This window comes from Tinamus guttatus, unplaced genomic scaffold, assembly GCF_059628265.1.
Source record: "Tinamus guttatus ecotype Peru unplaced genomic scaffold, ASM5962826v1 Tinamus_guttatus_pri_ptg000423l, whole genome shotgun sequence".
In the NCBI taxonomy this organism is placed as follows: domain Eukaryota; kingdom Metazoa; phylum Chordata; class Aves; order Tinamiformes; family Tinamidae; genus Tinamus; species Tinamus guttatus.
This window is the reverse complement of record NW_028288957.1, coordinates 3,585,221-3,719,286: the sequence shown is the minus strand read 5'-3', so window position 1 is coordinate 3,719,286 and position 134,066 is coordinate 3,585,221. Positions and strand designations below refer to the sequence as shown.

Sequence of the window (134,066 nt, the reverse complement as noted above, 5' to 3'; positions counted from 1 at the left end):
GGAGAGGACATAATGTAGCAGTGCAAGCACCACTTCGATCCTCTCCTTTTCACCTTCTTTCACCTTGCACACCAGAAATATTGCTAGGGGTGGGATAATGGCTTATATATATTAAGGCTCAGCCTAGTGGGGGTCGTAAATTGACAGTAAACTGGAGATGCTGACGAGGCTGAGCTCCTGCTTGGCTGGCATGGCATGGATTTGCTGGCCCGGCATCGTTCCGAGGACTGCTCATTGGAGCACGGAGAGCTCCCTTGGGCTCTACGAGCTTTAGTGGCCACCTTAAAGATTCACCCAGTGCCCGCTCAGGTGATTTAGCTGTGACATTATATACGATGCATGGGCCTCTGAGTGCCATTTAACCATCGCCCTTGCTGGCCAATTAATTAGTAGGCCCAGACCAATGGGTCTGGGAGCCCACAGTGTCCATCGTGCCCCATGGCTGACGCGGAGACGATACTGCACTGAAGGTGAAGGTTAAACTGGTTATGGCATGTGAGGGATACATTGGAATCTGCAGGCAAAACCGGTTTGTTTTACCAGATTAGGAAGCACCTAGAGCCAGAACAGGGCATGAGGTAAGCCAGGAAGCTTTCCATCCCCAGGGCTTTTTGGAGAGAGGTTCAAAATAGCTAACGCACATGGAGGTGTCCTCGATGCTGCACAGGGCACAGCCAAGGGCCTTGGGTCTGGGGGCAACCAACTCGACTGGTGGTGCAACCCAGCACCTAGTGAAGGAGGACAGACATATGGGTGCCTATGGATCAAGGAGGACCACGGGGGACAGTGACTTCTGCCTTCAGCCTAGGTTTTGCTCCTGGGTTCCCCTTGGCCTTGGCTCTCCGAAGGTGCCTCAGGCTCACTGCAGTCAAGGACAGGCTAAACCAAAGGTCTTGGCCCCAGCTACCCACGGGCAAAGCGGAGGCACCCTGGCGACTTGCTTGACTTGCAGTGGAGGTGTCTGCTCCTCACAGGAGGTGGGGGAAAAGCCAAATAAACAACTGCCGATTGCCCAAGAGGGCAGAGGGAGCAGCTGCCGCGCTGCCCGCCGCCCTGGCGCCCGCAACCGGCAGACCCGTGAGTGCCAAATATTGAAGGCATCTGTGGAGGAGTGAAGCGACGGCGGCAGGAGCCACCTCCTCGGGCAGGAGCCCGTGCCGGGCCTGGCGCAAGGCCGAGCACACAGGCAGCCTCATTAGGGCCATGTGCGCCCAGGACACAAACAGGTTGTTCCGTCGCCGTGCTCAGGAACCGCCTGGTCCGTCCCAGGTGCTGTGACCGTATTTGGGGACGAGGGACCCCGCCGGCGGCGTGCACACGGGGACCTCTCACAGCCGCGGTGGTGTCTGAGGGCTAACCCTGCTCAGGGCACCAGTGGAGACACAGAATTGGGCATGAGATTTTGGCTGAGGACCAAGGGAAAACCCCGTTTTTGCCTGGCAGCAAAAGGGACGTGGAAATGTGGGACAACCGGGTGTCAAGTCAGATCTCCCATAGCATCCTTGGAGACCTGGGAAGCAGGACGCCTCGGATGTGGGAAATGTGCTAGGGAAGGACATTTGTCCCTTGGGAACTTCCCTCAGGTGGTGGGAAAAAAAAGGCAAAAAAACCCCAAACAAGCAAACAACAACAACAACCTCAGATCATGACACCACCATGCACGAACCCTGTGCAGGCTACTCATCCTGCTGCCCATGGCTGTTCCTGCGCCCGTGCTGCAGGACCTCGAGGATCATCCTATGCTGACACCTCTGCCGAGGGTCACCATTTTGGGACTTTTCCAGGAATAAAAGCTCCTCTTGCTCCCTGGCTGTTTCCCACAGGAGCAGCCCCACGTGCCGCTTCGCGCTGTCGCTTTGCATCGCCACTTCTGCGCGTCTCTGCAGCCCAGACACAAAAGCGCTGCAGTGTCAGCCCCGGCAAGGCAAAAGTGGGTCAGGGAGAAACGCAGCAGAGCAGTGACTCATCCTGTGGTTCACTGGGCAATTCGTGGGGTGGGGGGGAAAAGGGGAAGGAAAAGCCGCAGTCCCTTGGAAGAGGAGGGTGTTTCTGAGCCTTTCCTTCCTCTGCCCCCTGCTCCTACCATCTCTTGCATCAACAGAACGCTGGATGCTCAGTCCTTAACACCAAGGAGTCCTGGTCCTCGGCGGGGAGCATCTCTGGGCCCAGTGTCCCATCAAGACTGAGCGTCCTTGTTGGGAGCGTGGGGTTGGAGCGCACCCTGCGCTGCTGGGGGCGTGGAGCAGGGCCGCCCACCGCGGTACCGGCATCGCTGTCCCCGCGACGCCCAGGGCGGCCCTGTGCAGAGAGGGACGTGGCCGGCGCCACCCGCGGCTTCCTCTGCTCGGAAGCAGCCTGGCTGTGGGGCGGATTTCTCCTGCGCCGCCGCGGAGGAAACGGGCTGGCTCCAAGCCCGCGGGCGCAGCAGCGCTCGCTGCATGCCCTGGCTGCCTTCTCCTGGCGCAGGGTGAAGAGGATGCTCCGCTGCCACGGTTTGGCATTGCTGGATCCCTCCCCAGGGCTTCTGCACGGGAAGCATTTTCTTTCCAGCAAAACAAAAGCAACAACAAAAGAAAGAGTAGCATAAGCAATAGGAATGGCCCATTCCCGATGGAGGGTACGGGATTGGATGGGACCTCCTCGCTGGAGACACTTGATAGCGAGGGGAGGGCAGGCAGGTCTGCCCGTCTGCCAGTCCAGCCTGCAGGAGCAAGGCCACCGCGAGGGCCTCGAGATGATCCTGCAAAGCAGCAGCGGTGGCCACAGGCGCAGGAACTTTCCCTGGAGATGCAGGAACATTTTACAGATAGTGCCGAAAAAAACTGTTGTAGCAAATTTCCCTGTGCTCTTCTCTCTGACACCCCACACTCACCCCCTGCAGGGGCTTTGGGTGGAACTGAAACTGGCTTGCGCTGAAGGTCCCGGGGGCTGATGCCCATCAACAAGGCCCCCTGACACTGGGGGGTGGCACGGGGGAAATGGTCTCCGAGTTTCCCTTCTCCGAGTGAAGCCTCCTGGTGGCATCATTATCGCCAGCAAACGGGGCTGTTTGGGCAGGTTTCTCCAAGGAGCCCCCAGGTGGGAAATACCAGCAAACACTGAGATCTCCCTTGGGAGATCCAAAGATCTCCCTTGCATGGAGGTCGGGGCTGGATAACACCGGTGACATGGGCTGGAGACCCCCCCTTTCCCCTCCCGCCACCCAAGGGCTGGTGGTTCCGCTTTTCCTTTCTCACTTCCCCTTCCCTGCCCTCTGCCAGCGCCGCTTTGCCCTTTGGGGAGCCCGTGGGGCCTCCCCGTCCTCCTGCCCTCCACGTTCCCGTCTCTCGGCAAGGGAGAAAAGGACCCAAATGTTTATAATAATATTAATAATAGTACTAATGTGTTGCTGGACAGCCTGGGGATAGGTACCTGGTGCAAATCTGTTTGGGGGAGAGTCTTACTTTCTGCGATCTCTGCCGAAGGCAGCAGGATCAGGCCCTTCCTGCGTCAGGTCCCTTTTTTGCAAGACGTCAGCTTGGCTCAAACCACGCAGCAACGTGATGCTGATCAGGACTGATGTCAGGGAGGGACGGAGGGAAACGGGCCAGGCTCATGCCATGTGGTGCCCAAGTGCTGACCCGGCTCCTGACCATTCTTTTCTGCTCTAAAGCGCGGATTTTTCTGCTTTGAAGCGCAGATAGGGACCACTGCTATTCTCATAGAAATCAGTGGGAGATTTGTCATTCATAGTCTGATCGCATGAGTCTAACGCGATGTATAAATAGGTTGTAGTCACACTTACATAACGCTGTCTCATTTATGATCTTAAGCCTAAGGGAGAGACGTCTCTGCCCCAGCCTTTTCTTCCTGGCAGAAAACATCTCTCAAAGCCCATCCTGTCTCGGGGGCCGGGTGATTAGCTCAACGCCAGGAATTATTGCTAAATTCAGGATTAAGGGTCTCTGGGCTTCTCCTAGCCCAGTGTGCAGTGCCGGGTGGTATCTGCATGGTCTTGGCGCCCCGTTGTCTCCAGGAGGGAAAGCCGTGGGGCTCTGGGAGAAGATATGGGAGCAGCAGGCGCCGGGTGAGGGAGGCCAGCAGGGTCTGAGAGTCAGGAGAGCTTGATGGCGGCATCGGAAAACAGCACGGGGAGCCCGTGCTGCTTCCCGTGTTGGGACGTTGCGTTTGCTGGTGACCCCGCAGCAAGGCGTCCCTCAGAGCCAAGCACTCGGGCCCAAGCACCGGCACCAGGCGGGGAAGGGCTCAGCCCCAGCCACACGAGTCTGCACGGGCTCAAAGCAGCCCCAGGGCAGCGCTGGAGAAGGGCTCCGGCCGCATCCCGGTGTCCCCGGGATGCCCCTGGATCACAGGTGCCGGCCTGGGGCTTTTGCAGCTGCCGAGGAGGAGAAATGCACATTACCCCCTTCCTCCTCCTCCAACCTTGCTTGATTTCTCCCCGTAGCCTCCCCAGGCAGGTTCCTCACGATTCCCCTCCATCCATACACAAACGTGCCCTAAAGCCAGAAGGGAGTGTCAATGTGTTAGCACAACCCCCTGAGCCCTCCCAGTGCGGCGCTGCCAAGGGCAGGATGCTCCCATTCTGGAGCAGGATGCAGCTCCCTGCATTGCCCATTCCCACATTCCGGAGCGGCCAGGAGAAAGGAGGCTCCAAGCAGGGATTGCACCAGTCACCCGGTGCTGCGGTTCGTGTTGCAGCGCTTCTCTGGGCAGGAAGAGCGTTTGGATAGTCGAACAAATGGGTATCTATCAGATGGCAAATTTACAGCCTGGCTCTAATTTGGTTTTCGCTGCCACGGCAAGAGGAGGTGTAAATCCCTTTTCCTTAATCCAGGGTACATATCGGCATTTAATCATCTGAACATGCAGCTCCTTTGACAAGTCATTTCCCTCCAGCCTCCTTCCACAAGTGCCTCTCCTGGCTGGTCCCTGTAAAAGATGATGCTTGGAATCAGTAGTGAAGGAAATGAATATCCCGTGCGCTCGCTCTCTCTGTCTTTTACCTATCTATTTTCCAGGGAAAGGGCATGGAACAGCAGGGGAGAGGAGTGCTCACACACATGGAGCACCCTCGTGCGCCTGAGATCACGATGCCCCCCACCGATGCCCACGGAAACGTGTGGGGACAGCGGACACAAACCTACCCCTGCCTGGGCTCCATCCTCTGCGCCTCAGAGCAGCCCAGCAGAGCCGGGCACTGGCCGAACCGGGCCAATTCACCGCAAACTGGGGGTGAATTGGGGCAACAGGCTCTGCCCGTGCTGGCAGGTGCTCTGGGTCACGCAGCTTTAGTCCAAAGCTTGGGCTCATCAGTGCAAAAGGCACTGGTGATAGCAGGCGAGCTCATCTTGGTGCCGAGAAAAGCTTCCACGACATTTTCCCTGGCACAACTCAAGTTCAAGCTCTGCAAAAGTAATTTAGAATTGGTTTGAAATCTGCCCCTCTGGGCTTTTTTTTTTTTTTTTCTTTCTGTTCTCTTTGAGAGCGCAAACTTGGGAATCTTGAGGCGAATAAAACATGTCCTTATTGAGGCAGGCGTTTCTGCTGGTCACAGTCTGTTTCAGTGCAACAGAAATAGGTTTTGTCTTTGCTAGTCCACGATGCAGGTGGAGACTGGAGCCTAAGAAAGAGCAGGATACGCTGGAGGCGCCAACCCCTTCCCAGGTGCTGCCCTCTGTGGAAAGCAGCGGCTGAGGCCGATGTGCTGGGACAAAAACCGGGTGCTTACCCTGACCCACAGCCCCTATGTGCAGAGCTGGGAGCCCCGCAGGGCTCCGGCAGGCTCAGCTGGGCTGGGCAGTGCTCGCGCTCCCCGTGCGCCCCGGCTGCTGTTACGGGCATGGGGCTTGGCGGCACCTTTCGGGTTTGCAGGCGTCCCCAGAGGGCGGCTTTCAGATTCCTGATGAAATGACCGTTTCCGAGCAGATGGCGCTTGTGGGGAGACCCTCCGGGGGCGGCCCTCCAGGCCTGGGAACTCGCGCCTTTGCCTTTTGTTGCATAAAATAGCACCTTTCTGCAGGAGGAACAAAATCCGGGGCGCTTCTGGGGGCAGCAGGCAGCTGCTTGGTGGGGGGGAGGTTCAGGGCTCTTTTCGGGGCTTGCTGGGGGTGGGGAAGAGGTGGGGGGACGCACAAAAACGGGGTGTTTTTGGCAGATCCTGGTGCTTGCCGTGGAAGGGAGCTGAGGGGCAAGGTGGGGGGAGAGGAGTGCATGTGTGTGTGTGTGTGTGTGTGCACTCCTGTCTGTGTGCCTGCACACAGATGCATACGGGGACACACGCCTCGCTGCATGCGCACGCCCAGAGCTCTCTATGTGTGTGGAAATTGTGGGGGGGATGTGGGACCCCCCCCAAGCGGCGCGCCCTGGGGCTGACCCCCCCGGCGCCGCGTGCGCGGCGCTCACAAAGGCGCCGCTTCTCCCCCATTCACAAAAACGGCGGCGGCGGCGGAAGCGCGCGCGGGGCGGGGGGGGGAGTAGGTAAACATGGCGCGGCGGGCGCGCGCGCGGGGCGAGCGCTTTTGTGAATGGAGGCGGTGACGTCGGCGCCCCATTCACGCGGGCGCTCATGAATGGGCGGCGCGGGGCGGCGGCGCGCGCGCGCGCGCGGGTAGTAAAGGCAGCGCCGCCGCCGCCGCCGGCCGCGCCATGGTGGCCGCCGAGGGGCTGCGCGACATGGAGGGCAGCGCCCTGCGGCGCCTCGTGGGCCGCGACGACGGCAGCGGGGCCGGTTCGGCCGGCGGCGCCGGGCGCTGCCTGCTGCTGGACTGCCGGCCCTTCCTGGCGCACAGTGCCGGGCACATCCGCGGCGCGCTCAACGTGCGCTGCAACACGATCGTGCGGCGCCGCGCCAAGGGCGCCGTGAGCCTGGAGCAGATCCTGCCGGCCGAGGGCGAGGTGCGCGCGCGGCTCCGCGCCGGCCTCTACGCCGCCGTGGTGGTGTACGACGAGCGCAGCCCGCGCGCCGAGGCGCTGCGCGACGACAGCACCGTGGCGCTCGTGGTGCGCGCGCTGCGCCGCGACACGGCGCGCGCCGACATCCGCCTGCTCGCAGGTACCCGCGGGGCGCGGGGGCAGCCCCGTGGACGCGGGGATGGGAGGGGAGGAAGCAGGGGGGGGGCGTGGGTGGGGGGCAGCCCCATGGAGGTGGCAGTGGGAGGCTATAGAGGGGGGCAGCCCCAGGGTGCAGCTGGGGGCAACCTCGTGGCCATGTGGTTGGGGGTAGAGATGGGGAGGCCCCATGGCTATGGAGAGAGGGTGCAGCCCCGCGCATGTGGCAGAGGGCAGCTGTATAGAGGGACAGCCTCGTGGCTGTGTGCATGGGGATGGGTCATCCCCATGGCTGTGGAGATGGGGGACAGCCCTACAGATGTGACCCTGGGAGGCTGAGGAGGGCAGCAGCCTTAGGAGCAGGGCTGGGGGGCAGCCCCATGGCTGTGTAGTTGAGGGAGTAGAAAGGATGTGACCCTATGGCTGTGGAGACAGGGGGCAGCCCCACAGATGTGACATGGGGAGGCTGTGGAGGGGAGTGGTGCTGTGGGCCCATCTGTGGGGCTGGGGGACAACCCATGGACGTGGTGGTGGTGGTTCAGGGTATAGAGGGCATGAGCCCATGGGTATGGAGATGGGGCAGCCCCATGGGCGCCACTGAAGAGGAGGTGGGTCCCCTGGGTGCAGCTGTGAGCATGTGGGGCAGCCCCATGGCTGGGGGGCAGCCCAGGGCTTTGGCCCTATGCTGAGGCGCACCCCAGGAATGGCGCTAAAGGTGGTGCTGGGAATGAGGGGACAGAGCCAACCCGGGGGCCTGGGCTGGGTGGGAGCGGGGAGCTTTCCCTGCCCCGTCGGCATTAACCTGGGTGCCGAGAGGTTGTTTCGGGGAGGGGGCTGCCTGGCTGGGCTGCTGGAGGAGCCGCGCGATGCTTCCTGCTACGTTCTGGTTTGCTTAGGGCAGGGCGTGCGCAGCAGCAAACGCGTTAGCGGGGGCACAAGAGGGGGAGTGGCCGTTGTCCCTTTTTTTTTTTTTTTATGGATGTTTTGGGGTGCTGGGCGCTGCCGGAGGGAGCTTTTGGGCGCTTACTGTGTGCGCTGCCCAAATGAGTCGCCCCCCTGCGATGTCAGGCAAGCCTGGGCTCTGCACAGAGCCTTGTGTCACTCCGCTCGGGCCGTGCCAAAGGCCCAGGCCTGTCTGACGCACGCATAGGCTCTGCCTTTGGGACCGGCTCTCCTGTGGAGGCGGGAGAAAGCCCGGGAGGGCTGCGGAGGTGCTGGGGTCCCTCTGGAGCCTCGGGGTTCCTGGGCTGCTCTGCTGCCCACGCTCGAGCCTGGCTGGGAGCTGGGACTGGTGCTTTGAGCCTCCAGCCTTGCTGAGGGCCGGTCCGGGGCTCCGGCCACCTAAGGAAGCAGCACGGAAAGCCCAAAGCTGCAGCCTCCGATAACCGTGCCGGGAGGCTCCGTGCAGCGTAGTGAAAATGCCCCATTTCTCTGGCTTTGAGGCTTGACGCTGCAGGGAGGTGTCAGGATGGCTGGTTTGGTAGAGAGACCTCCCCAGGGGAGGTTACTTGCAGGTCCCCCGTGCTGAGGAGCCCGTGGGCAGCCGCTCTGGATCTGCCGCCTGGACTGGTAGAGCCGAGGGGGCCTCTGCTCCGTGTGGGGTCCTCAACTCGTGCCCCCATCCTGGGGAGACCGTGGAGGTTTCTTGGAGCAGTGCGTCGCTTGGCGGTGGGGCCGGCAGCAGCTTCACCCCTTGGCGATGCTGGCAGCGAAGCCATCCTCCCAGGGGCTCCATTCCCACCTCGGCCTCGGTCTGAGGGATTGGCTTGGAGTGGCCAAACGCTAGAGCCGAATGGGGGCAACCAGGAGCCCTGCAGAGCTGTGGTCCTTGGGGATGGTTGCCCAGGCCTGGGGTCCTCCGTGCATCCCACGGAGCCGGGTTGGAGGCCGCTGTCCATCCCTGTAGCATCCTCTAGTGGCGACGCGGGAGCCGAGCCCTGTCCTGGGCTCATGCTCGGGTCTCTCTCCTCGCAGGGGGCTATGAGCGGTTCTCCTCCGAGTACCCCGAGTTCTGCTCCAAAACCAAGTCGCTGAGCAGCGGCCCCCCGTCCGGCGCCGAGGGCCTGGATCCAGGCTGCAGCTCCTGCGGGACCCCCCTGCATGACCAGGTAGGTCCTGCAGCGCTGGGTGCAGCAGCTCGACCCTCTCCGCGGCCGCCCTCTCCCGTGCGGGCGCCTCTGCATCCCGATGGGATGAGGGCCCCAAGCCGCTTCTCTCTGGCTGGGGCACATGGCGGTGCCCTCGCCAGGGAGCGATGAGCCCGAGCCCCGCTCATCGGGGCCAGCACGGGCCCAGATTGGGCTCCAAGTGCTGCCCGGTGGGTGCTGCTGCCTCCTTGCCCGTGGGGTCCCCATGAGGAGGCATCTGGAAGGGCTTTGGCCACCTGGAGAAGGGGCCTGGGCTCGCCCGTAGCGATGGGGCCTCTCTGAGGAGGCTGCACGGGGCCTCCCGCCAGGCCGGCGCTGTCCTCACGCTGCTTCTTCTCCCGCCAGGGCGGCCCGGTGGAAATCCTGCCCTTCCTCTACCTCGGCAGCGCCCACCACGCGGCGCGGCGGGACACGCTGGACGCGCTGGGCATCACGGCGCTGCTCAACGTCTCCCCGGACTGCCCCAACCACTTCGAGGGCCACTACCAGTACAAGAGCATCCCCGTGGAGGACAACCACAAGGCCGACATCAGCTCCTGGTTCATGGAGGCCATCGAGTACATCGGTGAGTGGCCGTTCTGCCCTGTCGGCTCGTGGCGCGTGTGGGCAGCGCGTCGGTTCAGGCGCCGCTCTTATTCCGCCGCGTTTCCCCTGTTGCAGACGCGGTGCAGGAGCGTCGCGGCCGCGTCCTCGTGCACTGCCAGGCCGGCATCTCCCGCTCGGCCACCATCTGCCTGGCCTACCTGATGATGAAGAAGCGCGTGCGGCTGGAGGAGGCCTTCGAGTTCGTGAAGCAGCGGCGCAGCGTCATCTCGCCCAACTTCAGCTTCATGGGGCAGCTGCTGCAGTTCGAGGCGCAGGTGCTGGCCTCGTCGTGCGCCGCCGAGGCCGCCAGCCCGCCGGGCGCCGCGGCCGCCCCCGCCTCGCCCTTCGTCTTCAGCTTCCCGGTGCCCGTGGGGGCGCCGGGCAGCCTGCCCTACCTGCACAGCCCCATCACCACGTCGCCCAGCTGCTAGCGCGCCGGGCCCACGGACGCTGCCGCCGGGGCGGCGGGCGAGAAGGGGGGTGTCTTCTGGTTTCGGTAGAGAAGTTTCTTACCTCATCTCCTTGGGTTTCGTTTTTAACCTCACGGAAGAGCCGTGCAGGGAAGCGGGGGGGACCCAGGCCCTGCCGGGCTCCGGGTGTGCGAGGCAGGCGCCGAGGGGGCCCCGGGCCTTCCCCGAGCGCCTGGCCCCATCTGTCCATCCCTCCCTGCCCTGGCTTAAAGAGGGGGAAAAGCCCCCCACAAGAACCCCCATCGCACCCTACCCTGGCCCTCGTGGCCCCGCTGCTGCCCCCGTTGGGTGTCAAGAGGGGCCGAGTTGAGCAAGGAGCAGGTTGAGGGGTCGAGTGAAGAGTGTCCCCCCTTGCTGCATGAGAGAGGCCCGAGGCTGCAGCGCGGGGACGGGGGCCCCCAGGGCCGGAGTCCCCGTCAGGGCCCCCTCGGGGCTGCTCCTGCCCCGCTGCGGGGCTGCCCCGGCGCCTCCCTATCCCGCTGTACATACGAGCGCTTTTATTTTATTGCCGTTTCTGTTTCGTTTTTCTAGAGGTCAACTTTTTATTTATTGCCGGGGGAGGGTGGGGGAAGGAGAGGACACAAAGTGTTTGGAGAAAATAAAAATAAAGGAGTTTTCAGCAGCTGTGGCTGGAGCCGCTTTGTGCGAGGGGCGGAGGGAGGCCCGGGGCAGGGGGGGTGGCTCAAACATTCGGCTTCTCACGGGGACAGCTGTTAAAAATGTATTTATTGGACTTTAAACTATTACAAGGGTTGCAGATCAGACACGTAGCCAAGCACACGGAGAGACCAAGCCCGGGTGTTACAGAACTGCTGCCCAAAGCCCCTGGTGCCGAAGGCCCTGCCATCATCATGATCATGATCATCGTCATCATCATCTTCCAGACAGGGAGGGAATAAATAAATGACACCCCAGGTATGGGGTAACCAAGAGAGGAAGCAGGGCTGGTTATGAAGGAGAGTTACACCAAAAACCAGGAGAAAAAGGGTACAAGGGGCGCTCCGCTGTCCCTGGGAGCTCTGGGCTGCAGGGGAGCAGCAGCGCGGCCAGAACCGCCTCATCGGGCACCGGGGGCTGCGCCCAGGAGGGAGGGCAGGAAGCCCCCCAAACCAGCGCCCCCGGCACGCCGCAGGCTCCGGCCTCACCAGGACGGGCAGCGACTCCAGCGCGCCTCTGCTCGGGCTAGGAGCCCTTTTTTCCCCACCTTCTTGGGAGCTCAATCTGCTTCAGGGTGGTGCTGTGGGCAGGTCCCGCTCCGCTGCCTCCACCTGGGCACTTTTTGAGGCCGTTTGCCCCTTTTTCAGGACCGTTTGCCACAGGTGCCGATCCGCAGCGCGCAGCGGCTCGACGTGCCAGCGTCCCTCGGCGTCGCCGTCCCTGGGACACTGGGCACGCTCCGCCTATGGCTGCCCCCGGAGTGGGGCTGCTGGGTTTCCAGAGCCAAGGGTCCCTCTCCGGCCTCACGCACCTCTTGCGCCTCCGCTGCTGGACGCTTTGGGGACCTTCTTCTGGCTGCTCCTGGGGACGTCGGGGCAGCAGCGCCGGTCAGTTGGAGGTGCTGGAGAGGCTGCGGAGTCTCCATCCTCGGGGAGTGGGGGTCTGAAACACGGTCCTGCCTGAGCAAGGAGGCTGCATGAGAGCATCTCCAGAGGCCCCTTCCCACCTGCATCCCGGCAGGAATCTGTGCGGATCCGTGGCCGCTCCAGGTTTGCTCGTGGCTCTTGAAGGTCGTGACGCTGCTCAGGGGATCCGCATCCCAGCGGCTCCCACGTCCAAGGGGGCCGGGCCCCTTCCCCCACACAACCACATGCTCCGGCATGAACTAAGCCAAGAATCAACCCCACGCTTGCAGAAGAGCAACACACACACGTTTCTGAGCCTAGCGGGGATCCTCGCAACCCCAACACTACCAAACAAGTAGCCAAAACACAAGCAGCCACGTGTTATCCGGGGAATCCGCTCATGAGGCCGACGCACCTCGCGCTTCGGAGCGCCGCGTTCGAGCGGGTCACAAAGCGAAGCGGGAGCCTCGTGTCCAGCGCCAGCTCATGGCACACGGAGCCCGGGACTCGGGACGTGCGGAACACTGCTGGTTCCTGGGGTTTCCTTCGGGAGCGCCGCGTAGGGAGGCCCTGGGCCCGAGGGCTGCCGCCAGCCCCCTCCCGGATGGAACTCGTGCCGTGCTGCTCACGGCCGCGGTCGGCTCGGCTTTGTGCAAAATGTCTTCAGGAATCTTCTGGCTCAACTTGGGAGTACAAAAGGAGAATAAATAGGCGAGTCGGCTCCCTCGAGAACTTAAAAGCAATGATGCATGCGGAGAGGAAACCCATGAGCGTAATGCGAGTTATCTGCAAATGACGTAACGGGGCAGCAGGGTCTGAAATCCTCGCGTGCGCTGGCGCCGCGGCAGAGCGGTGCCCGCAGAGCGCCCAGGGCTCCATCCGAGCAGCGCCTTCCCTCGGGAGGAGCAGGAGCCGTCGAGGTTGCAGGGTCACTCGTTCAGTATTCACCAAGGGAGCAATGCTTTATAAAGGACATACAGCTTATTTTCCGGGATTTTAGGGAATTTATAGGATACCGATACTCCGAAACACGCGTCCATCCAGTCCAAGGTTGAAGTCACATCCCTCTGTGCTGCCCCGCAGTCACTAGGTCTTTTGCTCTGCTGCTGTCGCTGTCTGTGAGGGAGCCTCTGGTTTCACAATCTGGTACGTAATGAGATATTCTGGGTATGCCTGAAAGCGAGCCAAGGAAACAAAAAAACACAACAAAACAATGTTGTTGCACTTGGTGTTCACAGCTAGCAAACAGCAACGAGCGCCCAAAGGTACCCAAGTGAACAGAGCTCTGACATGGCCCGCAGTGCTGAACACTTGCCCCGTTGCCAGGGGACCTGCAAGTGCCTTCACCGGGCACGTTCCTACTGGGGGGAAGCTGTATTTTTTGCTCTGGGGATAAATAAGCAAAAAGCTCCTTAGGCAACTGCCAGGAGAAGCTCCATGCTCAGAGGTCTTCAAGACCTGCCTGGTCAAAGCACCCAGCAGCCTAGCCCGAATCCAGTGGGGACAAGAGGTTGCCCTAGGCGAGCCCCCAGGGCTGCTCTGAAACCCAGTTGATGCCCTTGAAGGTTTTTCCCAACCACAACGATACCATGATTCTATTCCAAGTTCATCTGACGATCCTGACCCCGCCAGACTACGGGGCAAACCACTTTTCTGGAGCGAGGGGCTTGGCCGAGTCCTTCGGGCTACGAAGGGGCTCCTGGCGACAGCCGTGCGGCTTCAGGGGACAGCTGAGGGCTGCCCCGGCGCGTGCCCTGGCGCCCGCTTACCTGCTCTCCGCGGTAGATGACGTACTCGGCGTACGCGAGCCCGTTGACGCTCGGCCTCCCGATGACGGAGTGGTGCCCCGGCGGGGCGTGCGCCATCTTCATGGTGCTGAACTGCAGGAAGGACTTGCCGAGGGTCACTCTGCAGAAGAGCATTTGCCTGCAAGGAAAGCGCCGCGCTGAAACGCCTCGCCGGGAGCCGCAGGCTGCCAGCACCCCTGCGCCCCGCGGCGAGGACGAGGAGGAGGAGGAGGAGGGTCGGGCTGTGCAGAGCGCATCGGCTGCTCCAGCGCAAACCACACCTGGGATGGAGGGCTGCTCCGCAGGGACACACCGCCCTGACCCACAGCCCTGCTGGCCCCACCGCGCGCCGCGGCTTTGCGCCGGGACAGCCCCGACTTTAACAGCCATTTTCCTCAGCCTTGGCTTCCAGACATGCTGCTTCAGCCCCTGCCGAGCACCGGTTCACACTCATGGTGTCTATTAGTGCCCAGCTGCAGCTCTGGACCTTCCCATGGCACTTGCTGCTTCTGTGCCCCTTTTGCCCAGCCTGGACCCAGGGCGGACCCTGCCGTTTCGCTGTCCCGCGCCAGGAGCACCCGCGGCCCAGGGGCAGCTCCCCGGGCACCCACCTGTGGCAGATGTAGCAGGAGCGGTCCTTGTGCGTGGGGCAGCCCGTGCCGCCGCCGATGCCGTACACGTACTGGTTGCTCTTGGAGGAGTTCTCCGCAAAGTAGATGCCCGCTCCGAACATGCCCCCGATGTAGGCGTGCCTCTCGTCGAAGCCCTTGTGGATGATGGCGTTGATGAAGGGAGAGCCTGCGAGGGGACGGGGCAAAAGGGTCACGCGAGCCCGCGGCGAGGGCAGCGCCGGCCACGCCAATCCCGCTCCGCCGGCCACATCCTGGCGGGATCCCGCCGGGCGCGGGAGCCATGCTGGTTTCACAGCAAGGTCCCACGTGTGACTCTCATCCCTCGCTCCTTTCCCAGAGCGCATCAAATGCCTTCCCCCCGCTCACGCTTCCAGGCAATGACCGGCCTTGCACACCTCCTCCAGCGGTGAGGGCTGCTGAAGATGGAAGCAGGACGGACACCCCCAAGCCCAATTCCTACAAGGACCTGGGCCAGCAGGGCATGTCTGAGCACAGGGAACACTGATCCGTGAGCTGCTGCCTTCCCCCAGCCCTGCAGCATCTCCCCAGGGCTACTGGCAGCGCCACTAGAGCGGGCCTGGCAGCTCGAGCACCTGCGGAGCAGCAGTTGGTATCGGAGCAGCGCTCCGGATCCTCACCATGGAAGAGCATGCGCTCGTTGTGGTGGTTGTGGTTCTCCTCCGACACCTCCTTCTGGCGGTGGCAGAACCTCTCCCGCAGCTTCTTGTTCACAACCTTCTGAATCTGCAGGGGAAGCACAGGGCTGAGCAGGCGCTTTAGTGGAAAGGGTACGGAGCCTCGCGGAGCTGGCAGTAAGACGTGCAAATGGCTTAATAATAATAATAATCATAATAAACAAATCAGGGCAGTCCTGCATCTAAGGCTGAGCCTCACAACCGCCAGCTCCAGACATCAGAGACGTTCAAACTAGTGGAATTTACAGCTTGCTTTAGAGTTTCCCCTCTGCGGGCTAGCCTGGGCTTTCTCCAGTTTGCTGTCTGACATCTATGCTGAATTGTAAAGAAATGGAACAATTTTGGGGGAGAGAAATTAAGAGATGGAAGCTTTGATACGTACCCTGATGACATTGTACCTGTTGAAGATGCCGCCAGCGTTCCCCCCATCCCGGTGCTCCCGGATCGTACTTTGCATCTAGGTGAAGGAACAGAAGCAGAAAGCACAGAGCTCACTAGCCAGGCCAAGCACCCACTCAAGAGCTCCGTGTTTCACTGGCAGCAACAGGCATTTTGTGCCAAAAATGAACTAAAAGGTGTCAGAAAAAGAGATTTCAGTTGTAAGATTGATTTCCTTGGGCACCAATGCACTATGCTGCTCCACAGCATTGGAGGAGAGGGAGGTCGAAGCAATCCTGCCCTTAAATGGTCCAGTCTTTCACTAAAAACCTACATGGGAGGGAGCAGAATATTGAAACTTGCTACCAAAATCACACAGGAAAAAAAAACTGCTTTAAATTGGAAAATAAAAACATCTATCCGTACGAAGTTATGAGTATACACAAAGATCATTTCAAAGTGACAACTAAGGGGTTTCTAATGAGCACAAGGTCTGCATTTATGAGGAACAGGAAGATGCTTGCACTAAAAGAAAAAATCCTACGTCATTAGCAGGTCCCCAGGGTTTCAACAGCTTCGCTGGGTCCTTTCAAGGCATATTTAGAGCTGCAGCAACATTGTTTAGTAGCAGTGCCAATAAACATCCCAATTGCCTTGGGCAGAAAGGTGACCCTCTCTGTCAGGTAAGCTTAAAGGAAAATTCTGTGCAAACCCTGTGATTTACAGACTTCTCTAATTAAAAAAAAAAAAAAAAAGATTCTCGATAGCTTTGCATACATCCAGGCAGCAGCTGTGAGTATCTAGGCTTTAAAACCCCTGTTGCACCACAGTGGAGGAACAGCAACACGCAGAGACAGGGAATGCACAGGAAGGCAGAGCTTCTTCCAGCCACAACTCTTCCGAAAGCCTCATGTTTTTGTTGTTTGGATTTTTTTCCCCGCTCAAAATTATCTCTGCCTGCAATTCAGGCAAATAAAAGAGCGTGTGTGCGTGGGAGGCAAAATTACAGCCAACTCTCAATTATCCACGAGCTGTTTATCTGGGTTAGAGAGGAGCGCCTGGAGATGCTGTGCGCGGGCCGGCGCCAGCCCGCTCCCCTCCCGCGGGCTCCTGCCTTTGGTCCGCTCCGAAACCCGAGGTAGGAGACAGACCTTTACAAAAGGGGCAGGAGACAGCACAAGGGCTTTCCATCACGGCGGTATATTCCAAAAAAAAGGCCTAAAAACCCATTACAAGGTCTAACTTCCACGCCAGAGCTGCACAATGTGCAGAGTAAAATGCATTTTATCGCTTCTGAGGGATGCCACGGGCTCTCGCTCTGCAGAGTTAGTGAACAATCCCGTTATCTTTAGGTTCAGCTCCAAAAAAAGGAGAGAAAAAGCCCCTTTTTTTGTTTGCTCGTAACCTGGTGACACTTCCGATACGTGAAAAACGGCCCGTGACAAAAGGCAGTCGGGTTCCAGTATTTAAAAACGTATTTAAAAGGTATTTATAAAAGCAGTGCCCCGGGAGTGCTGGCAGGAGGGTATTTGCAATACCTCTTCCTCGACGGACTGGTACTCCTTGTCATCAGGAGCCAGGTCCAGGAGAATGGTGCCCTGGCTCACGCAGTGGAACGTCAGATACGGATTGGTGCCTGCAGGGAGGAGCAATCAGAGGAGTAACAAGCAGAAAATAAACAACAGGAGAAAACAGCACCAGCCCTATTTTTATCCAGCATCACCGTTTTTCTTCCGAAATTAGCCCAGTGCAGCACGAAATGCAAAACAGACAGAGTGCAGGAACACAATCTCAGGCAGGCAGGGTGATTTTGTTAGCAGCAGGGGCCTTAGGGGTCAGCGGGCCAAGGAAGCCCCAGGGCTGGGCCCATTTGAGGCTCTCTCAAGCCCCGGGCTAAAGCCAGCACTTGCAGGAGGCAACTGGAGGCTGCACTTGAGATTCAATGGCCAAAGGGTCGTATTTACCTTGCTGTCCTCCTAGGAGTCTCTCCACGCCTTTTATTAGCTTGTGACGGTGCCCGTAAGCGTTAATCCCAATTTCTTTAAGCTCCTCGTGCCCCATGTCCGCCAGCACATCCAGGGTTATCTGGAGAGGTGAAGACACCACAAAAATGCCTTATTCCCGAGGCTGAACACCGATCCTTCTGGAAAATGGGAAGAAATGCATCTGTGCTGCAACCACATTCACGTAACTCCGGCTTCACGGCGCTCCTACCTGCTGCCACCTCCTGGCAAGGCTCTCCTTATCCCTCCCTGTTCCTCGTGTGGAAGCAGGATGCCAAGAAAATTGCGCCAAGGCGACTCCTGGGAACAGTTTTGAGCCATTCCAGGTTTTACAGCGCTGTGTATTTGGGAAGTTTCAGCGCACTAGCAGAAACGGACGTGCATCCTCCTGCAGGCAAACCCTGCACGTGCTTCACACGGGCATCCCCCCGGCGTGTGCCCTACTGTGTGCATCCACCCACGTGTCTGCACGCGAGCGACAAGCCAGCTTTGCTCAGCCCCTCTATTATTGCTGCAAATAATCCCCACCGGGAGCACAGACACTTGCAGTCCTTGGCTTTTACGCACTGAGATTTCTACCAACGCCCGCCCTAAATTCCAAGGTTGTGGAGATCACTGGTGAAAGGAGGGAGGCAACGAAATGTACTTTCAAATGAACTTTTAAGAGCAGGATATAAAGGCTAGGCAAAATGCACATTTTTATTATCGTACAGGAATTGTGTGCCAAGATGATATTTTTCAGAGTGCAAGAAACAGACTCCACCTGAAGTCAAACCTACTTCTGTGTATGTATCTCTGTAGTGACCTGCAATTGGAAGCTCAGCAAGCAGCAAGAAACGGTACAACTTGACTCAGAAGACTTTTGCTGGACTGTTAGGACAGTGGAGATGAGCTTATTCCCACCAGGACAAACGTGCAACAAGAGCTTAGAAAGTTTCAAAATGGAAGGTTAGCAAAGCCGATTTCCTTCCTTAAATCTTATTAGCAAAGGCAGATTTTAAAAACAGGTTAGGGGTTAAGGAAGAAAAGGTGGAGTGAAAACAGCATTGCCAAGGGAAGTGCTGAAATAAGGGAACGGGAATGTGAGCAGAACATAGGTTGATTTGGAATTAAAAGAAGCAATTCCAAATTAAAGAAAAAAGCCTCCACTTTGTATATAAGAAGGGGAAAAGGACTTCTCAGCGTGCTACCCTGAGGCCACACCTCTGCCACGTTAGCCTTTAGCATAGCTGGAATAGCTTTTTCTGTATCACAACACCTTTAAAGCATTTGTTTCCTGACCTCTTGTAAGAGATTAGGAGCGGAGGCCAGGGAACGTATTTAAAATGTCTCAGCTCTGCAAATCCAGTTAATGCTATAGCCTTACCTCGACCTGGAACTCTGCTTCTGCCTTCCCCACTGTGGCTATATCCTGGCAAACTACATTTTTTATTCAGCTTATGGGTGAGTGTCTTCCAGATCTAAGTGTCACGGGCAGCACTACGACGGGCAAAAAGCTTGTTGCGATTTGGCAACTGAGGCTCAAGATTTACAAGGTCCAGCGTAACTCTGAGATTATGAGTCAAGTGATCCCTAGCAGCATTGGCAGGCACTGTTTTTTTTTTTTAAGAAAGTGAAAAACACTGAACATCTGAATCAAACACCCATAGAGTCTTCCATGGGTTTCTTTGAGAATACCTCACTGTAAGGGCTCTGGGGATTCATTTGAAGCTTCTCTGGTTATATTTGTCTCTCCGTAGATATTTTTTTCTCTCCTCATCTTGTTTAAATGAGGGAATTAAAACATCGCCCCGATTTGCTGGCTGAGCCTACCTTGGAAACACACAGCCAGGCAACGAGTGCAGCAGGGCACCTACCTGCTCCGTTTCAAAGATGTCCCGGAGGTGTTCAAGACCAAGGCTCTTCAGGAACTGGCTAATGTTCATGTCCAGGCCAGCAACTGCAACAAGAGGAACAGGTCATTACATCCCACACAGAGGTGTTTCCACTCAAATAAAATCAAGCAGCACCACCCACTCCCTCCAAACTCCAGACCCCGATTCCTCGCCCCATCGGTCCACCCAGGTGTACATTAAGCCGCCCCGCTGCGTGAAGGCCCCAGGCAAAACCCAGCCACCGGCGAGGGGCGAACGCACCTTCCGCCTCCTTCCTGTCGGTGCCGGCGGCGCCGTCGCCGGCGTTGGAGGCTCCCGCGGCGGCCAGCTCGGCCAGCGGCCCCGCCAGGTTGTCGATGCTGCTGGCGGCGGACAGGCAGGAGGGCGTCGCGGCGGGCGACATGAGCGCGGCGCTCACCACGGTGGCCTGCGGCTTGAAGCAGGAGGGCAGCGCCTCGGGGGGCATCGCGTCCACCAGCAGGGCACGGATGTCGTCGGCCTGCGGGGCAGGGGCAGCGAAAACGTCAGGGGCAGCTTGCAAAAACGTCCTCTTTGCAGGTCCTTGTGGGACACGATTAGGACACCTCTTCCCTTTGCCGCAGGAAACTCTTCAATAGAGTTTCCACGTCTCTCATGGCAAAGCAAGTTTTCCAGAGCTTAGATTACTCTGAAAGATGTTTTCTGAGCTCTGCTCAAATAAATCAGTGCTCTCTAGCAGGTGCTTGCATCAGAAGCAGACACAGCACCCACTTTGGTCACGTTCTCTCTCAGTAATGTTTAACATTTCTGTCTCTTTATTGGGGTTTTCAACTGCCCGCCACCACTACCACTAATGAAAAGGTTTTGGGTACCAGTTTTAGGAAAAGGCCAATAACCACCTTCCAATCCTGGGATGTTGGGATGCTGAAGTAATAAATGAGGATATTGGGAACATTTCTGACAGGCTCGCTGCTGTCAACAAGAAGGTTGATTACAGCAGTGAACCCTTAAGGAGAGGGGAACTTTAAGCCACGAGCCGTGTTAAGGTCTCAGACCAAAGGAGGAAAAAACCTGGATCCCTGGCCAAGGAAGCTCCCTGGAGATGCTCATCTCCGTAGACCCCAGTACAGGGATGACTGAGGGTGTCCGGTGCCATGGAGACCTAGAAAGCTCTTTAACACGTGGAGAGCTTCCGCCAGGGCCGCGTGTGGCTGGCACTTACTGTGGCCAGGTCGAGGGGCGTCTGTCCCTCCTGGTTCTTCATGGTGGGGTCGGCTCCGTGCGCCAGCAGCAGGGCGCAGAGCTGCGTCCTCCCCTTCTGCGCCGCCTCGTGCAGCGGCGTGAAGGCCCACTTGTCCGTGGCGTTGACGCACGTGTTGTACTTGATCAGCAGCGCCGCGATGTCCACGTGCTGCAAAACACGAGGGCGGGTCGCTGGCGAGGCCCTTGGGAAGGAAACCGCCGAGACGCCCAGATCCCGGCGCTCCTCAGCTCCGCGCTACCGGGGCTGCAAGCAGGGCACGGCGCCAGGGGCTGGGCTCGCTCCCAGCGAGGCAGGCGACGCGACGCGTGTCGGATGTGACGGCTCCTGCAAGCCGAGAGCCTGTACCTACCCCGTAGGAGGCTGCGTTGTGAAGGGGGATCAGCCCTCCTTTGTCCTGCGCGTTCACGTCGGCACCGTGCTCCAGCAGGTATTCTGCTACTTCCAGGTTGTTGTAGCCAGCTGCGGGAAAGACAGGAGAAAGCAGCTATGAGGAGGGCTGGGCTAACGTAAAAGCGGCGGGCCGGAAAGCTAAAACAATTCCGACTGGAAAAGCTCCTCTTTTCCAAATAACTGTATTACAGCTGCCACAGTTATGGTGCTCTGGGTAAGAGTCCTGTTTCCTGGTGCTTTGCTCTCTCCACTCGAGGCTAAATCACGGGGCTACGGGGCCCGGCGAGCCGCGCACCTGCGAGATGCAGCGGCGTGGAGTTCCTCCCCTGCGTGTCCCTGCAGTTGATGTTCTCCTGCGTGCACAGCTTCTGCACCCGGGCCAGGCAGCCCTTCTTGGCCGCGTCCAGCAGGGCAGCGTCGCCCCGCAGCAGGTCCTGGATGTCCGTGTCCACTTCCTTCACCAGGTCCAGCGGAGTGTTCCCGTCGCGATTCTTTTTCGTCGGGTCGGCTCCATGCTGCAAGGAGCAATGCAGAGCGCCAGGGTCACAACCACACACAGCAGCTAGAGCTGGCAGGAATAGTGAGCAAATTCTAGCTCCCTTCTGCCATCACAAAGTAGGATACGACCCTACATTAAAACACCTCTCAAGCTCAAGTCCCTCACCGAAAACCTATTGGCACCGCCCTTAAGCCTTTTCAAGTTCCTCCTTATACCTATTCCACGGCATATTAACCTACATTTCCTCCAGCAGCTTGCTAAATTATACATGAACTTGGCAGTTTTCAATTTCTCAAATACCAGGCACTTTCTAGGAGCCACCTTCAGCCCTCTGCAACACAGAGCCTTGCATAAGCACTTGCAAAGTGCTATTTAATTGCAGTGACTGTTCCAGAAAGTGATGAATGGGACCAGCGTGGGTTTTTTTTGGTCCTCTTTAGATAAATTCAACTCTTTCTGGCTTGAGGGAGCCTTGCGCTACTACTTGGCTAATATTATCAACCGAGCACGTTTGACTAAAAGTAATGCACGTCCTGGAAAATCTATCCGTGAATCTTTACAGAGTGAACTTACCTCACGCAAGAAACTACCCAACAATTCCACGATACGAATAAATTCAAATATACGATGCAGAACTTGCTGGATGTGGTTAACTTTGATGCTGATCTCAAGCAAAACAGAGCATAAATGCACTTAGAATACGCCGGAGACCCCCAGCTCCCCCACCTTTAGGAGCAGCTTGCAGATCTCGTATTTCCCTTTCGCTGCCGCTTCGTGCAGGGGAGTGAATTTCCAGAGGTCGGCGACGTTGACGGAGGCGCCGTGTCGCACCAGCAGCTCGGCCACCTCGTAGTGCCCGTAGGAGCAGGCGTTGTGCAGGGGTACGAGGCCGCTGCGCAAAGGGAGAAAAAAAAATCAGCAGCTGGAGAGGATAAAATGTTTTGTCAAAATGTTTTGACTTTGAACATTTGAGTGTAAATTTTGGAAAAGGTCCCTAGGCCCGGCCAAAGGGTCTGAAGTGGGTTATTAGCAAGCACTGCGCACCTGACACCAGGGAAAGATGCACAAATGTTTTAGTTGGAGAGAGCCTGGGATTTTCCGGCTCGGAAATGCTTTCCAACAACAGAGTGAAAGATCAAACTCAGCGGCGCTATTTTACACGACTTCTTGGCAAATAAGGCCAAAACATGTGAAGGTTTTAGCATAATTGAGTGAGTAGCTTAATAAAAGCTAACAAGAGGGCAATAACAACAGTCAGAGAGAATCCTGGTATTTACTTCAGGCCACTCGAGCTAGTCTTACATCACCTGAAAAATCCAAAAGGCTGCCTTTAAGCCCAACCAAGTTTCTTGGTGGACAGAAGGGGCAGGAAAGGGGCACGAGTCCCAGTGCCACGTATGTACTTGGGCCACGGCTCTGCCAGGAAAGCGGACGCGACTCAGCGGCGCGTCGAGGCCGCCGAGAGCCGACGCCAGCGCTCCGGAGAGGAAAACACGCGGGCGACGGAGATGCGGAGCGGGAAGGCGCGGGGCCGCACGCTCACCCCTTGTCCTTGGCGTGCACGTCGGCGCCGTGGTGCAGCAGGAACTCCACCACGGAGACGCGGTTGTAGCCCGCGGCGAAGTGCAGCGGCGTCGAGTGGCGCCCCTCCAGGTCCCGGCAGTTCACGTTCTGGGGGCTGCACAGTTGCTGGGGAAGCGCAGGGAGAAACAACATCCAACACAGGCCCCGGAAAGGAGAATTCCAGCACCCCGAGCCGCCCCTCCCAGCACAAAACTTGATCTGCAGGTCAAATATCAGCATGCCAGAGTTTTCTTAACTAATACGCTCCGCGTTTTAGAAGTCAGCTTTCTGGAAATTTTCTTTCCAAAGAGGTAAGGTTAAAAATACAGCTCTAAACATGGGGCTTAAGACACTTCTGCAACACACAAGATCTAAATGATGGAAGCAGCAAGAAGGCCTCTCTAAGGCATTCAGGCTGGACCTCTAGAACACTGGGCAGCAGGTTTAAGGTCCTGCAAGACTCTCTGCATGAAGGACCGCTCGCAGCTTCCCTGCTGCCTGCAGAAACGCAGGAATACGGCATGCGCAGCGAGGGGGACCAAGCAGATCTCCTGGAGCACAGAACTGTGCTCGAATATTTCTGCATATACTTGTCTGAGGTTCAAGGTGGCAACTGGTGCAAGACGGGGACGGGGACAAGTTATTTTGCCCCCGGATGGACCGTGGAGAACGAGACCAACCCCAGCTGGGACGTGGGGACTCTGTGGCCCCAAAGCTCACATTTAAGCATGGTTTAAAATGTGTTGCCCCAACGTACCTTCACAGTTTCCAAATCTCCCGCTTTGGACGCTTCTAACAAGCGATAATCCACATCGGATGTGCGCACAGGGGTGCTTTCTGCATAAGGAAAAAGAGGATTTCTTTTTTCCCACAATTGTTTAGTTATAGGGATACATTTTCCAAAGTGCAGCTAGGAGGAGCCTGCCAGCATTTGCAGGAATGCTGCCCGAGCTGGGATGGGCAAGGACCACGTTGCCTAAATGGTTTCTCCTCAGCGTAAAGCTGGCAGGTTTGTGCTAGTATCACAGGGAAGGAAGGGAGGCACAGAGCGACAGCGGTTTGCTGAGGACAGACCCTGGTTCAGCCACTCAGTTGGATGCAATATTTGCTATTTGCAGCCCTGTTTTCTTCTTGTAATTTGCTCCGTCCCTGCCTGGAGCCTTTTGCTACCTGTAGACTCCATGGTCGCTGCAGGAGGAGGAAGAGGGGAGGAGGAGAGAGAGGAAGAAAGCGGCAGCTCAACGGTGAGAGGGCAGGATATTCCCAGAGAAGCAAAGCTACCTACTCTTTCTGAGGAGCGAAAAAAGCAGCATTTTCCAGCCAGCACTGGCAAATAACTAACGAGCTCGCTTGATGGCATTCCTCACGCAGCCATGCAGTACAGATGTGACCAAAACCACGACACCAGCTGTAAGCAAAAGCCCCGTCTCCGGGCCCTGATGTCACCAGAGAGCTGCCCTCCTACTTGTGAGCTCATAGCTCTGCTCTGCGGGCCGCAAGGGCTGATACGGGTGAGCAAAAAGGCCAGTGCCACGGGAAAAATGTTATAAAAACCAGGGGAAAAATGTTATAAGCTGCAAGCACAAGTCCGGCTCAGCAGCCCGGGAGCTGTTACTACATCCCAGTACCTCCAGGATTAGAAAAAAACGTATCTTTTTAAACTAATCTCCCAAAAATGAAATACGCAATGGTATTTTGTAGAAAAATTCAGCATTTCTGGCATATGCAGAAAATACTGTGTCCATAACCCTGTGCTACTGATACCTTCTGGCACGCATGGTTTTAGCTTTTGCATCTCTCAGCCTTGCACAGCTTTGTGCGTGTGAGAGACAGGTAATTCATTTAGAAGCAGCACAGTCTGACACGTGAAATTAGTTTCCATAGAAAAGTCAGTGAAAATGAATTTTTCAAGCAAGATCAAATCGGTGCTTTCGGAATAAAGATTTTTGTTTTTTCTCAGATCAATTTCCTATTCTTTTTAGCAGCAGGGGATACGGTGATTGTTTCCTCATTCCTCTCAATATTCTTCTCTCTCAGCACTCATTTCCATGCTCTAACAGTTGGGCTGCCCTCCCTGGCCAGCTCTGTGTCCCCAGAGGAGAGACACATTAAAAAGGCCCTTCCCTGCGGTGCTGTAAAATGCCTCTTTTTGATCTGCTTGGAGGCAAAGCTATCCACAACCCTGGGGGAAATGCAGTTACATCCCGACCCTGGTTTCCTCAGGAATCTGGATATCCATTTCCCTCGGGCTACCTGCGAATCCCACCATTATATGAGTTACTCCGTGCATGCTATATCCACCTTACAGGACCTGCTGATGCAATTCCTCTCCCTGCTTGCAAACATCCAACACGTGAAAGGATAAAAGGACGAAAGAGCTCAAGCACTTACAAAAAAAATACATTGTCCTTTTCAAATATCTATTCCTCTTTCTTATACGAGGACACACCGCTTGCTAAGCAGCACCCAGAGAACTTTTAGCGCCAAATGGCTCTCTGCTGGGTCAGAAAGCACGTGAAGGGGAAGCTTGAACGGTTTAGTAATTATCAACATTTTGCTGCGTTTTTCATGGGAGAAAATGGTCCTTGCCAGGCTCAACGCAACTCTGGCCTGCCTGGAAGCTGGTGCACAAACCAACCCACCTGCCTTCCCTCTATCTCCCTGCAGAGCTGCATACACACCCAGAAGGTGCTGATTTTCTTCCTGCTTTACATGGAAATCCTGCACGAGGGCGGGGTGTTGTTTTTTAAGCCAAGAATAAACGTGAGCACGTGGGGAGGGATGAGGAAACACGAGGAAGACTCCGGCACCGCGGAGGAAGCCAGATCCCCAGCTGTGAAGTGAGGGGCAGGAGCCCATGTCCCTACGCACCGCTCAGGATCTGCTGCACAGCCTCGTTGCCCATCTGCGCCGCCGTGAAGCCCTGCAGGGAGATGATGGAGGGATCGGAGCCGTAGTTGAGCAGGAGCCGGCAGGTCTGCAGGTGACCGGCCAACGCTGCGCGGTGCAGGGCGGTCTGACCCAGCGTGTCCAGGGCGTTCATCTGAGGGGAACGGCGAGGCAAAAAGCAAAAAGGTCACAGCGACATAAACCACAACGTCCTGCTCGGTCAAAGCCTCCATCTGGCCCTGCTTTTTAACAGGAAGAGCAATAAAGAGAATTTGCCAGCACCCTGGTTTAGCCCCGATGCCTGCGCGCTGGCGCTGAACAAAAGCGGACGCCGGCGTACGCAGCCGTGGGGACACACAGGGAACCTGCAGCACGGCCTTTTCCCTCTCCTAATAAAGCAGGTTATTTGTCTGCGTGCCTGAAGGCACAGGGGCAGTGACCAGGACAGAGATGAACCTTGTGCAACAGGAGCCAGACTCTCACAGAAGGGCAGCGAGAGGCAAACGACGAACCGAACCTCTCACAGCTCCATGGAAATTACCCTCTGGCATGCTCGGAAGAGGAATTTGTCCGATGTCACTCACCACCAGGAACCAAAGGCCAACAAAGGTGTTGGGTGAAGAATTAGATGGAGGAGGGAAAAAAGGATAAAAAAGAGAGACTGGATGCAGACAGCCCATTTTCCTCCTCCCTTTTTTTGTACTTTTATAGGCAGTGAAGTATAACTGGATATAGTTCTACCCACTTAAATGGACAAAGCAGAACAAGAGCGTGAAAAGGCATTGCTTTTTTAAAGAGCACAACAGAAACCTATCTGTCTGCAAAGATTTAATAGAGGAATCTAAAAAACTGCGAGCATCTCCATGGTTTCATATCACAGAAGAAGAGCAAATAATAAAGAGGTTTAAAAAGGGAAAAAAAGTCGTTTCCCACCAGAATTGCAGCCTGCCAGTCTGGCTATGTCTCCGCCGAGGAAATACACTGTCATGAAGATGCATATTTTTAAGCTAAATGGAGGTTGATTATGGGGGTAACTACGCAGAAATGACCTCTTATCGGTTGGGGGAGGAAGAGATCTCCCTCTTACCCTATCGAAAATGTATTTCAGCACATTTACCTTTGCTCCATGCTTATGCAGAACTTCCATGACATCGTTGTGAGCTTTCTCAGCTGCAACATGCAAAGGTGTCATGAAGCTGGGGGGGAAACGGAAGGAATTAGCTTTGCATTCCCAATGCAACAGCATCCTTTGGAAAACGGCAGATTTGGGGAACTTACTCCTTGTTTTTCTCATTCACATTCGCCCCCTTCCTGAGCAGCAGCTCTGTAACCTGCTTCCGCTTGGGATGCACCGCGGCCACGGCGCAGTGCTGCAAAAGAATAAAACACTGAGTTAGGGAATTAGGGAATGGGCAGAGCCCCTGGCACTGCAGAGGTGATACAGCTTCCCTGGGGCATGTTCTGAAAAGCAGCATTTAGTGAAGATATATGTGGAATTGGAAAGATCCCATCGTGGTGCTGCCGCACACACCATCGTGCTGGCCAAGACCCAGGCCAGTGCTGAGGTCTCCTGTTCAGAAAAGTTAGTTTCTTCTGAAAGCTTCAGCACTTAGGACAAAGTGGGATGTTCCAACTGCATTGATAAGATATAGGGACAAAGGAAAAACACATAAAAAGGAGGTAAAGACAAAGGGCGTGTAAGGACTTTCTATAAGAGCTCCCAAACTTTCCAGTGTCAAAACAAGAGCCTTAACAACAGGACAGACCCCAAGAAGCACCTGACAAAACAGTTATGGCTTTGCAGACATGAATATATTCAGCTTTCTTGCCAGTAGGCTAAAGCAGCACTAAAGGCAGGAGGAGTCCTCCTGGCCTCATGTACCTCTGCACCGTGCTCCTAAATTCAGACTAGGAGGCCAAGTCCAGCACGGGAAGAAGAGACACCAATGCCTTCGGTACCCTACGGAGAAAATCTGGCCTCCACCTTTGCCCCCAGGAAACCTCAGGGAAGCTGCAGGCCACCTGGATGGAATCCAGCCCTGGCAAATACACAGCAACAGCCTCCGGGAAAAGAGGCAGAGAAAAGTGACTGGTGCTCAAGGGAGCCAGGGCCTAAGGGTTTCTGAAACCCTCCAAGAAAAGACAAAAAAAAAAAAAGGGATAACACAATTAGAGTGTTATCTCTGTAACCGTGATTTATTTTTAAAATAGCAAGTGCTTGATGGCAAATCTGCAATCCCGGATGATGAATGGGCTTCCGTAACACAGGAATAAAACCTCTCAACTAGTGCTCCCAGCACATTTATCACAAAAGTGATAAAAAATCTCACCAGGGCAGTTTCGTGCGACTGCGGCTGCTTGAAATTAATGATCTCCAAAGCGAGAGTCTTCTTCACCTTGGCCAGGTCTGCCTCTCGGGCTGCCTGCAGCAGGGAATGTCCCTTGAATTCATCTGGTGGGGAAAGAGGCGCAGTTAAAGGGCAGCCAGGAAGGAAGCTAGAATTAGCTCTGAAAAGGTATTTCCCTTAAATATAGAAAACAGAGGGAAAAAAATGAATAGAGCAAAGTATTTCCCTTAAAATCTATGAACGGAAGGCAGGTGGGCAAGGGTAAGGTCTGGACTCAGGCACTAGAAACAATCTGTCTAGAAACACCAAGCTTATTAAGAGCAGCTTTCTTCTTCCACCCTGCATTTGTGGCTTCCTTTCCATCAGCACCATCTCAAACAGAATTCAAAGTTCTTGGCAAACATTGCACCAAACACAAGCATAAATAAATCTCGAAACAGCAAATAAATATATCATTCCTCATGTGACAAATAACACACTAAAAATGTCTCATCTAGGGTAGGTAAGGTGGGGACGCCCATGCTTTTCATCAGAGGGATGACAAATTTGATTGAAAGGTCAGGCTGATGCACCTGACTTAGTCATTATCAGTGGACACGGGTTTTCCGTGTCAATGGGAAAAAGGAACATACAGGCAACGAAATGGAGCCTGAATGGATTTCTCTGCGTGCTAATCGGGGTCGAGGGGCAGCAAACTCATCCCAGCGCCTCTCGCAGCTGAGGACAGAGCGAGGAGCCGCTCCAAGGTAACAACCCTTCGCTCCTTCCTCCTGGAAAGGGGATGTATTCCCATCCTCATCAGGGAGCCACGGAGCTTGATCCCGGGGGACTTTGGGGCCCGAAGGCGCGGACGCGGGGAAGCGGCAGCGCGGTGCCTACTCACAGGTGAGCCTCTCGCGCAGCTCCGGCGTGGGGGCCATGTCCACGGCGCTCTTGCCGTGGCAGTTGAGCAGCGTGGGGTCGGCGCCGTGGCTCAGGAGCAGCGAGCAGACCTCCACGCGGTTCTTGGAGGCCGCCTCGTGCAGCGGCGTGAACTGCCACAGGTCCATGGCGTTGACGCAGGCGCCGTGCTGCGGGAGCCCTTACATGTACACACGCGTGCACGCGCGAGCGAGAACGCTACTACCGAAACACACTTCTAGGGGAAGGCCGGCCGCGAGCCTCAACAAAATGGGAATTTCGGGACAATTTTCATTTTTACCGCTGCAAGTACACGCGGGATGTTGGAAAGCTGGCACTAACGAAGAACAGACTCAGCTCTAAGCCTGGCGTAAACAGCCCACGCCTCCTCTCCCACCGTGAGGGCAGTGGCAATTACCCCCCCGTCCTTCCACTTACCCTCGTCCTTTCACTTACCCCCCCTACCCTTCCACTTACCCCCTGCCCTTCCGCTTACCCCCCTAACCTTCCGCTTACCCCCCTGTCCTTCCACTCACCCCCTGTCCTTCCACTTACCCTCTGTCCTTCCACTTACCCCCCCGTCATTTCACTTACCCCCCTGTCCCTCCGCTTACCTTGAGCAGCAGCTCCGTAACTTCGTAGTGCCCGTAGGAACACGCGTTATGGAGCGGCACGAGACCCCTGCGCCAAAAGAGGGAAGACCTGAGCATTTAACCAGCACTTTTTCAAGACGCGGGAACTATTTTCTCTCTCTCAGAGAGAAGGGGAAAGTAAATTTTAAAAGCCAAATGTTTAAAAACCAAGGTTAGCTGTCTACTAGGGAGATCCAGCCTTTTCCAGCAAAAAAATCCACCTGATTTAACTGTGTTGTTTGACAGCACAACCTATTTCACTGTGCAGGAGCCCTGGGAGAGGCATGTTTTATCTTTACAGATTTATCTTTATGCCGGCGTCACTTATCGCCCCAACTTCCCTAAGGTAACGGCAGAAGCCCCGTATTTTATAGGGCAGCCCGTGCCCAGAAGCAAAAGATAGGGATTGGGAAAACAACCTGAGATGTAATAAGGGACTGAAAATGGGTCTAATGAGAACTGGTGTGTCCATCAGGGCCCTCACAAAGTTTGCATTCAGGGTTTGACAGCGAACGTGCCATCCTGGGCCAGCTCCACGCCGGAGGGAGGCGCTTCCTCAGCCGGCTCCGTCCCGGCCGCCTTACCCCTTGTCCTTGGCGTGGACGTCGGCGCCGTGCTGGAGCAGGAGCTGCACGATGCGCACCCGGTTGTAGCCCGCGGCGAGGTGCAGAGGGGTGGACTGCAAAGAGAAGCACGGGGCACCGTCACGGCTGACACCCTGCGCTCCTGCCATCGGCCACGCTCACACACGCGGCGCGCCGAGGCGGCACAGCAGCCAGGCAGTCCTGAGGGCAGTGAGAAACTCAGTGTACGGGCTTAATTCACACTGGGTTTTAAGCTGCAAGCAGTTTTCGCACACATCCTTGCAGCCCGTGCTGCTGCGCCTGAGCAGAGCGCTTCCAAAACAACCCGGTTCTTCCCTCCGCTCTCTTCCCATCCGCGGTTTGAAGTGCTCTTGGAAGCCAGGCCTGGAGACGCTGCAGGGGCTGACCCACCATTATGGGAACACGGTAAAAACAATCCAAATGGAAACAGCTCGCCCTGCTCCCCGTGGACAGCAGAGGGGCTGCACCTACAGCACTGCGACGCGGGGCATGGCCACAAGTGGTATGCAGAGACGCCTTTCCACCTCCTGAAGGTTTGGGGGTTATTGCATCTTTTTTGCCAAAGTATTCACTAAAAGAGGGACTCCCCCCAACCCATTTCCCTACCGGGTCTGCTGCATCCCACGTTGCTGGCGACAGGGGCCTTCCAGGCTGCTACGAGGCACTTGCAAACGTTTCACTGGGGATGCTCAGAGGAGCAGGAAGGTCCTGCCTTGGTGATACTTTTTTTTAAGGGCTTCTACCCCATTCTCATGAGAAAGAGCACTAAGGAAGATGGCGGATTTAACGTTTAACAACACTGACCTGGCTTGCATGGTAATTACGGATGCGAAGGGCCTCCAAGATAAATGGATACGACGCAATCTGGTCATTACAGAGGGTTACTTCCCCCCCCCAAAAAAAGAATTAAACCAGTGGTGGTACCAAGGTCACTACACAGCTCCTGCAGCGCCTGGAAGCAGCAACCAGCAGCCCTAAAACCACAGCACCATGAGCTGCCCCTGCAAGGTGCCTCCATCTCATCACCTCCCATTAATACGAGAAAACTCGTAACATATATACGTAACAAAATACATCTATGTATACATGTAAATGTGAAGGCTGCTTCACGGGTAAGGGAGGGCAACACTTGCAACTTCTTAAATCACGGCTTAAATTCAGCACACGGGAAGAGGAGATGCTCTTCCTTGCCTCTTCCAGCAGCTTCCTTCTTCCCCTTCACACCAGCAACGTCTCGGGCTTTTATTGGCAGGATTTTTTTTCCAGAATATATTCACTGGACTATTCCCTCCACTAACCTGAGAGTCAAGCCAGCACTTTAGCCCTTTTATTAAACACCAGGCAAGAAAGAGCTCGGCTAAGAGAGATGCTGGCAAATTGATTGCCTTTCAGCATCAGTGCTCGCAGTGAAATAAAAATATATTTATGCTTGACATTTCGGAATCAGATTAATACATACAAGAAAAAAAAATCTAAAATAATTCACAAAATTAGATTTACCAAATGCTCTTTGCACGTTGCGGTGATAACTTGCAGGGCTTGGAATTTAATGCCGTTATAATCCAGGCAAGTGGATTTCACTGCTTCTCTGCAGAACTAATACAAAAAAAATCCGCCTTGCAAAAGAGGGGCAAAAGACGACAGAAAGGGCGTCTTGTGCTCTGCTTTACTGTGCTTCTAAACTGGAAAATTATGGTCAATAAATATGACCGTTCTTCATAATTTCAGCTCCATTCTTCAAAATTTCAAGAAACAGGGCTGTCTGATCAGCACAAGTGGATCACCAATACTATGCTCAGAAATTATATTTCCGCAGTTATAACTGCAGTTATATTAGCAACTGATGCATGGAGCTATAGCAGCAACCCAAGTATGGAAGGGCTGCATGACGTGAGAAGAGTAGCCAGCCCAGCTATTAAAGGGGATAACTGGAATTTAGAAGGCATCGTTCAAGAAGAGCATCATAAGCTCTGTCAGAGAAGGTAATAATAATAACTAGGCAGGCAAGACAATGTTTGAGCAGTGACTAGTGCAAGGAATTTGAAGGAGCAATAAATCCTCCTGCATTTGGGGGCATGGGAGGCCTTTGCCAAAGGATGGGGCTGGAACCGAAGCAAGCGAGAAGGAGGTAACTGCCCCCAGAACGGGGATGAGCATCGGTGTCAAGAGAGACAACAGTGCCTAAAAAACACCGGTCGGGGCCAGCATTTTGTTAGCAAACACTAACTAACTGCATATATTGTTATTGCTTATTCGTGTAACTGCGGCTCCAAAAAGCTGTAATTGTGTATCACGAAAGACCTACATAACCTTCATAGGACCACAAAGGAAGAGCTCCAAAAGCTGCATAATGCCCACCCATAAAAGTGCTTGGCAGCACTTCATCAAAACCAGACTGCTTAAGTAAGGGGCAAATGAAGAGATTCAGCGAAGCGTGCCTGCAATAACCGCTTTGGATTGATTGTGGGGGGAGATGCTGCTGCTTCTGAAATCAAATGCCTTTTTTTTAGCTAAACACTTGGTTGTGATCAGGTTACTAAAGGAGAAGCCCAAGGACTCGCACACAGAGTCAAGGGCGAATCTGGTTTCAGTGACTTCTCCTCGCTCCTCCATCGCATCTCAAGCCTCAAGACTGGAGGCTTCCGGTGCTTCGACCACCACCACAAGCCCCGTGAACAAGCAGAAAAGCTGGCAAAATCTTCAGGAAGATAAAATGCTAATTTTCTTCTGCCTGTGGAAGAGCCTTCTCAAGAGATGTAGGCAACACACTTGTCATTGCATGTGAGGTTTCAATCCTTTCTTCCAAAAGATGCTCAGTATTCATCTGAGTATCATCTGCACATCACAAATTTAGAGTACTACCAGGCCTACAGGCTCGTGTGCTATTAATTCTGATTTTTATTACTGAAACAAAGGAAAAATGTGGGCAATTGCAAAGGTTTCTAGCGTCACTGGTGTGTAACTTGATCACAAATCTTGCGGTACGTGGTGTTTTTCTTCAACCCCATCTCCGAGGGACAAGCTGATTACAACAGAACTTCGACCTCTGCCAAAGTGTCCAGGTCTAATAACAGCAGAGGGAAAGCTTATGAAAACACGGATCGATTGCTCCATACGGGTGCAGAAATTGGAAAGCAAGCCATCTTTCTTCCCAGCTGCGGAATTTCTCAGGGAAATGGTTGAGAACAGTCAAAGTGCTGAGGCAGTGGCTGGCAAACCCACCTTCCAGCAGCAAATTGGAGCCTTTCCCTGGTACGAGGGGACATAACTCACCTGCTGGGGCTGATTCCATTTCTATTCATCAGCCCTCTGCGTTGAGGCCCATCGGGCTGGTTGTACGTAACACACCGAGATAAAAAAGGGTAGGGGGAAAAGGAAGTCGCAATCCCACCAGCATCAAGCTAATCCCCACCAAAGAGCTCCCAGAGCAGGATCTGGGGAGGCATCAGGCTACTTGTCTACATGTAGGCGGGAAACGGAGGCATAAGAGCAAGCACCAAGGAGACCAGGTCTGGAAGCTGCAAGGACTAGGAGCTGGGAAGGGGCACAAGGAGCCAAAGCAGTGGCATTCCCTTCCAACACCGTTTTTTAATTTCTTTTTTCAAAAAAGGAAAGCACAACACAACAAAGCATTGCAATGCGCAAGTTGCAGGTGTATTTGAAAACCCAATGAGCGTTTCTTCCCGGAGCACCTTCCACGTGTCCACAGGAACTGCTTTCCAAAGGAAAGGAGCAAGCCAAGAGACCTTTTCAACTCCCTTTGCCGCCAGGACACGTTTTATTCAAACAGTGTTTTTCCTTTTACTGCTAGCTAGCAGGTGATGGAAGCTGGGATTATTCTAACAAGTCAGGAATGCAGCTCCCAGGACACATTAATAGAGCTTTAACTTCAAATAACAGGTAGGAAGGACTACTTTAAAATATTCAAAAGCAAGTCCTGGAAAACTCACCTAGAACTGAACCTTGAGAAAGCTCCATTTTGACAGAGGAAATACTCTGCGGAGCCTGCCGAGGAGGAACAGCACGGCCTGCAAATTTTATGTTACATATCACACCAGACGCAAGGGTTTCTGTGATTTTTTTCAATCTCCCCTTAAAAAGAAAGAAGGAAAGAAAAAAAAAAAAAGGCAGGACTAAATGGAACAGGACACACTTTTGGGGAAAAAGGCTCTTCTGGTGAAGGTGCAGAACCTTCTGGCGAAGGTGCGTGCGTCTGTGTCCTGCGCCTCGCGCTGTGGTAACTGCGGCCTGCAGGCCTTGAGGAAGCAACGCAGCAAAGCAACTGTGTTGCTTACGGCCGCCGTTAGAAAACACCACGTATGAGAACTAAAATAATAATAAAAGAGGGTGGAAATCACTGACCCAGGCCTAGAGAAATGGAAAACGCAGCTTCCCAAGCCTTGGCTTGCACGAAGCAGCGCAGCACACGGGGAAGCGGACACGGCGCTGTGCTGTAGGCCCACTGGATTTGCAAAGTTCACTGGATTTGCAGCGCTGCTTAGGAAGATTAAAACCCCAGAGATCTCGTAGCAGCACATGAGAATCATGCCTTGAAAATAAAATGCTTAAAAATAAAAACGCAGTTATACAGTGCCCGTGTTATGGGGAATTACTTCACCTTAACCATTCTGCACATTTATGGTGGTGTATGGCCTATACATCTAACAGGCCTCAACATAAAAAATACCTAAAATCAATGGCAAGGTACCTTAATTCTTAGCGTGTTTTAATAGCCAGCGTGTTAGCAACAATCAAACACAGAGACCAATTACCAGAGTGCCCAAATTGGCTAATTTTAAAGGCAAAATGCTCTCTGAGCTCCACACAGCGATTCCTCAAGCCAATTTGCAATAACACATAAATAATCTCCACTAGTTTAATAAGATTAATTTTTTTTTTTTCATTTTGGAGCATTAAATACCCTAGAGGGTGGCGCCTCCGCCAGGGCTTGTTCCTCTCCTCACTGATGGCAACCCCAGCTCTGCCTTTGGCCTTAGCTCATTAGCAAGGGGGCTCGATTACTCAGCAACACGCCGCTTAATTGCAATAGCACAGAGCAATATCCCACTGCAAGCGCCTTCAATAGGGAGGTCCTTGAAAAGAAAAAGGGGAAACCCAAGCGCCCCAGGTGATATGTGTATTTTAAAACACTGGGTGTTACAATTCAAGAGCCATTTGAAAAATTCTCTCAAAATAGGAGTATTTTCACAAAGAAGCCACATTCTTACAGGCAATAGGTCTGTGCATGCAAAGGCGGCGCGGCGCAGCCGATGCCCAGCAGCTGCAGACCAGGCTGCCCGTTACACCATCCTCTAACGCGCTGCATATAAAATACAGGGAATAAAATATAGGGAAAAGCTCCCATGTTTTTCCTTCAGCAGCTTGAGAGCTGGAGAGGGAGCTGCACCTTTACACGCGAGAGACCTTTCCAATAGATGCAGGCTGAGAACATTCTGGTACAAGGTGTATGTGTGCATATATATAATATATATATAAATACACATATAAATACACATACACACACAAGTGTGCAAAGCCAGCGGTCTACCCAGACCAGTGCTTGTTAATTATTCAGGCATCTAAAACGCCACAAATCGCAAGATCTGCTTCTCACGGCATTTGTTCCTCCTTCCTCCAATTCCAGCCCAATTCTTGATCTCCCCCACTCAAACCACCCCCCCGGCACAGAAAGTTGAATACGACAAGAAGGTTGAAGTCAAGAAAATGCAGAATCATATCAGTGTATCAGGCAGTCAAAAGAGGCAGAGCATCAGGAGCTAAGGACGGTATCAGCGCCCTCACCTAGACTCTGTTAAAATACAGGGATATTTTATTTTATTCACCTGCAGCAGCCTATTTTGTTTTTCCCGTCAAAGCTTCCAGGGTTTCGCTTTGGGTGTGTGCTGGGCTCTGACATGTACAAGAAACTACCCATTCACAACCCATGCCTGCCGACAGCAGGGCTCTTGCACCTGCCAGGATCAGGGAAAATGGCATTTAATTGCCTTGTGGGGAAAAAATATGACATTGCATAGGTTTCACCCACACCCCATAGCGCGGCTTATGCACCTGTGCTTCCCTATAGGGTTAAAATTCATCTTTTTTGAACAGCAGAAATAGGAAAGGGGTATTCACTTACTTTACGCCCATCGCTTGCATGGCAGTTCACATTTAGAGGAGTCAATAAAGCCATCAGTTTTTCTTCATTACCGCTCCTGTAAATGGAGAGGAGGGCATTAGGGAAAGGGGAGAAAAGAAAACGACCCATCTCTCTGCAAAATAAATAAATACCAAGGAGCTAGACAGCAAGCGATCACATATTGATATTGATAAAAAATTTACCAAGGAGCTAGATAGCTAGTTATCACATATTGATATTTATTTAAAATTTACCAAGGAGCTAGGTATCAAACTACCATATATTGATATTTATACTCAGCCCAAAAGGATGTCAAATGGCCAAAGGACCTGAGCATTTCAAAACCGAAGGCAAATGCAGGAAAGGATGTTCAATTTGCAGCAATCATGCAAAAACACTGCTTGATATCTTCTCTTTTACCTCGTCCTCCACCTCCCTCAGCTCGTTTCACGGATCCGCTGAAAGCCATTTTCTGAATCCAATGCTAGTTAGCAAGAATTCCTCACAGCTCATAAAATTCATACGGCCACAGCAAAACATCGTGATGTGTTTAAAAAAGCCAAACAGCCTAAAGACAACCATTTTGGGGGCTGCCAGAGAAAGGATGAAAGCATCCCTGGAATACAGACTTCCTTTTGCTCTGTTCTCATAGGAAACATTCTGAAAATCAGCTTTACAGGAGCAAGGTAAAAAAAAAAAAAATTGCCAGTATTCAATTTCCCCCTAAAAAGAACAGCCACAAAACCATAAATAGGATTTAAGCAGCTTAAAGCAGAGAAAACCTCAATTGATATTAACCCCATCGCCACAACGGTGGGGGGGATTCCAGTATTTCAATTACATAAACAGCCCTGGCCGTTTGCGCCGGGGCTGAGCGGCGCCTTTTCGCCTTGGAATAATGCTAGGGATTCAGGGAGAAAACCCCGTTCTCCTTCTCCTTGAACCCGCAGGCCTCCCTCAGCAAGGAGCTTTATGTCGCGGAGCGGCACCCACCTCGCAGCTTCCAGGAGTTCGTCCTTCTTGTATTCACCTAAATGGTTGCAAAATATCATGCTGTTAGCATCTGGCAGGAGACGGACGGAGAAACGCGAGGGGACGCAGATTCGGAATTAAAAAAAAAAGAAAAAAAAAAAAACGAGGAGGAGGGAAAAAAAGGGAAGGAAAAAAAAAAAAAAAAAAGAAGGAAGAAGCGGCAGCGGAGCCGCCACCCCGCGGGCGGCCGCGGTGACGTGAGGCGGCAGCATCCGCGGGCGCCTGGAGACCGGCCGAGCGCCGGCTCCTGCGCCAATCCGGCCCCTCCTGCGGCGCTCCCGCGGGAGCGGGCCCCCTCCCTGCCGTTATCCCGCACGGAGCCGGACAAAAGGCAGGCGGCTGCGGAGGAACCACCTCCCCCCCACCCCACGCCCCGTGCTCGCTGCTTTCCGCAGCCTCCCGAAGCATCCACGGGGATTGGAAATGGCAGGAAAGCCGCGGAGCGCGGCGCTCTCCCGGGAGCCGCGGAGAGCGCGTGCGGCGCCCGCGTTTCCTGGGGGGGTTCCTGCAGGAGGCAAATTCCACCCCGAATTTAGCGAGGGGCCTTTGAGCAGACCCACAGCGCCGCAGAGCACAGGGCAGCTCGCGCGGCAGGAGATGCATCGCGTAAAAAAGCGAAATAAACCAAAACCCGACTGTATATCCATCCACTGGTTGGAAAAGGGAAGCCTCAAGCTGAGTGCTCTGAGCAAAATGAGGGGACGAGGCTGGACTGCAAAACCTAGAGACCAAGGCCCACAGTCTGGTTGCCCACGTCCTGCTGCCGCAGGCCAGCATCACCTGAGGGTCCGGGGGCAGTTCCTCCTTCCTACTTCAACACGGCGGAAGCCCCGGGCCCAACCACGAGCCTTTCCAACCCACAGGACAAGGAAGAGTCTGAGAATGGGGGGAAAACCAACCAGAAACACCCCCCTTTGCTGGTCTTGCCTCCCTCGCGCAGCCATCCCGAAGAGCTGCATTGCCAGGAGAAACATTGGCTGGAAGCGCAGCGACGCTCCCGGGACTTACTGGGATTCAAGACTCGCCCGCAGACCCGGCCGGGGCAGCCCCACCAGGCCCCGTGCGCGCAGGGCGACGCTATCACCCTCTTTCCTACACGCCCGCTAGGTCTGGGCCTCAAAAACCCCCTCAGAGCCGGTGTCCTGCAGCGCTATCCACTACTATATTCACCGCTGCCCTCCCTCCTGGGCGATTTTTCTTACAGAAAAGAAACCTCCCCTTCCTCCTTACTCAGTTAAACGAAGAGGTCCCTTCCCGATTAAGCCATCGGCCCAGGGTGAACACGCTGCCCAAGTGTCTATGCGATACGGCACGGTCACCAGGCGCCTCAGCGTGCGCTTGGTATGGGTTTGGGCCACCGAGAAGGCCTACGTGGTGCCTCAAAACGTGTCTTCGGTGCACGGGCAGTTATAACAAAGTTTAGTTTAAGCTTAGCCCTTCGGGTGTTTCTGTCACCACACATGGCCCCGAGGCCCCTCCGTAACCTAGGAGGGACCTGCCATGAAACTTGCATTAAGACTTGGGGTCTTAATGCCCTTTCCCATGGATCCATCCCCAGGGCACTGCAGAGGTTTCGCTTCCATAAGAAATCCCAGGTTTCTGAGCAGGGAAGTCCCTTGGGAAAGGAATTACGTCCATGGGTCGTGGTGGGTTACTCGCTCGCAGAGTGAAGGACACTAGAGGAAAAGCCTCTGCCCGTTTCCAGGAGGATGGGAACACAGGACAGCAATGAGCGTGAGGAGATGGCAGCTCCAACCAGCACGACATGGGCTCCTGTTCTATCCCAGGGGAGCGCCGTGCCCCGGGAAGGCAACCAAGCCCTGCAGACCGGGGAGGGAGCCAGGCGAGGATGGAGACTCGCTTCCCAGCACAGGATGGAGCTACCCGCGCTCCCGGCACGCACGGATTTCCCAGAGCAGCTCCGCTCCTGGGCAGTTCAAAACAGGAGCTGCCAAGGAAAGACCCGGATCACTCGGTAATTTCACCCGCGACAGCTGTGCAAGAGATGGGAGCACATAAACAAGACCCCTTTCAACGTAAAGAAGGGGAAAGCTATGGGACGCACTGGATGCCCCCGGGGCTTCAGCAACAAGCCAGGATGAAGTTTAACAGCATTAAATTAACGGGGTTAATTGCAGCTCTTTTCTCCGAAACGGAGCTCAGCCCCCGGTAATTGCAGGGCAGAACAGAGGGGACAGACAGGGATCCTCTCGTCACTCAGAGCAGGACCTCGAGCCTCGAGGAGGAGCCATCTCCCCTTGCGCCTGCTCTCGCCCCGGTGTTCCTGGGGACGATCCCCAAAGGAGCAGAGGGGCCTCTGCACCGCACCCGACGCGCGAGGGATCGCCGGGGGAGACTCGGGGAACCAAGGGGTAATGAGAGGACTGATGACAATTGATTCGCCCTACGTTTATTCATTTGCACCCTTCATCTTCAGGCTCTTTTCAGCTCCTTTCCCTTTCGCGGGACCGTCTCCAATCTTTATCTCCGTTTTTCCGGTACCGAGGAGCTGGAAACTTCTGATCCCCCAGAGTAACGCGGCCAGGTCGCCCTGGGGCTGGTTGGACTGCAGACGCGCCAGCATCCCCGGGAAGCCGCGTATCCGCGGTCGGCGCTCCTTGGAGTCGCCAGGACTGCACCAGGCCAAGGGAGCTGCCCCGAGACACCTCCCAGGGACAGTTAGTGTCCTTGCCACCAGCTACACCTCTCGCTATCCTTATTTCCCCCCTCTTGATACTTAAGATCAAGCAAAATTTAAAAAAATCCCCCAAGCTGCAGCAGAACATAACCTGGGAGTTTCAGGGGGAGCTAAATTAAACCTCCTCACAGCCGCAGGACAGGCAGGAGCCAGGGCTTGGATGATGTTTCTTCATCAGGCGAGAACCTGACCGTTTCTGAAGGAATCTCAGACATTTCTGCACCTCGGGTACTTTATTTTTTCTGCTACCCCCAGAGGGGAGCAGTGAACAGGAAGGAAGGAATGAGATCGAGCAGAAGTGCTGCACTAAATCACTTCTGTGTTTAAACAGAAACAAACTGGTCTTAACAGACCCATGAGGACATTTAGATGTAAACTGCGTGCACTGGCGACGCCTCCTGCTTTTAGCTATCGGCAACCAGGACACGCATTTATGGGGCCAACAACGAAAACCGAAATCAGCTGAGGCACCAGGAGAGCCTAAAGTGTAGGGATGAAATAGTTAATGTAGAGTGTACTAATAAGCTAGTCAATACTTAGTCTCGAAGTGCAAGGACTCTTGATAATTGGCAAGACAGGTGGCTATGCATGGAGGGGTTGCCTATCTGCAAGGACTCCTGATATATGGCAAGACGGGATGGTCTGCATGGAGGGGTTGCTTATACAGATGTCCCAGTCAGCAATAAAATATAGATAACATTGACATGAAAGCAGAACAGGAAAACGGGAGGGGGAACATTTTTGGGGTAAAAACGGTATAAAAGAGGGACGACCGAAGCAGTCGGGGTCCGTGGTGTGACCCCTGCGTGGGAAAGCCCGGAGCCCAGCTAGCTGGTAATACTTATTTTCTTTCTCCTATTATTAAAAAGCACAATATATCGATGGTGTTTGCCTCTTTCTCCATCGATTCGAAAACCGGACCGAACAAAAGGAGCAGCAGATGGAAAGGCCGCAGCTCCTGTGGGTTTCCTATGGATGTGCCGTGGTGGACGAGGGAAGTGGCAGAGCATCCAAGAAATTCTCTGGCTCATTCCAGCTGTGACGTCAACGATCATTAGCTAAAGCTTTGCTCTGAAGCCTGGAAAACGTTAGGTACTTCCTGGGGCAGGAGGGTGCCAGGAAACGAAGGTCACGACGCTCTCCTCACCGTTACAAGGCGCAAAGGCCTTGGTGCTGCGGCCTCTCTGTGCAGGAGCAGCCGCTTTCCTCAAGGCTCCAAGTGTTTCTTGATTAGCGTGGGCTGCTTCCAGCCCTGGAGACGTTCCCGTCTAGAGCAGCATCAAGCAGTGCCAGGGCTGGAACGCCGAGCGAGATCCAGGTGCGTTTCCAAGCCGCTGTATCCGGCCCCAGCACCGACGCGGGCGCGCGAGCAGCTCCCCGAGCGCCCGGGACGCTCCTGTCCCCCGCGGAGCCGCGCGGCGGAGGCCTAAGCTCATTATCCGCCCCGAGGAGAGCCTAATCCTCCAGCATTGCACAGCAATGAGTTACTGAGCACGCGGGCGGCTGTTGCTGCAGAAGGGGAACGCAGGGCCCCAGCGATCAAGACGCCCGCGAGCCACGGTGCCACAGGGGGGACGTTATGGAAGGTCCCTGCTCAATAAGGGACTAAGCGCAAGGCCAAGCGCAATCCGAGAGCCTCCGAGCACGCGGACAGCTCGGGAAGGGCGGAAGCCTCAGCCGGCGCTGCCAGATTTGAGAGAATTTGAGCTCTCGTGTTGGAGAGGAGGAAGGAGCCACAGCGCAAAGTCAAACAGCAGCAAAACTGCCAAAAAACAGGAAAAACACCTATGGCTCTGTGTCTCCGCACAGTGCATCATCCAGGGCTTCATATCTGCCCCAATGCACAGCAAACCCCCCCTTTTTTGGCCCTGGAAAAGGAGCACAAACCCCAACGGGTGTCACTGCTCTTCAGACCAACGTAGCACATCAATCCAGGAGCTTCTTAGTCGTTTTTAAGGCAAGTTTGAGAAGCTGCTCAGGAACCTTTCCGATGAGCGAGGTCCTTTGGAGCCGCGGGACCCGAGAGGGCTTCAATCAACCGCTCTCCCGACGGGGGCCAGTTCGTGCCGTTCTTGGTTAATTTTAGATGACATGACAGAAATCAAAGCTACGACGGGAGGCGAGCGACAAGCTTCTTCACGGCAGAGGTCACCTAGGTAATTGTCTGCCTTTATTCCAGCTTGAAACAGGATTTAAGTAACAGTTTGACCATTGAAATTAAAGGAGCGAGAACGTATGTTGCTGAACGGACGCACGCTCCAAAAACTTGGGAAGCGGAAGGGAATCAGTAGCACCAAACCGCCCTGGCACTTCACATTACCAACACCTGCACGAAGCAGCGGAGCAAGTGAGACACCAGTGGGAATGAGCTGCCTTGGCAGCGAGAGCTCCAAAGCTCAACCAGAGGCATCACACAGCAGCGAAGGGGGCCAGAAAACAAGCGGAAATATTTGCCATTGCGGGCAGGGAAATAAATAGATCCATCTTTATCTTATGGTCTTTTAAGGCACGACATTTGCACGTGTGCAATTGCAACTACCTGCCTCCAACTGAGGACCCGCTGCAGGAATGTGAGGCCACCTGCCCCGTGCCAGCTTGTTTTTAAGCATTAATGCACGGGATGGCCCAAGCAGGTATGAAGAAGCATCGATTCTAATCTTGGCCCTTCTCATCTTTATCGATCCAGCGCCGGGAGGGCTCCACCTGCAGCCCCTTGACAGCTAAAACTCCTGCCCTCAAGTCAGCTGCCCAAATTTCGGCTCCCTCCACTGCTTTAGAGGAGCACAAAACACACAAGTGTAAGCAGAAATGCCCAGCTACTTCTTTTAGAAGTGTAAAGGACCGTTTTTTCATGCTACCTGATCCAAAACACAGCATACTTTCTGAAATTCCAGCTCCTGTATCGGTGCTCTTCTCCATCGGATGTTTGTCTTTCCATGGTAAATTAAGAAATAAGAGAGGCAGCTCCACAAATCCATCCCTCCTCCAGCCCCTCCGGGAGGACACAAATAGAGTCCCCCGTGTCTGACTTTTAGCTAAAAATGATTTTTAACCAAGCAGTTTAACTTCTATTAGCTTACAGAAGAGAGACATCCAGACTGCTTCGCTGTGCCCCGGAAAAGGGCACCCTCAGGAGAGCCCAGAGCGCGGGCAGTCCGTAGCTCGGCGCCGGGTGATGGTGTTAACGGCTTCCACTGAGCAAACGAGTTGGTTTTTTAATGAACCGAAGTGTCGCTCGCAAGCTGGTGTCCCAAAAACCCCAAACTCCAGCCAGGAGTCACACGAGAGCCCTCCCCGGGCGGCCTTCAGCACACGCTGACCTACCCGAGGCAGCAATTCCAGGCAAAAATTCATTTCCTACGAGGCTGGAGCAGTCGCGGCCATCAATGCTCCGTTAAGGAGGTCCCAGGAGCTTGAGGACTGGCAAGCCACTTTTTCTTTATTTTTTTTCGCAAAAAATAAGAGCCACACAAGGGATAGGGGAAGATATTTTAAAATATGCTCCAAAAAAAATCCTTTTAGATGTTTATTGCCTCAAAGGAACAAGGGAGGCAGAAGGTCTCCTCTCTGAAGGCTGCCCTTGAAATATTTGACCTGTTCCGTTAGCACCATGGCGCAGATTAAAGATTTAAGATTGCACCACCTAGGAGCTTTCCTAACGAATGACATTTCCCAACCCATCCAAGTGCCGGGAATCTCAGTTCTTTAAAGTGGTTTTGAGAGCTGGGGATGCTGCGGTTTGGGGGTATCAGCCCTTCCCGAGAGCCATAGCCTTGGGCCCGAGGCGCAGCCAGGAGGCGAGGAGCAAAGTCCGGGCTGGAAATGAGGAGCAGCTCCAGGCTGGGACGGGCTCCCCGGGGCTGCGCCCAGGGCTCCCGTGGCTCCTCAGCCCCTCTCCGTTCGGGAAGGCTGCGAGGTGCCTTCCCCAGGGCCACACGTCCCTCTCGTCCCAAACCTACCCCGAGAGGAGGCAGCACCAACCTGAAGGGAAGGGGCTGGGGTTTAAAATCCTCAAACCGTGAAGGCAACATGGCTTAAGAACAAAAAAGAGCCTCTCTCCTCTTCCTGCTGACTCGAGAGCGGGTGAATGGTGCACAGCATCCGTCGTGCCGTAAAACCCATCCCAATTTACAAAGAAAGCCCCTTCCCAGCCCGGTATTGGCCTCCCATTTGCCTCACCTTCTGGAAAAGGAAAAAAAACCCTGCTTTTGGACAACTTTGTTTTTGGAGAACTGAGTGAAACCAGCTAGAAGGGATTCGCCAGGCCTGGATCAATCCCTCAGACATGAGGGAGAGAACCGGAGAAATAAGCAGCAGAAAAACAGCCATTTCCTTAAACGGAACTCAGCTGCTGAATCCCTTCCCGCACCTAAACGGGCATGTTTAGCCCAACCTTCCTCTGTTCTAAGCACTTTTTCCCAGCTATCCCACGTGGCACGAAGGGCTAGGTATTTCTCGGAAAGAGCTGCCAGGCTCCCAAATCCCACTTTTAGGTTTCATCAGTATGCTGCAACACTTCATTTCTACAAACACAGCTGCATAAAAACACAGTTATAGCCGCAGAATTAATGTTTTCATGAAAAAAAAATGGCAGTTAATAGCCTCTAAAAAGGGGGAAAATAGTGCATGGTAACGAGTTCCATTCAAAATAACGGGGAGGAGAGAGGAAGCCTGCAGCAAAAGACCCTAATTAGGGACTTTGGGGAGCACCAGTCCCGGCCATGGGCAGCAGGTCGCCTTTTGGATCACGGGCACTTCTGCAGTTACACGAGCACCCTGGCTTGCACGCAGGGAAGGTCTCAAACCTGACCTGTTTTTCCCTTTTTTTTCCACGGATCGGGGGCCGATCTGATCCACACCAGGGGTAGCGATCAGAAAACACAGCAGAAACGTGGTGAGCGGCGCCACACCGGTGCCGCAATCCTGTTTGCGGCAGAGCAATCGCCCCAGGGCAGCGCAGCAGGCAAATGACAGCCACATCAAGGAGGAACGGGCTAAAATCGCCGTTCCCGACCACTCTTCCGCAGCGGGTAGGGCGAGTTTTCCAGGGGCTGGAGCGGGGGAGCGCGGCGGAGCCTTACCTGTGAGCACGGCCTTTGCCGAGGGGTCGGCCAGGTCCAGTGCGGACTTGCCGTCGGTGTTGCGGATGCCGGGGTCAGCTCCGTGCTGCAGCAGCACTGTGAAGGCAAGCAGAGACAGGAGCTCGCGGGGCCATTGCCCACCTCCGCCCTCCCGCCGCCCTTGCTCCGCGTCGGGACTGCGCCGGCTGGCCCGACGGACACCAACTGCAACGACTCAGGGGTAGAGCACTAGGCTGTGGAAAATCAGAACCAGGGAGCCATTATGTTCAAGCAGGGAGAGGCTTTTCTGTCCCCCAGGCTCTTTGTGGGGAACCTGCCCGTTCTGGAGGCCAGGGAAGCTGCTTGGCCTCCTGCCAGAGGAGGCCGAACCCGTGCGCGTAGGGACCAGCGATGGAGCAGGACGGGAGCTGGCTTGATGCAGGACGGCCTCTCCTGCTGGGAAAACCTGTGGAAGCTCCGGGCGTTTGGGCAACGTCCCCACCAGGAGCTGCGGTGGGCAGCCTGACTCAACGAAGCAGCATCCTTCCGCGAAGCTGGAGACGGGTTTGGGAGCAGTCACGGTCGCCCGAGCTCTGCTTGGTCTGGCTGTCTCGCCAACATATAGTTCCGCGGGCATCATTCGGGTTTCACCAGGAAACATCCACGGAAGGAGCCTGGCATTGCTCGCTGGCCTCCCTTAGCTCTTCTCCGTGTCCTCCTGGGATGTTCCTTGGACCTGATTTGCTCCGGTGGCCGCTCTCACAGTAGCGAGATGGCAGCAGCACGAGCCGCTCTGTGCGCGAGGCCAAACCTTCGGGCACCAAAGCCCTGTCCAAAGAGCCCTGTCCTGGGGGCTCTTTGTGCCACCCGGAGCAGAAGTCCCACTCCCAGTAGCTCCCGGAGCAGGACACCGAGCAAGGGAGGTCAGGGACACACTGGGTTTCTACAGACACTCATTAGCTGCTATGACCATTTTTAAGCTAAGATGCTACAGTGTTTTCCTCCCTCTCCCCACCAAGAACTGGCTTCTGCACTACTACAACATCTCACAGCACCATCTCTGCAGCTCCTTTGAGGGTTCCTAGGCACTTCTGTTACTCACAAACTACCTTTTGGACATTTTATTCATCCAGGAGGAAGCCCTATCCATCCTGCTAGGACCTGTGTATGCTGCAAAACATGCTAGCTTTGAAATAAAAAGAGTTGAAATCTCAGGCCAGTAACGCTGTGCTAGTCACAGCACACGCAAGCAAACAGGAGGCACCAGGAGGAGCCCTGAGCTCTGCAGGAAGACGCGGACGGGAGGCCAAGGCGCCGCGACGGAGCCCTGCGGCCCCAGGTTATTTTTAGGCTGCTTTCCCAGCGAGGCAGAGCTTGGGATCAGCTGTCAGCCCTCCGGAAACACCTCGGAGCTGCTCCCGTTCAGCGCTCAGCAACCGCAACCCCAAACGGAGAGGCTGTTTCACGCGGGGCCGCAGCGGTTTTGGCAGCCCCTCCAGATCCATCCCCTCACTCTTCAAAGTGGGGAACCACAATCCTGGAGAAGGACAGAAGTACGAGGAGGTGCCGCAGCAGGATAAGGGCAATTCTTCAGCCTGGAAGAGCTTGGCGAAGGAGAAAGTCTTGGAGCAACCCGATGAATTCATGGAGGGCATACGGGAAGCAAGGGCAGGCATTTCCCTTGTGGGCTTGCAGGAGGCGTCACGGAGCACCAGGTGTGAAAGCCAAGGGGTTGTTTGGCTCTTGGTCCCATTTGGATGTACTTGTAAAGGGGCCAGCACAGAGCTGCTGTGCTAGATGTGACAGCAAAGGGAGACAGCCCCGGGCAGCGAGGGGAAGGGGAGGCGTCTGCCTCGTTAGAGCACTTGGAAGCCATCCAGAACAGAGACAGCCAGAAAAACGAGGCTGGGCGAGCAATTGCTGCGCAGCCCGTCACATCCTGGCGGATATTCTGAAGCTTGCTGCTAAGTTCCAGGTTATGGCAGCATTTCCAGGTGCTGCTCTGCAATTAGAGCGTTTTAACAAGCATGCCTGTCTTATTTGAAAGGGAACAGCCCCAAAACGCCTTTTGTAGACGCCAAACTCTGCAGAGAGGCCTGCAGCGAAGGGACTGCGCGAAACCTCCCAAGGGCTATTTGAGTATTTCCGAGTTTGAGCCCCAAGCGGTCGCGGTGCCACTGCCCTGCATGCAGCTCAGGCGCCCTCGCGAGCTCCCCGAGGTGAAGGCTTAACACCTTAGTACAAAAATTAGACATTAACCCATTTAAGAAGGGCTGGAAGATGCCAGAGAGCAAAACATGCCAGCATGCTCTTGCTTTCTCTCACTGTATATACACATATATTTATGTGTATTTTACACAAACTCACTTCAAGGTCTATACTCGCTGTCTAGGAGTTCTGCAAACCACCTCAACGCCTCCAAAGCAACATACTGTAGCACAGAGCAGCTCTCGTCAGTAGCTGCACCACCCTTGTCAGCAACTCTCGTGCTGAGGGATCAAGCATCTGACCCAAGAATAAAACCCAGAGTTACCAGTATATTAATATATCAGTATATTAATATATCAGTATATTATCTGAGCCAGCCCCGCAGCTCTCCTCGGCTTTTCAAAGAAAGCTCACAGGATTTTCTCCAGTCTCCTCTCCCTCAGTTTTTGATGTAAATATTGCAATAAAGCGAGAATGGGGCCAATATGTTTTGCATCTTTCTCTATGGCAACTTAATGGTGAGAGTCCTTAAGACAAGGGGTATTATCTGGAAAGCTAAAAGTATCTAGATGATATACAACATAAATATCACGTTCATCATCTCAACTGTGGCTTTTCTTCCACATCTGAGAAGGAAATCTAAACAATCATATTCAAGTCAGTGGGCATCAAAAGCACTAGAATAGATCAGTAGGTTCAAAATGACCCAGGAGTAATAAATAAAATGTCCCCATTTAGGGGGAAAAGAGTAATAAAAAGGACATTTATTATATACTGTGTGTTTTCGCATTCAGGTAGACTTGTGTGAGAAAAATCCAGGCATCAGACATGCTTGCTGAGAGAGATCCACTTCACGTTTTCCAGGTATGATTGAAGGGCTCAGTTTTATTTAGAATTATCTCACCTCCAGCTGAACTCGTGCGACAATGGTGAACTAGGGTGTCCCCGAGCCAAGCTGCCCAGAGAGGCTGAGCATGCTCCTTCCTTGGAGATATTCAAGACCCGCCTGGATGTCACCCCGTGCCCCGTGCATCCCCACTGGAGCAGGGGGGACTTGATGCTTGGACTAGAGCATCTCTGGAGGCCCCTCAGCCCCTCGGGGACTCGAGCGGGGAAGGAGGCGCCTCGCGCCGCGGCAGGGAGGGCAGGGAGCGCTCGGCCGTCGCGGGACACTCACCGATACACACGTCGATCTTGCCCTTGATGGCCGCCTCGTGCAGCGGGGTGTAGTTCCAGTTGTCGCGGGCGTTGGGGTCCGCGCCCTGGCACAGCAGCAGGCTCACCACCTCGGCGTGCCCGAAGGAGCACGCGTTGTGCAGCGGGATGAGGCCGCCGTCGTCGCGCGCGTGCACGTTGGCGCCCGTCTGCAGCAGGTGCTCCACCACGTCCTTCCTGCCGAAGCCTGCGAGGGGATTCAGGGCTGTCAGAAACGCCCCGTTTCACGTTCAAAAGGGGCTGCTCGCTCGTGGCACAGGGTACAGACACCCAAAAGATATTCTGGACGTGCCTCCCCGGCCATAAAAATGCTCTGCTTTGGGGTCGTAAAGCGAGAATACAGGTTCACTTGTTTGCACTTGTGTGCACAGCAGAAGCAGCCTCGACTGCATTGTAACCAAAACCTGAGCAGTCGCTGCTCCGAGTCTCTGAGCTCTGATCGGAGCGGGTAGAAGAGCCTCCCGGCTCCCCGAGGCGGCGGGGACTAACGTGGCACTGCCAGCGGGGCGGCTCTGCGCGCAGCAGGGGCGAGCGCCGACGGCCACTGTCCGGACGGGAAGCCGCGTCCGTGAGCGGGAGGCGCCAACGGGTTCCAGCTGGCCCGGGGACAAGCCGGGATGCGCGAGGGATTCGGGCGTCCCCAAACGCTCCCTCAAGCCGGGGGAGCTGACACTTGGCTGCACGCGCAGACGGGGCCTTCGCCAAGCCGAGCGCTAACGTCCTTCGAGACGCCAAGGGAAAACGGGACGGATTGAGCCGGGCTCGTTTCCAGCTCCTTCGACTGGGAGGAGCAGCTCCCGTTTCATGAGCCCTCTTCTAGGAGCACAACTCCAGTTTGCTTCCCTTCCTGCTGGGGCCCAAGGATCACTCACTACCCCCAGAAAACCCCATGGTTAACAGACCCTACACCCAGATTCCGAGAGCAGGGATGAGCACGGACAGCCTGGAAGGCTGCAGCTTCACACAGGACCCGGCACAAGCAGCAACGAGCGCAAGCTTTTCCCAAAGAAAAGAGGCTGCATCTCCAGGCCAAGCAGACAAACAGCTGGAAAAGCACTCAGAGAAGCCTCAGTCCCAAACGGGGCAAATAGGAAACTCTGCCCCAAACGCGTGCACGACGGCTACGTGGAAAAACTCCCCAAATTTGGCTACCTCAGCAATTAGGAAACGGATTCGCCTGCAATTAGCAGGATTTCTCCACTGCAAACCGCAAGGAGGGAAGCGAAACCCTCTCTGGTGCTGCCTCCGAGAGGAGCTGAGCGTGGAGGGCGGCAGTTTAGCTCCAAAACAACTGAACATTGCCCCCTCCAACACCTGTAAGAGTGTATGGCCTCTTGTAAGAAGCCATAAACAAGGTGTAGGATCAGAGTCATGTCCCTCCCCCGGCACTGTCACAGGTGGAAAACACCAAAGAAAAACAAATATAGGGACTTTAACAGCCCTCTCTCCCCTCAAAGGGAGGAAAAGCCAAAAAGGGATATTAACAACCATTTTTAAAAGCCCCCATGCCTCAGTTTCAAGTGGAAAGCACAAAAAATAAGGTTTAACAGCCCCCACACTCCCGTTTAAGGTGGAAAACATTAAGGAGGATTTACCAGGCTACCTCTACACAACGTGGGGGAGAAACACCAAGCAAGCAGGGCACGACAGGCCTCCCACGCTGCCGAAGGGGCAGAAGGCTCCCCAGGAGGGGTGTTACCAGTCGCCAGGCTCGTTTAAGGGCGGAAAATACTTCCCCCAGGGTGTGCGGGGGAATTCCCAGCCCCGAACCCCACTCGACAGGGAAAAGCCTCGCCAAAGAGAGGTCGTTCCCAGCCCCCGGCGCCGTTTAAGGGGAAACGCTTCCCGGCAGGGGAGGCTCGCGGGCACGCACCGGCGGCGAAGTGCAGCGGCGTGGACTTGCGGCCGGCCATGTCCTTAGCGTTCACGTTGGCGGCGTCCACGAGGCGCTTGACGCGCGACACGTCGCCGTTGCGGCAGGCCTCGAGCAGCTCCCGCAGCGCCTCGCCGCCCTCGCCCGCGGGGCTCGACGCGCCCGGCGACGACGACGACGGCGGCGACGACAGCGGCGAGGGCGAGGAGGAGCCGCTGCTGCTGCCGCTGCTGCCCGCGGCCTCGGCGCTGTCGGCGGGCGGCGCCGCGGCCTCCGGCGGCGCCTCGCCCTCGGGGCCCGCCAGGCTGCGGCGCGGCGGCGGCTCGGCGGGCGCGGGGCTGCGCGGCGGCTCCGCGGCGGGCGGCCCGTGCGGGGGGTGCGGGGGGGGGTGGTGCTGCGAGCGGCGCGGCGGCGGCGCCGCCATCTTCCCTCCTTCCTCCTCCTCCTCCTCCGGCCCGCCCGCCGTCACTGCGGCAACGGCCCGCGCTTCCGCCGCGCCCCGCCAACCGCCGCGCGCGCCGCGCGCACGTGGGCTGGGGCGGGGCCTCGGCGGGCCACACCCCTTCCCGCTCCCGGGCCCCGCCCCCACGGGCGCGCATGCGCGGGGCGCCTTCCCCCTGTCCCCCGGCGCGCTTGTTTGGGGTCACGCGTTGCCTCATTCATTTTATTTATTATTTTATTTTATTTTATTTTATTTTATTTTATTTTATTCTATTCTCGCGGCGCAGCTTCCCTCAGCGTGCAGCCGCCCGGCGGGGGGGCGCGGCGCGTGCAGCGTCCCGGAGCGCGGAGCCGGGCGGAGCGGAGCGGAGCGGCCGGTCGGAGGCGGATCCCGGCACGCGGATCGCGGAGGGGATCCGCCGCGCGGCGCCGGCAGGGGGCGGGAAAGCGGGGAGGAGGGAGAAGAGGGAGAAGGAGGAAAGAGGGACGGGACAAAAGACAGAGGGAAAATAAAATGGTAAAAGGGGAAGGAAAGAAAAATACGGAAGGAAGGAAAAGAAAGATGAAAAAATAGAAGGAAAGACAAAGAAGAAAGAAAAAGAAAAAGGAAAGAAAGAGAAAAAAGAAAGAAAGAGAAAGAGACAGAGAAAGAGAAAATGAAAAAAGAAGGCAAAGGGAGAAAGGGCAAAAAGTGAAAATAGTGGAAAGAGGAAGTGGAAAAAAGAGAAAAACCCGCCCCTTCCTGCCGGGGCGCGGCCTCCCCGCGGGCGGGCCCGGTCTGGGGGCGTGGCCTCCGCGGGGGCGGGGTCTCCCGGCGGCGGGGCGGCCCCTCCCGGCGCTACGTGCGCGGCGCAGCGGGAGCGGCGCCCGCCGCCGCCCGCCGCTCCCGCCGCCGCCGCCTCCCGCTTCCCCCCGCCGCCCCCCGCCGGCGCTCCCGCCATCCGCCGCCGCCTCCCGGCGTTCCCGCCGCGTCCCCGCTCCCGCCCCGCGTCTCCCCGGCGCCCGCAGCGGGCGGCGGCAGGTAGGGCCGGCCGGATGGCGCAGCCGGAGCCCGCGCGGCCGCCGCGCCCGCCCGGCGGCGCCTCCGTGGGCTCGCACAAGGCGCTGGGCGGCCCCGCGGCGCCCGACGAGGGCCCGGGCGGCGAGGAGGACGATGCGGACGCGGAGCCGGACGCGGAGCCGGACGCGGGGCCGCCGGGAGGGCCGCCCGCGGCGGCGGCGCCGTGCGAGCTGGAGGCACTGGACCTGAGCGGGCGCGGGCTGGAGGAGCTGCCCGAGGAGCTGTGTGCGGCACTGGGCGGGCTGCGCGCGCTGAGCCTGCGGCGCAACCGCCTGCGCCGCCTGCCTGCCGCGCTGCGCCGCCTGCGCCGCCTCGCCGAGCTCGACCTCAGCCACAACCGCCTGCGCGCCCTGGGCGACGGCGACGGTGCTGCGCTTGCCGCCCTCGGCAGCCTGCGCAAGCTCAGCCTCAGCCACAACGAGCTGGGCATCCCGCAGGCGCCCGCGGCGCCACCTGCGCGGCCAACCTTGTCAGCGTCTTCGTCAACGTCTTCAGTGTCTTCGTCAACGTCTTCGTCATCGTCTTCGTCAACATCATCCACGTCTCTGTCAACCTCATCAACGTTGTCATCAACGTCAACAGAACCAACGTCAACGTCGTCTTTGTTGCCGTTGAGCTCGCCGACGGCATCAAGCTCGCCGCTGCCGCGCTTGGCCGGGCTGGGCAGCCTCGAGGAGCTCGACCTCAGCTTCAACCGCCTGCGCCGCCTGCCCGAGGGCCTGGGCCGCCTGCGGCACCTGCGGGCGCTCGACGTGGACCACAACCTGCTGCCCGCCTTCCCGGCCCCACTGCTGGAGCTCTCCGCCTTGGAGGAGCTCGACTGCTCAGGCAACCGGCACCTGGGTGCGCTGCCCGAGGGCATCGCCGCCCTGCGGCGCCTCAAGACCCTCTGGCTCAGCGGTACTGGCCTTGTGGCCCTGCCCGAGGGCCTGTGCCAGCTGGGCGCCCTCGAGAGCCTCATGCTGGACGGCAACAGCCTGCGGGCCCTGCCCGCCGGCTTCGGCCGCCTGCAGCGCCTCAAGACGCTCAACCTCTCCTCCAACCTGCTGGCCGACTTCCCCGACGCCGTGCTGGCCCTGGGCGGCCTGGAGGAGCTCTACCTGAGCCGCAACCAGCTCACGCTGCTGCCTGCCGGCCTCGGCCAGCTGCGCCAGCTGCGCGCGCTCTGGCTGGACAACAACCGCATCCGCTACCTGCCCGACTCCATCGTGCGCCTGTGCAGCCTGGAGGAGCTGGTGCTGCAGGGCAACCACATCGCCATCCTGCCCGAGGGCTTCGGGCAGCTCGCGCGCGTCACCCTCTGGAAGATCAAGGACAACCCCCTCATCCAGCCGCCCTACGAGGTGTGCATGAAGGGCATCCCCTACATCGCCGCTTACCAGCAGGAGCTGGCGCACTCGCAGCCGGCCCTCAAGCCGCGCCTCAAGCTGGTGCTGCTGGGCCCCACAGGTGCCGGCAAGACCCTGCTGCGGCGGCGCCTCATGGGCGAGGAGGCGGCGGGCGCGGAGGTGCCACGGCGCGGTGTCGACGTCACTGACTGGGCGGCGGACGCGCGTCGGGGCCTGGCCTTCATCGTGTACGAGCTGGCGGGGGAGCCGGGCTACGACGCCATCCAGTCCTTCTTCCTCTCGCCCGGCGCCCTGTACGTGCTGGCCGTGAACCTGAGCGCCTACGCGCCGCAGCGCTTCTACGGCACCGTGGGCTACTTCCTGCACTGGCTGGGCGCCAAGGTGCCGCACGCCGTGGTGTGCATGGTAGGCACGCATGCCGACCTGTGCGCTGAGCGGGAGCTGGAGGAGAAGTGCCTCGACATCCACCGGCAGATCGCCGCGCAGGAGAAGCGCGACGCCGAGCGCCTGCGCGGCCTCGTGCGGCAGGTGGACGAGGCCCTGGGGCAGGACCTGGAGGTGCGCTGCTCCAGCCCGCACGGCGCCTTCTACGGCGTGTCCGACAAGAACCTGCGGCGCAAGAAGGCCCAGTGCCAGTACCTGCTCAACAACCGCCCGCAGATCCTCTCGCCCGTGCTGCCCTTCGGCTGCCGCGAGCGCGCCCAGGCGCGGCGCCTGCGCGAGAAGCTGCTCTCGGTGGCCGAGCACCGGGACATCTTCCCCAACCTGCACCGGGTGCTGCCCCGCTCGTGGCAGGTGCTGGAGGAGCTGCACCTGCAGCCGCCCGCGCGGCGCCTCTGGCTCAGCTGGTGGGACTCGGCGCGCCTGGGCCTGCAGGCGGGCCTCACCGAGGACCGGCTGCAGAGCGCCCTCAGCTACCTGCACGAGAGCGGCAAGCTGCTCTACTTCGAGGAGCACGGCACGCTGCGCGAGTACGTGTTCCACAACCTGCCGCGCCTCATCGACATCCTCAACGTGTTCTGCGAGCGCGACGCCGCCACGCTGCTCCGCAAGCTGCTGGGCGGCGGCGCCGACGAGCTGCGGGCCGCGCAGCTCCGCCACTATGTGGAGGGCTTCCTGCTGCACGGCCTGCTGCCCGCCCACGTCATGCGCCTGCTGCTCGAGCCGCACGTGCAGAGCCGCCAGGACCTGCAGCTCATCCTGGAGCTGCTGGAGAACATGGGGCTCTGCTACTGCGTCAACAAGGCCGGGCACGAGCCGCCCAACGGTGCCGCCGCCGCCTGGTACAAGTTCCCGTGCTACGTGCGCAACGAGGTGCCCCACGCCGAGGCGTGGATCCGCGGCGCCGGCCTGGGCGGGCCGCCGCTGGCCGTGGAGCAGCTGCAGGTGCGGTACAGCTTCCCCTTTGTTTTCCCACCCGGCCTCTTCACCCGCTACAGCGTGCACATCAACCGGCACGTGGTGCAGCGCTCCGACGGGCGTTGCCAGGTGTACGCGTACCGTGGCAAGGTGCCCGTGGTGGTGAGCTACCGACCGGCCGGCGCCCCGCGGCCCGCCACGCTCTCCATCGCCAGCCACGCCGCCCTGCCCAACATCTGGACGGCCTGGCAGGCCATCACGCCCTTGCTGGAGGAGCTCAACGCGCTGCTCCAGGAGTGGCCGGGCCTCCACTACACGGTGCACGTGCTCTGCTCCAAGTGCCTTAAGCGAGGGTCGCCCAACCCGCACGCCTTCCCAGGTAAGGGCCTTCCCCTGCGGGGCCGGGGGAGGAGGAAGGCGGCTCTGCCTGGGCACGCAGAGCTGGGGACGAGCAGGAGGGCGGCTGCCTGGGCGCGGAGTCGGGACGAGCAGGAGGGCGGCTCTGCCTGGGCGCGTGGCGCTAGGGATGAGGACGAGAGCGGCTCTGCCTGGGCACGCGGGGCCGGGGACGAGCAGGAGGGCGGCTCTGCCTGCACAGAGCTGCCCTGAGACACCTGTCCTCTTTGTTTCTGGGGCTCGCTTGGGAGCTGTTGTTCTGGAGACATGTGTACACGTATACGTGAAAAGCGTAGATAAACCTAGTTCCTTCCCCATCATCCCCTGCTTTTTGCAAGCGAGCAGCATCTCTGCGCGCGGCTGTGCAGCGTCGCATGAGCCCGCATCACCCTGGTGCCTCCCCGCAGTGTTGGAGCTGCAAACGGGTGAGGAGTCAACCCTGCGCTGCAGGAGCGCCGCGTTCTCCGCGCCCCCGTGCTGCCCAGGGCCTTGGAGCCTTGGTCTTTTAGCGGTAACGCGAATAAGGGGGGTTTCTCTCTCCTTTCTTTGTCTGCGAGCGAAAACGAGGAGATGCTTTTCTGCTCCGGAGCTGGGCCACACTGGCTGCATCTTCCCCGAGCCACTTGCGCTTACATAAGGGCTCGCGAAGCCGCAGCGGCACCGTGCCCGAGCAGCGCTCTCCCCTGGGAATAAAACAAGAGCCCTAGAAAGAAGCAGCAACCCGAGGGAGCTGCCCGTGCGCACGGGGAGGGCTGCACGTTGGAGCCCGTCCTGCTCTCGTGCCGAAGGCTGGTGCTTGGCGGCGCCAGGGATGGGATCGGGGCGAGTCGGCAGCTTTCTGAGCAGTTCCCGCGGGAGCTCCGTGGGCTGGCGGCGCCGCGGGGGCTTTCTGGGAGCGCCCCAAGAAACCGCTGCGCAACGGGAACGAGGGCCACGCTGCTGCCGAGGCGCTGCCAAAGCCGGGCGTGCGTACAGCAGCGCGGCTCGGGCTCGTGTGACCGTCCTGGCCGCCCGCCGCTTTCCTTGGAAGCGCCTTTGGAGAGCGCTGGGTGCTCCAAGCCGAGGGTTCGGCTGCCCCTGCTCAAGCCTCACTCCTAACCCCGCTTCCTTCCCGCCTGCCCCTGCAAAAGTCCCATTTTCTGAGAGATTTACTGGCGGGCACAGAAACGGTTAACAAGAACTGGGATCCGGGCTTCAGCCTTTTGAGGGTTTGTTGCAAACAACCAAGGAGGGGAGAAAAAAAAAATACACGCCTGGGCAGGGTCCTTATAAGGAAGTTTTCATGCCTGAAACATGGTTTTGTGCCTGGGTGAAGCAGGAATGGAGCTGGAATCCGAGCGGCGACCTCCGCGCGCTCTGACGCTGCAGCCTGCCTGATAAGCAACACCCTGATTTATTTTCCTTTTTTCTTCTCCCTTTTGCACTCTAAATAAAAAGCCCCTTGGCAGGCTAATCCCTGCTCGGGGCGAGCAGCACGGCACGGTTTCCGCTGCAAGTGCTGTGATTTTTGTGCATGAGGGTATTTATTTTTTGCTTCCTGCACGGAAGGGCTTTTATTTGTCCACGTCCCCGCAGGCTCCGAGGCGCCTGGGGCTGGTGGCTGCCTGGCTGATGCATGGGCTTTGTTTGGACGGACCAGGCGGCGCAAGTGGGGTCTCCAAGCTCCCCTTGGCCGGGTGAAACACGAGGGTTTAGTGCAGAGGCGCCACAGGTCTGGCGGGGTACAGACTGCAGCGTTTCCTTTGTGTCGCGGTGCGGTTCCCTCGTGAGACCCTCTGCAGTGGCCCGCGCAGGGCGAGCTCTAGGCCACCTCGTGACGCCTGTGCTTCGAGGTGGACGGAGCCTCCAGCCGCGCAGGGAGAAGATCCCGGCGGCGTCATGAGGGGTGCGTGAGGAGGGAGCCCTGAGATCGGCTCGAGACGCGGAGGAGGCTCCAGAGATTTCAGCGTCTTTCCGAGAGCAGCTGGTGTCAGGTGTGGGGGCTCGTTGGGTCGGCAGCACTGAGCTCCCCCTGCGCAGGGAGCTCTGCGTTTTGCTCCTAAACATAAAGGCCGCGAAGGCCTCCAAATGCGCTGGTTGTCCTCCTGTTTGGGAGGAAGGCGCCAAGGTGCAAATCCATTGCTAGCTCCTATTCCTGCTCTTGTGCCTTGGGAGAGGGTGGTGGGAAGTGGCCTCCACTGCCTTTCCGGGTGTTGTGACCTTGTTACTCCACACTCGGCCGGGGCTCCGAAGGGCTGAGCATCCCTGGAAAAGCACAGGGAAAGGCAGGAGGATCGGCTGCCCCGGTGCCCTGGAAGGTGTTCGGTACCTTCTGCTGCGGGCCCGGGCAGCCATGGTGAGAAGCAGCGGGGCGGCTGGAGCTAAACGAGGTCACCTCTTCTCAGGTGAGCTTGTGGGCTGCCTATTAAAGGCTGTGCTATTTTGGGATCGTTTCCATCCTTTTGGTAGGAAAGGGAGCGCCCGGAAGGGACCGTGGGAGGAAGATGATGTGTAAAGCACAGCCTGCATTATAAACCGTCGAGCCCCTCCTGCTGCAGCAGAATCCACTGGCGCTTTTGGCTAGTGGAGGCCGTAAGTGGCCATGAAGGGAGCAGCATATGGATCCCGTCCGGCCCGTCTGTCTGCGGTACGCCACGGCGGGGGCTGCCCCGGGGCCCCAGCATGCCAGAGCTGGGGCTAAAGCAGGGGACGAGGAAGCTTCGTGCCCTCTCCGTGCATTGTCACTGTGTGTGTCATAGCGTCACTCTGGCTGGGTCTCACCGGGCCCTGCGTGCATCCTCCCTCTGCTCCATTAATTCCCGGGAGCAAATAGCTGCGCTGCCTGTCCGATTGCTCAGCGCCACGCTGGTCAGGAGCGTGGCCGCGTTTGCCGCAGCGCGCGGTGCGGAGCTAAACGTGCGCGTTGCCTGAAGGGCTGCGTGCTGGGGCCTTGCGAGCAGAGGGGCAGAGGGGACCCACGGAGGTGTCCCCTTGCTTGGCAAAGGCCTCGCTTCTGCCTGGGAGTTGGGAGCTGCTCTGTAGCCGGAGGCGCCCTGCGAATCGCCGACCCGTCCTGCGCCCCGGGCAGCCCGGCGGGCTCTGCAAAGCCTGACGAACCGGCGTCCGGGCGGCGGCGGGAAGGGCCGCGTGACGCCAGGCGGCTCCGCGATGGCAGGAGCCGCCACCCGCTGCGCGGGTCCCCCCAGGCAGGCTGCGCGGGGTGCTCTCCATGCGCTCGCTGGGCGCGGGGCTCCGTGGCAGAGTTCCAGGGTGCACGGCAGGCCGGGCTGGGGGTGTTACGTAACGGGGCGAGCTTTCAGATCCCTCGGCGTTTCTCTCATCCTGCCTCTGGAACAAACTGCTCCTTTGTCTGAGCAAGACGGTGACGTGCTCGTTTCAGATAACGGCGCCCGCAGGGCATGGAAAACAGACCTGTTGGCATGACCCAGGCTTATCCAAGCGGCTAAATTTGGGGAACTTATCCCAAAGGAGCTTCCCCTTCCTGTTGTCTGACATGACATGTCTTGCCGCTTGCTTGTCCTGGGCACCACTCTCCCCGAAGTCCTGTCCTCTGGGCAGAGCTCCTCTCCACCTGGCCCTAGTCCTGGGGCTCAAAATTCCCTGTTCTCCGGGGAGAACAGAGCCGAGCTCCGTGTGGACCCTCAGGTGCTTCGGCTGCGAGTCTTTGTGGCTCTTGGTGGCCGTTGCTGGATCTTGGCACCATCTCAGCTCTTGCTTCCGGGGACAAGTGATGCAGCCCAGTGCCTGGGGAGAGATGTGGAGACAAACGTGAAGAGTTGAGTCTTGTGTGGGCCTTTCCCCAGCAGTGTATTTGTGCCGGGAAAGCTCCAAGGAAACAGTCTGGGGATTTTCAGGTGACTGCTGTACCAGAAAGCTCCCAAGGAGCTTGGGCAGGGGATGGAGCTCAGCCCTCGCCCGGCTGCGCTGCCGGGGACGGCACTTCTCGGCAGCGCTTCATCGCCTCGCTGACCCGACCGCTGCCACAGAGGGGTTACGACCCATCATATTCACTCCATAAATTCCCTGGTTTGCGCGGGGAAAACGTGTGTGCAAGCAAAGAGCGCCCATTTCGGCTGTCGTCACCCGCTCGGGCAACGCGAGGGTTCAGAGAAGGATGATTAAACGATTGGAAATGTTGGGGATTTGCGGCAAAAAAAAAAAAAAAAAAAGATTTAGAAGTTTAGTTCTCATTTCTCCTGGAAAAGGGTCGAGCAGAAAGCGATGCTGCAAAGTCCTTACTATTAAGAGCACAAACGGGGCTTTGTTCTTGGCCGCGCAGCAGGTTTGGTGCTGCTGGACACGGCGTGCTGTGGGCGCCGCAGGGCTCCTCCTGCTCCTGCGTGGTCGTGGCCCCTTGTGCTCCATCGGACGGCAGAAACCCTTGACCCGCAGCGGCCTTGGGGAGCGGTCAGTGCAGAGCAGCAGGTCAGGTTTCCATGTAGCCGAGCAGCTCCGGGGGTGGTGCAGGTTCCTCCTCTGCGCTGCTGCCAGCAAGTAATTATTAACTAGCAGAGAGTGGGTAACGCAGTAGGGGAGGCAGCAAGGAGGCGGTTTATGGTACTTGAGTTAAGGCTGGAGCAAGCTCTGTGACGGGCAAATGCGGCGAAAGCCCCGCCATGACGCGGCTTTGAGGGAGCATCACGCTAATACGTTAAAATGTGGCTTCACGCCCTTATCTTTAACGTAAGGGCAAATTTAAGTTGCTGCAATTAGCAGATAAAACACTTAACAAATCACACACGTGAGCATGAGCGGGACTGGGAGCACTCGGATTTTGCTCTTTAAACCAGCGTATGGGAAGGGGAAACCTGAGGAGAGCGCTTGCCATGCCGGCTAGCGAAGCAGCCTCCTCTGATGAGTTCGGGGGTTGCTGAATGCCTTTATCTGAGCCCGGGAGAAGCCCTGCGCCTATGCGATCCAAGGAGTCAAGTCACTTTTTACCCAGGGAGAAGTTTGCTTAATCGCGGGGAAACCAGTTGGGCGACGCGGGCCCGTACGTGCCCTGCACGTGCACTCTGGGTTTCCTTGCATCGTCTTGGCCGGAGGAAGGCAGGTCACTGAAAGCCGGAGGCAGGGGAATGGCAGAACGTGGCTGGGCTTCCCAGGGCTCGCCGCGACAAGTGCGGCTCACTGCGGCTTTCCCTGCAGCAGGAGAGCGCGCACAGGGCCCTGCGCCAAAGCGGAGCCGGTAAAAATAGCCCAGAAGGAGATCTGGGGGCCTGGAAGCTGCGTGTTCCTATTCTGGGAGGAGGGCGGCTCGTCATGTTGTGCCTCTTCCCGAAAATGCCTTGACAGGCGCTCTCGTTCCAGCTAATAAGCTCCTGAAATGTTAATGAAGCCAATGAATTTTTCATGGCTTCGTATCACGGTCACCCGACGCTGCGCTGCAGCCAGCCGAGCGCAGGCAGCTTTGCAGGGCACGAAGAGGAAGGGCGGAAAAATGTTGGGCAGTTTGGAGGGTTCCCGGGCCCCTCTGTGGGCTTTCTGCAGCGCCGCTGTGGCTTCCAAGTTGCAGCATCCCTGCCTTTCTCCTGGCGCTGCTTGGATGCTGTTGGGAGGTGCCCGAGGCTCCAGACCTTCCTGGATGCTCCCAGAGGTACCTAAATGGGCTGTTTTCTTTCAAGCTCCTTTAATGAGGCAGAGGCTGATGGAAGTGGCTGGATTTTCGGCTGGCTCCCTGTGCCGGCAGCTTCCCTCCTCACCGCCGATTCATCACGGGGCTCCAGCATTTCACGGTATTTCCTGAGGGCCGGAGGCGCACGTGTGAGCCGTGCTGCCGGCATGTGCCCTGGAGCGAGGCTGTTCCATCCCAAATCCCAGTAAGCCAAGGATGGGAAGAGCAGCGGGTGCGAGAGGAGGGGACGTGCTCACAGCAGATGAGTGTTGGGGTGTTTTTAGCTTCCTGTAACTGGCCCAGCAGCTGAAATGCAGCGAGGAGAAGGAGGTGCTGGTGCAGGCTTGGAGCGTGCGGCTGGAGCGAGGTCCTTGCTAGGTTTCCTAAGGAGAAGAGCACTGGCAGCGCATCCGCTCGCGCCAAGGGTGTTTGGGCGAGGGGCCTTGGTGCAGCCGCCCGCTCAGGCTGGGGGCAGCTGCTTTCTGGAGGCTGCTTTTCCTTCGCCTGGAGCCTTGTCCTTGCTGCGCAGCCACTCGCCACTGCCCGCGCGAGTGTGGGAAGGGGCCGTTCGGAGCTGCAAGAAGGTGCCCTGCGAAACACGGCGCGCGAGCGCTGTCCCCGCGTGTTCTCTCGTTCCCAGGAGAGCTGCTGAGCCAGCCGCGACCAGAGGGGCTTACGGAGATCATCTGTCCCAAGAACGGCAGCGAGCGAGTGAATGTGGCCTTGGTTTACCCGCCCACTCCCACCGTCGCCAGCCCTTGCTCCAAGTGAGCGCCGAGAGCTGCCGCTTTGTCCTCCACGGTGCCGCAGAATGGGCTGGCGCCGCGCGCGGGAGGGTGCCCATCTCCCTGACCGTGTCCCTGTGCTTCCCACTCGCAGGTAACACGGCAGCGCTGCTGCCGGAGGTTTTTCCGCTTCGGACTCTGAGCAGCCGCGGGGCCTGGAGGGTCCCGGGGTGCCCGGAGGCCGAGGATGGCAAGGCACGAGGCGAAGCGGCCACGGCGGGCAGCGGGGAAGGCGCCCCAGAGCCGGCGCTCCACGTGCGACGCCGCTGAAAAGACACTTGGATCTCACGGTGACGGTGAAGGTGTCCTCAGTATCACTTCATTCACACCTGCTCGGGAGGGAGCCTCTTGGGACGAGCTGCAGCAGCAGAGCCCGGATTTGCTCCCGGACGAGTGAGTGCAGCGGTTGGTGGCCTGGGAAGCGGGGTGGGAAGCACGGCCCCCGTGGTATGCCATGGGGCTCCAGCCAAGGCGGGAGCAGAGAGAGTTTCGGAGGCTTCTGGGGAGCCAGGATGCCTGCTCGGCGGGGAAAGGCTTCCCTGATCCCGGGCAGAGCACGCTGGCTCTTCTGGAGCTAGCATCCTTGATAGAGCCAGAGCTCGCCCGGGAGCGCGTGCTGCTGCCTCCGCTCACTGCTGCTCACGTGTCTGTCCCGGCAGGAGGAAGCTCACACTTCATTGCGTGACATAGCGTGGAGGAAGGAAGCCGCAGAGCGGATCCTCTCTGGACCTGCGTGCCGCCGCGCCTGCTCCCACGGACGGAGCACGGATGGAGCGGGGAGACGGAGCAGCCCTGGGCCCACAGCCCCCGGCAGGAGCTCTCGGTGGGCGCCTACAGCCACGCCAAGATGGGGATCGCTTTTTCCTGCCCGCCGTTCAGGACCTGGCCTGACTACGGTTCCATCCTTTTTGGATTTTTTTTTTAATATGTGAAAACCCCTTGATTTTCTACTCAGTCCAAAGTGGCCCCCACTTGCAAGGACTGTGCTGAGGGTTGGCGGGGGCTTTCGGCGTTGCCGCCACGCCGCAGAGCTGCCGGGGCCTCGTGCCCAGGCCCTGGAACAGTGGCTGTGCGTAGTGGGATTTGCTCATCCCCGCTGAGGATTGGTCGCCAGCCGCAGGAGGACTCCAAGCATGCGAGCACACAGTTGGGAGCGCAGCTCTCGCACTGCTCCTGGCCTTGTGGGCACAGTGCATCTCCTGCCAGAGCTGGCAGCGAGCTTAGCTCCACCGAAACACAAGGAGGATGCCCTGGGGCCGCTGCTTCCTCCGCTTCGGAGATCTCTGCTGGATTTTGCGTTATTGATGACCCTCTTGCTCGCCGGGCGCTTGGTTTCCTACTGGAGCTGGCAACGAGCGTGAGCCGGCAGGACCCGGGCATCAGCCTCACATCCGTCCCAGCTCCGTGCACCGCGTGGGGAGCTGCGTGAGATGCAAAACACAGGGGCTGCAGCCGGAGCGAGCCCGAGGGGCGACCTTGCACGCCCAGCGCTTGGGGGCCGGGGCGGCCTGTGGCCCAGCAGGACCCTGCACGCACACGCACGCACCCACACGCGCACCCCTGCGCACCCGCACCCACGCGCGGCCTACCAGAACCACCCACAATAAAGCGGTCTCAAGGAGCGGCCCGGCTATCCGCTTCCTTTCGCCCCCTTGGGCACCTCAGGATGGATCCACTGGGATGCGTGCGGGAGCATCCTGGGATGAGCCTCTCTTTTTTTCTTTTCGGGGCATTCTGGGGGTTTGGTGAGGAACAGGGGTCCCGGGGTGCTCAGTTTGGGAAGGGAACACTGAGGAAAGCCAGGGCAGCAGGAAGCACCTGCACAAACTTGGGTGCTCAGGAGGGGCCCCCCCAAAACCAGGCAAAGGAGTGAAAGAGACTCCCTAAACCAGGAAAAGGCTCAGGAGGGACCCCCAAAACCAGGCAAAGGCCACGGAGTGACTTCCAAAACAGGGCAGAGGCCATGGACGGGTTCCCTGCAAGGGTCAGAAGGGACCTCCAGAACTCAGCAAAGGCCTGGGAAGGACCCCCAAAATAAGGCCAAGGCCATGAGGGACCCCCAAAAGGGGGCCAAGGCTCAGGAGGGAGCACAGCAAGCCCGTTGCACAGCTGGAAGGGGGTCTCCCGAGCACAGCACTGCCGGCTCCCTGCCCCGCACTTCAGCGGGGCGCTCTCGGTGCGGGTAGAGGCGCCTCTTTCCCGGCGGAATAAACGGGGCGAACACAAACCCGGCCGCTCCCGCCGCCTCCGCGCCGCTCCGCCCCGCGAGGGGCGGTCCGCGCCCGCCCGCGGCCCCGCGCGCCGCCATGGAGGAGCAGAAGGAGAACCGCCCGCGGGCCGCCCTCAACGAGGCGCCGCCGTCCGCCCGCCTCGCGGTGAGGGGCAGCGGGGCGCGGAGCGGGGCGGCGCGGACAGGGGGGCGCCCCAACCGCCGTAACGGCCGCAACGGCCGCGAGCGGGAAGGGGGTGGGGGTGGGCTGCGCATGCGCGGCGTCCGCCGGCCCCCCCCGCCTCCCCGCGCATGCGCAGAACCGCCGTCTCGCTGTCACCACGGCAACGGCGCCCCGGGTTTTTCCCGAAACGACGTGTTTTCTGCTCGTTTTTGCGGCGCTTTCCTACCGGTCGTGTCTCATACGTGTCTCACAGAGGTGCCGGGGGGAACCCGCGTGGCCGCCGCCTGTTTGGGAGCCGGTGCAGAGGGGCTCGGCCCTCTTTTTGTTGAAATCGGGGTGCTTCTCCTGGCGTTTTTCCCACTGATGTTTGGTGCCGGTCACGACCTCCTGCCATTGCTTTTGCATCCTTTTCTTTTGTTTTCCTTATTATTGTTATTTTTATTATTATTCCCCAGAAGTATAAAGGAGAGCATGTTTTTTTTCAAAGCAGGTCCCTTTATTGACTTATTCCTACCCCTTTCTAAGGTACTTCCTTTTTTCCTACCCATTCCTAAGGTCCTTTCCTTCTTTCACTCGCTGGCAAAATGCTGCAGTGCTTTAATGCCTTTTTGTATCGAAGCCGCATGCAGATGTTCACGGTCCAGTGTCTCTTTTGGCCTCCCTGAGTGACGCACAGGTTTTCCTTTATTTTCTTTTCTCCCGTCTAGGGAAAGCAGCAGCCCTGTGGGAACAAGGAGCAGGAAGCCGACGGGAAGGACTTCGCCCGGAGCCCGGGCGACTTCAGCGACCCGGTTTACAAAGAAATCGCCATGACCAACGGCTGCATCAACAGGATGAGCAGGGACGAGCTCAGGAGCAAGCTGGCCGAGTTCAAGCTCGACACCAGGCGAGGCCGAATTATAAAACCTCCCAGCTTGTCTCGGGGAGCAGCGTAGTCGTCAGGGTCGGGTATTTTAACTGTGCACCTTGCTGCTCGGCCTGTCCCAAAATGTCCACTTATCCAGGTGTTTTGGTATCCCGACCTCTCTTGTAATGGAGCGTGAGCTGCAGGGTGAATGTTGAATTCGGGCCTCAAAACCGCCTTGTAAATTATGAGTTTTGGAGCTGCTAGAGGCAGCTTCAGCTGTACAGGGGCAAGATGATTGATGTGATTAAATGAGCAGGTGATCTCTGATGCTTTCCCCATCCATTTAGAGGAGTGAAAGATGTCCTGAAAAAGAGGCTGAAGAACTACTATAAGAAACAGAAGCTGATGCAGAAGGAGCCCCCGGATGGAGGCAGCTGCTACGACTACATCTGTGTCGTTGACTTCGAAGCAACGTGCGAGGAAGGAAACCCGCCTGAGTTCGTGCATGAAATCATCGAGTTTCCTGTTGTCCTGTTAAACACACGCACCCTGGAAATAGTAAGTGGGCTTACTGTTGTAAGATAATAATCACGTATGAAGTGATTATGGCCTCGATGTGCTTTTTTTGACGGGTCTCCTCTGCTTCAGAAAGGCTGTTTTTTTAGATAGATGTTGAACTTCATTAGAAATAGACTTCTTTTTCTTAAAAGCCAATACTCTGTGCCCATTAAGCAGAAGCCAAACCTTTCTGATCTTAAAAATACGGAGCAGCTGGAGAGGATCGTGCCCCTCTGCAGTGTGTTTTTTGTTTCTATACTGAGTCCCTCTACTGAGAAGACGGAACTTTCAGTTTCTCAATTTCCCTCTCTATTTTTCCTCGGAAGCTCCCCTTTCCAGTGCTTCCACAGCCTTTCTCGTAGGGAAAAAAAACATTCTCTTGTCCTGCTGAAACCGAAGGACACAGTGAAAAGGAGGAGCCGCGTGTCCTTCCCAGAAACACTGCATTTCTCGGGAAGCAGAGGGAGGAAGGGGAGGATTTCCAGGAATTGTTGGGATGCAGCAGAGCCGCTTGCGGCACGTGCAGAAATGCGCAGGCTGCCGAGCCCGTTCTGTTGCCCACAGGTGGGGAAGCCGCTGGGTTTTTCTCCCTTCAGAAAGGTTGGGTATCGCTGGAGCCGGCTGGGGGGTGTCTTTTTGCCAAAGGAACTTGCATTTGGCCTTCCCTTTTTCCCCGCATCCGCGTGCCCGCTGGCAGAGGCTGCGGGTGGGAAAGCCTGGCACCCCCTTGGGAAGCTCCCGGAGCCACGCGGGGTCCTGGCACTCCCCCCTGCCCCTCTGCCGCGGGCAGGCCCTGCAGGGTGCCCCGCAAAGCGTCTCCTTCCCTCGCTGCAGGAGGATGCCTTCCAGCAGTACGTGAAGCCGGAGATTAATCCCAAGCTTTCGGCCTTCTGCATCAGTCTCACGGGAATCACGCAGGTAACTTGGGCTTCTGGGTCCTCCCAAACAAACAAACAAGCAAACAAGAGATCTGGGGTTGGTATGTTCAGATTTACGTGCCACTTTTTTTTTTTTTTTTTTTCTGTAGGACTTGCTCTCTTCAGTGTCTTTTGTTGTTTTTTTTTCCCCTCTCCCAGCTGTTATCCCAGAATTGATGTCACCAGGTCGGTCTGTTGAGGCGTTTTCAGGAGCTCTGGGGGAAAGCCTTCACTTTGTAGTTGTGTTCAGAAAAATAATGACTAACACAGCTTCTGAATTGCATACGTGTGTGTGTATCCGTGTGTGTCCATGTATGTAAACATGTAATTTTTTTAGGAGTTTAGGGAGTGTGGTGGCTACAGTTTGTGCTCGAGCGACTTGAGCCCGGAGCAGGGAAATAGCTCCAGGATTTTTGAGCCAAGTTCAACAAATGACTAATCCATTAGCTGTGTAGAGGTCATGAGTGGTTAGACTATTTTAATGGTGATTAGGTGATGCCTTCTGTTAGAAGAATCTAACAGAATTTATGCTGTCTTTATAATGCTGCTTTTATAATGAGTAATACGTTTCTGAAGAATTTTGTGAAGCCTTCCTAATTGAGTAATTTAGCAAGTACTTATGTAAGAGCTTAACTTTCACACTGCGTGGTGTTCTTCTTAATTTTGTTCCTCTTCTTCCTCCTTTTTCTCTTTTGTTTTCCCTTCCCCTTTTTAGGACATTGTCGATAAGGCCGACACGTTCCCTCAAGTCCTGCAGAACGTCGTGGAGTGGATGCGGCAGCGGGAGCTGGGCACGAAGTACAGCTACTCCCTGCTGACCGACGGGTAGGTCCCTGGAAAACTGCAGCGTCCTGCCCGGCTGCAGAGCCCCCTTTGCTTTTGGAACTTGTGCTGGAGTTTGTAAAGCTACAACCTGAGCTTGAAATGAGCCTTGGGTCCGTTAGATGGCACTGTTCCTTTTCCAGCTTTCCATGCCCGCCTGGGTGCAGGTTCATGGTGTCCAGGAGGGGTTTTTAGCCCGTTGCAATTTGCTGGCTCACAGCAAGTCTCACAGCCTTGTTTCTGGGAGAGCAATCCTTCCCAAATGCAAGAGTTGCAGAAGAAGTTCTATGGGATTCTTGTGTAATACCTCCAAGCTGCTTCAGCGACGCTTGTAGTTCCAGGCAACTCAAACGGCGTCTTCTCAACGCTTCCCTCACGTGAAGCACAGGAAGATATTGTAGCCTGTGACGTGAGTGGCTTGAGAAATCAAGTCCTGTAGGGTTGGACATTGGTAGGAATTGATGCATAGCAAGTGGTTTCGATTTTTTTTTTTTTTAATTTACATGACTCGGTGGGAAAATTGTTTTCACGTAAAAACCTTGTTTCTCAAAAAGCCTGAAGGCCAGGACAGGTGCAAATTGTGGCCTCCTCTGGTGCAGAGATGGTTTAACTGAGCTGTGGCTGTGCCCAGAGTGACCAGAGTGACTGTGAGGCTGCGTTTGAGCAATTAGAGCAGGCGAGGACGTGATGGAAGGTGGCATCGCTTGGTTTTAATCTGGGGCATTCTGGTAAGTGCTTCAGCTGAGCTGTTACCTATGAGGCGTTTCCATCTCTGGAAGCACGAGGGCTAAAGCAGAACTGCTACGAGGCTGCTTATACTGCTTGGTGAGGAGAACGTGTCTTGGGTGGCCCTGCAGGGTGAGCCCTCAGTGGTGCCACTGAAGGAAAATGGCAACGAGATGTCCCTGCCACAGAGGGAAGGAAGTGCAGACAGCTGATTTATTTTCCCTTTGATTAACAAGTTCATATTGAAAAGTCCCTTTCCAAGAGGATACTTTTCCTCGCCTAAGATCTTTTCCACCAGCCCTGTCTGACCAGAGGGCATCCAAATTAATCATTGTTAATGTGGGGTTTTTTTTTGTTTGTTTGTTTGTTTATTTTCTCTTCTCTCTTTGTCTTTTTAAGATCTTGGGACATGAGTAAATTTTTGAATATCCAGTGCCGTATTAGTCGAATCAAGTATCCTTCTTTTGCCAAAAGGTGGATCAACATTCGCAAATCGTACGGGAACTTCTACAAGGTTCGTATCGATTGCTTTTTCTCCCCTCTTGTGGGGGATGTTGTAAAAGTCTGATGTGTCCTGGTGTGCCTATGAGCTTTGCTTGTGGTGCCAAAATCGGGGCTGGACGACCTTCCTGCTGTTGCCTGTCTCTGCCGCGTTGCCATAAAGCTGCTTTTTGGCAGCCCCGGTGTGTTCCAAGCCAAAGTAACGTTTGTTGGAATGGGAATGGCAGCCCAAACCAGCCGTGTGAAGGATGTTGTCCTGCAAAGCACAACTTACAATGTGACAGATATGGAGCTGCTGGAGAGAGTCCAGCGCAGGGCTAGGAGGATGATCATGAGCCTGGAACATCTGCCCTGTGAGGAGAGGCTGAGGGAGCTGGGCCTGTTCAGCCTGGAGAAGAGAAGGCTGAGAGGGGACCTGAGCAGTGTCTATAAGTATCTCAGGGGAGGCAGTGAGGAGGATGGTGCTGGACTTTCTTCACTGGTGTTCACCAACAGAACTAGAGGTAATGGCCAGACACTGAAGCACCAAAAGTTCTGCAGGAACTTAAGGAAAAATTTCTTAGCAGTGAGGGTGCCAGAGCCCTGGAACAGGCTGCCCAGAGAGGTTGTGGAGTCTCCTTCTCTGGAGATCTTCAAACCCGCTTGGATGCAGCCCTGTGCCACGTGCTCTAGGTGACCCTGCGTGTGCAGGGGGGTTGGACTAGATGACTCTAGAGGTCCCTTCCAACCTTAAGCATTCTGTGATTCTATACGAGGAAGAGGAGGCTGAGATTCGATGGGAGCTTTGCTTTCTCCTTGGGGATATTGCAGGGATATCCCATTTCCCCTTCAGCTGTGGCCTTCCCCACTGCCAGCATGTGCTGGAAGGCAGAACAATCCGCTAGTCCTGTCAGCTGTAAAGCAGGTGTGTGTGCATTTCCCTTCCTCTGCTCAGTAACGAGGTGCAGCTCACACACCATTCAGGACGGGCATGCTGGAAATGCTGCTGATCTCCCATAGCGGTGGGAGTTGCTCCGGACCCTGCTGTCCGTGAGCATTGGAGGCTGGTGCTTCAATCCCTTGGCATTTCAGGAAGTCCTTTTCCCCCCTGCAGGGCTGCCTTGGTCATGCTTCCCTCCGCGCAGGGCTCGTGCAGGCCGTGTGGGGCGCAGTCTGCACGTCCTGAGCCGGGGCTGGGAATGGGGAGAGTCGCTCGAGATCACCCTGCGTCTAGACAGGAGCTTGTTGACTGTGTCCTCTCCGGAGGGGAAAAACAAGGAGTGTCTGCCTCTCCAGGGTGTTTGGAGTGTAATTGCTAGGGATCAAGAGAAGGTTTCGCCCAGTGCTTGAGGTGCATGCGCCGCGCGCGGAGCTAACGCCGGGCTGTGCCGCGCTCTGTGCCGCAGGTGCCGCGGAGCCAGACGAAGCTGACGATGATGCTGGAGCAGCTGGGCATGTGCTACGCCGGGCGGCCCCACAGCGGCCTGGACGACGCGCGCAACATCGCGGCCATCGCGGCGCGCATGCTGCGCGACGGCGCCGAGCTGCGCGCCAACGAGCGCCTGCACGCCGGCCAGCTCGCCGCCGTGCCCGCCGCGGCGCCCGCCGAGCCCGCGCCCGCCCCGCGCATGCCGCGCGCCCGGAGCTCCTAGCGCCGCCGGCCCCGGAGCCCCGCGGCGGCCACGGAGCCCCCGGAGTCCTGGGCTCTAATAAAGCGAAGGGCGGCAGCTCCTGCAAGCCCGTGTTGCAGCATTTGTTTTATACGTTTCCTCCGGTCGCTTTCATCAGTTCTAGCAATAAGCTGGACGCTCCTTGTCCAGACCCAGCCTTGCAGTCGCTGCTTCAACCAAAGCGCCTGCTCTGCAGGCAGGGGTCCAGCCCGGGGACGACGTGGGTTCCCCGTGCCTCGCTCCGATGACATCCACCCTCTGGTTACTCACTGCACACAGCAGGTCCCTGCTGGGAGGACCGCAGTGGAGATTGTGCGGGTGACATTGCCCGATAAGGCTGCTGATAATTTCTTGTTTTCTTCTGTGAAGCCTGGGAGAAGTGGGAGTGGTTCATCTTTTTTTCATATATATACATATATATATATTTGATGTGGAAGCAGGCAAGTGTAAGAGCTGAGAGTCAAATTAAAAAAAAAAATCATTCATGCAGAATAGCAGTAATATTTTTAACCTATATTTAAAATGAGGAGTTTTTCTAGGACTTCGTGTCGGTTCTCCTGTCTCCTGCTGCTGCTCTGCTCAAGCTACATCAAATAGAAAGCATCTGCTTTGACACTCTGAGCTGTCTGCGCTTAAAAGTGAGAGAAGGAAGTAAAAATACACCCAAAAGGTACCGGGGGATCAAAGTGACAAGCTCTGTGGCTGCTGCCTAAACAGGACCCTTACAGTTTATGGTTAGACGCGTGCAGCTGTTTTTGGTGCCTTCCCCTCCCTCTGCTCTCGTGAGACTCTGCCTGTATCTCAAAATCTCATTTTGGAAGACAAATATAGCTTTTATTAATGAAGGGTGCTTCTAATTACTACTGTATCTGCATTCCTGCTAGCAGATAATATTTTTGCCAGGCCAAAGTGTCAATTTATGGTGAGTTGCATTACGAAATGCAGCGTTTTTGTCATCAGCTCCGTGTACTAGAGTGACTCCTTCCCCTCCTGCCACCTCTCTTCAGGAAATGAGCTGTTAACAGCCAGTTCCTTATGGAGCCCTGCTCATTTATTCAGAAAATGATTGAACAAGCTCCTTTCTGGCTGACCAAGCTCCTTCCAGGATCTCTGGCATTTCTAACTTCAAAAGGATCAATGGAAACCTGGCAGATGTGTTTTATTTTTTATTTTTTTTTAATAAAAAGCACATTGTTGGTTGATTCTCAGTTGTTCTGTGTGCAGGGAGTCCGCAGTCACGGGCACAGACACCACTCTGGATATGCTCAGACAGCTGCTACAGAACGACATTGATTCCATCCTGAAAGTCAACATTTACTTTACCTGCAACTTTTTCCTTTTTCAACCCCTCCTCCTCTCCCTCTCTGTCTGTAGCAATATTTGATGTGATTCAAAGGGCTAAAATCAAAATCTCCGATATGCTGCAGCCCAAAATACCACGTATTTGCTCACTCGGGTTTCACAGAGGTCGTTAACCACCTTTGCTTTTCCCTGTAGCAACCGCCGTATCCCATCCTCTGGAATGGTCCGCGCGGACATGGGCACTTCCCTTTCCTGGCTCTGGCCGCGCTGAGGGCCTTGCAGATAAAACCTAGCCAAGCTCAGCAGATCCCTGGGGATCCTGGTGTTGTCCTTGTTCCCTTTGGGATGCGCCGGGCTCGTGACCCCACGGAGAACCGCCGGGTTACAGATTACACAGCAGCTCTCACCAGTGAAGGACGGTTGGGCCTTTGCATCATTATTTTAGGTACAAGGTTGTTTATTTTTGTTAAATAACTTCAGAAAGTTACTTTGAAAGAGGGGTTAAACATTAATCATTTTCTCTTTACTCCTCGAGTAGTTTTTTTTTTTTTTTTTTTTTATCTGTGAGTAGTGGAAATGGGCAGAATTACTGCAGATATTTGCCCTGGTCCGAACCCGGTGATGGATGTGAACTCTGTGGGATGAGGTGAGTCTTTGCCAGTGTTTGCTTCCACATGGAATGTAAACAGGCTTTTGTTAAATTAAGTTGGTAACTTTGAACATAAGATACTGAATTTGTGCAATAAAACACGAGGTGTCTTTGGCAGTGTTAAGGCTCCTGATCTCGGCACAGCCTGGGGTACCCAAGGCTCCCTGCTAGCTCGGCCTCTGCTGCTCTCTGGCTTCTTTTTCCCCAAATTCTTTAAATCCAGCAACGCTGGTTTAGGAAATAAAGCCTGACGGAGCCTTGGGATCCACTCCTTAAGCAGGGGTTGCTTTGCACAACACATGGGGCTCCCGCTGGAGCAGAGGCCTTTCCCAGGTGACGTCCCTGTTGGTGCTGGCTGCATCTGAGGACGAAGGAGAGGGGCCTTGGACACCGCTCTGGCCAGGTGGCCTCCGGATATGCTGACCGGGACGCGCTGCAGGGACTCGGGTGCCGAGGCGGATCCGCCGCTGCCGTGAGCAGCTCTTGCCAGAAGGCCCTTGTCGACGAGGGGCTGCTGCCCGCACATGCGGAGCGGGACCTGCAAGGAGCCGGGCGTCCGCAAAAGGACACCGCGGGCTGGCAAAATGCCAAATCCTCCCCGCAAAGAGGGTGCTCCGCGTGGAGATAGAATCACGGGGAAAAGTGACTGCTTTAGTTGCCTTTCTGCCGGATCGTAGTGGTGCCTCCTTGCTGCCCTCCTGCCCAGGGACCCGTCTGCCTCGGTGGGTGCTCACTGACGCGGGCGCTGGCCGCTGTTTGAGGCTTCCCAGCGGTGCTCTTTGGCAGGGGGTGAATGAGCTCCTCTGTGCTTGGCTGCCTCCGCGCGCGTGCCCGAGTGCCGAGGAATTTCCATAGAAAATATTTATGCAGGGATGCGGCAGCGGCTGGGCCGAGGTCGAGGCTCGGAGGCAGCGAGGCAGTGGGAGGAGGCTGGAGAGGGAAGCGGCATCGCGGAGAGGAGCCCCTTGGCTTTTCCTTGAGGCCCAAGAGGGAGCGGGAGGCGCAGGGCACGTGCTGGATGGTGCTGTGAAGCGGAGAAGCTGCTTCCTGTTGATTCGCGGAGGCGGAGGAGGAAGTGGCATTTCCGCGGCTGACAGCCGAGCTCCGCAGCAGCCTGACGCGGTGCCTGCTTGGAGACAGTCGTGCTCTCCAGGGAAGCCCACTAGTCCTGTGCCCTCAGTCGCCAGGGAAGAGCTGCCCAAGGAGTGCGCAGAAGAAGACACGACTCGGGGAAAAGCTGTGGGCACTGCAGCAACATGCGCTGGACAGAAGCTGTGTCCAGTTGACCTGCAGAGCACCCAGCAAGGCATCGTGCCACCCTCACCGTATTTGGCTGCTGGTTCTTTCTTTCCCTAAGGTGTCCTCTTGCGATGCTCACTCAAGAGCATCTCGAGATCTTCTCGAGATCCTCACTCAACTGGTGGGTCAGGGAAGCTGGACTGGGGAAGGAGTGCTGCTCCTCTAGGACAAGCTGGCTCAAGGACCGCTCCGGCCTGTGAAACAAGTATCATCGATGGGATCGCTGGGAGGGGAGCTGCTCTCCTTGCCACTCCAGTAAATGCCAGGGATAGCTTGTTGCATTCCCCAAATGTCTGTTTCTTCTTCGGGGTCCAGAATCTGTGGTGAGCCCAGAGGGGCTCATGCGGAACGACGCTCTGGTCTGGAAGCAGGGTGGCCTGTGTGGCAGGGAATTAAGTGTCTCCACGTGCCCCGGCTAATCCCCACTCCTCCATGCGCGCCAGGGGCCCTTTCAGCATGGTCCTTCAACCTCTGCTCTGTTTGCTCGTGGCCTTTGGCAGGACTACATGTCTGCAGTGCACTTTGGAGCGGCGCTGGCTGATTTCTCTCCCGCTCTGCTGCTCCATTCACGCGATCCCCGCTGTCCTCGCACCGTGTGTGCCTGGGTAAGGTTGCCAGGCACCCTCTGCCTTGTTTGCTTTGCCCTGTGCCCGCAGTCCTCCCCTTGGCATCTGGTGACAGCTCGGCTGCCCCGCGGCGACAAGGCGACGAGCGCCCAGGTGCTCGCGCAGAGCGGGACTGGCTTCATGCGTTACGTTTCACAGTGGAACTGCTAGCCCTGCTCTAATGAGGGTGAAATTAAATTGCCGTTCAAGAACACGCAGAGCGTGAGGGTGGCGCTGGGGTTGGAAACCAGCTCCCTCGTCTCCTCGGCTGGCTTTTCCCTCATGTTTCTTTCCTGTGGACCATGTCTCCGTGTGGGTTGTTGCTAGAGGAAGAGGCTGCTATGGTGCTGCTCGCTCTTGGGCCCTCTGGCACTCAGACTCCTGCGCCCACGGGGAGCTCAAGCACGTGGACATGCAGAGGCTTCTGCAGGGGCTTTCCGGGGCAAGGAGACACTGCAGTCCCCTCTGCCCGGGCTTTTGGACCAGTGCTGAGGCTCTCTGAGCGCTTCCCTGCCAAAAGAAACAGCCCTGTAGACTGTGCTGTGATGAGCACAAAGGAACTTGCTTCTCTTTAAGTCTCTCATGCTCCAGGAGCTGTTGAGATTCATAATGGGTGCATTAAGATCTTTGGGAATGGAAAAAGGACCGGAGCCAGGGTGAAGGAAGCCAGGAGGTGAGTAAGGAAAGAGGTGCTGATGGTGCCTGTGTTAGCAGGTCATCAGCACTAGAGCAGGCCCTGCGGCTCCCCAGAACATCTGCATGGGGCGAACAAGAGCAGCCTAAAATGGAGTCAGCCTGGAGTCTCAAGGCATATGGAGATGATGGTGGGAAGATAAGGAATGGGACAGGAGCCCTCAATCATGGAAACAAGGAGACAAAAGACAGCGACTATATCCTCTGTGTGCACAGAGATGGGGCAAAAGGGAGAGACAAAAGGTCCTAATCACCCATCAGCTCCTAGAGGAAGCCCATCCCAAACGAGCAGTTCTCACCATCTCAAGAGACAACTCCATAGCTCTCCTCTCCTTTCTTCTTTGTCTCTGCCGGTGATCACTGGTTTTCAGATAACATCACCTTCTTTCCATAGCTGCCCCCTGAGCTTTGCTGCAACAGCCATCTCCCGGCCTCAGGTCAGCCCGAGGGCAGACCCATGTCCTGCTGCAGAGCAGGTCGGGTGACCCACCAGGCCCTGGTGACAGCCCTGGACATGGAGAAGAAGCCTCCGAGCAGCCCCGGGTGCCTCTCAACACCTGGCGAAGGACCTGTGCTCCAGGCAGAGCTTCATGTGCAAATGGGGAACAGCCGGCTCGCCATTTTCTCAAGGAAGCAAATGGGTTTCGCCTCGATTAGAAATGGTTCCTGCTCGCTGGGGTTGCCGTAGCCTTCCACTTCCACTCCAGGGCTGCTTCCAGGTCCACTTTTTTTTTCCCCCCTCTTGGAGGAGCTTGGCACAGGCAACATGTAATTCACCCTGTCTAACTTCAAGCTCCTCAGGAACTAACCTGTAGGGCCTGGCAGGACTGAGATTTACCTATCTAAACATGGGTGTCTGGAGTCCTGCGGTGTCTGCACTGCCTGCCCGCGCTCGCAGACGTGACATGGGACCTGCAGGAGCCTCCCTGCAGGAGACCCTGAGGAAGCGGCAGCGGGAGGCCAGACCGGAGCGCGGGGATGTCCCCGGCTGTCGTGCACCTCTGCGGGCACCAGAACGAGCGGTGTCCCCACGGTGTCCCGCACCCGTGCCCTGGCAATCAGGGCACACTGTGGGAGTCCTGAGCTGCTTTGCGCTTGGGAACCGCCTCCAAAACGCTTGCTGGGACGAGGGAAGGGCGATGCTGCCTTTGTAGTGGTTTGGTGCGAGGCGTTAAGCTGGGATGAAGCGATTTTTGAGCTTCTCTGAGCGAAACCCTTCCTCTGGGATGCCAGAACCTTGGCGTTCCTGCAGGGACGAGGGATGCCCGCCTGCCATCCAATATGCAGGGAGCTTCAGTGCGAAGGGCTCCACGGCCACAACGCACTTTGCACAAGCCGTTTGCGTCCTTGCCACAGCGAGCAGCTCTGCAGCGCCGAGGCAGAGCCTGCTAATGTGTAGCAGGGCCGAGTTTGGCTGTGGAGCTTGAATGCAGCGAGTAACTCAGCCGGTCCCGCTGCCTGTAAGGGTAGGTAATAGCACAGCAGTCCCAGGCTTTGTGCGCTTGGCGGCTCTGCTTGCTCCGCCCGGGGCCTGCGCTGCTTCGTGGGCGGCTCTGACCCCGTGCGCGAGCATCACAACCAACCCATCTCCTCTGACCTGGCACATGGGGCAGAAACACTCTCCACGGGCACCAGTGTTGTGATGGGCCAGCGTCACTCTGGAGGAGCCTGAAATCAGGGCTCCTCGTAAGGGGTGCTGGCTCCTTCCATCCGGGTTGCCTTCCCAAGGGTCAGCCTGCTGCCGCTTACATTTTTCCCCCCTAGGGATCCTACCATTGCCAATGGCCCACCCTCAACAAGGTGAGTTGACACCCACTTCCCGGAGCCCTTGGAAGGTCCCTCAGGGTGATGTCTTTCCCCAGGCTGCTCCCGCTGTTTCCTTCCCTCTCCTGATGGCTACAAGGCACCTTCTCTCTGCAAGGCTGTGGCGTTCACTCCAGTCCATTCTGACCCCTGCGCCGTCAGGATCAGTGAGAGAGGAGCTCTTCAAAGCCCTGCCGGGGGACTCACTCCTGGGGACGAGGCTGGGAGGAAGGAAACTCCCGGAGAGATCACATACGGACACAGTCCGAGCATAGACTGAGCACCTAGATGGTTTTGCCTAGGCCCTTGAGCCTTTCCCATGGGCTGTGCTGCCAGGGACTTGGTGGCCACCGTGGTCAGCTCTGAGGGCCACTGCACCGCTAAGCGCACAGGCCTCAATGGCAGTTTTTGCTCGCGGCAAAGGCGTCCCTCGGAGGGAGTCGGGCGGTGCCGATGGGCACGCGGGCCCAGAAGGGATGAGCCGGCAGGATCGGCGCTGCTCTGCGCCCGGGCACGGAGTAGCCCGCGGAGAGGGCGGTTTCTGCCGGGGACGGTGACGTGCGCGGACGGAGACGGGCCGCCCTCCTGCACGTGGCTGCAGGCAGGACGCAGGCCGTGAGGAAACGCGGCAGCTCCTGCCTCTTGCCGCCCTTCAGGGTGGCCCCATGGCCTTTCCAGGGCCCCCAACAAGGAGGGAGAGGAGGAGCGAGCGGCTCCCGAGTCTTGGCCAGTGCTACAGGCCAGTCCATTAAATAAAGGAGGATTCATAGGTGTCACCTGAGGTGCTTGGGCTGATCTTAACATCTGCTTTCCTGAGGCCCCTACAAAAGCACCGGAGCTTTTCCCAAGTTGCTCCTGGGTTTTCTGCAGCCCCGAGTTGCTTGCTAAAGCCGCACTGCTGGGGACGGCGGGGTCTCCGTGTGCCTGGGGATGGCTGAAAGAGCGAATTCTTGATTCATTCACAGACAGAAAGTCTTTTGAGCTCTAGCAAGGAAAAGGTAGGAAATACATGTATACATATATATATATATTTTCTCTCACCGTGTTATTCCTATCTTCAAATATTTTCAGATATTTGAGATATGCTAATTTTGCAAAGACACCGTGCTTGTGTGCTGTATAAAAAACAGCTGCAGATGGATCTCCACAAGGTGCCTGCTCAGCCAGCCTGTTTTCTGTGGTTCGTTTAGATTTTGCAATGACCTTTCTCAAGAAAAGGCCCTCCATTGTGCTCGGATGCACAGGGCTGCAGGGATGTCCTTTTTTTTCCAGCTCTAATGGAGCAAAGCAGTGGCCAGGCGAGTTTGGACAATCTTTTGCGGCGAGATGAGCACTGATAGGTGTTGGGGGTGAGAAACTCCAATGAATGGAAGGACACGCTTCCCCTCCTGCCCTTTTCTTGGGAATGGGCTGGAAGCGTGTGGAGTGGACTGCTTGGTGGCCAGTGGTACAAGCATGTTGGGTCTTGGTATCCCTGAGGGTCTGTCTATGATGGCCACTGTCACCACTGGTGTCCCTACAGAGGGAGGGAAGCGTCTTGAGGGGGTGAGTCCCATCCTCGGCGAATTTAGCCTCAACTTCTGGCTCGGGTTGGGTGGTTCCTCCTGCAGCTGAGTGAAAGCGGCAGTGCCTCCTCCGAGGAGCCTGGTGAAATCCCGGCGTCCTGGCCTTCCCAGGAGCTCTGTCTCGGCTCTATGGAGAGCAGCTCGGACAAGTCTCAGAATCCGCCCCAGCCCAAGGCCCCTCTGCCGCTCGGGGCAAAGGAACGTGCAGGACGCCTGTCCCTGCTCCCGGGCGCTCGTGCGAGTTGCGGGAGCAGCAGCAGCACTGGCTTTTTTTCCCTCGGGAATTTCGCAAACGCTGGCTCGGGGCCCTGCACCCTGCCCTCCCCGGCAGCGCACGAGCACCGGGCGGGCGGGGACCCAGCGAAACTCTGCGTTTCGCTCCTGTAAACGCGCACGGAAGAGGCGGTTTTGGAGGCAAACGAGCTATGTGCATCCAAAAAAAAAGGCACCAGAACCTCCCCGCCAAGGTGTCAGAACTCCAGCTAGCTCGTTAGCAGTCTGCTTAATGACTTCAGGGGCTGGATAATTAAAAAGCATTTGTCTCCCATGGCAGGCGCTGGCTGGGAAAGCAAAAGCCGTGAATGGGGAAGGAGTCATTGGGCAGTTTTCAACTCCACGGGTTTCTGCAGCAGCGTTTAGGGCAGTTTTACGGCCTTTTGGGGCGTGTAGCTTGTGGCAACACGGGAATGTTGTGGATAGCAACTAGGGTTTGCACGAGGGCAGGCTGAGCTCAGAAACATCCTATTTTTAAACAGGATTTAGAAATAGGGGGAGGGAAAAAAAAATGACACTGGCTTTGACTCCCTATATGGAAGATAACGAGGTCCTGGCTCGGGTGCAAGTCTGTCTGATGACTTCAGGGGAAAATTCCACGTCTGGCAGTGCTGCAAACGAGCCCAAACCCTGCTGATCGTCCCCAAACCCACACTGGGGGCTCGATACCTTGTGTGCTTGGCAGCCTTCCTCCGCCAGCCGTCTCCTTGTCCCGGACTTCCCTCCGCCCAGCTCCGCTCCTGGGTTTTGTTCAGCCTGCAGGAGCTGCCGTTGACACAGGCGGATAGCTGGAGCCGCACTGGTGATTTCTGCCATTTCCCAAGCCCTCGGTCTTCCCGATGCTCCCTCCATCCTGAAATCCTTGGCAGGTCTCCTCCCGTGTTTTCAGGTGCTGCCTCTGCCCCACGACATCCCTTCAGGGGCATCTTCCCATGAGCCGGTGAATGAGGGACTGGGAATGGGGGCTGTGCTCTGCCTAGGTCTTCTTGGGAGAAACTAAGGAAATTTGGAGGTTACGTCAGGGCGGGAGCCAGGTGCCCTGTGAGGTCTTGGTTGCCTTTGGTTTAAGGGTTAAGAGCTGAAGCAAGGGGATTTGCAGCAGCTGGGGACAGAGCGACTGCTCTGGGCAGCGAGAAGGTCCATGACGATGACCATGGGTTAGAAATGATGGGTTAGAAGCGAGCAAGCTCCTTTCCCCAACCCTGTGGCCCAAGTCCCCTGGGAGGGTGAGGACGCTGTGGCCTGGCTCAGCTGCCTGGGGTGGAAAAAATGTGCATCTGGATATGGGAATTTCCTATTCCTGCAGCCCAAAATGGAGCTTGATTCCAAAACTGGGAGCTTTCTCCCTTTCTCAGGCCTTCCTTGCCTCTTAAGGTAAATTCACACACTGCAAAGGTGGGGAGGCATTTGCTTGTCTCAAGGAAAATGTCAAGTTCTCACTTTTTCTCCCTACAAGTCAGCATGAGAGAGGAAGCCAACGCAAATCCAGGCTCGGGGGATGGTTTGGTTTGGGTCCCTCCAGATGTTTCACTGTACAGGTGACCAAACAATGGATTTTTAGTTGGTAAACTTTCTGGCTTTTCCTCTTAACGAAGCCATCGCTTGTCCCAGGTTTTTGTTTTGGACAGCTTGGGCTTATGCGGCTTCGCGTTGTTGCGTGGGCGAGCGCTTGTGCCTCCTGCAGTCCCAGGAGCGTCAGCGGAGCTGAAGGAAGACGGGAGCACCCTCCTCCTGGCCCCCGTCCCAGCACCAGGATGGCTCTCTGGAGACCCAGGATGAAGGCCGTGAACCCGCAGAGCTCAGGCTTGCTCGTCTTCCTCATCCTCTCCTCGGGTCAATCCGTTGGGGGCCGAGCTGCTTGCTGTGGGGGCGAGAAACATGTCCAACCTCACCTTGAGGTATCCCTCAGGGTGACACGGTGTCCTTCGTGCTGGAAAACTCCATCGGAGTGTCCCGCTGATCGTTTTTTTTTGGTGCTAGGGCACCTCCAGTTGCCTTTTTTTGGCACTGGAGGGACAAGTCGCTCTATGGCTCCCTGTTGGGCACCTGGGGTTGGCAAGGCAGGTCCCTAGCGCACAGTATCCCAGCCTGTGACGTGTCCCAGCTGTGACCTGCAGGTAACATCCCGCTGATGTCCCTCCACGATGCTCTCGTGCTCCGTTGCTCCCTTCCTCAGGCCAATCCCGGCACAAAGAGCCAGGCCCCAGCGCACGTGAGGCCACGTTTCTCACATCCTGCTCCGACCGCGTGGACGGCGGGAGCGTCCGGACACCTGGGTCACACCCAGCTGTGAGGATCCCCGGGATAAACCCGGGGCATGGAGCCGCATCCCTACAGTGGTGACAGTGACGTGACGGGCTCCTCTACCAGCAGCAGGTTCCGAGAGGAAAATGGAGCAAAGGAAGGGTGCTTGAAAGGGGGACGGACGCCTGCTGTGGGCATGGCCAGGTTTCCTGCAGAAGAGCATGAGAACATGGGATATGTTGGCTGAGAGCCCAAGCAGGAGACGGTGGGTGACATCCCCGCTCCTTCCTTCCTGCAGCCTGGTAGAGGCAACCTCAGCTTCTGTCTGCCTGGGAGAGGACTTGTCCCTGTTTTCGCCACAAGTCGTACCCCGTCCTGGTGGCTTTAAGCGCTCCGTTTCTTCCCAGGTGTGCACACGGTCAGTGCCAAGCTGTACCGGGAGCACCCAGAGCTGCCCTCTCCCCCTCCAGCTTCCCCTCTGCCAGGGGACAGGCTGGAGTGACCTTCACGCTCCCATTCCCTCCTCCTGTCGTGCAGAGGCAGTGAACAGCACCGTGCGGTCGCTGCGGCAGGGTAAACAAGGGACGTGGGTGGAGTGATGAGAGCGTCCGGGACAGACGGCGGAGGTTGAACCTGCCCTTGAAAGCAGGCAGCGTTCGCAGCCTCCGGGCGATAAGGCGGCGGGTGGAGCGCTGCTCTAAGTCACGCTGCAGGCCTTGAGTATTGGCTGCAGGCTGCGTTAGAAAGCCGGGCGCTGCCCGCTCTCTGCTGCCCAACGAATGGACTTTGACTCGGGCGCAAACTGCACTTGAATGCCATGGGACAGGCGCGGCGCCAAGGTTTCCTCTGCGCTCCAGGCTGCTCTACCCAAACCCCATGGTCACCTTGAGGACAAGATGCTCTCTCCTTAGCCACTTCTTTCCTGGGAATTCCTCCTGGCATTACCCATCCAGATTTATTATGATGGCTCCGAAACAAGTGTGAGACCTGCAGTGGAGATGGGGAACTAGGTACCAAAAGGTCTTTGCAGATCAATGGCACGTAATGCAAAACCATTTGGCAGACCACTTCCTTGCTGCTCAACTTGGAGAACTGGGTCCTAAATTTCCCTTCAGCCTGAGCCATCGGAGTGCCGGGCTCTGCAATCCAAGCTTGTCATTCCTTATGCCAAATCACTTGTATTCAAGCTTTATTCCAGTCCTGCTAGGGTGTGGGTTTCCTTTTGGCTACGTCTTCAGGTCCATGGTCTGCACATGCACAATGTGCCTTGTGCCCCGACTGCCCCTGTTTTTGTGCTGTCGATGCCGAGGTGGTTTTGCAGGAGGAGTCCTGTTTTCCAGCAAGCTGCAGAGAACCCTGAGAGCCGCAGTGGAGAATGAAGAAACTGTCTCCAAATCTGCTGAATAGGGAAATGCCATCCCAGCTGTTCAGGAAAGGGAAACAATAAAGACCAGGAGAAGACATTGGAAGAGCCTTCGAAGCACCACAGTGCCGGATAAAAGCAGTCCAGAAAGGCGTCAGGGATCTAATTAGAGCCTGCAGTCAGCACTGTGCTGATCCGTGCTGCTAACGACCGTGGGACGAGCAGCTTTGCTGCTCCGGGGCTTCTTGCAGCAGGAACTGCAGCATGGAAATAGCTGCACGACAAACTAGATGTGGAGGAACCCCCAGGCCCCCAGAAATTCCTTGCACGGCAGAATTGGGACAGCTTTTGGATGCCAGGCTGTGTCGGATAGCCAACCCGTGGAAAGCAAAGGGAATGAGCTCCTGCAGGGAATGAGCCACAGAGCGGGAGCCAGGATCTTGGCTGTACGCAAATAGCAATGGGAGGAGGGTCAGAGCTGGGAAGCAGCCCGGAGCCGACTCCAGCTTGCTCATGTGCGTGCCCTTCCCAAAGAGCCATCCTGGAGACGTGTGGTCTCGCTTTGCATGCGGCCAGCGACACTTCTCCCCGCGCCGCCCGGGGCTGGCTCTCAGCACGATTATTCATCCCCACATGGAAAATCTGCCCCAGGCTGCCTTGGCCCTGCTTTGTGGGCTCCGGCTGCAGCTCGCGCTGCTCTGCTGCAGAGCTGCTCCATCCCGGGTGGCCCTTTCCCAGGGAGAAGATCCCTCCCGCTGATCAGCGGGAAGCTTGGGGCTCTGGGTGGATCTGGGATATTTCCTCCTTCACTGCTCGCCCCTTCCTCCTGGAAAAGTCCCGCTTGCCAGCTCAGGGTTGATGAGCTGGGATAGTGATAGGTAGGATGGGTCTGAAGCTCCCAGCCATTCCCAGTGTCCCCTCAGGGCGAGATGCCATAAATTGCATCCACTCCTTTTCTGTTAGCATTGTGCCCAAACTTTGTTTTTCTTCATAGCAATCAAGAAACAAACGTTGCTGGGATGTGAAAGAGAAGAGAGACCGAGCACACACACAAGCAGCAGACTTGAAAAGCAACGTCAGAACCGAAAATACGGCTCCCAGCCAGCCTATGACCTCCTGAGTATTTCGGGAGAAAAGAGCCCTTTCTTGGCCCTGGCCTCTTCTTTCCCTTGGCTGCAGCTGGAGCTGGGTGGAGCGTTACTTAGTGCGAGTTGTGCAGAACCAGCTTGCAAGGCTCTCCCTGCAGCGCGTCCTGCAAGCAGAGCCTCCTCGGAGCGCAGACTGCCTGTTGGAAACGCGGAGTCGCTGTGGCACGGAGCTTCAGGGGCCCGATGGATTCTTTATTGTTATTATTACTATTGCTTTCCCCCCTCCCCAGACTCTCATTTTGTGAATCAGGAAGTGGAGTGGCGGCTGCAGTGCACACGATGGGGCACGATGCCCATCATCGCTGCAGGGCTTTGCTGCAAGGAGCTGTGTGACTGCGCAGACACACACACACCTGCACGGGCTGCACCACAAGGTCTTCGTGCCCCCACTCGGCACCTGGCCGGTGGCCGGTCTTGCACTGCTGGAGCTTGCATTGAGGTGGGGATTGCATTGCAATGCTTGCATCGAGCTGGAGCAGCCCAAGACTCCTTGTATGGTTGTACCTGCAGCCCATTGCCAGCGTTTATTATGCTAATTAAATTATCCTAATTTTAGGATAAAACACAGTATCTGTTTGCACAAATGGAAGAGACCTCAACTAAGCAGAAAGCCTCGTTTCCTTTCTTGCTAACACTCGCATTATGCTGATAACAAACGCCATGAATCACACAATTTTATCAGCGTTTTTTTTTTTTTTTAAAGGGAAAAAATGACCCAAATGCTGGTATCACCCCCCCAAAAAAAACTCTGCCCTGCTGCTTTTATGGCTCGCAGAAGGGTTTGTGAGCAAATTTGTGGTCTGCCCGCGGAATCCTGCCAACCCCCACCCCGAGAGCTGGCGCGTGGCTGCTAAAACCGCCCCTCGGCTGTAAAGCACTCGGGCTATTGTCCTGGTGCAATTTACGGAGCTGCTCCCGCCCGGAGCGGCCGTGGGGGAGCGGAAGGGCCCATGGATTTACGACTCCTTCGCTGGCCTCCCGCTGACGTGCTTGGAGGCACTGTCCTGGGAAAGTGGGAAGCTCTGGAGGAAGCTTCGTCCCATTCCCTCCGGCCCCTGTGGCCAAGGGCAAGGGCTGGACGGTGGTGGCTGTCACTGGAGCGTCCACGGCCACGCGGGCTCACAAACACCTTGGTGGGCATGTTCAGCCGAGCTCGCAGGGGGAGCCACGCTCTGGTGGACACCAATAAATTGTGTCAAGCGGGAAAGCGACACTGGCCAGGTGTCCTGGGGAACGTGGCATGGACGGGAATGGTGTCGTAAAGCTCTGAGCGAGGCTGGACGGGGCTATTGTGCTCCTGTCCTCGGAACCGCCCGTCTCCATAGCGCCGGGGTGTCACCGCATGAACACCGAGGAGTTACGTGCCCACGTCGTCCTGCCAGCGACCATGAAGATGCAAAGGAGCCGCAGGGGACCACGAGCTGCCTGCTCCTCCGCGGGAGAACATGGGCTCTCCTCCTCCCTGCAAGCTCCAGGGATGCACCAACCCCTACCTAGACAACCCTCCTGGATATCCCTACCTAGATATCGCTACAGGATATCCCTATTTAGATAACCCTATTGAATAACCCTACCTAGACAACCCTACTGGATATCCCTGCCTAGACAACTCTACTGGATATCCCTACTAGATATCCCTACCTAGATATCTCTGCTGGATATCCCTATTTAGATAACCCTCTTGAATATCCCTACCTAGACAACCCTATCGGATATCCCTACTGGATATCCCTGCTGGATATCCCTACCTAGATATCCCTGGATATTCCAAACGAGATATCCCTACTGGATATCCCTACCTGGCTGGTCTTCTTGGCAAATAGTTCACTCCTTGCAAGGAGAGGAGCATTTTTTTTTCCTTGGGAGAATGGTGCAGGGACATGGTGGCATCTCCACCCTTTGGCTCATCAGCAGCTGTGGGGCCTGGACTATCTGCGGGGCTGGTGCTACCTGGAACAGAGACATCCAGAGATCCCTTCCTAGCTGAATCTATCCAGGATGTATTAAAGAGAAAAATATCACCACGATCTCAAGACACAAACATGCACCACAAATAGCTTGGAACCACCAAAGTGTCTGGAGAGAGATGTCCTTACTGGTTCATTCTGTTCTTACGGTCTTTTGAGCACACCTCTAATGGATATGAACATTTCCTCCTCCTTCTTCGCTCGCTTTATTGATATAGGATTACATTTCAGCAGCAGTAAGAGAGAGGGCCTGTGACTAACACGTTGGCTGGAGGTGCTTCCCTGCAGCCCTGTCCTAGGGTAAAGCCAAAGTGCTTAATGACTCTTTGGTGACTGCTCTGACTTATTTGGACTGAAGGAACATGCCAACTACACTTCATTTCCAACAAAGACATCCTTCTTTTTTTTTTTAAATACCTTAGGAAAGAGCCAAGAGTCATTAAGCATTGCTAACTGCACCTGGCACGTTACCCCTCCGGCAGGGAGGAGGCTGGAGGCAGCCTGGGACACTTTTCCTGCTGCTCCGTGGCCCTTGGAAGCCCCGCGCCATCAGAAAGAAAGGGCAGCATCACCGTGCTTTATGGGAGCAGCTCCCGGCCCCTCAGCAGGAGCCAGCGTGTGGGAATAATGGGATTATGCAGGACCAGGCTGAGGGCAAGGGCAGCGGAGGGTCCCTGCAAAGACCCTCTCGTTGAGGATGAGGAGCAGCAGATGCCCCTGGGCCCTCCCCAGGGTGCAGGGCCCTCCTCCAAGGAGCCTCTCCAGCAGTTCCGACTTGGTCCTGCTGGGATGCGGGTGCAGAGAGCAACTCTTGGGACAGCATCGCTGGGTCAGAGGGACCATGCGCTTTGCAAGGGCCCGGCCCAGCTTGCATTGGTGCCTGGACCCAAAAGCACCCCAAAAACGCTCCCCGTGGGGTTAATCAGCGAGCGCCCCGCGGCACCACGCCGCGCTCTGCATCCTCCGGCAACGCGCAGGACGGAGGGGAGAACCGCGCGCACTCGCGAGCTCCCCGGGCAGCCCCTGCACGTCGAGAGCCGCGGCCTCAACTTCCTCCTCTCCGGGCAGCCGGCGTCACAGGGGTTTCCGTCACCAAAGCGCTGCAGGAAGCGGCTGACTGGGGGGAGCTTGCATCTAGGCAAGGGTCACCGAGAGGGACACACTGCCCCAGTCAGCTGGGGACATGCTAGAAGGGCGGGAAGACAGGAAAAGAAAAAAAAAAAAAAAAAAAAGGGCATTTTTAACATTTTTTTTCCCCCTGCTCTGCTCCTAGAAAGGAGAAATTGTAACAGGGAACAGATTTCCAGCTTGCACCTCACCTTGTCACCATGCCTTTTTTTTCCCCTCCATGCAAGGCCTGAATGAAGGAAGCTGAGATCTTTAACCCACCTTAGCGAACGGCAAAGCACCCTGCAAAGCTGCTTTGTATTTAGAAAGCAAGAAACTCAGAAATAGCCACAAGCAGTTTCATTTCTGCACACTTCGGCATAGCAAGAAGCCTCCAGGACTCGCACTGTATATTCAAAACCAGGTGAAGTTCATGATCTAAGCCCTGTTAAACATTTACATCAGACCTGTCCCCCTTCTGCAGCAGCCCAAGTTTCCAGCCTACACTTTTACTGCAGTGACAACAGCAGTAAGCAGCTTGAGGGGGGGAAAAAGGGACAATTTGTTGCTTCTCTTTGGTATCCATGCCCAACCCTCCTAACACAATTGCACACCCCACTGCCAAGGCCATATGAAAGAGCTAGGGCAGACCTTGCATTGGATTTTTCCCCCCTTACAGTCAGCCAGGAAAAGGAAAAAGAGCTGATTGTGTGGCAGACTGCCTCAGGATAAATGCAGTAAAACCTGAAAAGGCTGTTCCCAGCCGTGCAAACAAGAGGAGCCCGGCTCAGGAGCAGAGGTGAGCGGTGAAGCTCCAGAGCTCACCCAGGACCAGCCGTGCTGCAGTCTCAAACCTCTGCTCCCATCAGCCTGAACCAGCATATTTTCAGAGTGAAACATCCCTTTTTTGGTACTAGAGGAGCCCATCCACAGCCAGGGGAGAAATCTGCTTTTCCACTAAGGACAAGAGAGCATCTCCCAAGAGGAGGAGCTCTGGGAGGGCTGCAGCCCTATGCCAAAGCAGGGGGAGCTTCCCACTGCTCCAGAGGCTCCAGGAGCCGCTTGGTACATTTTTGTGCGGCCAGGAAGCCAGGTGAAGAGGCAGCTCCTTCCCGGCTGGCGCAGGAGAATCCGCTGGGACACACGCAGCTCCCTGCCAAGGGCTGCTTTCCTTGCGGGAAGCGGGTCCCACGGGTGTTTAATGACAAACACAGCAAGGAATGTGGCCAGGGTTTTTGTTCCATCTTTATTTTAACAATCAGATAAAAACAGAACCACTTTTTTTTTTTTTTAAAAAAAGGAGAGTCATTACATTGCGATTATAAAGTGCATCCTTTTCATTTGAGTGTTGTGTACAAAAAATATCCTTTAAAAACAGACATGCAGAAAAAACCCCCACGAGGCACTTCCAGGCATAGAGGGAGGAGAGCAGCCCCTCGCTTTTACATTCACATTAGCAATGGAAAAGGGGAGAGGGGAAAAGGCCACAAGCAGTAACATTAAACCACTGTTGGTCAGAGAGTCAGTCCCAAGCCTCTCTTCCACGCACGTTATTGCTCTCCTAGCTCATCTTCCCTGCTCTTGCCTCAGCACACCGCTTCCATGGCCTGCAAGCATGCGGGCCCCAAGAGGAGATACCACCATCCACAGCACCCTGGACCAACATACCTTCCCTCAGGCCACCACACATGAGGAGAACACACACCTCTCCTGCCACCTGCATTTCAGAGCACTGACATCTCACACACTAAATCCTAGATTGGCATTGCTCCTATTTGCTTTATGGCTAAAAAGCAGCTTCAAGCCAAGCCAGGCAGCGGTCCCTTGAGAGGGACCCTATGGGGTGGTGCAGGATGCTGTCTGAACAGGGATGTCAAGGCTGAGGAGCTCTGGGCTAGCAAGCCAGTTTGCTGCCTGCAATTTAGTCAAGCACAGCAATAAGATGTAAAATGTTGGGATTTGAGAGAGGGAAAAAAAAGCAGCGACTGCAGGTTAGCCATGCCTTCCATGAGCTCTTCTTGACCCTTCAGCATCCCACTGCAATCTCAGCACATAGGCTATGTTAGGGCAGAACAGCTCAGAGGTGTTTGTACACAGCAGTCTCCAGAATTAAAAGCTAAGTTTAAAAGTTGAGTCGTCTGGTACTTTGCTTCTCTCCAAGCCCCTCCAACAGAGGCTATTATAGGCACCCCCCCAAAAATATACACAGAGCTTAGACACTAGAAAGAATATACTCTCTTGACCTGTTTCTACAAGCTATTTGCCCTTTGAGCATGGGGAGCAAGCTATTCTGCTCAGCTAGCACATGAGGAACATGGAGAGCAACCTGTAAACCGTTGCTGCTATCACACATACACTGCACTGCCAGGCAGGTCCCTCCCACCACAGTGGGCCTGGGGTCTTCTCCTATCACTGCAGAGAGCAAGACCCTGCTTTGCAGTTTGTGGAGGGAGAAAATTGCATTTCAGGGATCTGGAAAGGCCAGTGGCTGATTTGGATGGGGGACCGAGGGGGAAAAGCATCATCAGTCACTTATATTTTTAAAAATGGGAAGGTCCTGAAGAAAAGAGTCCAGGCTGTCAGCCCACAGCTGTTGGGAGCACCACACAGCTCTATTTTTAGCTACCACCACCACAGATATGATGAAAACCCTTCAAGATTAGCTGATAAAACAACCAGCGACTCTACGCACACACATTCCCCTCGGGGGGCACGTAGGTCTCCTAATACAGCGGGGTGACGTTCCCCACCGTGGTTGGGTTTTCATTTCCAAAGAAATAACCTCTTCCATGCCAAGCAGAGAGGATCCCGCGCTACAAGGCTGGGGGCGAGAAGAGGACTCGCCCCCCAGAAACTAGGCAGTTCATAAGTTACATTTCCCGACAGGCACAGCTCAGCTTTGCAGCAGGAGGGGCCCTGCCACCAAGCTCAAGTGCAGCACACTAAAGAAATACTGCAAAAATACTTGGAAAAAAAAGTTAAACAAGCAGCACACAAACCAACCACCACTAAAGTAGCTTAGACAGACAAGCCAAGCACAGCAGCAAGTGTCTCTGGAGACCAGCAGCTTCACGGAGGGACTAGCAGCAGCAAACGGAGCGGCACCTCCCGTTCCTTCGGCATCCAGGGAGCCAGTGGGCTGACTTAAGATGGGGGAGGCCGCCCAAGAGAGGCCAGGGAGGCTTCCCTGAGCCCAAGTCACCCTCCAGCACCCATCTCCTCTGGCAGGGCTCCGTGAAGCATCACCTCTTCCCCATGCAGTGTCTTCGCGCACGGGCCCGCGGACGCACCAGCAGCAGTTAGTCAAGCAGGATGCAGCCCCCCACGCTAGTAGTAGGGCCCAAGCTTCTCATAGCCCAAGTAGCTCGGCCACTCGGCAAAGAGGCCGTAGGAGCAGCGGGGGCTGCCAAACTGGTCAAAGGCACTGCTGAAGTCGGGGCCCCTCGAGGGGCAGAAGGCTTCCTGGGCAGACTTCAGTCCGGAGCGTGTGATCCTGTAGTTGGTGCCCTTGTTGCTGTCCCAGTACACCTGCCCGTTGCACTCAAAGGAGACGGCAAACTCGACCCTTTCGTGGGACGGGATTCCCTCGGGCAAGCTGATGTCAAAGGAGAACGTGTCCCTGTCGGAGCCCTCGTACACATCCTTGACGTACTGGCACGGGTAGTCTACAAAGGTCTTCCACGTGTCAAACGTCATCCTGACCCTCACGGCCTTCTCGAAGGCGAGGTTCTTCACCTTCACCGTGCCCGCCACGGAGCGCTCCTTGAGCGTGCAGTTCTCGAGGCACACGCAGTCCGTGTGCAGGCGGTTCCTGAAGTCCAGGTAGTCTGACGAGGGCTGCGCAAAGTCCAGCACAAAGCTGTCCCTCTCCACCGCTGTCAGCCCCACGAGGCTATCAATGAGCTCCGTGATGTTGAACGGAAGGTCCAGGGGGTCGTCGAACTCCGAGAACACCTTCACCATGGTGAGGGCGAAGCCCCTGCTGTCGGCAAACGACACCTTCTTCTTGGCCTTGCTTTCGGGGAAGGAGCTGGGCGCCTGCTCGGGGTCGCCCGGTGCTGTCTTGCTGCTCAGCTGGATGCAGGGCCGCAGCGGCTTGAGGGGCGCCGGGGCGATCTTGCAGGCACGCTTCTCCCGCCGCAGGGGCGAGGGGCACAGGTAGAGCTGCATCGCGACATCCACGGCCATGGCTTGCTGGTGAGCAAAGCAGTCCAGCACTCTGCAAGAGAAGGGCCGGCGTTACCAACCCGACCTGTCGGGTCCTTGCTCCACCACCTCCTCCCCACTCAAAGCAGTTTGACTTGCACCATGTCCACAAGTCCCTGGAGTTCCCCCACAGACAAGTATTGCATGGTTGGACTGATGGACCTGCTCAGAAGCATACTGGAGCAAAGCTCATTGCATCCTTCAAAAAAATGGGGGGGGGGGGGGGGGACAAAAAAACCCACTTCCCATCACAGCAGGGCCACAGTCACCTCCAGAGCTTTTTTTGACCCATAGCAAAAGCCACAGCCAGGTCAGGTTTTGCAGCCAGGGCAGGGATCATGACAGGTCCCAGCATTACCCAACACAGTATTTTTGCCATAGTTTTCTCCCTGCAGCGGGGGCTGTCCCCACACTTCTGACAGCTTTGCAGAAACAGGAACCCATTTCATCACAAGTGGCTCTACGCAGGTGACCTTTGGGAGGCCGAGGAAGCCCCACTCCGTGGGGTGAGCCACAGGTCAGCTCTGCCCGGCACGTTCCACCTACAGTGCTGGTCTCGCTCCTCAAACCTCTGCTCCGACCACGGGCTCATTCTGGTAAACCCACTCCCCTACCCAAGCTTGACTCAATGTCAAAGCCTGGATGTTTCCTGCAGAAGGACCATGTTGTGCAGTCCTCCACCATGGAGAGGAGGAGGATGTTTCCTCCTCTAGCATCAGCCCACACCACCAGGGATGTGGCAGCCCCTCTCCAAACACCACCCCTAGGGCAGCTTCTAGCATCCTGGTGGCTGTAGCCCTGAGGCACAGCTAGGCCATCGTGCGTGCCATTCCTTCCCTTACTTTGTGGCTGGATGGGATGCTGTCAGTGGGGTCACCTGCTCCCAAACAGGACATGGGTTTATTACATCCCCTTCACCTTAAGGTGTCCTTAATAAGACCTCCCCGCCTGGCTGCAGATCGCACTCCAGAGCATTGACCGGTGACTGCCGGCCCCGTGACGCAGCAGCGCTCCAGCTGCCAAAACCCCGCACGACCAGAGCAGCTGGGAGCTCCTGCCAAGGCGAGGAGGGCAGCGAGCCCTTCCTGCCCAGCACCAGCTCCTCCTCACGCAGGAGGCAGCCACCCGGCCTCACCTCCTGCCCTCGGAGGAGCAGGAGCTCACAGGGACCCTGCTTGTAGGGTGGGAGCAGGGGATCAATCTCCATAGGCTCACATGGGACATGGGGCACAGAGGCAGGCAGCCCTGTGCAGCTATGGAGGCTGCTTCCTTCTTCCTCCTCTGAAGAGGAGGAGAGGCCAGGCTCTGCTGCTTGCACCAGAGAGCCTCTTTCTGCAGCCTCACCCCTTCCAGAGGGGACATCCCTGCTCCCTCTCCCCACTTCCAACAAGGGGCTTGGAGTAAGGGAACTCTCCACAGTTATCCAAAGCCTCAGCAACTTTTATCCAGGCTCCCCCCAACCCCCTGCAGAGGAGCAGTGCTGGGACCAGCTGCAAGGAGCTGCTGGGTCCTCACTGTCATTTCCCAGGTTCTCCAGACCCAGGCAGCACAGGACTCCTCCACCCTCACTTCTGGGAGCTGTGCAGCCAGGACCAGAGGGGAGAGCCAGAAGCAATTAAGCTTCCCCTTCCCAGTTGGCATTAGCCATGGATCCCCCACCAGCTCCTTCCCCATGGAAGGGAGGGCAAGGACACCCAATCAACTCACCACAGCCCCAGGGCAGCTGCAAGCCCCCCGGCCCAAGCCGCCCAGCTCGTGCACGGAGGGGGAGGCCGAGCCAGAAACCAGAGAGCAGAGCAGAAGCCAGAGCAAACCCTGCAACTCCAGCCCCAGCTGAGACCTGGCGCTATCATCGCGGCAGTGACACGGCCAAAGCAGAACAAGGAAAGGCAGGGACTCGCTGCCAGAGGGCCCCGGCGGTGGGAGAAGCAGCCGGGGAAGGGAAGGAAGGGACCGAGCCCGCTCCGTACCTGGCGCAGTGCATGGAACCGCTCCGCGCTACCGCCGCCCCGCGCGCCGCCGCCACCGCCTTTAAGGGCCGCCGCAGCCGCCGCCGCCGTGCGCCGCAGCCAATCCGCGCGCTCCGAACGCCGCGGCGGGCCAATGGGAGCGCGGCGCCGCGCGACGGGGCGGGGCGTCCGCACCGCCCTCCCTCCCCGGGGGCGAGTGCGACCGCGCGACTGAGGGGTGTCCAGAAACGGGGCCCCGGTTCGGGGCAGCCGGGCCGGTTCGGGGCAGCCGGGGCGGGTTGCTGCGTCTTGGGGCCAGCTGCTGCCTCGAGGCTGCAACCCCCGCCCCGCGCCCCCAAAATGTTGCGGTCGTGGCGGGGCACGATCCCCTTCTGAGTGATGCTGCGAGGTGTGAACTGCACAGAGCGCCTTGGCGGGCACGGGGAAGCTGCAATTAGACAGATAGGAAACACTTTTATTTTATTTTATTTTATTTTATTTTATTTTATTTTATTTTATTTTATTTTATTTTATTTTATTTTATTTTATTTTATTTTATTTTTTATCTTTGCACCAACCTCTCTCTTTTTTTATTGGCGTTATTAGTGTTTTCTTGCTGCGAGGTGCTTGGGCACCCCGGCACGTCCGCGTCCCATGACCCGGGGCGGTGAGTGGGTGGGGAAGCTCCTCGGGGGCGTAGAAATCTCACAGGGAGGTTAGTGGGAAGAGGCTTCGCCTCTCTTTTTTTCCTGGCAATCCGCATGATGCAAAGCGGAAAATAAAGTGACTTTCTGGCCAGGGCGTTGAGCCTCGGCGTCTCCTCAGGTCCCGTCCGGGACGCAGGAGAGCCGTCCTGGCTCTGGCCATGGGGAGAGCGCCCGGCGCCTTGTGCAACGTGTCCAAGGCTCAAGGGCGAGTGTTGCAAACGGGGCCCCGCGGCGCAGGGGCAGCCGCTGCTGCACGCCGGCCCGACCTGCGGGCTGCTCACTTTAAAGTCCACTCGCGGCGCTGGGGCAACTCCCCGCAGCTCCTGCCTCATGCCCGAATGCCGACGTGGGGGTCGAGCGGGGCCTCTGGCAGGAGACAGAGCGGAGGTGCTGAGGTTGCTGGCTCGGACCTCCTGCTTTGCCACATCCCTCGGGATCCCTCGGGAGCTCCCCCAAGGAGAAGCTCTGCGAGGTCCTGCCGGGGGAGGGATGCCCATAGCTCCTGGTAACAGCCCCAGGCCTGGGCGCCCTCCAGGCGTTTGCATCCCAAGGGCCGAGGGTGCTGAGCCGGGCGGCCGGAGCTGCTCCTGTCCCAGCACCTAGTGGTGTCCAGAGGTTTTCACCAATAACCACGCACTCCAAGTCTCCTCCCTGCAGAAGCTGTTTGCTAGCAGCGAGGCTCCTCTCTGTGCTTGTCGCTGCACTGAAGCTACACGTGAAACGCGGCTGGAGATGCCAGGTTTGTGCACGTACCCAGCAACGTGTTTGTGCTGGACTGACTTCTCCTAACCTTGGGTGGAGGAGGCAGAATAGGCTCAGGATTAAGAACTTAAACCAAGTTTGGCACAAGTCTGTGTCAGCCCTTAGCAGCCTCCCGTCCCCACCGGGCCTCATCCTGCCCTGTCGGGATTTACCCCATTCCCGCTGCCGCAGGACACAGCAGCCCTGGCATCTGCACGGCTTCTTAAAGCTGCCTCTTTAAGCACGAGCCAGGGTGGCTATGGATAGCAAACGGTGGAGGTTTATGTCAGTCGCTCGTATATATAAAGTCAATCTTTAGGTAGAGGGTCAGAGGCAGCCCTCTTGAGACCTGAGGGACCCCTGCGTTGGTTGCACAGGGGCTGCACAGCAAGAAAGAGGAGACCTCAGGATAGTGGGTTGGCCCCGGCACAGCAGCACGGTGGCATCTCCATCCTCGAGGAACATCAGCAAGGCCCTGGGCAACCTGCTGTGGCTGCCAGGGTGGCCTTGAAGACCTGAGAGCTGCCATCTCAGCCGAATCCCTCTGGGCTTGCCTAGCTCTATGTGGAGCCATTGCCCTTCTCAAAGCCCCGGTGCTGCTGATGCTCAACGCATGACCCACAGGGATGCAGGGACCTCGCTCCTGGAAGTGGGGCTCTCAGGGGAGATGATCTGCAGGGATGCAGAGAGCAAACAGGAAACGGTGAGAGACAGGTGAGACACGGGAACCTCCTACATGGGCCTGGTGTGAAATCCAGCTTTGTGTGGTGCAGGGAAGGACGCAGGGATGACTCCCAGAATGCTCCAGGAAGGCCCAGATGCCTCACAGACTGGAAGCAACACATGAGCTCGCTGCCCTGTATCGGAGCAAACCCTCCCTTTATCAATTTATTGCTAATAATTAAGTTGCCCTAACCAGAAGCAGTTGGCTATCGCTAGAGCCAGGTTATGCAGGAAGGCAAACACGTGCCTCTATTACTAACGCGGGGACACATCTATTTTTGGCGGACGGCAAACAAGCCTATCTCGGGGGCTGTGTGCAAGCGACTCATCCCGCAGACCTTTGCCCGCTGAGCATGGTGTGACTCTTTGCACCTCCACAGCTTCCCGTGAGGCAAGAGGGGCTCCCCGTGACGCGCGGCCACCTCGAGCGAGGGGGGCTGGTTCCCTTCAGCGCTCGCCCCGCACCGCGCGCGGCTGCACATGGCCGAGTTGCATGAGAGAGGCTGCTGGCTGCGCCCTGCTCTTCAGTTTTCTATTTATAAAGGGGCTCGGGGGGTGAGCTGTGAAATGTGGAACGTGATGGGGCCTCGCGGGCTTGCGGTCTCTGAGGCCTCCCACGAGGTTCTTCCGTAGGTCCGTAGGGCCCCCGCCCCAGAACGGGAGCAGCCACCGGAGACCCCTCGCAAGTTGCCTTCCTGAAGTGGTCCTGCCCCACTGCAGTGGCCACAGCCACCGAGCGTCACCCAGAAAATGCAACCCGGGGCCTTTTGCTGGGTCACCGGTGGCACCTTGATCTCCAGGCCCAAGCACGAGGGCTTTGCATGCTCCTTACTGGGAGCTGAGCAGGGATTGACACTCTGCGCTCCCCAAGGGACTTCAAGGAGGGTGGTTTGGGGACAGGCAATAGGCTCTAAGAGCCAGAAACGGAGAGTAAGGGCATTTCAGCCTTGGCCCCCGATGCTGGAGCGGTCCCTTGGACCGTGGCGGAAGCAAGGGCTGCGGGCAAGAAGCATGAAGCCCCCCTGGGAGAGAGGGCCCTGAGATCTGCTCCCCTGCCGGAGACCCAGCGCGCCGGTGCTTGCGGCGTGCGCTGTGCGTGGCCGCTGCCCAGGGCAGCACCGAGCTCTGTCCACGCGCCCGCGCAAAGTCAACACAACCTCGGCCAGGCCTTGAGCGGCAGCCGGGCACGGTGTGACCGCCAGGACGCGGGTGTCGCTGCTGAGGGGCTGGGCTCCGCAGCAGGGGGAGGACGGGGAGCCACGAGGCGGGTCGCAGCACCCAAGCATGTTCCCCTCGCATGTCCTAGAGTCTCCTCCTCTGCCCGGAGGGCCTGCGTGGCTTTTGCTGGAGATGGGGCTGGCGTGATGGTGGATGCTGCGTTGGACACGTGCGGGCAACATGTCCTCACCGCAGCTAGGGTGAGACGCAGCCTGGGCCACAGCCGTGTCTCTGCACATGCAGCCCGCTTGGGGCGGCCGCTCTCGCCCCCTACGTGGGATGCAGTGCCCTGAGCCTGCCGCATGCCAGGGCCAGGCCTCTCCGGAGGGCTCGGCAGTGCCCACGAGCTACGGAAGGGTCAGCAGCCAACTAGGGGCTGTGGAGCTCTCCCCCGCTGGCCCCAAGGGTGCTCGTGGCAGGGCTCTGGAGAAGGGGGCTGGGGGAAAGCAGAGCTGCTGCCCCATGGTCCCCTGTGGCGCTGGGTCTTTGTCTGACGGCACCGCAAGGATGTGGAGGGAGATCCTACCCAGATGTCCCTGTCTTCTGCCAGACCTGGTTTTCCTGGAACGAGGTAGATCTCAGTGACTGTTCTACCTGGTGGGTTGAAGATGGCCCCATGGCTTGATGCTGGCCCGTGAATTTAAAAGTTGTTGAGAAAGGGGCACAGAGACCAACAGCCAGGGCCAGGTAGCCTCAGTTTGGAGGAGACGGGGTTGAATGGGAACGGGCTGTGGGGCATGGAAGGGGATGCCACCTCAGAGGAGAAACCGAGGGGCAAAGCGCGGGGCCCTGACCGTGCCACAGCCCTGCAATGGGAAAGGGTAGCTGCTGCTCTGGATAGTGGACAGACGTCAGCACTTTTGGGCACCTCTCGGGAGACTCCCTGTCTCCACGAATGTCTTGGAGACACCTTCTAAACCAGGGCCTCGGGAGCTCGGGGCGCCTCACTTGAAAAGACAGCTCGACTGCAGGAGGCTTTTCCGTCTTCCCTGGGGTTTTGCAGGGAGCGCTCGCAGGGCGCCCGCCTGGGACGCGGCGAGTGCGTGGGCGCATCTTTTGCATGTCTCCGTCTGCGGCTGGCTGAGAGCCTGGCGTTCAAATGCAAGAGGGAGAGGGCTTGGAGAGGGAAAGCCCGCCCGGGATGGGAGAGGAGCCTGCAGAGCAGCCTCGGCAGGTCCCTGCCTCTCATATTCAGACAAGGAGGCAGCGTCAGAGCAGAGGCTACGGGGCTCTGCCCTCTGCTCCCTCCCCGTACCGTCCCAGGGATGCGCCAGCTGCAGGGGCTATTTTAAACAGCGCGGGCGCCGCGAACGTGAGCCCCCCTTTCCAGCGCGCTTCCCATGCCATTGCCCGGGAAAAGCAAGCCGGCGCGAGATAAGGGGACACTCTGGCTGCCCCACGCAGCCCTCGCCTGTTTTGCTCTGCAGGAGAGAAACCGTTTAATCTGTTGGCTGCAAAGATAGCGCTCATTTATCTCACTTGCTGCGGGCCCTGGAAACTTGAGCTGCTCTTGCCGAGGCGGTGATTGTTTCTATTTTCTGCGAGGCCTGGGATTTGCAGGATTAAGCAAGGTGCTCTGGACATGGCACCCACTCCCCGGGGCCCTGCTTTGGGGCAAGGAGCTGCGTTTCGCGCCGGGCCGGGAGCCCCCACAGCGTGGAGCGGCACGTGGGGCTGGCTGAGCCCCAAGCCGCTCGGTGCAGCTTGTGCCACCCGAGGGTTTTGCAATCAGCTGGGTTAGGTGGCGTGATGTCTGGGAAAGGCTCCAGCCTCATCTGCTTCTCATGGCCCCATCGAAGCCTCCCGGAGCAATTGCTTGAGCACTGGACTTTCCCTGTCCCATTCCCATTCTCTGTCTTCTGGTATCTTGGAAGGGGAACAGCAGCCAATGATGGAGCCAGGGACTGCATGGTGCTGACAGACGCGAAGGGGCTGGCTCTGTCCCGCTGCTTCCCGCTGCCTCATCCCATGGCCGAAGGAAGTGACCAGGGGAGCGTGGACTGTGGCCAAAGTCCACAAGCCAGAACACAGCTCAAGGAGTGGCCAGAGCCATGCCCAGTGCCAGAACTGCCATGGGAGCTGGTGTGTCTCCACAGCTCATATCAGTCCCCAGGATGATCCGGGCCAAGTGACGGAGCCCGCCGCACGTTGGCGTGGCCAGGAGGTCTCTCCCACTTTCCGGGAGCAGAGAGCAGGGCATGCGACTGTGCAGCTAGTGCTGCCTCCAGTGCTCGTGCCAGCGAATGTGCAGAGGACTCTTGCAAACGTGCAGAAGGCTGTTGTGGGGCTGCGGTGCTTGCCGCCCCGGCGCTCGGAGCGCGCCGTCCCGCGCGCTCCAGCAGCTGCCAACAATGATGCCCAGGCTGGAGAGCGGCGCCCGCGCGGGGCTGGCGGAGCTCCCGGCCCTGCCGCCCCATCCCTGCGCTCCGCACTGAGCTGATCCGGGTCGGCAGCTCTGCAGGCCGGGAAAGGAGCCGGGGGGAAGCAGGAGAGCACCTGGAAGCAGCAGCTGGAACCCAATGGTTGAGAGGAGGAGCCGAGAGGAGGCAGCTCCTGCTGCAGGACTGGGGTTTGCAAGAGTTCACAAAGGGGGATTTGGGAGAGGAAAAAAAGCTGTCAAGGGCTGTTAGGTGGAGACACCCTGTCTGGCTTGAGAAGCGCCCGTGGCTGGAGCTGGGGAGAGGCGCTGGGATTTGGTGGGCGTTTTCTGAGCCTGCTCCCTGCTCCTCTCCCTCCCTTGCAGCTTTCAGGTTTTCTTTATAGTTTAGTTTGAAGGTCCCTTGGGGAACAAGCAAGGGAGATGATGTGTGGCGCGTAGGCTGCCCTGGGCTTATAGTGCTACATATATACATATGTGTATAGCATATGTATGTATATATATGTAATGATCGCCTGAGAGAAGGGCAGATTGGCCTCTCTTTTATGTCTCCCTGCGCTGCTCGGGGCCAGCGCGGAGGTGACCCTGGGGGTGCTGCCAGGCTGCACCTCGCTCGCCGTGGGTCTGGAGCAACCCGCGTGTGTGAGCTTTTATGGCAAACGCTGGAGCAGGCAACGGGGCAGGCGATGGTGACTCTGGGGCAGTGCTGCGGGTGCAGGAGGGCTCTCGGTGCAGGGCGCTGCATCCTGCAGGTGGCAGGGGCTGCGTGCGGGCAGGGTGGGTGAAAAGTCATGGCCTGGGCAAGCTGGTCCCGGCTCCGGATGGCCCGGGAGCAGCAGCCAAGCACAGGTGCAGCCTTGGAGATGCAGAGGAGGAGACAGACCTGCGGGCTGCAGGAAACCGGAAAGCCGAATTCACTGCAGAAAAGAGAATTCCGGCCAAGGGCGGTTTGGGAGAAGCTGTGAAAGTTCTGGGAGCCTCTCGAGCCAGGCTGATTTCACAAGCCATGGTGAATCAGAGGCTTTTCCTGCGAAGCTACACGTAGCTGGAGCAGAGATGATACAGGCGTACTCGTTGTTTCTTCCGGTATGCCTTATTAAGCAGCTAAAAAAAGGACTGACGTGATGCCCACGAGCAGCTGTGATGCTGCAGCGCTGCTGGGCCTGGCAGCGGCGCTGCTCTGCACGCTGTGGAAAAGGGTGGCTATGGCGTGGGCGACGGCATCTCCCAGTGGGGGTCCTCACCTCCTCCCGCGCCCCCTTGGGTCTCCCGAAAGCTCCTGGTGCCTGGAGAGGAGCGGGACGAGCTGCCGGGCCCGTCCTGCAGCCGTGTGCTGCTCCCCAGCGCTGCGTGGAGCGGAACGGCGGGCAGCTCCGCGGGGACAGGCCCTGGGGGTGCCCCGGGGGCAGACACGGCCGTGCCGGCTGCGGAGCAGGCTGGGTTCTTGGGGCACCCTCACCCCGGCTGTGCCGGTCACAAACAGCGCGCTGGGGTATTGCTGGTACCGTCCCTCCCCTGCGTTCCCGGCCCGCGTCTAGCTGGGACATGTGGGAGGCACAAACACAGGCCTGGAGTTCTTAGAAGATAAGCTGTTTTCTTTTATTATTATTATTATCTTTTAGGCCTGTTTTTTTTGGGTGCCAAGCAGCGGTTTCTGGGCTCCTTTTCCTGACAATTCGCTTGCATCCCGTATTTGATAGCTTTTGCCATCCCTACCGAGGGGAATAAATCAATAGATCGTTCCTGCGGCGTGTTCACAAAGTTGTTGCTCCAGGTGGCCAATCCTCTCTGTATTAAGGGTGTTAATTAGCAGAGAGACTCTCTGGATGAAGTCAAACGGGCTAAGAGGGAGCTGGGAAGTGGATACTGTTTCAACAAGCTCTCCAAACCCCCCATCTTCTGCAAAACGGTGGTGGGAAAAACAGTGGTGTCTGGGGGCACCTGGACACTGCTCTGTCCCGGGGGCTCAATGCCCAGGTTGCTGTCCAGAGGGCTGCCACTTCTCAGGACCACACGTGTCGCCGGGATGCTCCCATAGGGACATCTCCTGCCCAGGACTATGTGTGCCACCGAAATGCTCTCCTGGGGACATCTCCCTCCCTGGCCTCCGGCAGGGATGTGTTTTGGGGTCAGAGTGTGATGCCGTTGGCACGGGAGGGGCTTCCCATCGCACTGCGGGCACCGCATCCTGGGATGAATGAGGGGCATCATGGACTGGGACGTGTCCTCTGGGATGTGTCCTCGGGCCAGCGCTCCGGGCTGCCTAGGGGTCTCACAGCAGCTGGCAGCTCCCTCTGGGCACCCTTGGCTTGGCGACCATGTCCCCGCAGGCTGCGGCGCGGGGGGAGGCTGCTCCTTTCCCAGGCGGCGGCAGGTGCCTTATCCCGCGGCGGGCGCTGCTTTTCCTCCCTTTGTGGCGCTCCGACGCCTCTTTCCCAGCTGCCAAGGCCGCGGGGCAGCGGGGGGGGTGGCCCCGCTCAAGGCCCCGCTGCCCTCCCGCGCATGGCCCCGCGCTGGGCCGGGGACACGTGTGCCCGGTGACGCCACCGGCCCATAAAGGCGGTGGCCGCGGTGCTGCGTTACCCCCCTCCCCGTGCCCTATCTCCCCCCTGCCCCGTACCCCCCCGTCCCCTCCGCCACCATGGGTCGCCCCCCGCCGCTGCTCCTCCTCATCCTCCTCGTCCTCCGTGCCGGGATCCGGATCGCTGCTGGCGCTGGGACCCACCGTGCCTGTGAGATGGGGGCCCCCCCCTTGTGCTGGGGCAGGACGGGGTGTCCCTGAGGGGGTGTGGGGGGCTCTGCTGCTTGGGGGGGCCCGTCCTCCTTCCGTGGGGCTGTAAGGGAGGTTCCTGCCTCCCACAGCCAAATACGGGGACATGGGGGTCCCTTCATGCTCACTGGGGAGCACCTGCCCCCTCAGGGGTCCTAAGGGGCAGGAGGGGTCCCTGCCCAGCCCACAATGGGATCTGGGAGTCCCTGGTTCATGCTGGGGGGTCCCTGCCCCTAGGGATGTGAGGGTCTATTTGGGGGTCCCATCCTTTCCCCAACGGGCTATCGGGGATCCCTGGTCCCTGGGGAAACCCTGTTTTCCCCTCCAATTGGATGTGGGGATCCATAGTCCATGATGGGGGGGTGACCCCAAGGATGTGGGTCACTTTTGAGGGGTCCCCAAGGGGCTATCGGGCTTCTCTGCTCCCTGAGGAAACCCTGTATCCCCCAGTGGGATGTGGGGGGTCCCGGGTCCATGATGGGGGAGTCTCTTCCCTTTGGGGTGTCCCCAAGGGGCTCTTGGGGCTCAGAAACCCTGTCCCCCTCAGTGGGACATACTCTCTTTCCCTTCAGGGGGACCCAATTCTCTTCCTCAAGGGGCCATTGCAGGCGGGGGGGGTCTCTTCTCCCCATATGGGACAAGGGGAGGGGGGATCCTGCCCTTAAGGCATTATTTCCACCTGTGGGGGGAGGGGGGAGAGGCGCGGAGGGTCCTGTCCTCCTGCCTAGGGGGTTCTGCAGCATCCCCTGCCTCGCAGACGCCCAGCTGAGGCCTGGCGCATTCGGCGCACGCTCAGTGGCAGGGGCTGCTGCAGCATTTCATTTTATACATATATGTGTGTGTACATATACAATATGTGTATATTTTTCCCTCCTTTCTTTCCCTGTGTCGCCCGCAGCGCCCGGCGCGCCCTTGTGCGCGGAGCGGCGGCAGGCGGCCTGCGGCGCCCGCTGCGTGCCCGTGCCCTGGCTCTGCGACGGCGCGCGGCAGTGCCCCGGCGGCGCCGACGAGCGCTGCGGTGAGTGCGTCGCCCCAGGGCGCCGGCCGCGGGGACCCGCACAGCACCCAGGGCGCCTGCGCTGTCCCTGCAGAGCTGCCGTGCGGCGGCGACCCGCACGCCTGGCAGTGCGACGATGGGCGCTGCGTCTCCAGCGGCTGGCGCTGCGACGGCACCGCCGACTGCCCCGACGGCTCCGACGAGCGCGACTGCGGTAGGCGCCGCGCGGCGCTATTGTGTTTTTGGCGCGCCTGGGGTTGTGTCTGCAGAAACGAGGGCCGCGCGTCTCTGTGTCCCTCCCACGCAGTGTGCGGGGCCAAGAAGGTGCAGTGCCCTGGCACCCACCACTGCATTCCCCGCTGGGAGCTCTGCGACCGCCACCGCGACTGCGAGGATGGCTGGGACGAGGAGGGCTGCCCGCTGCAGCCCTGCCTGCCAGGGCAGTGGCAGTGCCGCAACCGCCTCTGCGTCATGGACCGCTGGAAGTGCGACGGCGTCGACCACTGCGGAGACTCCTCTGACGAGGACGTCTGCGGTGAGCCATGTCCCCCGCCCTGTTGCGTCGCTCCTTTCTCGATCTGTCTCCTACCCTCAACCCCGCACTGATGCCACCCCGCAGCCCCCTGCCCGCCCGGCATGGTGCGCTGCGACGAGGGCAAGTGCATCCTTGAGGCGCTCATGTGCAACGGCGAGGATGACTGCCTGGACGGCACCGACGAGCCCAGCACCTGCGGTGAGCCCTGGGGCACCCGCTGTCCTCCCCTTCCCTCCACCGCCACCGCAGCTGTCACCACTGCCCCGTCCTTCCCGCGCAGGCCGGAGCTGTTTCGTGCGCAACGGCGGCTGCGCCGAGACCTGCACCGACACGCACTGGGGCGTGCAGTGCTCCTGCGGCGACGGGTGGGCGCTGCGGGCCGACGGGCAGAGCTGCGCCGGTACGGAGCGGGGCGGCACGCGGCAGAGCCGCGCCGGGGCGGACAGTGGGGTGCCAGGAGGGTCAGCGCCACCCCATCCCCACAGACGTGGACGAGTGCGCCCTGCCCTACGGCCCCTGCAGCCAGCTCTGCACCAATGCACCCGGCACCTTCAGCTGCGCCTGCCTCCAGGGCTATGTGCTGCGGCACGGCACCGCCTGCGAGGTGGCAGGTGGGTGTCCCCCAGCACAAGCGACGTGTCCCCCCCCCACCCCAGCGCCATCGCCGGGGCTGACATCCCTCCTCATCTGCCGGCAGACAACACCACGCAGCTCCTGGTGGCCGTGGGGCAGGACCTGGCGCTCCTGGACGTGCGCACGCAAGCCTACCGGCCCTTGCTGGCCACGGGCACGCAGCCCCATGCCCTGGCCTACGACCTACTCCGTGAGACCTTCTACTGGCTCACCGAGGAGGGCGAGATCTGCGTCCGCCTGCCCGGGCAGGAGACACGGACCCTCTACCCAGGTGGGTCCTCCTGGTGCAGCTGGGGTGCCTGGGGAGGGCACCCAGGATCCTTGATCCAGGTGGACTGCCCCAGTGGACCTGGGATGCCTGGGGAGGGCACCCAAGACCTTCTACCCAGGTGGGTCCTCCTGATGGAGATAGGGTGCCTGGGGAAGGCTCCTGGACCTTCTGCCCAGGTGTGTCCTCCTGATGGAGATGAGACACCCGGGGAAGGCACCCAGGACCTTCTATCCAGGTAGGTTGTCCCAGTGGAGCTAGGACACCTGAGGAGGGCACCTAGGACGTTGTACCCACATGGGTCCTCCTGGTGCAGCTGGGACACCTGTGGAGGCCTCCTGGAAACTTCTACCCAGGGGTGTCCTCCTGGTGGAGCAGGGGTACCCAGGGAGGGCACCTGGGCCCTTGACCCAGGCATGTTGTCCCAGTGGATCTGGGGTGCCCAGGGAGGATGTCCAGGACCTTCTACCGAGGTGGGTCTTCCTGGAGCTTGGGAGGACACCCCAGACCTTCTACTCAGGTGGGTGCTCCTGGTGGAGCTGGAGTGTCTGGAAAGGGCATCCAGGACCCTTGACACAGGTAGGTCTTCCTTGTGAAGCTATGGTATCCAGAAAGGGCACCCAGGATCTTCTACCCAGGTGGGTCATCCTGGTGGAGCTGGGCTACCTGGGGACGGCTCCTGGACCTTCTACCCGGGTGGATCCCACAGTGAAGCTGGGACACCCGAGCAGGACACCTGGACCATCATCCCAGGTGGGTTGTCCCAGTGGAGCCAGGGTGCCTGGGGAGGATGCCCAGGACCTTCTATGCAGGTGGGACCACAGTAAAACTGGGGTCCCCGGAGAGGACAGCTGGACCCTCTACCCAGGTAGGTCCCTCTAATGAAGCTGGGATGGCCAGGGAGGGCACACAGGGCCCTCTGTGCAGGTGGGTCTCGCAGCTGAGCAGGGCCATGGTGAAGCTCTCGCTGCTGTCTGGGTGGTGCTCACCGCGCGGTGCCCACAGATGCCGGCGAAGTGAACAGCATCTCGGTGGACTGGTTCACGGGGCAGCTCTACTGGGCCAGCAGCCATCCCAGCGCTGCCATCCGTGCGGGGCTGGGTGATGGCCGCGGCTATGTGACGGTGCTGGGCAAGGATGTGGCCCCCGAGCAGCTGGTGGTGCACCCGGCCGGCAGGTGAGACTCATCCCGAGACGGGGGCACCGGGACCGTGGCGAGCCCAGGTGCTCACTGCTTGCCCCAGGTCCCTCTATTGGGTGAACCGTGGCCAGAGGGGCCGGACGGTCATCGCCACGGCTGGCATGGACGGCTCGGACCGGCGGGAGCTCATGGTAGTGTCCATGGAGGAGCCGGTGGGCCTGACCTTGGACCAGGCCGCCGGCAGGCTCTACTGGATCAGCGAGTACAAGGAGGTGGGTGAAGGACACCAGTGGGTCTCTGCCCTGCTGCAGGGCAGCCATGGGGTGGCAGCGAGCGGCGCGCTCACCGCGTCTCGCCGCAGTCCATCGAGGCACTGCGGGTGGATGGCAGCGGGCGGCACTCCTTCCCCGCCGTGCTGCGGAGCCACGCGGAGCCGCTGGGCCTGGCCGCCTTCGAGAGCCGCTTCTTCTGGGCCGACGGCAGCGCCGAGCTCGTGTCGGCACCCCAGGCTGCCCCCCGCGATCAGGCTGTGCTGCTCCGCGCACCTGTCTCCGCCTTCACGGTGCTGCATGCGCTGCAGCAGCCTCCTCGTGAGTACCACGCGCTCCCACGGGACCCCAGCGCTGTGGAGGTGCTGGGTGCCCCTGGGGGACCTCCTGGCCACCTGGCGAGAGCTCCTGTGCCACTGGGGACGCCCGGGCTCGTCAGAAGGTTGCTGAGCCCCAGTGGCAGGGGGCGACACCGGTGACTTGCTTCCTGCCAGGGGACACGGCCGCGTGCGCGCCGGGGCTGTGCAGCCACCTCTGCCTCCTGTCGCCTGTGCACCCGCAGGGCTACCAGTGTGCCTGTCCCGAGGGGCTCTACCTCCTGCCCTCGGGGATGTGCGCGGGTGAGTGGGGCTGCTGGGGCAGGCCGCGTCCCTCACCAGCTCTACACCACCACCACACTCCTTGGCCTGGGTCTGTGATGGGGACACGGCCCTGCGGGTTGGAGATTGGTTCCTAGGGCTTGAGGCTTGCCCCGGCTAGTACTGGGAGCTGTGCCCTGTGCGGTGAAACTCTCAGGCTGGGTGAGGTGTGAGCAGGTGCCCTCTGCTCCCCGATGAACCCTGGGGGTAAGGAGGAGGCTACATGGGAGTGGATGCTCCCTGGGCAGCGCAGCAGCGTGGCCCTGACGGGCCTCATCTCCTGTGTGGCCCTGTCCCCCTGCAGCGCTGTCTATCATGTACGCGGAGCAGAAGAGCATCTCCCTGGTGCAGGTGGGCCCCGGGGCCCACAGCCGGCTGGTGCAGAGGTGGCCGGAGGCCCTGCACCTGCAGGACGTGGACTGGCAGAGGTCGGTGCTCTACGGGACGGATGACAGCGGGATGCTGCTGCGCATCGTGGGGCACCCGGGCAGGAGAGAGGCCATCCCGACTACACTGCCAGGTGAGACCCTGCAGGACGGCGAAGAAAGAGCCCTGGGTCGTGCAAGCCCTCCTGGCGGTCCGAGGGGCATGGGGACCCATGGCTGGGCAGCGGGGCCGTGGGACATCCCCATAACTGCTCATGTGCCTGCTGCCCGCTCAGTTTGCTCTGCCCGCGTGGACATCCGCTCGGGGGACCTCTACTGGCTGGCGTGTAACCGGAGGGACATCGGCGTGTGCCGGGCGCCCGGCATGGCCCCGCGCGTGCTGCTCCGTGCCCGCGGCAGCGTCCAGCACCTCTTCGTGGACGGGCAGCGCGGCGCTCTGTACTGGCTGGCACCGGGACAGCCCCTGCAGCAGCTCAGCCTGGCCGGCGGCGCACCGCAGGCTGCCTACAACGAGAGCTGGCCCGGGGGGCTGCCTGCTGCCATGGACAGCAGGGCCTTCACCTTGCTCTGGAGCTCGTCCTCAGGTGAGCAGAGGTGTCACTGCGTGGGCAGGATGGCCCAGCCTGTGCGCGGTGGGTCCTGGCCCAGGCGGAGGGCGGGTGATGAGGTCCAATGCCCCAGGTGGAGCCCATGGGTGCTCCACCAGGGATGGGCTGCTGGCACCCCTCAGCCCTGGCCTCCCTCCCGTTGTGGGGGAAATTCGGTGGGCCAAGAAGGCGGCCTATGAGCCCTGGGTCAGCAGCATCCCTCTGCGTGGCAGGCCTGCAGGCACTGAGCCTGCTCAAGAAGCAAGCAGCCACCCTGGCGCCCACCTGGCCCCATGGCCTCGTGGCCGCCTACGAGCCCTACGTGGTGTCGAGCAACGGGACGGCTCTGCTGCTGTGGGACCGGAGGACGCTAGCCCTCATGCTCTCCATGCCAGCGGTGGACGTGCGCGGAGTGGTGACCTTCGTGGGCACGGAGCTGCAGGCTAGTAAGTACACTGGTGGCACCGTACCTGGTGTCAGTGCCGTCGGTGCCCTTAGAATGGGCCAGGACACCTGGGCTGGGGCGGGTGCAGGGCATTTATGGGGTGCTCTTGTTTCAGCACCAGTGCCGCTGCCAGCACCAACAAGCAAGGAGTCTGCCCTGCCCCTCCCTCCCTTCATGGCCACCAGTGCCACAACGACCATCAGCACCACAACGACCACCAGCACCTCTCGCCCCACCACCTCCACCACAAGGCCTGCGTCAAGCAGGACTACCACCATGCCAACCAGTAAGGCCACCGTGACACCAAACACCACTGTCCGGCCCGCACTGACCTCTGTGCCCAGCACCACCACCACCCAGTCCACGTCAACCAAGAGCATCGCTGCGGCAACTACGACAACCGCCCGACTCGCTGCCTGGCCAACACCAACCAAGACCACCTCCGCACGGACATCTAAGACCACTCCTACACAGCCAACCACCGCGGCCACCACCACCACCACCACCACCACCACCACCACCACTGCTCGGCCTTCCCCAGCCACGACCAAGAGGCCAACAGCCACCACCCAGCGCATGACCAGCTCCGTGCATGCTGCGCCCTCCACGCCCAGCCTCTCCCCCAGACCTGCGCAGCCCTCCAGCCCCGTGCCCCGGCTGTCCTGTCCCCGCACGCATGTGCTCTGCCGCGATGGCACTGAGTGCGTGGCCCAGGAGTACGTGTGTGACGGGGAGAAGGACTGCGTGGATGGCTCCGATGAGGATGGCTGTGCCCAGCTCTGTGACACCCCAGGTAGGAGCTGCTCTCTGCTTGATGGATGGCCCCAGGCTGGGGCTTCTGGCTGCTTCCTGATGGGGTTGGAGGGAGGGGACCTGGGAAAGTCTGTGTCCTGGTCCTGTGCTGTGGCTTCTGGTTGCTTCCTGGTGCGGTTGGAGGGATGGAGGATGTGGAAGACCAGCTGCTGCATGGAGGGACCTAGGTGTAGCTGGGACTGCTGGGAACGCCCTGTCTAGGAGGGACCAAACCTTGGCCCGGTGGAGTGGGGCTATTCCAGGGCACTGGGGGTGGCAGGGCTGAACATTACATCTGCCCGCTCCAGGCTCATCATGGTTCCTTGTTTCCCACCTCCAGGATCCTTCCGCTGTTCCAACGGGGCCATGTGTGTGAGGCCCGAGGAGCGCTGCGATGGGCTGCCGCAGTGCCCCGATGCCTCAGACGAGGCGGGTTGCTGGCACCCCACATCTGAGTGCGCCCGGCGCTGTGACGGCAACTTCCGCTGCGTCCCCGAGAGCTGGCTCTGTGACGGCCACGCCGACTGCCTGGACGGCGCCGACGAGCAGGGCTGCGGTGAGAGCCCGGCGGCCACGCGCCGCGAGCGTGGGCACTGCAGGGCGCACCGTGCTCAGTGCCGTCTCTGCTCACAGTGTCCCAGGAGTGCAGCCTGGCCGAGTTCCCCTGCCGGAGCGGCCAGTGCGTGGCCGCCTCGCTGCGCTGCGACGGCGACCATGACTGTCGGGACGGCTCCGACGAGGAGGGCTGCGCCGTGCCGCCACCCCTGCTGTGCCGCCCAGGGGAGCTGCCGTGTCCTCGCAGCGGCGAGTGCGTGCCGGAGGCCTGGCGCTGCGACGGGGACCCTGACTGCAGGGACGGCACCGATGAGGAGGTGCATGAGGCTGGCGGGTGCCTCTTGCGTCCCCCTCCATCCCCATAGGGCACTGCTCAACCCACACTCTTGCAGGGCTGCCCTGGCGAGGAAGGACCGTGCAGGGAGCAGCAGTGGGGCTGCTCCAGTGGCCACTGGTGCATCCCCAATGCCTGGCGCTGCGATGGAGAGGGCGACTGTGCGGACGGCAGCGACGAGGATGGCTGTGAGCACCGTCCCACACATCCCCTTTGCGTCATCTCCTACCTGGGGAGGTTCTCGGCATCCATGGTGGCTCCAGACCCATTGGCCTCATGAGGCTGCTGCCACCTGGTGCTTGAGGAGCCTGGAGCCAGGCTGGGCTTTGCCGTCACTTGCACGTGTGAGAGGAAACAAGCCCAGCGCTAGAAGAAGATGGATGAGTTTCCAGAGCTCCTTCCAGCCCTGTGTCCCCTGCAGGCCAGCCTGCTCCCTGCCAGAGCCACGAGTATCCGTGTGGGCTGGGGACCTGCTTGAATTTATCCTTGGTGTGCAACGGTCATCGGGACTGCGCGGATGGCTCGGACGAGGGGGGAAGCTGCTTGGTGCCCTGCCAGCTGCTCTGCTCCCAGCTCTGCTACCACTCTCCCCAGGGCCCGGTGAGTGCCAGGAGCCATGGCTAGCTGTGGGGTGGGGGAGCATTATGCCCCATGGGGCACACACTGAGAGCCCCTCTCCCCACAGAGGTGCCAGTGCAGCCCGGGCTATCGGCTGGCGGGGGACGGCGTGTCCTGCATGGACGTGGATGAATGCAAGGAACAGAAGGAGGGGCCCTGCAGCCAGACCTGCCTCAACGCCCCAGGCAGCTACAGCTGTGCCTGCCTCCCCGGCTACCTGCTGGAGCCTGATGGCCGTGGCTGCAAACTCACCGGTGAGCCCAGACCTGTCTGTGCAGGGCAGGACGGGTGGTCCTGGCACTTCAGGGGACATCTGGCAGGTACCTGCTGCCCATGGGGAGCTCTGCAGCCCACCAAACGGCCCTGCTCCTCTGCCTTGTGGCCTCCTGGGCCGTGCTCTGCAGGGAGTTGCCACTTGCCAGCCCGCAGCCAGTGGCAAGATCTGCCCCCACTCAGTTGTGTGGTAGGATCAGGTCCCACCAGGCGGCAGTGCTCCCTGTGCCTGCGCGCAGGGACGGTGAGGCTGCTGGCAGGGAGTGGGACCTGAGCAAGGGAGGTCTGTGTTGCCGCAGGACCGGAGCCCACATTGCTGGTGGCCGTGCAGTCCGAGGTGCTGTCCTACGGGCTGCGGAGCGGGCACGAGGAGGTGCTGCTGGCCACCGACAAGGAGCGCGTCATCTTCTCCCTCGACTATGACCCGGTGGAAAGGAAGATTTTCTGGCTGGACCTGGGCACGGAGAGCATCCGCTGGCAGGGCCTCGACTCGGGCAAGAAGGGCACGCTGGTGAAAGGTGGGCTTCAAGGAGGCGAGGGGAGCAGGGCTGGAATCTCCGTGTGCAAGCAGCCTCCAGGTTCCAGGCTCTGAGTGGAAGGATGCAGACAGGAGCAAAGCTGGGAGAAGCTACGGGGGTGGCAAGGACCTGGGAGCATCCTGCCAGGGTGCGCTGAGGTCTGGGGCTCTGCAGGTGTGAGATCGGACTGCATCGCTGTGGACTGGGTGGGCAGGAACCTGTACTGGACGGACGGGGCAGCAGGACAAGTGTTGGCCACACGCCTGGGGGCTGCCTGGCGAGGGGTCCCCGAGCACACCGTCGTGCTGGACGGAGACCTGGACCGGCCCCACTCCCTGGCGCTCCAGCCTCTGGCAGGGTAAGACGAGGCTGAGAGGATGCAGGGGTCTCCTCGCCACCTCCGCTGGGCCAGTCTTCCCTGTGGAGCCAGGCTGAAGGAGAGGTGGAATGGCCTCCTCTGCGCTATATACTGGGGAAGAAGGAGCATGTGGCTGCCCAAGGCAGGGCCCGCGGCGTGTCCGTGTTTGTGTGGGGCAAATGGGGCGATGCTGTGTCAGGTCCTCAGGCTAGCACTGCTCGCCTCCATGCAGGCTGCTGTACTGGTCGGAGGTGGGGAGGCACCCACGGCTCATGGAGGCCACCATGGATGGGAGCCGTCAGCATACACTGCTGGACCGAGGGCTGGGCTGGCCCACCGCTCTGGCCCTCGACCTGCCCACCTGGAGGATCTTCTGGCTGGATGAGAAGCTGGGCAGCCTTGGCTCGGCACACCTGGATGGCACCGGCGTGAAGGTGTGTGCGGGGGGCACTCCAGGCACGGGGTGGTGGGGACATCAGGGCCAGGGCTCACGGCCTGCCCACGCACAGGCGCTGGCGCTGAGCTGGGTGCGGAGCCCCTTTGCGGCGGCTGTGTGCGAGGGAGAGCTGTACTGGTTGGAGAGGAGCGCGTGGGCGGTGCAGCGCGTCGACAAGGCCACGGGCAAGAACAGGACTGTGGTGCTCAAGCGACACGGGCAGCCCCATGGCCTCCAGGTACCTGGGGGTGCCCCACGGCTCACCTGGCACCTGCCATCCCCTGTGTGCAGAGCTGCCTCCTCATCCTTGGGGTCCTTGAGCAGCATCCCCGTGGTCCAGAGTCTGGTGTTACTGGTGTCTCTCCATCTCACCTTAAGCTGGGCCATGCTGGGGCCTGAGGAGGCCTGCGCGGTGCCAGGCAGGCCCAGCCCTTCTGACCCTGTCCCTGCCCGCAGGTGATGCACCCAGTGCTGCGACCGAACTCCTCCAGCCCGTGCGCGGCGCGCGGCTGCTCCCACCTGTGCCTGCTGAGCGGCCGGCACAGCGGACAGTGCCGCTGCCCCGCCGGGCTGACGCTGGCCGCCGACGAGACCACCTGCCTGCCGCTGCGCGACTCGGCCTTCGCCCTTCTGGTGGCCCCGGCAGCTGTGACCCAGGCACTGCCTCGTCCCCTGAAGCCACATTCAGGCTCTGCTTTCCCAGCTGCTCTCGGGCAAGCTGTGCTTGGAAGAGGATGGTGCCCATCCCACTGCCAACTCTTCTCCCCACCCAGGTCTACCTGAAGGACCTACCGTCAACGGCTGGTGCCCAGGGCCTCCCCCCACACCGAGCCCTCCCCTTGGCCAAGGTGAGCCGGTTGACTGCCATCGACTATGCCGTGAAGGACAAGAGCCTCTACTTCGCGGAGGCGGGTGGCAGCTCTATCAGGCTGCTGCGCCTGAAGGACTCGGGCCGACTCTCCTGGAAGCGAGCGGTGGCCCTGGAGGGCACAGTGCTGTCCCTGGCGCTGGACTGGCCCAGTGGCAACCTCTACTGGATCGGGGGGCAGCCAGCGCGGCTCAGCGTGGCAGCTCCCGGCGGCCGCTGGCGCCTGGCACTGCTGAGCCGAGGGCTGCAGGGTGCTGGCGGGCTGGCGCTCTGCCCCCGTGCTGCCACCATGTGCTTCGTGTCGGCAGCGGGCAAGCGCGGGCCGGGCACCGCCGTGGAGTGCGCCGCCATGGACGGCAGTGACCGCAGGGCGGTCTGGAGGAGGCCGCTCGATCCCACCGGCCTCGCCTGCGGAGACGCCGGCACCCGCCTCTACTGGGCAGAGCGGGGTGAGCGCGGGGCCCGCTGGGAGCACCTGCAGGGTGTCCGTGTGGGTGCCCCACTCCTCTAACGCCTTCTCCCTGCAGAGAGGGGAGTGATCAACAGCGTGGAGCTGGACGGCTCCCACTTCCGCGTGGTGCGGGAAGGGCTGCATGGCCTCGCGCTCTTTGCCATCGGAGAAGGCTTCCTGCTCTGGACCACGGCGCCCACCAATGGTGAGCCTCAAGGTTGGGTGCTGCTCTCCCTGATGGTCCTGGCCATCTCACAGCCCCACAGGGACCATCACCTCCCACGGGCGGAGATGGGGACGTGGTGGCCCTCGCATGTCTCCAGGCTCCACCAAGGTGTGGCACAGCCGGCTGGAGCGGGCCGAGAGCTGGTGGTTCCCTGTGGAGCAGGAACTGCTGGCTGTGAGGATCTACAGCCCCTTCTCGCAGGGAGGTGGGTCTGCGGCTGCTGCGGCGAGGGTCACGCCAGGCACAACAAGCCTGTCCCTGCAGAGTCCCTGCAAACTCGTGCTGTCCCGGCAGGCACCCATGGCTGCGCGGAGGGCAACGGGGGCTGCGCGCAGCTCTGCCTGCCCAACGCCGCAGGGCGGCAGTGCCGCTGCTCGCACGGCTACCGCCTGGTGCGCGGCGCTGAGTGCGTGCCGGCGCCGCCGTGCCCGGCCCCGCTGCAGCCCTGCCGCGACCAGCAGGGCTGCTTCTCTGGGGAGCAGACCTGCGATGGGCACCCCGACTGTGCTGACAGCTCTGACGAGCTGGGCTGTGAGTACCTGCCGTGCTGGTGGCGTGCGGGACCCTGGAGGAGCACAGCAAAGCTGGCCCAGGCTGGGATGGGAAGCCCATCGTTGAGGAGGCTGGCCCAGGTTGAGCAGGGGAGCCCACCATGAAGTAGGCTCGCTTGACCTGGCCCAGATTGGGAATGGGAACCCACCACCCCAGGAACTTGTCCAATCTGGCCCAGGTTGGGAGTGGGAACCCACCATTGAGGAGGATGGTCCAGCTTGGGAATGGAACCCAACATCCTTGAGGCTTGTCCAGGCTGGGCCAGGTTGGGAAGGGGAAGCCACCATCGCAGAAGCTTGTCCATTCTGGCCCAGGCAGGGAAGGGGAGCCCAGCTTAGGGCTCCACTGAGCTGTCTGCATCCCTGCAGGCCCCTCTGCAGCGGTGGAGAGGCAGCTTCCCACAGCAGCCCCACGGCCAGGGGCACCCCGCATGGAAGGAAAGGAGACACCAGCCTTGCCTCCAGCTAGATCCAGTGCTCGACCGTCTGGCCCCAGCCCGCCGGCAGTGCCGAACCCCCAGGAACCCTTCCTGGCGCCCCCGAGCACCGAGGAGGTGCTGGGTGCCGTGCCGTGCAGCAGCGAGACGTGCAACCTGCGTGGGGAATGTGCCGTCGAGGCCGGGCGGGTGACCTGCCACTGCGCACTGGGCTACCGCGGTGACTACTGCGAGGAGGCAGAGGTGCAGCCCGTGGCGGGTCCCATTGCCCTGGGGGTGGCCGTGCTCCTGCTGGTCAGCGCCGCCTCCGTGGGGGCCCTGGCCTACATGAGGAGGAGGGACAGCCGGAGGAGGTGAGCTCTGAGACTGGCCCAGCCTGGGCTGGGAGATGGAGAGGGATGGGGACCTTGGGGGTCTGCCCCATCTCCACGAGACGCCATCAGGGGACCTGCCTCTCCCCAGGACCTCCAGCACCGCCTCCACCCGAGTGCTGACCCTGTACCACCGCGAGAGTGACCCTGAGGAGGAAGATGAGGAGGAGGAAGAGCTTCCCCCCAAGAGTGACACCTTTGTGAACGAAGCTTATGATGGGAAGGAGGTGAGCAGCCCTCGGGCAATGTCCTGGTGCTGGAGCAGGTGAGGTGTGGGGCCTGGGGAGGCCAGCTCAACCCCAGCCCTGACGCACCTCTCTGTGGTCTTTGCAGGAGCTGCCAGCCCCACTGGGGAAGGGACCATCTGGCTCCTGAGGCCGCTATTTCCATAAAGGAACGTTGTGCAGCATCTCTGGTGCCGTGGTGTTGTGCGTCCAGCCTGGGGAGGATGGGGCTTACGGGTCAGTTTGCCCTTCCCACGCCTCCAAGCTCCGGGAAACCTAGAGGCCAGAGCAAAACAGTTTTAGGAGGTCTTTCAGGAGGTCTCGAGTGCCAGCACCTTCTCTGAGCAGCCCAAACCCGGCACTCTGCTGCAGGGGACACACCAAAGGTATCTCCGTCCATGGTCCCCCTGCATCCAGGCCTAGCTTGCTGAATAGGGTGCTCTGGGTGCCAGAAATCTGGCCCAGCAGCTCCCACAGAGTGGGAAGTCAGCAAAAGGCATGATGAATTGGCTGGGAGCTGCCACATGCCACATGGATCTGTCCAGCTTGCCCTTGCCTCTGGGTCAGGACTGACGGCCAGACTAGGATAGGTCACAGTGCTGGTCATAGCAGCGTCCTCCCAGGCAGCAGTATGACCTGTCCTAGCTGTGGCCATCGGACCTGACCAAGAAGCTTCCTGTTATCAGCCACATCCCCAGCAGCTGGATGCACTCCTGCTCCGGTTCCCTTGGGAAGGCTGCGTTGAGATGGCTGCCAGTCCCAGAGCTCTTGGAGCAGTGGGGGTCCTGGTGTCCCCAACAGCAAGGTGTCCCTCAGGAAAAGCTGGCAGGAGGGAAAAGCAAGGTGTCCCCTAGGAAAAGCCTGTGTTTTTTCCGCTCCGCAGTGGTTTTATAGCCCGCTCTGCTCTCTAGGTGTCCCTTGGAAACCCGCAAGACCAGTTTTACTGCCTCGCAGGGGGAAGTGCGGGTTATTTTTCTCTGCCTCTGTGCTCCCTGAAAACTCTATGCTCGAGGAAGGAGAAACCTCCCGGGCTGACGGCAACTGACCGTGCAGGGAAGAGCCCTTGAGGAAGGTGCTACGGCAGCCCCAGCCCCTCGCAGGCCTTTCTGCCCGGGGAAGCGCGGGGCGCTCGCGTGTCCGTGCCCACCACCCTCTCTCCAGTCCAGCTGCCGGGCCGCCCCGGCCGCCTCCCGCCGCCGCAGCACGAACCCGTTCCTCCTCATTTATTTCGGAATGTGCGCGGCCCCGGCCTTGGTGCAGTCACGGATCCTGGTGTGCGGCGCGCTTGCAGGGAGGCTGCAGACATCCAAGATGGGCCCGGGGGCCCTTTGCAGTCCTTACTGAGGTGGTGGCGGGGAACATAGGAGCCTGTGCCTGTAGGGCGAACGACCCGCGCCCGCCGCTCCGCGGCTACAGGTCCGAGTCACAGGGCAGGGTGCTCCTCCACTGCCGCCCGTCCCGCTCGTCCTGCAGCACGTCAGCCGGGTTGTGGTAGGTCCCGGCGGCGCTCTGGCTTGCGGGGACGGGCACGGGGCTCGGCGGCGATTTGTGGGCCCCCCACTCCGGGCAGCAGCGGGGCAAGCTGAGGGCCAGCGCCAGCCCGCCCACAATCTGCAGGCAGCTGCCCAGGTAGCTCAGCACCAAGCTGTAGCCGGCGGCCAGCGCGCTGCCACTCGGTGCCGGCAGCGCCCACAGCTCGTGCGTGTACCAGGAGGTGGGCACCAGGCCGAGCAGCCCTGCGAGCAGCAGCGCCAGCCCTGCGGCCCCGGCCAGCGGGCGCCGCGGCTCCCGCCGCCAGCAGCGCACGCCAAGCGCCGCCGCCACCAAGGCGAGCAGGGCCAGCGCCAGCGCGGCCGGCATCATGCCCCGCGCCACCCGCACGGGCACCTGCTCGAAGTAGCCCAGCTCGTCGGACTGCCCGCAGCTCCGCTCGTGGCTGCTCTGCCGCTCGCTGCACATCTCCCAGATGCCCTGCTCCTGCACCAGGTCGGAGGGCTGCTCGGGGATGCTGCTCACCTGCCTCCAGGCAGGCGTCAGCGTGCCCGTCAGCATCAGCAGCAGCCCGCACGGGCACAGCACCAGCCCCACAATCATCGCCGCTGGCGTCCGCATGGCACCCCGAGCGAGGTGCGTGCGTGGGAAGGAGGGACGGGGCTGGTGGCCCCGCACTGCTCGGAGTGAGCGCTGCCGGGCTCCCTGTCCTCCAGGGAGGAGGAAGTGCAGGTGGGGAGGAGCCCGGCGAGGGCTGGGCTTGCGGGGCACTGGCGGCAGCACCCTCGCGTGGCGGGGCCAAGGACCAAGGGCGTGCGGGGGACAGGGGAGCTTTGGTCCGCTCGCTGCATCCAGCAACGAGCTCAGCAGCCCCAGGGCTGTGTCTGCAGCTGGAACCTCTTGGATGCACTGTCCTTGGATGTCCCTGCTCTCCGTCCCACCTCCCTGCTGCCGGGAAAGAAGAGCCCCTTCCTTCCTCCCATGAATTAACACGCTGAACTTCAAATTGATGTGCTTGATCACATCTTGTCTACGTTAATGCATTCAAACTTAAAACAGCATCCTGTTTAATCTGCTTCGGTGGCATTAACTTTGTGACAACGATTAATTAAAATGACGTGCTGGCAGCGCTCAGGGCTGGGGAGCTCCCTGTGGCCCTCGCCTGGCCTGGGGGACCTTCCCAGCTTGTGCTGCCTTCACCTCCTCCCTCCTCATCCCAACCAGCATTTCCCCGGTCTTTGGGGATGTGACGGAGCTCAGCCCCTTCCAGGCTGCGTTGGGAAGTCACCTGTGTGTGCCACAGCTCAGCTTGCAGTGGGAGAAGGTCCTGGCATGTCCACAGAGAGAGATGTCATCACATTTTTAGTTCCCTCACGTGGGGTTTTTGTTGGCCTGAGGAGCATCAGCCTTGGGCTTCTCCTAATTTCCCCGAATCTCTGCCAGGCATGCTGGGCCCAAAAGAGGGCAGCATCCTCTGCAGGTTGATCCAGCAGGATTCACACGAGCCATGCAGCATCTTCGCGACAGTGGCTGTGGGGCCTCAGCTACACCCAGCGTTGGGTGGACCAGCAGCTCTCCAGTGCCTTTCCCAGGCCCTCTGCCCCACAGCTGCTCCCCAAGAACCTCGGGAGCCTGTTGCAGGTGCCAAGTCACTCGCGCATCCTTTTGAGAAACGAAGCCAGGAGTCGCTGTTCCCCTTCCCATGGCTTTAACTTGCTTAAACCCTGTGCTAGATGCTGACCCCATGCCAGGACATCGCCCGTTGTTGCCTGGCATGGGGGGGATGAGCAGGCGCCGGGCGCCCTGCTGCGAAGCGGCGGCGCCGGGTTTAGCAGCGCGGGCTGTAGATTAATCGGGAGGGTTTCCCGCTACTGGCCCTGCGCCCAGGCTCCATGCGGCCGGCTAACAATAAGCAGATTAGGTGATCCCGACCCGGCTCTGACTAAGCTCAGGGAAGGAAGCGGGATTAGTAGAGCCGTTTCCCCGTGCCACCAAGTTGCAGCTTGTTCATTTCTTCCCTTTTACTTTTTAACAGGCAATTCAAAGCGGAGCGCTGGCCCTTCCTGAGCTCTGGGGAAGTGCTTAAGGCCATCTGGGCTTGGAGATAACGTGGGGCCGGCTGGAGCTGCCTTCCTTCCCACGTTTTCCCGGCTGCTGGGTGGGCAGAGCTACCTTACTTGGTGCTTCCTACTTCTCCAGGGCCATGACTTGGCTTTTCCTACGCCGGCGAAGCCGCCTCCTTAAGAGAGCGATGGGAACTTGATCCAGGCGTGCTCCAGTTGGCACACTTGCTGCTTTCTTTTAGTCCCACTTGGCAAAAGGGAGCAGGAAGAGGCCTTGGCCACAGGGGAGCTAGAAAAGATCCAGGCCAGGTCGGTCAGAGCACAGGACTGATTCCTAACATGAGGGCACAGGACTCCTCAAATGGTCACTGCAGGGGAAAACATGACCACACAACCGTCCCCATAGCTGAGAGCCTTGGTCCACCTGGGCTTTTCAGGCATGGCTCTGAAGGGGAGAAGAGTCCCATTGCTCTAAGGCAGCCCTGACATCTTATTTCTGAAGCGGAGAAGAGCCCCGTTGCGCTGAGGCAGCCCTGCCCATCTCATCTCTGTAGGCCCATCAGCATCACTGGGTGGATGGAGCAGGTGGTGCTCAGCCATTCCTCCCGCTGAGTCCAACACACCAGCACCGGAGGGGCCCGTCCTGCCACCCCTCTTCCCCCCGGGGCCCATCTCCTCCCGCTGTGGCAGGACCTCTAGGCATCCTGTTTGCTGTGACGGCAGCAGCTGCAGCCAGAGCCCGCAGCTGGCGATTCCTGTTTACATCCCGCTGACCCTGGGGCACAGCGCTCGCTCCCGGGCGCGTGTCCTTCACCCTCTCTCTGTGTGTATATATATATATTTAGGGCAATTTGCAAGGGCTTTGCAGAGGTTGGCAGCTCCTTGTGGCCTGCCTTCTTTAGGAAGAAGAACCAAGCATCTGGGAACCAGAGCTGGGAACACTTGGGAATGACATTTTCTTTCAACCTGAGTCCTTGGATGGAACTTGTGACCATCTCTGGATTTATCTGTCCGCTAACACCCCGAATCTCTGCAGGCCTGGGGTAAAACAGACAGCTCAGTCAGCATGTGCTTGGTTGCCCAAGTTTGAGGGCAAGTCTCTCTGCGTTCCCCACCTTAGAGGGAAGTCTCCTTAGATAGGTGTCCATGTTGAAGGACTCATCAGCTTCCTGCCGCTGGGATGTTGAGCGGGGCAGTTTCTGGGAGCGCAAAGCAAGGGTTCCCCATTGCCTTCTCCTTGCCCTGGAGCCATGGCCCAGGCAGCGCATGGACAAATCCAGGACACTCTCTGTGTTCTGCTGGTGGATCTCCCTCCAGAGCTGTCGAAACTCAAGGCCACAACCCATGGGAGTCTGGACTGCTTCCCTTGCGCAAGGTTTGGCATTGTGGCACCGCATATACCCACCCAATCTGGGGACAGCATCCCATGGTGCCTCCAGGGAGCCGTAAATGCATCAGTGAGCGCCGAGCCTCCTGCTGGTTTCGGCAGCGCAGCTGTGACTCAGAAGAAACATTCAAGCTAGATCGTGGGAATGATCTGTTGAAAGTGTTGTTAGATGCCCTGCAGGTATTCACTCATCTGTTAAACTCCCTCGCTTCCAAACTGCTGCATTTGAGCTTAGCAGATTGTCCAGTGCTTCTCCTCAGTTTGGAGAATGACATAAAAAGCTTTTTTTTTTTTTTTTTTCCGGCTGTTTCTATTTGTGTCCAGCCTAGTCCTGGCATGGTTTGGACGTGGAGCTCATGTGCTGGGCTTTGGAGATGCCTAACATGCTGCCGGATTCAGCAGGCCTTTTCAGACATGGAGAAGACGGTGGTTAGACCTCAGTCTGGCTTTGGAAATCACAGTTTGTCCAGCTCCTGGGCCGGGGAGCTTGGAAGCTAAAGGCGATGCTGGCACATGCGGGCGCTGAGCTTGTTGTAACCTGTGAGGCAAAAGCACTACTTGGTGCCGGGGTTCATCCACTTACTGCAAACGTGACTCACCTACACGTACCTTGCTCTCTGCTTGGGCAAAAGGTCTAAATCCAAAGCTCAGCCGCTTTGTGACTGTGGCTTGGAATATTTCCTGGGAGCCTGGGCAGGTCTCCATGGGTCCCATCTTGGGATGTATAAGAAAAGAGCCGCTTAAACCTTTACACAGGAGAACCCCCTGGGACAGAGACAGCTTTGCCCCATGCCCACCCTGGTGAGTGAGAAGCAGCTGGTTCACAGGAGTTTCCCTTTGAGGCTGAATGGTGTCAGCACATGGGTGGGATGGGACCTCTGTCTGGGCCGCAGGGAATCCTCCCACACCGTATCTGTAAACTCCGTGGGTGTGTTGGCCTGGAAGGGTGGGTGCACCTCATTCTCACCACATTTGCAGCCCATTTGGGGCTCGGAGCACAGAGGCTTTCTCTGCAGGAGCATCATGCCATCTTCGGAGAAGAGCACAGGACTCTTCCAAGTTGGCCAGAGGAACTATTCAAAGGAGAGGAAAAAGCCTGTTTTCTTGGCACGGTGTCAGCGCCATGTAGCATGGCACACCCTCAGAGTGCTAGCTTGGTACCATCAAGACCAACTTTCTAGGCATGCAGTGCTCCAGCGGGGACAAAACTCATGGGTTCTGGCGTAGAGGTGCCTGTGAAATCACCAGCATGTGCAGCACAGCTACAAGCACCGCAGAGCTTGGCCTGGGAACCCCAGGCTTGGGTTTTCTGCTGCACCGCTGGACCAGACCATGGCAGTGACCCTCCTCCTGCACACCCCGCGCTGGCTCTCTGCATGAATGAGCCCCACTGTGTGGCCAGTGTCCCAGCTCATGTCCCGCTCCATCAGCTCAGAGGGTCCAGTAATCCAGGCCTCAAAGTCCCCTCTTTCGACGCTCTTCTCACCCACGCTTAGTGCTGGAGATTGTCTGGCCTGAGCAGGAAGTCGGAGCAGAGACCCTAGAGGCCCCAGTCAATGGGGCTAAATAAGACATCCCCAAGAAGCAGCTACTTCAAGTGCAACCATCAAAAGAAGGTATCTTAAGCATGTCAAACCTGGTGGTGCACTCACCTAGATAAGAGAGATAAACTACCCATGCCAGTCAATACTTTGTCACCAAGAAACCGGGGAAAAGTGCCAAGCGTGCTGGAAGAGTGGCTGGGAGGCAGCAGTATGAGGTGTCTGTGGGAAGAAAAATCCCAGCACCACCGCTGCCGAGCATCCGCGGTGGCTTTCTGGGGCTGCTGTGCAGGTTAAAGCCCTGGAAAGTGCTTGGCAGTGGCTGGGGACCAGCAAATCCCTGCTGGACATTTCTCAGTCCTCACATTACCCTCAAGGTGCCTCTGGATTAACCCTTTGTGCAGGTTAATTTTCCAGGCCCCAACACACAGATCCATAACTCTCTTTCAACCCTTGTGACCGGGTCGTGGTGCTCCCGCAGCTCCCTGGTTCTGCTCCAGCCCTGCAGCAGTTCTTGGAGAGCCGGGGAACCGGAGGTGGTTCCTCCTCTGGCAGCGGGCGCTGCTATCTCGCACGCACTTCACCTAGTGAAAAGTTCATGAACCTCTTCTTTCTTTCGCAATCCTGGCCTCTTTCCCAAGCCTCTCTCTGCTCGTCGTCATGGCTAAACACCAGGCCAAGGGCTTGGCCAACTACAGGCAGCTGTAGGTGCCTGAGACTGCAAAGTCTCTGCTGGTTATCTGGTTATCTCAGTGGTTTGGGGAGGGTGATGGATCCCTTTTGGTGAGTGACTCACCCCTGCATGGAGGCTAAACACATGAAAGGCATCAAAGAGCCTTCAGTTTCTTCCACAGCTTCCCTCAAATGAGTGATAATGGTGGTATCACCTGCCTTTAACCCCTTCCTCCAGCCGCCTCTCATGTCCATCACTGGCTTTTTAGCACATAAGCTGTCCTCTTGCTGGCAAGCAATCATTGGCAAGGCAGGCCCTTGGCACAGAGCTGGCCAAATCAGTCCAAAGCCCCCTGGAAGTCCTTGAGCTTTGCCAGTCCCCAGATCCTTCCTCTGCTCTTCCCTTTTCCTCACCCCCATTTGTAAAGTCCATTTTGAAGGAACGGCTCCTGCAGCATGGAGAGCTTTGGGCTGCAGGAGCACACGTTGCGCTGGGATGCAGCGACCCAGAACCTGGCACTGAGGGGGATGCTGGTTTTCCAGGATCTTCACTGATGACCTTGGGAAGTGGCAGTGCTGATGGCAAACATCTTGGCCCCTGAATAAACATTTGCATGTCTTTGCTAACTGCTGCTGAAACTCTTTGCCCAGCCCTGACTCAACCAGACATACCTTTGTTTTCGCATGCCAGCAGTGCCTCAGGAGCTGGGCAGTTATCAGAAGGCAGTGAGTCACCCGAAACATCTGCTGAACTCATTCCGCAGCAGCTCGTGCTACTCAAAGGACAGATTCCAGCTCTTCTGGCTCTGCTGCCTACAGCACATGCAGCTGCTCTGGGACCTGTGATGGCCCTGCTTGTTTTTAAAGACATTCTCTGTGGAATAGGTTCCCTTTTGGTCCCGAGGTTGCCCAAGACGTTGCTCAGTGGTCTGCAACCAGGGCACCTGTGCACAGGAGGTGGGGATGCAATACCTGCAACCTGAGAGCCTTGCCAACATGGAAGCAGCCCCGGAATCCTTTGGAGAGCTGTTTCTAGGCTTCTTTTTCAACCACAGAAAATATCCCACCTTCTGTTTTCTGCAAGGAAAACATTATTGGGAAGAACCATGTGCTGGCATGATTTGTACTGATATCCCAATGTGTTTGGGAGCGTATTTTTTCATTCAGTATTGAGGATGGAGCTGGGCAGCACTATGACCAAAACACATAGAGGGTGACAAGACACGCCAGAGGCCAAGTTAATCTTCCTGTTTTTTATATCTTTATTGTTATTGCTACAGAGGTGAGCAGCATGAACTGAAAGCAACATGGAGGCACGGACTAGGATCTTGGCTAACAGACCTCTGCACCTTGCACAACACCGGCTTTCACTGGGTGACTCCAGCCCAGTAAGGTGCCGACAGGGGCAGACCTTGCAGAAAGACACCCAGCTTGATGACAGCCGCAGCTGCAAAACTGAGCAAGATCCAGTCCCGACCTGCGAGGTGACATTCCTGCTCTTTTGCTGCTTTTTTGTTATTGTTTTTGTTAAAGTCTTGAGTCTTCTTTTGGTAAAACCACTCTCTGCACTAGAAAGCCTGCAAATATCGCAGCACATAGGTCCCATATGGCCAAGAGGCCCCAAAACATCCAGCCGCTCTGCATTGTCACCCTGTTTGCTTCACGGTTCTCCTGCAGCAGGGACTGCCTCTGTGTGGTCCAAGGTGCAAGCGGGTCTCCGATGTGAGGGCTCAGAGCTGCAGAAGATGGCTCTAAAATTCAAAAGCAGGGAGCTCAGGAAAGGCTGAGGTTGCCTTGCAGGCACACAGCAGCTCCCGGATGTGACTGCCTAGAAACAAGGCATGCTCCTCAGCTCATTGCCTTGGGCTGTTTTCTTAGAAGACATAATTTGCATTGAGTTGCCTCCAGCCTCTTCTGAGTCCTCTGGACCTTTAGGAGCAACAGGCACTGAATAAGTGGTAGGTCACCGTGGTTTCTTTCTGCAGCTGGGAGAGTGCACGCTGGGAGTAGGAGGTTTTCTTCTTTAGCCTGAGTGCTTCTCCAGTCTCTTGCAAGAGGTAGTGTGACCCTGCTGGAGGCTGATGGGGCCCTTGGGAGGTCCCTCATGTGTGCCAGGTTTCCTGTGATTCCAGTTTGCTCTGGAATATGCTGGTCTTCCCCAAACTAAGCCCCCTCATGGGATTTTGCAGGCTGGGGGCAGCAGTTCTGGTGATAGCTGCACCCATTGCCTCCTTTTCTTCTTGCTGGCTTTGTGCTTGGCATCCATGGCATGTGCTTCAGATGGCCAACTGCAAATGCTCTAGATTTATCAAGACGGATGTTAGTCCTGAGAAATGAAGGTCTATTTTTTGTTGTTTGTTTGTTTGTTTGTTTTCACTGAAACTTGATATTGAACATTTCTCTGGGAATGGCAACAGTCTCTTTCAGAGTGAGAAGCGATCCCGTGGTCGATACCAGGTTGGTCCTGCTTCATGGCATGAAGGCTCCTGTCCTCCATGGCCTCCCTGCCCAGGCATGTCCTGACTGGTGGGAGCCCATGTGTCTCTTAAGGAGCCTTTTCCCACCTTGCTCGAGCCAGTGCTTGCGGGTGCGGGGTTGGATCTTGCCCCCATCGGCTGGTGTTGTTCACAGAGGGGTGGATATCTTTGTGGGGAAGAGGGGGAGGTGGTGTGGTTTACTTTTAAACTTCCCAGAGAGGCATGCCTGCCTTTCAAAGTCCTACTTGCGGTGGCCCAGGAGGCAAATTCCTCTTTGCGGGTTGCATAATTTGCTGAGAAAAAATCCTGCCATAGCCTGGGGTGGGGAGGCGGGGGGGTTTACCTACTCAAACCTACTCTACCCTCCACTTAGCCAGCCCTGTCCTCCCCACCTCAATGGTGCAGGATGTGCAGCGGTGGCAGCCTGCACCTTTCTGAAGCCCTGGGAACGTGAGGCCCAGCTCCTTGCTGTACTCTTCGTGGTTCCTAAGCTGTGTTTAAGGTCATCCAGGGCTGCAGCCTCCTCCTGTGTGAGGCCTAGGTGCGTCTGGAGAGGCCCAAGGAGTCCATGAGCAGTGTATGATGCTGTGGAGCAAAGCCTTCCTTTGGGAGATGTCCTCTCTTCTGCCCATGCCCCTTCACGTCACTCGTCATCTCCCAGCTCCACTCTCCAGGACGCTGGCTTCTGCCTCCCTCTTGTTTACCCACCCTGGCTGCGGAGGAGTCCTTGGGTGCTATCAGCATCTCCCTCCTGTTTGGGTTAACCAAGTGCTTCGCCTTGTTTTGCGTGCTTTCCCTATCAAGGAGCACATCCTTGGGCATGGGCAATGCTCTCCCCTCCCTTCCCACCTCCTGGGGTGGCTCCCAGGGCCAACAGCATGCAATAAATGGGGGGCGGGAAACCTCCTCCCCGTGGCAGCTTGAGAAGATGGGACCACCCGGTAGGGTACCAAACCCCATGGTCCAGGTCACGTTGCAGACCACGCTGCAGATGGATGAAGCAGAGACCCGGCACATCCTGTCCCCCGAGGGAGCAGAGTTTGATGGCAACGCTGCCTTCTCCGAGTCTCAGCAAAAATCGAGTCCCCAGATATTCCCTTTGAAGCTCTCGGTGCCGCGCTGAAGCTCTTCGCCTTCAAAGCGACTGCCAGAGACAAGGCAGGGCTGCTCGCGAAGGCGCCCCAGCACTTGTGCTGCGTTCGAGCTGCATTAAAATTTCACTGGGCTCTTCTGAATGCCTCTGAAATGCATCCTGGAGGCAGGAGGGGGGGAGGTGGGCATGCATGCAAGAGTCTTTGAAAAGAGCTTATTAATGCACGGAGACATCTCGGTGTCTACGAGAGGCCCTGAATGGCAGCTCTTTGCTGTTGCTTTTTTTCCCCTCTGCACTCATAAAAAGCTGCAGTTTGGGGTTATTTACAGGTCCAATGCCCCATCCCCGCCGCCTCTGGGAGGCCGCAAGGCGGGCGGGCGGCAAGTCTTTTCTTGACGCGCTCATAATTAAATTAAAAAGAGGGTGTGGGGGGAAGATGAAGGGAGCAAGCGCCTCCGTGGGCCCTGGGTGCTGCTGCAGCCGCCTCTGCAGCAAAACTGCGCCAGCGGCACCGGCGGAGGGGGTTGGCTCATCCAAGCATCAAGCCCAGTTCATCCTTGGGGTGTCTGCTTGGGAGTGGGGGGCGAGGCCAACTCTATGTGGCATCTGCTGCTCCCCTCAGGTTTGTCCCCGCTTTGCAAGTCCCGGAGGCTCCTGTGGGGTCCCTCGGATGTCTTTTCTGGAGAGGAAGCATTATTTTGCTTGGGGATGCATGATTCAGCCTCTTCTTTTGCCTGGAAAGTCCATTGCATCACCCAAGCTTTGCTTGGAAGGGGCTGTCCGGAGCCATCACTCTCCTGTCAGACTCACCAGGTGCCTCCTGGATGCCACCAGGACAGGAGCCAAGGGTCTGCACTGGTGGGGTGGGAAGCACCCCCCTGACAGCTCCTTGGAGGTGGTGGCGGGGACGAGAGTGGCCAGACCTGGCATAAGGCTCCCGTCTAGACACCCTGCTCCATCCCTGCTACCTCTTTGCTCTAGATGCCCCCATGGTGCTGGGGGCACCATGATCTTCCTCTCTTTGGATGCCAAGCACCAAGCCAATGGCTCCGCATTTCGACACTCTCAGTATGAGCCCAAATTTCCTTCTCCTGAACCTCAAGCATGCGGTTCCAGAGGGGAGGCCATGTCTACCCTACTACCACCCTCCCTGCCCCAGCTTGCTGGCCACAGCCATGCCCTTCATCTTGCATTGCTGCCTGTCACCCCGCTTGCACCACCAGAGAAAAGCGCCGCTTTGCCTCGGCCAGAAACACTTTCCTTGCAGAGAAAAAAAAAGCCAGCTCCAGGCTTTTCACTTGAAGAGAAAGAGAGAGGAGAATAGACTTGAAAGCAAATTCCTGTGTGTGTTTTTTTTTTCTTTTCACTTTGGGTGAGAGCTTTTCCCACGCTCTGCTGGAAGGAGTGCAAGGAGCAAACCTTCCCCGGTGCCTGCAAGCAGCAAGGGAAGGCAACGGAGAAGCTGGTCCCGCTGGGGAGCTGCAAGAAACAGTGGGTCCTGCTGTGCCTCCTGCCTGCGGCTCCTGTGCTTGCGGCCTTTCCAGATGCCTCCGGGCCACATCTTTTGGAGGCTCCGCTCGGAGCATCCAGCGTGCTGTGCTTTGCAAAGACATTCTGCAAGAAGCGCCCGGAGGCTGCTGCGTTGCCCGTTGCTGGTGCTGGTGAGAAACACGGCTCCCCAGCTGCCCTGGCCTTTGGACTTGCTGGCGGAGAGCCACACTGAGAGTGAGCGCCGTGGCCCCTATCAGCCCCTGCAATCTCCCTTTGTTTGCCCTCCAGTGCTCTGCACCTGCACGCGGCTACGCGGCTGCGGGCCCGTCCCTCTGCCAGCTCCTGGGCAGCTGAGGGTCCGGGCAGCAAGGCGATGTTGGGGCAAGGATGGGTGGGTCTTATTCCTTCTCACTGCCTTTCTTTGTTGCTGTTTTGGGGGTCTTCTTTTAGCAATCCCACTGACACCGCCTGCTCTGCCATCTGTGAGGATCGTGTGGCACGAGAAGAAGACATAGGCCCTGGCCGGGGAAGTGTGGCCATAGACATCTTCCTCCTGCACCCACTGGGTATTGCCTTGCTTGGGCTGCTCATTGGGACCTGCTCCCCATGGGATGTGCATTCCTGGCGCCAGCGGGCTCCACCGGTACCACCAGGGCCACCATGGGCAGGGCTGGATGGACGATGCAGGAAGGGAAATGCAAGCCCCACCAGCCCAGGGTAGACAGGTCCCCGTCCCTGTCCCTGCAGGGACCTCCTGTAGGCATCAGGCTTTAGGTCTTCGGATGTTAGCTCGAGCGTGTCACGTATCCAGGAGGCACTGTAGCAGCCTGGCCACCGCTCCGGGCTGGCGTGTCCTCCTTGGAGCAGCTATAAGGAAGAGATGGGATGATGCCACTTCACTTTCTGCATTTGGGCAAAGCCCCTTCTGTGCAATGCTCTTCTGCTTGCGCTTTTGTAGCCCTTTCTCCCACCCAAGGGGAGAGGAGGCCAGAGCAGCTGTGGGCGTCCCCAGCCCCGGCGTACAAAGCCCACTTGTTGCCCGCGCTGTCATATGTCCCCGCGCCCCCCTTCCTCCCCCTGCGCAGCCCAGCCACCGTCGCTCCATCCCGCAAGCACAAGACGAGTATTCCTCAAAAGCGCTATTATCTTGTGATTTCTTAACGGCCACTGTTGCTCTTGGGCACGGGGGGCCCAGCTGCCCCTTTGGATGCAGTCCCCATGCCGTGAAGGAGCAGTGCCTGGTGCTGAGCAGCCCCGAGGAGGGGGCTGCGCTGCTGGCTTTGGCCCTCGGCCTGGTCACACAAGGTCAGACATGTCTGCATCCCTGCAGGGACCTCTTGTCCTACAAGGATTTCCTGTAGGCATCAGGCTTGGGGTCTCCACATGTTGACAAGGAGGTAGCTCTGGCGCAAGGTGGTTTGGAGACCACCTTATTCTTTGACTCTTTGTGTCCATGCTTTTAACTCACTCTTGCCCTTGCTTTGGGTTGCTGGGACCTGCTGGGTGGGACTTAAATGACCTTAATGTTATTTAAATGATGCAACAAATGAGGAGCTATCTGGTGGCTAAGGGTGTTCACAACTAGCCCAAGTGGCTAAAAGATGTCCTTGATCCAAGGTTTGAACCTTTCTTGAACCTTTGTCTGGTTTGTGAGAATAGGAGGTTGTGCTATTTCCCACACAAGTCTCTGGACCTAAAAACGATGGTTCTACTAGGAAAAAAAAAGACTTTTTTCTTTATTCTGAATCCCAAAACCTTTGGCATGGGAAAGACCTTTCCACCCGGAACAATTCAAGGCTGCAATCGGAGATGCCCAACAAGACCTTGCTCCAGGTTTCAGTGTCAGCGCTGGGAAGCGCAGCGTGCTCCAAAATTACCTGCCCGTGGAGACCGACCTCAGCCACCGCGGTGGAAACTGGCTCCTTCCACCTCGAGCTTACTTTAAGGCAGGGGAAATGCAGGGAAATTCCGGGATTATGGTTTTCCCCCCCCACGACCTCCGCCCGTGTTGCTCTGAGAGTGCGTGAGGGAAGGCGTTTCCGAGGGCTCGGGTGCTGGGCTGCACTGGAACCCAATAAATAAATAAATAAAAGATAAAAAGAGTAATAAAAGAATAATAATGAAAGAAAGACAGAAAGAAAGAAAAAGGGAAACCAAAACAGCAAACAAAAAGAAAGCGGCGAGGCGGTCGCGGGCGAGCCGCGGAGCAGGCGCGCCCGCACGTTTCCCGGGCGCGGAGCGAGGTGAGCGAATTTCGCCGCGTTTCTCCCCATTTCGGCGGGGCGCGGGGCGGGGGGGGACTTTTTTGCCGATTCTCGGTGGAGCAGCGCGGGGGAGGCGCCGGGTAAGGGGCGGCAAATCGAAATGAAAGAAAATAAAAAATCCGCCTCCCCCACGCCGGAGTTTGCCGGCTGCCGAGAGGCGGGTTTTTATTACAAATTATATTTTTAAAAAATCCTTTTTTTTTTGGCTTTGTTTTGTGGGGCGGGTCGGGGGGCCGGTCCGGGGCGGTCCGGGGCGGGGCGGCCGCTCGCCCCCAGCCCGCGCGGGGCCCCCGCTCGCCACTCGCCCGGCGGCGGCGGGAGGAGGAGGCGGCGCCGGCACCGGCACCGGCACCGCAGCAGGAGGCCGGTGAGCAGCACCGGGGCGGGAGGGAGGGAGGAAGGGACAAAGCCGGGCCCGGTGCCGGTGCTACCGAGCACATGGCCCCAAACTTTTCCCGGCCCCCAGGGGATGCCCGGAGGCCCCGGCTCTTTTTCTTCCCTTTTTCTCTTCAATTATTTTTTTTTCCTCCTCCACCGGAGCATCCTCGCGCCGTCCCTTGCGCAGAAACGCGATATCAGATGTGGCGACGTATAGTCCCCATACCTCAGCCCAGGGGATGGCCGCTCCGCTTGCCGGCCCAGCATCACCTGCGGGGAGGTCTGGCCCCCGAGAAAGCTGCGAGGAGGGAAATCCCAGTCTGGGGAGGGAAAAGAAAAAAAAAAAAAAAAAAAAAAAAAAAAGAAAAGGAGCTGACAGCGCTGGTAATGAAATCAAAAACGAAGATTTGATTTTTTTTTTTCCTCTGGCTCTGCTCCTTGCTTCCCTCCCTTTGATTTGCCTCTTTGCCGGGTCTTGTCGGGATTCACATCAAACTCCGGGTGAGCTGCCGCCAGGGCGAACTTCCCAGCTTTCATCCTGGGATTAAGCCTCCCTGTACCGTAATGCTTTATTATTATTATTATTATTATTATTATTATTATTATTATTATTATTATTATTATTATACTTTTTACCTATTATTTATTTATTTATTTTTTAATTTTTTATTTTCCAGTCAGGTTGGTAATATGAATAACCAGACACGCAGATCATCCCTGCTGGCAAAGTGGATGGTCCGAGTCCAAGAGCAGTCCCCCAGCTGGTTAAGGACCGCATGCTGAGAATTATAATACGAGAATAGTACATATTTTTCAAAAAGCCTCTTTCCCTGCAAATAATCATCTTGAGGAAGTACTGGTGTACGTCCAAGTGTGCTTTGCTCTCCTTTAGCTGATCTGCGGCCTGGAAAATCCATGGGAAATACCTTTCCAAAAGGTCTCGCGTGTGATGTTTGAGGTCATATGATGAGTTTACTTTGGCTCGTGTCGGTGTCCGTTGGGTTGGGACATGAGGACCTAAAGGAGGTCACCACCTTTCGGCAGGACTTCACAGAGGGAACTGGTGTGCTAAATTTTTCCCGCTCTAGTTGTGTTGGCCTTTCCGAAGCTGACGAGTTTTTGTGGGAGCCGTTGTCCAAAGCATCCCCAAGGCTGCTAGCTCAGAGGAGCTTCTGGCCATGCACGTCGGGGTGGGGGTTGGATGGACAGGAATGCAGGAATGTCTTGTTCCTGGGGCATTTCCTTCTGGAGGAGGGTGATGGGAAGGGATCCGTGCCTGCAAGCGAGACAAGCGCTTTTGCTCCTGGCAGACAATGCAGCGTTTCAGGGAGCTGATGCCAGGGGCATTTTCTTGGGAGGAGCCGTTTCCAAGACCTCTTTCCCTTCACCCTTTGTCCAAACCTTGCATGAGGCTGGATATGACTGGGAATTAGAGGGAGCAGGGAATTAAGTCACCTAGGAATGATACTCGCTTGATGTCTTCTTGGTTACTGAGTCAGGCTTAGAAGCTGAGGCTTTATAAGCGATTTTTTTAAGGCTTTAGTGAAGCCGCAACAGCAGAGCAAGTGTAGTATCTCCCCATCTTTGCCTGCGGCTGAATTAACTGGACCCTCTGTGCTTTCCCAGGTGAGGAGGCCGCCTCCTGGGCCACCCGGTGCAAGATGAGCAGCAGCGGGCGGTGCCGAGAGCTCTCAGCCTGAGGCGGGAGGGCTTCGAAGATGTCCGCATGCAGCGACTTCGTGGAACACGTCTGGAAGCCCGGCTCCTGCAAGAACTGCTTCAATCCCAAGAGCTCCCACCATCCGCGCACGGGACCTGCTGCCAGCGCGGATGGGGCCAGGCCCCAGGGCCCCGTGCCGAACGATGAAGGCGTAGCCACCTCTGCCTTCTCCAAGCCGACCATCGCCGTGAAGCCGACCATGATAAGCTCGGATGTTTCGGACACGTGGGCGGATGTGAACGCAGACCTGGCGCAGGTAATGATTAATCCAGGGAGCGGTGGTGGCTGCCGCACGGCTTCCCCACACTCGCCGCTAGTGGGGAGCACTGGGGATGCATGTTGGAGAAGTTCCCTTCCCACTGTTAGTCCTCCTGGTCTTGTCTCAGGCAGCTTCCCAAGGCGGTTTTGGTTGAATGAGGCGGTGCCCGTGGGGCACCTGGGTGCCAGAAGGTTTGGAGCCGCTTGCAGCGAGGTTCATTGCATCTGTGATTAGCTTCCTGTCCGGGTGGGAACACGCGGGGCAACAGGGGGATGGTTTGTGTGGAACATGTGCTTTGCTCCTCCTTTGCTTTTATGTACGTCCTGATGGACTCGTCTCTTGGGGCCCATGCAGGTCAGCTGGGTGCCGGGCAAGCACCTCCTCCTGAAAGCAGGGGATGCGCAGCGGATCTGCCTCGACGGCTTCGGCGGCACACGGGCGCCCTTCGCCCGCCGCGCGCCCCGCGACCCGGCCCGCACGCCCTGCTGCCCGCCGAGCTACTCCGTCGTGGGCCTGCGCAGCCTCGTGTTCGTCGGCGAGGCGGGCGGGCAGGAGGAGCGCGCCGAGCGCGCGGCCGGCCCCAACGTGCCCAGGCCGAGCGGGCGGGCGGCCAAGTTGGGTGACCGAGGAGACCTTCTCCCCTGTGCTGCCGGCCCTGACAGGAGGAGGCTGGACCTGGAGCTCAGCAGCAGTCCCCAAACTGAGGGCCTGGGTGCTGCCCTGGTGGAGCCGCCCCGCGGCGACCCCATCTACGCTGAGAGCAGTAAGAGGAGGAAGGCGCAGGCGAAGGGCCCGGGTGGGCGTGCGGCGGCCCGCAGGGAGGGCGCCGAGCGGGAGCACCACGACGTGGGCGGGCAGGTGGCGGCCAGGATCACCGTCATGGCGGCGCACACTGAAGACGAGCACAGGACCATCTTCCTCAGCAGCCCGGACTCGGCCGTGGGTGTGCAGTGGCCCTGCGTGAGCCCCGCTTCCCATGGCGACTTCGGGAGCTCCTCGCCCGCCTTGGAGCCCACAGAGACCTTGCAAGCACCCGGCAGCGACAGCGGCCCACGGCTCCACCTGGCAGTGCCCGCCAAGGCCGAGGGCCCGGCCATTCCCCCGAAGATGTCCAAAAGCAGCCAGCCAGGCGGCGAGCGGACGCGGGCGCCCCTGGACAGCGCCGTGGTGGCACGGTTTGGCGATGGCAATAGCCACGACGGGAGCGGCACTCAGTTGATGCTGCAGAGCCATACGGACATGGGGGCCTGTGGAACATCTCCTCCTCCGTGCGCCCACGTCCCTGCAGAGGAGCCCAGCAGAGGCTCGACCGGCGAGAGGAGGCCAAAATCCTATGCAGCAGCATGGAGCAAGCAGTGCCGGATAGAGGAAGAGGAGGAGGAGGAGCGGCTGGCAACCCCTCCGCGGGCAGGGAGAGTGGGGGAGCGGAGCGCGGGCGCCCACCTTGCCGATGACTGCCCGATGCCGGAGAGCCGGACTGGGATCAGCAAGTCTTCTTCTTTCTCCTTTGATTTCCCTAAGGACAAAGGCGACTTTGCACCGCCACCACCGCCGCCACCGAAAAAGCAGTCCAGGTAGGGCCGGGCGCGCACCGGCGTCTGCTCAGCATGTGCAGGCACTGTGCTTGTTGCATGGGTACACTGCGCAGGAGACACTTCTCCTCCCTTTCTGTCTAGTGATGGGTTTTTTGGGGTAGGGGAGGTGCAAAACCACTGTCCTTGCATGCCAGGTCTTTCCAAGTCCCAGCCCAGGTGCTGGCGAGGATGGTGAAAGCCCTTCAGAGCCTTTGGTGTCTACACTTGCATGCTCATGAGAGGAAAAAAAAGAAAAAAATCAGGTAAAACAGAGGGAACGAGATGATTTCCTCTGCACTCAACCGATGCTTTGGGCTGTCTGATCGCTGGGTGGGGGATGATCCCGCAGGCTGCGCATGTCCGGCATTTGCTTCACCGAGTACTTGAGGTTTGTGCTACGGATCTGGCTCCTGCAGCAGATCTGCCTCCAGCCTCTCCGTTTGGAGGTTGTGAGGAGGAGGGAAGGGTGTCGGAAAGAAAACGCGCTCTGGGGAACTCCTTGCTCATGCTGACATGTGTAGGCATCAACGTCCTCTAGCAAAGTTGCTTTGGTCCGTCCCCGGCTTTCTTTCTGCACTGAGTTTTCAATGGCTAGTGTTTTAAATCAGTTAAGCAGTGAGCAGAGATTTCTCAAGAGAAGGGAAGGGATGTACAAGAGACTTCAGCTTGGTTGGTAGCGCTGGGCCTGGAGAGTGGTGGCACTCCAACTCAGCAGGGGATGTCCCTGCTGCATCCTCCATGGGCACTTCCTTCTGCTCCAGAAGAAGGAGCCATAAGCACTTTCTCTGGATCGGGGGCAAGGATTCCTTCCCCGGCAGTGCTTGGAGTCCCTTTTCCAGTCACGGTAGTTATAACTCGTGAGGTGGCAGCGGGGGCAGGAAGCTGCCCATGCCTTGTGGCATCTCTTTGGCCACACCGGCAGTGCCCCGGGTCAAGCGGGCGCCCAGTGGTCGCCTCCCACGTGCAGCTTGATCCCTGCGGAAGTGTCTCCTGGGAAGGGCTGTGTCGGGCTGCCCGGAGACCGATGGGGCCGTGCCAGCCACCACGGTAGCCAACCACCACCGTCGCCGTTGCTTCTGAGTCATCCCGAAAGCATTCCCGCGGCGCAGAGCCTCCGCCAAGGAGGGGAGGGGAGCTGAGGTCGGGGGAGGCGTGACGCCCGCGACCAGGATCTCCGGAGGAGCCGCGGCGCACGCCGGCTGGTGCAGGTGGGTGCCGGCCGCTCTGCGCGCCCCGCTGCAGGCGCTGGGCTGCGCCATGGGCGCCTCCGCCAGCGGCGCCGAGCCGGTCCGGGCGGTCGGCGTGCTTGCCTTGGGCTCCGGCTGCGCTCCGCTCCTGCGAGCGTGTTGGTGCAGGGGCCAGGGCGTTGCTGCCTGCGCGTGGCGGTGGAAGGTGCTCCCTGCGTGCGGTGCCGTTGCCTCCGCCGAAGGAGCGTTGCGTTACCTCGCTGCTGCCGCCCAGGCGTGGGGATGTTCCTTGCTGAAGGGACATCTCTTTTGGTCTTCTTGGGCTGCAGCCGAATGCCCTAGGAAGAGAGGAGATCTTATGTGGGAAGATGCCTTTGAGATGGTCACCTCTTCTCCACCTGGGTCGTCCATGCCCATGTGCTTGTCCCTGCTGCGGGAACCACTACGGGTTCTTCAGGATGTTACACATCAGGGAGGGTTTAGCTCAGCTGCAGGAAGAGGGTCCAACCATGCTTTATTCCTCCTCTTGGATCTCAGGCTCTGGCAATATACTTGATTTCGTGGTGGAAAATGCAGCCTGCTCACTTGGCTTCCCCGATTAGATTTAAAGAAAGCTTGCATGCTGCGTCCAAACCGGTTTTGAAGCAGAGGAACAAAAAGCAAATGTGTAGTACATTAAGGCTTTTTTCTTCGTTTTGCGGGGAGAAAGCAGTGTAGTGGCGTAATCCCCGCCAGGCACGCAGGAAACGCTGGGTCGCTATCTCCCAGGTTGGCTGAAGGCGTGCCTGCAGACACCTCTCAGCGCCAGCGCACAAAGGCAGAACAATGGATCCGTGCCTGTTCCTCCCTATATAGAGACGTTTTGGATCTCTTCTTTCCCCCTGTGATTCTTTTTTTCCTGCTTGAGTGGAAGGTTATAGCTACTTTAGGTCTGCGTGGTCCGCAGTGAGGTGGAAAA

At 58.1% G+C, this 134,066-nt stretch overlaps 8 protein-coding genes across 8 annotated transcripts in view; 5 read left to right on the top strand and 3 right to left on the bottom strand.

The window, feature by feature from the left end:
- The first annotated feature begins 6,609 nt into the window (after positions 1 to 6,609).
- DUSP4 (dual specificity phosphatase 4) lies at positions 6,610 to 10,210 on the top strand. The gene is made up of 4 exons (XM_088531547.1): positions 6,610 to 7,051; positions 9,022 to 9,155; positions 9,540 to 9,759; positions 9,855 to 10,210. The coding sequence occupies exons 1-4, from the start codon at positions 6,646 to 6,648 to the stop codon at positions 10,208 to 10,210; spliced, it is 1,116 nt and encodes a 371-aa protein (XP_088387673.1). The 5' UTR covers positions 6,610 to 6,645.
- Positions 10,211 to 12,884: 2,674 nt separating this feature from the next.
- Positions 12,885 to 50,898, bottom strand: TNKS (tankyrase). Its single transcript, XM_088531639.1, has 27 exons — positions 50,475 to 50,898; positions 48,564 to 48,788; positions 45,200 to 45,295; positions 37,382 to 37,418; positions 36,389 to 36,464; positions 30,229 to 30,323; positions 29,627 to 29,693; positions 28,996 to 29,182; positions 28,095 to 28,216; positions 27,043 to 27,134; positions 26,882 to 26,960; positions 25,747 to 25,918; positions 23,633 to 23,712; positions 22,856 to 23,001; positions 22,039 to 22,204; positions 21,109 to 21,328; positions 20,773 to 20,882; positions 20,382 to 20,570; positions 19,442 to 19,679; positions 19,163 to 19,245; positions 17,268 to 17,388; positions 16,842 to 16,939; positions 15,308 to 15,382; positions 14,869 to 14,974; positions 14,210 to 14,396; positions 13,581 to 13,737; positions 12,885 to 12,984 (listed from the first exon to the last, which is right to left on the bottom strand). Exons 1-27 carry the CDS (start codon positions 50,896 to 50,898, stop codon positions 12,898 to 12,900), a joined length of 3,735 nt encoding a protein of 1,244 aa, XP_088387765.1. The 3' UTR covers positions 12,885 to 12,897.
- Positions 50,899 to 51,950: 1,052 nt separating this feature from the next.
- On the top strand, positions 51,951 to 61,618 carry MFHAS1 (multifunctional ROCO family signaling regulator 1). Its single transcript, XM_088531515.1, has 3 exons — positions 51,951 to 55,062; positions 61,334 to 61,460; positions 61,573 to 61,618. Exons 1-3 carry the CDS (start codon positions 51,951 to 51,953, stop codon positions 61,574 to 61,576), a joined length of 3,243 nt encoding a protein of 1,080 aa, XP_088387641.1. The 3' UTR covers positions 61,577 to 61,618.
- A 2,131-nt stretch (positions 61,619 to 63,749) lies between these two features.
- On the top strand, positions 63,750 to 69,873 carry ERI1 (exoribonuclease 1). Its single transcript, XM_088531514.1, has 7 exons — positions 63,750 to 63,853; positions 64,579 to 64,757; positions 65,066 to 65,276; positions 66,111 to 66,194; positions 66,909 to 67,018; positions 68,141 to 68,255; positions 69,628 to 69,873. Exons 1-7 carry the CDS (start codon positions 63,785 to 63,787, stop codon positions 69,871 to 69,873), a joined length of 1,014 nt encoding a protein of 337 aa, XP_088387640.1. The 5' UTR covers positions 63,750 to 63,784.
- Positions 69,874 to 89,236: 19,363 nt separating this feature from the next.
- PPP1R3B (protein phosphatase 1 regulatory subunit 3B) lies at positions 89,237 to 90,125 on the bottom strand. The gene has a single exon (XM_010215834.2). It carries the CDS (start codon positions 90,095 to 90,097, stop codon positions 89,237 to 89,239), a length of 861 nt encoding a protein of 286 aa, XP_010214136.2. The 5' UTR covers positions 90,098 to 90,125.
- Positions 90,126 to 100,471: 10,346 nt separating this feature from the next.
- Positions 100,472 to 113,662, top strand: LOC104568910 (uncharacterized). Its single transcript, XM_088531513.1, has 34 exons — positions 100,472 to 100,562; positions 101,499 to 101,618; positions 101,692 to 101,811; positions 101,905 to 102,132; positions 102,217 to 102,330; positions 102,413 to 102,532; positions 102,618 to 102,743; positions 102,830 to 103,036; positions 104,039 to 104,210; positions 104,278 to 104,446; positions 104,536 to 104,764; positions 104,938 to 105,063; positions 105,386 to 105,601; positions 105,743 to 106,051; positions 106,288 to 106,500; positions 106,615 to 106,814; positions 106,860 to 107,292; positions 107,632 to 107,847; positions 107,925 to 108,163; positions 108,239 to 108,368; positions 108,602 to 108,780; positions 108,866 to 109,052; positions 109,371 to 109,589; positions 109,764 to 109,947; positions 110,180 to 110,381; positions 110,457 to 110,621; positions 110,840 to 111,040; positions 111,157 to 111,700; positions 111,779 to 111,907; positions 112,026 to 112,133; positions 112,223 to 112,459; positions 112,849 to 113,269; positions 113,379 to 113,514; positions 113,621 to 113,662. The coding sequence occupies exons 1-34, from the start codon at positions 100,472 to 100,474 to the stop codon at positions 113,660 to 113,662; spliced, it is 6,732 nt and encodes a 2,243-aa protein (XP_088387639.1).
- Positions 113,663 to 114,921: 1,259 nt separating this feature from the next.
- On the bottom strand, positions 114,922 to 115,623 carry CLDN23 (claudin 23). The gene has a single exon (XM_088531545.1). It carries the CDS (start codon positions 115,621 to 115,623, stop codon positions 114,922 to 114,924), a length of 702 nt encoding a protein of 233 aa, XP_088387671.1.
- Positions 115,624 to 130,013: 14,390 nt separating this feature from the next.
- The window catches only part of PRAG1 (PEAK1 related, kinase-activating pseudokinase 1), a 12,904-nt gene continuing 8,851 nt past the window's right edge, over positions 130,014 to 134,066 (top strand). The window contains exons 1-2 of the mRNA XM_088531512.1: positions 130,014 to 130,344; positions 130,702 to 131,921. Coding sequence (XP_088387638.1) covers positions 130,087 to 130,344; positions 130,702 to 131,921 — 1,478 coding nt within the window. The 5' untranslated portion in view covers positions 130,014 to 130,086. The remainder of the gene's footprint in view (positions 130,345 to 130,701; positions 131,922 to 134,066) is intronic.

What these genes read in the sequence shown, in the direction of transcription:
- CLDN23 (XM_088531545.1), bottom strand. Translation starts at nt 115,623, where the DNA reads ATGCGGACGCCAGCGGCGATGATTGTGGGGCTGGTGCTGTGCCCGTGC.
- MFHAS1 (XM_088531515.1), top strand. Translation starts at nt 51,951, where the DNA reads ATGGCGCAGCCGGAGCCCGCGCGGCCGCCGCGCCCGCCCGGCGGCGCC. An exon ending in CAACCCGCACGCCTTCCCAG is followed by an intron (nt 55,063 to 61,333) that starts GTAAGGGCCTTC and finishes TCTCGTTCCCAG; the next exon opens with GAGAGCTGCTGAGCCAGCCG.
- LOC104568910 (XM_088531513.1), top strand. Translation starts at nt 100,472, where the DNA reads ATGGGTCGCCCCCCGCCGCTGCTCCTCCTCATCCTCCTCGTCCTCCGT. An exon ending in CTCCGACGAGCGCGACTGCG is followed by an intron (nt 101,812 to 101,904) that starts GTAGGCGCCGCG and finishes CCTCCCACGCAG; the next exon opens with TGTGCGGGGCCAAGAAGGTG. An exon ending in CCAGCTCTGTGACACCCCAG is followed by an intron (nt 107,293 to 107,631) that starts GTAGGAGCTGCT and finishes TCCCACCTCCAG; the next exon opens with GATCCTTCCGCTGTTCCAAC.
- ERI1 (XM_088531514.1), top strand. Translation starts at nt 63,785, where the DNA reads ATGGAGGAGCAGAAGGAGAACCGCCCGCGGGCCGCCCTCAACGAGGCG. An exon ending in GTCTCACGGGAATCACGCAG is followed by an intron (nt 66,195 to 66,908) that starts GTAACTTGGGCT and finishes TCCCCTTTTTAG; the next exon opens with GACATTGTCGATAAGGCCGA. An exon ending in CGTACGGGAACTTCTACAAG is followed by an intron (nt 68,256 to 69,627) that starts GTTCGTATCGAT and finishes TCTGTGCCGCAG; the next exon opens with GTGCCGCGGAGCCAGACGAA.
- TNKS (XM_088531639.1), bottom strand. Translation starts at nt 50,898, where the DNA reads ATGGCGGCGCCGCCGCCGCGCCGCTCGCAGCACCACCCCCCCCCGCAC. An exon ending in ATGCAAGCGATGGGCGTAAA is followed by an intron (nt 30,324 to 36,388) that starts GTAAGTGAATAC and finishes TTCTCTTTGCAG; the next exon opens with TCCACCCCTCTGCACCTCGC. An exon ending in GTGCACGCCAAGGACAAGGG is followed by an intron (nt 22,205 to 22,855) that starts GTGAGCGTGCGG and finishes CCCTTTGCGCAG; the next exon opens with CGGCCTCGTACCCCTGCACA.
- PPP1R3B (XM_010215834.2), bottom strand. Translation starts at nt 90,097, where the DNA reads ATGGCCGTGGATGTCGCGATGCAGCTCTACCTGTGCCCCTCGCCCCTG.
- DUSP4 (XM_088531547.1), top strand. Translation starts at nt 6,646, where the DNA reads ATGGTGGCCGCCGAGGGGCTGCGCGACATGGAGGGCAGCGCCCTGCGG. An exon ending in CGACATCCGCCTGCTCGCAG is followed by an intron (nt 7,052 to 9,021) that starts GTACCCGCGGGG and finishes CTCTCCTCGCAG; the next exon opens with GGGGCTATGAGCGGTTCTCC. An exon ending in GGAGGCCATCGAGTACATCG is followed by an intron (nt 9,760 to 9,854) that starts GTGAGTGGCCGT and finishes CCCCTGTTGCAG; the next exon opens with ACGCGGTGCAGGAGCGTCGC.